The sequence below is a fragment of the Myripristis murdjan genome, chromosome 1 (genome assembly GCF_902150065.1).
Source record: "Myripristis murdjan chromosome 1, fMyrMur1.1, whole genome shotgun sequence".
NCBI classification, from domain to species: Eukaryota; Metazoa; Chordata; class Actinopteri; order Holocentriformes; family Holocentridae; genus Myripristis; species Myripristis murdjan.
Genome location: NC_043980.1, coordinates 8,273,420 through 8,417,598, shown reverse-complemented (window position 1 = coordinate 8,417,598; position 144,179 = coordinate 8,273,420).

Below are 144,179 nucleotides of genomic sequence, written 5' to 3'. Positions count from 1 at the left end.
GTCAACATCTATTAGCTTCAGATGACTCAACCCAGCTCCAGTATGGAAGATCAGCCCCACCAGGCGAGTTCATGATGAACAAACCCGACGACCAGGGGCTGCAGCCTTTCAGATACGGATCCAATCATGCCGATGACGTAGGTAGCTCAGGTCTATTCTTAGGCACTGAAACCAACTTGGACCTTCTGTTGGTGTCATCTACCCGATCAAGCCCACCCAAGCTGAGCCCCCTCCCCGCATCCTATCCCAAAGAGGTAAGCCTTGCACCGCTGCCACCTCTGCCACAACCATGGAGTCCTGAATCTGAGGTTCATCCTGCCCTAGTGGGAGAAAATCCCCATCCATCTCCCTTCACGGCTGCTATGAGCTTTTATCCGAGTTGTGTGCGAGCATCCCGCGGCCCAGAGGTGAGACCACAGCGGCGGATGGCAGAGGAGGTCAAGATGTGGGGATGGAGAGGAGTTCATCCCACCTCCATTTCAATCGACATCCGTGCTCTCAAGCCTTCTGGGAAGACAGGGCATGGAAAGCAGTGTTTAAACTTGGCGAGAGGGGCTGGGGGGAGCAAAAATCCAACACAGTGTAACCTGCAATAAAAGATTAGGGCTGCCATCTCAAAGCAGCAGGGGGCAATACAGAGTCAGGTACTTCTGCACTGTCTTTGAACATCGGCACAGTAGTGGATCACTTTTAAAGAGAATTTAATTGTGAGGTGAGTCATTTGAGTTGAGTCATAAAATACTGTGGAGATTGTTATTCTAAGCCACAGTTCTGTCATATCAGTCTGCGTGCCGCGGTGTGTCTCCGAGCTCTCCACTCCGGCATCTGTTTTGTTTGTGGGAGCATGTCAAACTAGTCCAAATTTCAGAGAGAAATGCCTATAGCTCTATTCATGGTTTGGTTCTCAAAACCTGTAGTGCAATTTATTTGACACGACCGCTCAGAGATAAGAAAAACCGTGTTTTGAGAATGCATCATAAAGTTTTGATTTTGCTGTCAGCTCCTGGTGATGCTGCGTTTACAGCATGAATTCCTAATGGAGAGATTCGCGATGTTCATGACGGGTAGGCTGACCTCTCCTCCAGGATGTGTGAGTCATGTGCAACATTACACTGAATCATAATTGCGGCTGTCCGTCAAACACTTGCATGTTAAAAAAAAGATTTGACTCTTATCAAAGTGACAGAATTGTGGAGATGTGGGCCTTGCAACTTGAAAACATTTCACAACTTTGAGCCTAAATCATGTTTTCCGATATAAATAAATTGTGATTGTTTTCTCTACTTTGCCCTCTGCCCCTCTTCGCACAATAATTCTGTCATTTTCCGCCTCTCAATTTCTCTAGATTTACACACAAAAAAATGATTTTTTTCACCATTCTGGTTCCGAGATATGCCGGATATTTACCATACTTACCACTGCGACAAAGATTTCATTTTCTCTGTCGTCCCACCCTGATTCTCAACAGGACCTTTTGGGCCTGGCAGCGTGGCACACAGTGATAACCTTATGAACTCATTATTGATGAGGAGATGAATCAGGCTGTAGCTGTCTGCAGGTGATTTTCAATAATGAATCAGAGCAAAGCACACTCATACACAAAATACCACATCTACACATACACACACACACTGTAGCAAGCCAGTGCTGGAGAGGTAATGCACAGAAACAACCTTGAATTCAAATAAAAAAGCACATTTGCTGGATCAGGTAGGGGACAAGCAGTGCAGGGTAAAGGTAACTTAATTTTTTCTTGTACTGTGGTTCACTGCTGCGTGTTCACTGACAATCTGTGATCTGGGAAACACACACAAGGCGAGGGCTGTGAGGCACAGTGAGGCAGGGGAGGGGGACCAGTCAAACCTGCCTGTCATCCATTTCTCAGTCTCTAGTCTTTTACAGTCTGGGATCTGTTCAGCCAGCGTTCACTCACTTGTCTGACACACAATAAGCAGACGGACAAAATTGGGTTTCCACTTCAAGAATATAGCTGGCTTGTTTGCAGCAATCACAAACTGGGGCGTGGGGGAGATTCAATATACACTTCAACCACCATCTTCCTCTCTGACCATAGAGGGTAGCTCTTGAACTCACCCCGCATTCACATGGCGTCCGATTCATCAGGTATGCGAGTTTCCCACACATCACAACTGTGAGCCATCCAGGTGATTCACATTCAAGTGCTTAGAGGAAAACGCCTCTTTTTTTTTTTTTTTTTATCTTTCACAGTCAGACAAATATAATGATACCAAACTCATCCCTGTGAGTCCAGTATGGAGAAAGCTACCAGCTGCATGCTAAACATGCTAACACAAAGGCCTGTGAAATCTGCAAAAAAACACTCGCTAGTGTGATCAATTAAAATATTAAAATGTTACTTCAAAAGTTTTTTTTTTTTTTTTTTACACTATACATTTTGTATTTTTCTACATTTGGCACTTGTAATTTGTAGGCTATGCTCATGTTATGGTATGTGTTGAATTTACCATGAGGTGCATTATGGGTGTCAATCATTTGTAATGGTGTGAGAAGTAGCATTAAAATCTTACTTATCATGCCGTCATATGGTGTGTGTGTGTGTGTGTGTGTGTGTGTGTGTGTGTGTGTGTAGGGGCTGGGAAGGTAATTTATGCATGAGAGAGTCTCTCCTTAATGGTGCCTACAGGAAGGTTGTGTAAAATTTGCCACCAGCGGTCAAGGGTTATTAGGGAGGTTAAGAGTTATGAATCAAAGAAATGGCTTACGGCTATGTATGCACAAAAACAGAAATATAAATATGCATTGCATCCATCAGATTTATAAAGCCACGTGTACCCATGCTTCTGTTTTATAAATCTCAGTCTTTGAGTAATTGTCGGCACATGTACAAGTCTCATGCACACAATCAGCCATAAATGGAGGTTGACACGCCCCTAAATTAGCTCACTTCCATAGAAATATTGTTACTCTTTATTTGTTTTTTTAGACATGGCAACTTAAAGCACAGTGAGGTCCTTCGACAGTGCCAGAGCTGCCATTTCTGTCATTACGCACGACCCGGCCTATTTATAGCGCTCATCATAATGACTATTAATTGATCACACATGTGCCTCTAAATCAATTCATCTCTGTTATGTGTGACACAGTGTAACAGGCATATTTTCACTCATACATATAATAATAATAATTTAAAAAAGACAAATAGTCTGCTAAAACATCATACGTTATACATGAAACTGGATATTAAGGACACGTTGTAGATTGAAATAGTAAAGTTACAATAGCAATGTTGCATAAATTCCCACTTTCATGTTGTTTTCTCCCGCTTCTCCACCAGCCTGCAGCCAAAACTCAGCAAAAAGGTGTGCAAATTATCAATTTTGTTTCTCATAAATACTGATTTCTGTGTGGGAAATAGTGTATGCATGTTTCTGTGTATACGAAGTGTTTATACCTCTGGCCTATTCATTCTCTGCAGTGGAGCTGTCCGTGGTGCTGAAAGTCTCCTGTACAGTCAGCAGTGCACCTTCTTAGACACACATAAACACATATATGCACACATAAGAGTATATGGATGTGCATGTGCATAAACACATAGACATACACAAACACATGCACATGCACTCTGTGGTTGCTTTTTATCACCGCTGTACCGCACACTCAGACACCTCTCTCTCTCACTGTGTTGACTGTCCATCATGTCAAAGATGTTTTCTCCTTCAAACACACACACACACACACACACACACACACACACACGCTGGATTTTTCAGCTGTTCCCTTTAGTTTACAGACAGTTTCTCATCTGAATGCGGTGGTACACAGGGAGATACATTCATGCCGGTACACACACACACATACACACACACACACTAAACTTGCCTGTAGCATCTGCTGCATGTCACTATATTCCCTAGTTTTCTGTCAGATGCAGTGTATTACAGTTCTCACAGGCCCATAAATAAATGGTTATATTCAGCCCCTTTGGGTGAATTCATTCCATTTCCTGCTAATATGACACTAATATATCTTCAGCCTAAGGCACTGGTAGGAGTCATTAAGAGGGGTGACGTTTCGCGTTCATGTAAAGGGGAACTAAACAGTGTAAGCCAGAATGTGCGACAATAGGTTCGTGTAAATTGCTTAGCAGTGTAGAGTGTGTGTGTGTATGTGTGTATGTTTTATCACCTGCTGTGTCTTGATTTCCCGACAGCAGTTAAGATACAGAGAGATCCATTTCAAGTCATTTAAAATAGTACAATATTGGTGTGTGCTTGTGTGTGTATGTGTGTGTGTGTGTGTGTGTGGTGTGTGCAGCACTGAATTATTAACAGTCACCATTTCAAATTGGAGAAGCGGAGGGGAAGACTTCATGAAAACATAGCTCTCTATCATCTGCGACAGATATTGTGTCACCAGAGATAAATATTAATTCCTCTGCCTCCCCTGCAAGCCTCTCAAGCAGGTGGTGTGTTTTAAAACCCTCATTAATGGCACTCTTCTATCATCCCAAATCAGAGCTACATTTAATGAGTGCTGCCAAACTCCAAGAAACTAACTTCCTCGGTCATTAAAAGTAATACGGTTTCCCCTGCTGCGCTCTGGGTTGTGCTTCGGCGGTGTATTGTAACAGTACAACACGTTACTGTACCATAAAATCAGCACTTTTGGGAACACCGAGAAACGGCAAACCTTTAAAGTGCACTATATGTTTTTTTATCTGCCCGCCGGATGGGACTGAAAGCAGCGTTAAGTTTGTACATAAAGTTTCGACAAAGTTCCTGTCTCTCAAAAGTGCCAATACCTGCCAGTAGTACGGAGGCCAGCCTGGGACAAACTTTGTGCCTGCAGGCTAATGGCTGGGTCATAGCAAGCATGGTGTGTGTTGTTACATTTCTTATCATGTTCTCTTTCGGACTCACAACGTGGCCACCCCTCGCCTCCGCTGTTGCACTCTCTGGCTTCGTCAATTCCTTCATTGTGAGTTTTCAGGAACGGGAGGAGGTGGGAGCGCTTCTTTTAAACATTATAGTAAGGGGGGAAACAGCAGGAGGAGCTTGAGTCCGGCATGGATGTTGACAACAGATTTTCAAGAGGAGGAGAAAAGAGACGAAAAAAGCAATATAGCTGGTCCACATGAGTTGGTACTGGTTTTGTGTCATTACTTTTCAAAAACACACACACAATGTCAGGAGTGTTAATAGGTTCTGAAATCACATTTGACATGAAAAATGAACACATTTTTGGCTGCATTAGCCTTTGTCGTGGTTATAGGGTTGTGTGTACAGCGTAGTTACCGATATATCCATACATACACATACAAAAACTAAACACGTGAGCAAACAAAAACCAAGAAAAACAAGATTTCCATCACCTGGTGGAGGCACATCAGAATATTTTTTTTCTTTCCTTTGGGCACAAATCCACAGTGCAGTCACTACAGGTACATCAAGCGATGGGAAAACTCTGCAAGGCCCAAGTTACAAGCTCCTTCAAGGGTGACTTGTTGGGGAATGAAAAGGAGGGGGCATGACAGATTTAAGGAGAGGAGACTTTAATGTAATACTTCCCTCGTCTAATGGTGGTACATTAGGGAGTTGTGTAAATCAGAGATGGTTGAGTTATGCTGCACACGCCCACTGGGTGACATAGATAATATTGGGTTTTTTGCGTGGCTGATTAAACACACAGACACACACACACATCCTTGGATTTCCATCCGTATGAGGACTTTTGCTTGACTATACTCATTTTCTAAACCCAAACGTAAGCCTAAAACTAAACCATAGTCCCTAATTAACCCCCAAAAAAGTGATGCATGGCCAAATGGTCTTACTTTGCAACAATGCCGTCATCCTGAAGGTCAAATGTTTGGTGTTGATAAGGATAGAGAATTGGGATGTTGTATATATTGCATGTCTCCAATTTGTATTTAGTGTGTTTGAAACATTGATTCGCCCTGATTACTCTCTGGCTCTCCTATGTCTCCCTTGCACATCCCCAATCTTTCTCTTTCTCTCTCTGTCTCATGTTTAATCAGTCCATCAGGCAGCTGTCTCTGCAGGGAACGGGGTGAATTATTGATGCCAGGGCCAGGAGGAAGAGGAGGTGAAAAAGCAGGAACAAGGATAGAGGTTGAAGGAAAGGATAGGAGGAGGAGGAGGAGGAGACAGAACAGTGTCCTTGCTGATTCAAAGCTGATGCAGATTGAGACAGACAAAGAGGGGTGATGTAAAAACAGTGAGACGAGGAGAGAGAGAGAGAGAGAGAGTTTTGGACGTGGAGAAAGGAGAGACGGGGAAAAGAAATGAAGAAGCCAGGAGTTATAACGTTATAATGAGCTTGACAGGGGATCTCGGCTCTTTTTACGCCAACGCCCAGCCATCATCAGGAGTCGTGCTGCACTGCCCACATTCGTGATGGAATTTCAGCAATGAAGCCTGAACCGACACGATTACAAAACCCCGGGGAGTGCAGGTCAAATCAAACACACAGAAGATTATTCTTAATCAAAAACACCTTGCACTAACTCGTGTCTCTCCTCCACAGCTCACTCTTGGGCAGGCGTGTCTTCAACAGATGCTCTCTTTGTATCGTGAGTTATTTTTTCTGGTATTCAGAGATCTAGTCTAGTATTCGGAGATGTAGGACTTTCAAGCTTGTCAAAGGGCTGGTGATGAGCACCTCTTTGGAAGGTAGTCCAATCGAGCCAATCAGCACCTTTGTTGGGGAAGACAAACCATAGGTAATGTGAAGCTGCGGCAGACCCAGAGCATCACAAAGAAAGCAGTGGCAGCCAAGCGAAATTATCGATGCGGCTGTCGAGGTTGTTAGAAAAAAGGATTAAAAAGGACAAGGTGTTCTCCGCATGGCATCTGGCGAAAGTTTAATTTACGCACCAGCCCATCAAGCTTAGTCTCACCGTACTTGTTTAGTAAATTCTGTAAATAAATATGTCCAATTTATGGATGAAATAGAACTGTGTCTCTATTTCCATTTGGACCACACAGCAGACATCAGCAGAGAAGTCGGAGTGAGTCACCTAATGTTCCCCTGCAGCTATAATGTTAGCAAGCGGCTGGAATAGGTGGCAAATGTTTTTAATTGACTAGTTTTTAATTGAAAGAAAGTGCTGTTGATTTTTTTTTTTTCAGGGGGTTTAACTAATGTTCTGCCTGTATGTTTACCAAAGAAGAAAGCCGATAGACAACGGCAGACAGAAAACAGCGAAGATGAGGGCAATTTCAGACTGAATAGTCACTTCATTTCCATTCCATTAGGCTGTTGAGTGTCAATACAAGGCTATCCAAAGAGTGAGGGGTGTTTTTTTTTTTTTATTTATTACTTTTTTTTCTGCTTTATTTATCATGGGATAGTTTACTGAAAATACTCCATTCTAGCATTAGCTGATTTCCATTCATACCATGGTCAAAGTATTGTACTTGTTGGACACTTAGCAGCTCCAACTAAAGCAGTTTCGGGAGAAGTGCCTTGCTAAAGGACACGTCAACAGCTGTTAGTGAAAGCCTTCCTCATTCACCCTCCCTACCCACATTTCCACAGCCGGTCCTGGGATGAAAAACGAACAACTTTCGCTCAAACTTCTTTTCTCTAAAGCTTCTTTAGAACTTTTTGTTGCTATATTTAGATCTATGATGAGTTTGACTAATTTATAAGTTTACCAAGACTGTAAGAAGAAATTCAGCCTAAAACAGAATTTAAATATCTATTCTTTGTGCTTGGCACTATCACTGTAAGGGTTAGAGTGTCATTCACCAACACTCATTGTATTGTTTTGCAAAGTGGATAAAACTATCCACCAAATGACAATTTAGTCAATTTTAGTCAAAACAAGAGAAGCGAGACTCATCATGATTTTTTTTTTTTTTTTTTTTTTGACTCCAGACTTCACAGCAGCTCCATCCAGTGTGTATGTGATGCCAGTTTTTTGGCTGACACGGGGAGATTTTATGTAGATCTTGCCACATTTCCCCCCAAAAAGCCAAAACTAAGAGAGCAAAAATAATGCTTATTTGAAACTAAAGCCAACATCAGTCACATCAGCTTCAAAATCAGAGTAAGTGAAGCACATTCATGTTTGGTATTGATGCCATTACAGATTAGAGCTTAGATACTTTACGAACAAGTACTAACTGAATGTTATAACATTCTGTGATCACACTTTAATAAGGGCAACTGCGAGATCCTATTTTTTATTTATATGTTTCATTGTGTGAATTTTGGAGACTGAAAGTGTGTACCTCGTTCTCATACCGTGTTCTTTCTAGCAGCAGATATGGCAACAAAAAAACAATAAATCCCCAAAACAAAAACACATTAAATAATTGCAACGTAACTGATACACTTATCTGAAGTGGCTTAATGGAGTGCTGCCATTAAATAGTATGAAATGCATGGACTGCCGCAGCCACAGAGCCAGTTTTGGAGGCCGTGCACGACGACCACCACTAAATAAAAGCCAGATAACATGAGTCAGTTTACAGCTGGGGACCCACAGTCATCATATGAGTCACGATCAGGCAGCGGCGAGAGTGAGCACAATCGATAGCTAAAGGCGAGCAAAACAAATCCAGGCACAGTGCAGCGAGAGCAAGAGTTGTTAGTGTAGTTATTGAGCTGGAAACTAACTGTGTGTGTTGGAAAGCATGTCTGAGACCGAGCCCTCGAGGGCAGATGGAGAGATAAAATTTGGACAATATCTGCCGGAACTGCCACAGCACCGACTCTGATGACTAATGCAATACTGGGGCCATCACCAATAACTGTCACATGCAGGAGAAATACTGAGGTAATTACTTTTATTTTTTATTTTTTTTCCCTGGATGGTGCAATCACTCACTATCCAAGAACATTTGATGTTAATGGGAAGATGAACCTCTACACTCTCATGTGAGCCTTTGTGCTTTTCAGTGAAATGAGAAGGCACAGAGGGCACTTCAGGATTTCAGGGCGCCTCCATCCCTCCCTCGCTCTCATCACATTCTCAGCTGTTCAGCGATGAATTGTGGCGCTTCCAACAAAATGATCTCGCCCACGCTTGGTTAATAATGCCCCGTCATTTTCTCACTGATGAATTTCAAATTAGACGTTTTACGCATTTTTTTTTGCGTGTTTAGTTAGATTTCCTTTTTTTTTTTTTTTGCTGCTTGTTTAGTGAATAATTAAATTTTCCTCTGATACTTTAAAGTTGTATTTGGCATGCCATTTATGTAAAAATACACCCGTCTTATCATCGTAATCTGATAGTGCGGCTGCAGCAGAGAGGAGAATAAAACTCTGTCGTTTCACCCTATTTGCCCAAATTAAATTGTGATAGTTTTCCACTACTAGCAGGAAATGTTCTGCGCGCACAGCAAGTGCCAAACTGAAACTTTTGAGCAAAATAAACCGTCTTCCAAACACGAAAGCCGGGCCCGTTCACCAAGATGACGTACCCTTTTCACCACCTTCGCCCCCGCTAGCTGTAGGAATAAAATATTTAGATCCGAGCAGAGTGCAGTTTATTCACCTCACATGAATAATCTGGGCAATGAACTCTGCAAAATTCAAACGCTTTTGGGGCAACATCCACAGTGACTTAGTGAAGTGTTAAGTTTCTGTGGGACGCTTACAATTTCGTCTCTTGCTCCTGCATGGACCGCATGCTTGTGTAAATTATTGCTGGAATCGCACGCATGTAAACTTGGCAGCAAGACAAAGATACAACTTAACTTTTATTTCTTTATTGCATTGATGAATAAATCATACCCTGCTGTTTTGGGAAGGTTTCGATCTTTTTTTGTTACTTTCTCGCCTGATTTCTGAGTTTTGTTTGAACTCGAGCTGTTTGAATCACACATTAACTTTGGATCAGAAGACATGGGTGTGCCTGTTGAGGAGCGGGACCTGTCATTAATCATAAATAAGTGTAAGACATCAAGCAACACAATGCAATACGATGTTACTGTATTGAAACATCTTGAGGCGGAATGGGTTTTTTCTGCAGTTATATCTTTATTTATTCTCTCTGATTCGATGCAAGTTCTTGCAAAAGTGTGATTTTGAGGGTTGAAATAATTGATGTGGCTGCGTGAAATATCGTCTAGTATGTGAACACTTTTTAATGATCGAATCCGCAAAGTCCTGTCTGTCCAGGACTCCCTCAAAAACCACCAGAGGACCCATGTTGACTGGTGAGATCAGGCCAACACGTGCCCTGAAAGGATGCTTGAGCTCTGTCTTTGAAAAAAAAGGTCCTTCCTGTGAAAGCGGAGCCTTGCTGAGGCTCCAAAGCCACTCTTGTTTCATCTGTGTGCAACACATCAGGCCATCCCGTCTATTTCAGAGCCTGCCTTAGTAACACTTCCTTGTTGTGGTCCTTCATCTTTTCCTTGCTGACTTGTGTCATTTTGGAGCTTCAAGAAAACTGCAGGCTAAGAATCTTTAGTATCTACCACTGCACTGTGTGTGTCTGTGTATGTGTGTGTGTGTGTGAGGCTGTCAGCCCAAAGGATTCATATGAGTAATGAATGACATTTTTTTAATCAGCATTACCCAGTTCATCATGTGTTCCTTGCGTCATACGCCTATTTTATCCATCCAGTTGTTTTTCTCAGATTTATTCTTGCATAGTAAGCTTGAACAAAAATGAATGTTGACTTCTTCCTTGTCACTGCTTGTTGGTGTCAAGAGTAATTTACCAAAGCATGAAGCATCCCACCATCTGTTATTATGATGTGACGTAATGCCCATGACAAAAGGGGAAGGGCATGTCGGGCAGATATTGGTGTATGTCTCTATCATGCCAGTTTTTATAGGAATTCAGTCTCTCACTGGTGTCAAACAGATCTTGAAGCCATTTGCTTGTGGCAACAGTAAACTACTCAAAAGCTCTTAGCACCTAACACCTAAATAAAGTTCAATGCTGACATAAATGAATGCTCTAGTGGAAAATGGACATAAAGAACAGATAGAGATGTGCTATCCTGTAAACACTGTTCTATATTCAAACAAATACACCACTTTCATGTCTGATAATATGATAACCCACTGCATGAGAAAAGTAATACATTCATAAATTCACATGACAGCTGCATTATGACTCCATCAGTGAGTAATAATCCTGCAAATGACAGAACAAGTCAAAATGTTCACTGTGTTTATTCAATTCAGTGATTTTTAAACAATGTTTGAATGAAAACAAATTGAATAAGTAACAAAAAAAAAAAAATCTCTTCCATGTACCTCCTTCCATTTCTTCTGTCGGGCACACGAATGCACACTCATGTAAGGCACCGCTCACACACAACGGTACAAATATTCCATTTAAGATGAAATTTTATTTACTTCACTTAACCATAATTAATCTCATTATTATCATTAGTAAAATAATAAAGTAGCAGCGGCCTAGTTCTACTCCTATAGCAGATCTATGTGCTTTTCAAACTGTGGGTCCTGACCCACTAGGGGGTCCCAGCATGCACACAGAAGAAGGCTGCATCGCTTCATTCTATTTTCAATAACAGAAGAAAGAAATTTTTAAATCATGGCATGTAGATGCAATATCTACATCCACTGACCGTGATGCCCTTTGAAAACAACGATGACCATAGAATGGAAGCAGCCTTCTTCGCTATTTGACAACATGGACACATTTTTAAAACCAAGAGCAGCACCTGATGCACTGCAAAAACACCATTTTAAGGATTAAACTCCAACAGCAAAAAAGGCGTCATATATCAAATATGATGTGTTCTTTGCCTGGGAAAGCCTGCATGAGGTGACATCAGATTCAACTACAAATTTAAGTGACATGAATTTTAATGATTTACTCAGTTTGAATGGACGAGTACAGAATTCACTCTAATGAGAGATTTACAAACTTAACTACTTTTTGACAACTTTATTTCACTTCATAAAAACCTATTCACCCACCGCTGATCTATAGCAATCAATTTCAAGATTAAATATAACTGGTTTGCATTCTAGTTTGCATTTTGTGTCGTACTATAATTTCCCCTCACCAAACCATGTTTAAACACCAGTGCCAGAAAGGCCTTTGGCAGTGTTGGCACCTTGCTTGCAGTCTTGCAGCAGACAGCAGGTTTTGTTCACGCTGCAGAACCACACTGATAAGCTTCTCAAAACTGATTCTTAGATTATCCAAACCCCAAGCTAAAATCTGATTTGTCTGCGCAGGTTATACTCACATTTGCTTGCATATCCACATTGGTTGTCATAGTAATACCTGTTGCACCACTTTGTGCACAACAGTTGTTTTGTTTTGTTTACAACCAGCCTAGGGTAGCAAAATGGATTATTATGTTGCTCTATACATGGGCAATGTCCAGTCACGGTGCTGAAATTATTCACCGCAGACATCAACATCGATGAATGAGCAGGCCGGCGTATCATAATGTGCCTCTGCGGTCACTGCAGGTGTGACAGTAAAGCAAATGATGTGGAGTGGGGATGTGTGGTCCTCGGGGCTTTTGTTGAAGACAGGTGGCTTGCTGACTTTAGGATGCGGAAGGAAGATGAAGAATTAAAGATGCTCTGTAGTTTTGTAAGACCTTGTACTGAACGTGAAGAACACATCGTCAATGTGCAGCGCAGGATATGATTAGAGCCAACGACCAGTTCAAACTGAGTTGCAAGTCGAGAGATGTAAACTGTACAGCATTTGAAACCACGATGTGATTGACAAAAAATGCTGATTACCCGAACACAGCTCTAGTTCAATGTTCTTCACCGTTTCACAATACGCTGCATGTCTTGTCTTTGGCCGCAGTATTTTCATTACCTGGTACTCAGCAAGGTTCATCAAGTCGTGGACTAGATCTGACAGCGTGGCGGTCTCTTTTAAACTCTAACTACTGGGACTGCTATTCAAGGAACTGCAGCTTAATGTGTCCCTGACATGCTTGTTGAGCAGCAGGACTCTGACACCATAGGGCAGCTAACCACCGATTGAAGCTCCGCACTAATCAGATGGAGCAACACCAAAAGCCTTGCATCTCTCCATTGAAAGACTTGCACTGGGGGGGTGTAACTTTGAAGTAGCAAAATCACAAACGCAAAGGCAGCTACACAGGCGAGTCACATTAAGATGAATGCCAATTAGCAGTGTGTGTCAGCTTGAAAAGAGGTCCGTTAATCACCATTTATACATGTACATTTTCAAAGCAACATGAAACAACTGAGACTTCCAAAGAAGCCAAGCAGATAGCCCAAACTGCATGTGCATTGCTTTGTGACTGATGCACCTGCAGCTGCAAAATGATTTAATTTAGTAGGAAGAACCGCCACAGAAATCATGGCAAGAAATGCCAAATATGGGCAACGAGCATCAGCAAAGAGGGGAAATGGTCACCAGTCAAAGCTTAGGGATAGACGGACACTTGACAGGATAGCTGCCAAACATTACAGCACTGAATTAACACCTCTGCGACTTTGCCTCAAGCAAAACGGTACATGGTGAGCTTCACAAAGCGGGTACTTACGACTGGTAAGCCATTCAGAAACCATTTGGATCCAAGGCCATTGCACAAAGACACAGGAGTGCTCAACATGTGTGAGCAACGGGGAAGTAATATGTCCTGATGGTTTGTCTTTCGCTGTTTTTCCTGCATTCAGCTTGGGCTTCTCCACTGTAGGAGAATGCCAAAGGACTCTTGAGCTCATAATGTCCGTTACTGAGCATGGTTTTTGGATCTATAATGGCATGAACAGCCACTGCATCAGAATAATAATGTGATCCAATAAAAGCTGCATGGATGTACATCCACCAAAGAATATGAGTCAATTTTACAGATCCTGATGCGCCTAATGGTGCAAACACTTTTCCCTCATTATGTCGCCATGTTCCAAGAGGACAATGCCATGGCTTGATGAACATATGAAATGAGCAAATTAAATTCCCAGTTACCATGTTGAATGTTTGTGGCAGGTCGTGGAGCACATGGACCAAGACTTTCGCTTTTCGTCCCTCCAAGAAATGAACCTTTCCCTTCTCGCAAAAACAAAACAAGAACAAAACAAACAAAACAAAAAAGGGTCCAGCATCCTGCTACACGCCATTTAAGACTTGTTTATGCCTTGAAATCAGTCTGGAAAACAGTAAACAACACGGCACAAACTGCCCCCTTTCATAATAAGAACAGTTTTAATGCTTACAGAACGTAGAGTCACAAGAAGATGACTGGAAAGAGAAATGTGTTGGTACCTTGGTTTTTGTCCCAAAAGAAAAGAAAAGAAGGAAGAAGAAAGAAAAAAGAAAAGAAAGAAAACGTCCATTTGTAGCTTTTTAATGTCACCGGTAAGCTTGTCCCTAAAGCTACAATATGTGTATCTTTTACTGCTTGTGTGTCTTCCTTTGCATTAAGATGTGTACTGTTTGTAATTTGCTTGTTGGGTCGGCACCTACTGCACAACTGTGTGGTCAGGAAGGGGTCCCCTCTCTCTGTGGTCCTTCTTAAGGTATCTTTCTCTCGCCCACTAAGAGGATTAAGTCGGGGGATCTCATCCTGCTTGTTGAAACTTGGGCATGATAAGCCCTTTGAGACTGTAAACAGCGATACCGGGCTTTAAATAAGCTTGAACTTGTGTAACAGTAATCAAACAAAGTGAAGCTGGCACTGCTCCACAGCGGATACTTGGTATTGTAACTGTGCACTTTTGAGGCACGAGCACTTCAAAATTTGCTCTTAGTGAGGTGACACCTTTACCACACTACATTTCAGGGCAAATAATTGTACTTTTTCTTGCACTACATTTATCTGACAGCTGTGGGTACTAGTTACTCTGCAGAATACGCTTTTACATGCAAAACATCAAATCTGATACACTGTTAGAGTAAAAAGTAGGCAACAGTCAGAGCTGCAACCTTAAAATACATCTTGCAGGTTAATGCATCAATAATTTAACACTCTGTAAGGCGCCATTCTTGTCAATGGCTAACATTTCCCTGATAATAATTCTGTGCTTTTACGCAACATTCTGAAGACAGGACTTTCACTTTTAATAGCATTTTACCATTATTGTATTGCTACTTTTATTTCATAAGAGGATTTGACTTTTTTTTTTTTTTAAATCACTGACTATTTCCCTGTCTGCACTCAGGAGCCACAGCAGCACCGAGGGTCCTGCAGTTTCTCTTCACTGATGTGCGCTGGTGTAGATCAGAGAGAACCAGTTATATGGTCAGATACCTCCTGTAAAATCAATAGCTTTATTATAAAACTGACTGTGTGTGTCTGTGTGCACGTGTGTGTACCTGCGTGGGTATTTTTGAGCGTGAGTGTGCCTGTTAGCTCTCGGTTCCCCGTGGCATGGACATTCGAGCAGACTAATCTGGACTGGGATCGATGGGGACCTAATGAGGCAGAGGGGTGGAGAAAGAGAGTGAGTGAGAAAGTGAGAGAGAGAGAGAGAGCACAACACTCCTCAGAAGGCATCAACTACAAAGCGCCGCTGCAGTGATAATTCACTCTTGCTTGTTAACGCACCGCCCGGGTGAAAACAAGTTGAAACCTTGATAAAGGAGGCAGACCGGGTCAGAGGACGGAGGGGTGGAAGGAACAGTTAAAAGGAAGATGGATGACGGGCGGACGATCAAACGGCGTGATTGAGCGCTTCAGAATCGATCTGTTCATTAACTTCCATTCAAGTGTATCACATGCTGAGCATAATGTTTTAACAGGCCCATTGACTGACATTTGCTCCGTGTGTAGATTCCTCAAAGGCACTGTGTTTGGTACTAGAACTAGGTAAATATACACAGAATATATTCACACATTCATTCAAACCTCAAAGTCTCAAAAGATCATTGAGGTTGGCTTCATTTTCGACTGTCAGGATTACATAATTACAAATTAAAAGCACAACATAAACCACAGACACCGAGTCAAATCAACAGAGCAAACAAAACATCATTAAAAATTGTAAAACCATTTCATTTCAGCATGGAAGATACAAATAATGGGGATTTCCCGGTGAGTGCCTTATAAATAAACCACCACCAATGTCTATCACAACTCAGGGCCAATAAGAGACCACCCAAGTTTCTCATATAAAGTACTGATAATTGGAATAAGGGTCAGTGGTAATGAATCTCAGCGCAGAATCACACACAGAATCCATTCGTTTAAGGGCAGAGATAGCAGCAAGTCTATAAATTATATCCCCATAATGGAATACAGATTAAAAAAAAAAAAAAACTGCTTCGACTAGTCTTCTTCTACAACTCGTAGGAAATCCAGTTTTATCTCTGCAAAAGAACACGTTTTTTTGACATAATTTCCGACCCACAAGTTTGTCTAAGTGAAGTTTAAAAGTGAATTTCTCATCTCACCCCCCAACTTTGTACAATGGGATTACAAGGGTCGATTTCCATACTAAGGGGAATACGTCTGCACTCACAGAAACATTAAAAAAAAAAAAAAAATGTGTCACAGACTCTGCAGTAACTGGCACAGCCGGCTCCAAGAGAAACGTCTCCAAACAATCGTCTCCAAGAGATTTCCTAGAATCAATGGCCAGCAACACATCAAGGACAGCATTACCAGAAAAGCGCGTCACCGAGGGACCCGGGACGACTTTCAAACGAGTGACCAGCAGAGGCAGAGCGTTTGCTGAAGGCTAACAAAACTTCCCTGGGATCACATTAAAGCGAGTCATTATATATGACATGAGTAAGCATGGAGGACAAACTTCTAGTTTCTATTTTTTTGAGTTTACTACCTTCCAGAAACTACCACGGTTAGAATATGTACTGGTTATCAAATATAGGTAGTAGATAGCTTTAGCACCTGTCATGGCTGACATGCATCTATTTCTTATGTGTCTGAAAACCAATGAGACATTTCTCTTGTCGCGCCGGTGATTTATTTTTGGCTTTCACCCAGAACACCCCATCTGCACTGGATGAGAAATGACAGTACAAACTGTCAACAATTGTCTAAACTTTGGTTATACTAATGTATGATTTATGAATATATTGATATGACAGATAAAATGCTCAACTCTGTGTAAAATACAGGCAAACAAGTATACAAATAAGTGAATTTTACTCCAGTTTTGGTGAAACTCAATGTTCTCACAGCCCCAGAATCTAGGCTATTATCAATTCATGATAAAGTGTCACATGCTGTCAGTTTGCGTATCAAAAGGTCATTAAATAAATGATGGGGGAAAAAAAATAGAGTAGAAGTTTGGAAAAAAATAAACTTAATAATTTAAAATAATTTAAAATTACTATGTAAACAAAGCCTGTAGTGGGATGACAGTTTTTCAACAAACGGAGCCTTATAGCAGACACAGGCTGCAGATTTATAGGCAAGGTAAATAAATAAATGCATGAATAAATACATCAAATAATAATAACATGACCTCTGTGCTATCTTAATGAATATTTAGGATTTCGAAACAAACATCAAAAAGATGCTAGATCTCCTTATGTCTAGTACTTTCAATTAAAATGTATTATTTCTTGTCACTGGCTTAGACCTTTGCATTCTGTTTATTTATAATATTACTGGAGTGTAACGCTCTTTTGTAGTCACTGTATGCTGGTCCAGAGAAGAGCTTTAGGTACATGCCTACAATGTAAAAGAAGAAGAAAACATATGTATAGCCGTGGCCGTTGATGTTGATGTTTCTGGAGCTCTGTCAGCGCAATTTCCTCCGTGGAGTTCGTTCAGACGTCTGCCTGCTGCTCACGATTTCACCGGCCTGTTAGTTTGATTATTCTAGGTAGCAAATCAGACGAGTTAATTCCCATGTATGCGGAATGAAACCAGTCACCTGAAAGAGTAACAGGCATGTATTGCTCACATTCACACACACACACACGGATGCATGTGCACTCATGCATACACATACACATACACACCCACACCGGCCCACCGACGACTCGCCATGCATTCTGACTTGCAGATAGTTGCAGGTGGTTGTACATACACACTCACACACAAGTGCTTCTGATACATGTAATTAGCACATAGTTCAACTGTATTCTTCAGTAGCTTGGTGGTTGTTGAACTAGATTTAATTTGGGTGTATTTTTCCATTACTAGACCTACCAGACCTACCCATCATTACCTGCAGGTGCACTGGGTGATTTTGAACCTAAACTTTGTGTAGATTTAAGACTAAAATTTGAGATTGCTTTGCTACTGTTACATCATGCTCAGCTCAGCCGATTCTAAAAATCTACTTCTTTCCTTATAAATTCCTGGTAGGCGTAGAAAATGGCATTTGCATACACATTTTGTGCACATGCATCATTTACACATCTGGATCCAGGTCATGGGTACATCTCTCCTGCTGCTCGGGAACCTCCCTGGTCCTGTTTGAGCAGATTTATGATGCAGACTAAAGTGGCTCCTCTGAGAAAACCTCCATTTTTAACTGTGACTTTTCAGAGTGGGATCATTTCCAGCATAGTGAATATTTCAGGCAATTTGTTTCGAATAAAAAGCTAAATTTTGTTAACATCAATTTTTTTTGCAGTCATGTCATTTTATGTTATAGCTATGCAGATATACTGTAGACACTGTATATACACTGTTTGACTAAAGCAAACATGGGTTAGTGTTTAGGTGAAGAAAGGTTTAGGTGACCTTTTAAAGACACCACTCTGGGTTTTCCCTGTTATTCCTATCATTTGGTTCAGTTCAATTCAGTTCATTTGACGAAAAACACAATTCCCGGTTACCCAACCAAAAACAAACAAAAAAAACAAAAACAAACAAAAAAAACACCTAAGTATTCCCAACCAGTTCAGCTTAAAAAGAAATCTATCAAAGTCACACCAGAGCCACACTTTTATACACACCCACATAGTTAAGGTTAAGCTTGTAGATGGTCTAGGTCTTTCCCTGTTGGCCAATCAGAGCACAGCATGGGTAAGTTTTGTTGGTCCAATACCCATTCCCATTGGTTTTGAAGCCCTGACCATGAGCGTAAACTTTACCATGTGGTTGCATCTTACCCAGAAATCCAGTGGGATTCATAACAGTGCTGGAAGGACTTCTGCTTTTCTGATTTTATGTGTTAACATGATGTTGGGGACAAAACATGGGGAAGGATCTTTAAAGGGTTAAATCCCACAGGAAACCAGATAGGGAAAAACTATCGGATGAGATGGGTGGAGAGGCACAAATGTTTAAAAGTTTGCCGAGGTTTTGTCGGTTGAAATTTGAATTTGTGCCCACCAAGGCAACATGAGGTCACCATTAAAAATATTCTTGTTTCCAGGAGGTAGAAGTCATCTCCATCATATTACACTGTGTCACATTTTACACAGCAGTTTGACCTACTTTTTCGGAGAAACTTGAGCTGACAAAACTATATATTTTTTTTGAGGGTAGCTTTGCTGGGAAGTTTAACTTGCAGCAGTAACTTTCCCCCTCAACACTGCGCACACCTACAGTATGCACTCGCCGGCGATGCCAAGAACACCGGGCTGCAATAATCCTTCCACAGCCTCAGCGTTTTTCGCTCCAATCATCCAGATTTATGCAGAGTGAGGCCGAGCGCTGCTTTTTTAATAAGCTCGCCACTTAATTAAAGCTATGGATGGGTGTCCAGCATTAACGAGCCATATGTGAAACAGAAAGCACCTCGGAGGGCTGGGCGTCCCACTCAGAAAATGTACACACTGCCTTACGTTACACTGGCACTGCACTCCAACATCAATAACTGCATGGCGCTGTAGATTTAACCTATCACTGCAATCTGAGGGGGGTTTTACCTTTTATGCGATGGCAATTAATTTTCTCATTCCCTCATTGTATGCACGCTGTAATTTTGTGTAATGACACATAGACATACAGTATATGAGCCTGACATGAATTTGATATGGAGTTATCTATCTTCTCATGACGAGCCTATGTAGACGATAATTACTTTGCATTATTGGGCCTATATAAGGGATTAAATGGTCTTTGCGATTTTGTGTGTGTGTTCTTTCCCTGCTTATAGGCTGGAAATGTAATTATATATAATCAAATTTTCCTCATTATGCTTTCTATCCTGCCTACAGGATGGCAAGGTTTGAATCTGACTGCAGAGTTGGCTTTTTGATGGCGGCGATGTCAACACATATGAACCGTATCGCGTGGGAGCGTTTCAACTCAAACTCGGCGCCTGTCGTTATCGCCGTGCATTAGCCTCATTTTGGTCACTCAGCAGAATAACGTTCCATTCCATTCGCCATGCTAGACTCATCCCTCTCATCCTCTCGGCTTTGTTTTATCTGCAAAATTAGTGCGAGCATCGCACTCGCAGTCTGCGCGCGCTTCTGAGCTTGAGAGTTTTTCAGAGATCGCTTTATTGTAGATTAAGCCATAACAGCTTCCTATCAAAGGCGAGACATATGAAAGTGAAAGGAGGAGGAAAAAAAAAAAGGGGGGGGGGGGGGGGGGGGGGTGGGGGGGGGCATGGAAATGATAGCACTTGCTGAATTCAAATCAACAACTTCACATACATACAGGGGCATATATCCTGGTCTGTGGAACCACCAGGTCGCTCCAGTGAGCTGGAGAATTAAACGTGTCTGCTTCTGCAAAAAAAAAAAAAAAAAAAAAAAAAAAAAATCTGAGACGCTTTTATCACCAAACACAACAAATGTGCAGGAATTTGTCATGCGGGGCGTCGATGCGGAGCCGTTTTGTCAGCGGAGATAGAAACACGGTGCGTGTCGACTCACGTGACACGGGGAGTGCATAATGAAGTCTGTATTACACATGATACACACACACTACACACACACTGCTCTGTGCTCAATTCCCCTGAGCAACTGAGTGCACAAATGATTGATGGAGGCTGTAGGTAACCGCAGACTCCGCCTCAAACCATCCTCCCCACACGCTGCACCTTCCTCCATGTTCCTCCAACGAGCACTGCGCACCGTGCCACGCCTTCCCTCCCCTCCCCTCCCCTCCCTTCCCCTCCCCTTCCTCTGCACGTCCTCTGCATCGGCGGCTCTCAGACGGAGAGTCTAGCTTCAGGGTCCACATCTGTTCTTAGTTATTGAGTCTCGGTGCAGCGTGATGGAAAATGAAAAGCGCGGTCATCGGCAATGTTCCCGTGTGCTGATTTAGCGCCGAAGAACCAAGAAAATGCAACAAAGGCTCAATTCAATTTCTTCTTGACAGCAATAATAAGCCAATAATCACGATAACAGTAAAATATTCAGTCGGTTTGCTGAAAAGGATAATGAGATATCTTTTATTTATTTATTTATTTATTTATTGGACAAAATCCACCATCCACCAGTTGAAAACCACTGCTCTACACACTCTTATCCCTCTTTTCCCTTATCTTCCTCCAATTCCCTATCTCCCTCTGACTAGAACTGCAAATTACACCATGATTCACTGTTTCTCTTCCTTCAGCTAACTCTTCCTCCCCCCTAAAAAAATCACAAAATAAGAAGTGTATTACAGCAGCTCACGTCCTTTCAAAAGAACATGAGCACGCTGTAACTCTGCTCGCTCTCCTTCCCCCTTCCTTCGCTCAGCAGTCAGTACATACATTACCTTGTCTCTGTCTCTCTCTCTTTATCTCTCCCACACTCGTTTCTATTTTAGGCCTCTGAATAAGTCAAGCTGGGATGATGATACGAGAGACCAGTCAGGGTCTAATGACATCCTATGTGATATTAAAGTTAATGACGGGTATATATATATATATATATATATTTTAAATTTGTGCCAATCATCTGGGTAAAGTTAAAGGTTATATTTTTCCAGGTGGCTTGGGATTATTTCCCGGCGCCAACTCCTGTTTTCTCCTGTGGGTGTCAGGTGATTTACAGTGGAGTGGAGCATACGCAATGCAGCCCCGAAATCAAACAAAAAATAAAACCTGTGGCTTTGAGCTCTCGATTATGTGCCTAATGCATTTTCATTTTCTTACTGTAACATGATGGATGGCAGCCAATGGCAGCTGAAGGCAGGAAAACATCATAAGCTATGCTGACTGTGTGCTCACGTAATGTGGGCACATTAAAAACACAAATACATTTTGGAAAGGAAAAAAAAAAACACACTGTTTTCTCAATTATACTGTAGCCTACATCATGCACTTCAACATTGTCACCTTGCAAACTTTTTGTCTCAAACATTTCTTCTGATGTTTAGTGCAACTTATTATGACAGTATGATGACATCCAACATACACTGAAAATGTAAAGTAGACATACACAGATGTGAAATGGCTGTAATTGTAAATGACACCCATATTTTCCTCAAAAACACAAAACTGGGGAAGTCTGGTGCTTTTTATCTGAGGATGTCAAAGTTTCTTAACAATTCACACAGCACAAGAAATCCTTGTATGAATAAATCCCAGATATGAGTGTGTGTGCTCCATTTGTACATCATCATCACACCAAAAAGGTTCTGTGTGTGATATACACTTCAGGGAAACACAAAGTTTCTGCTAAAATACAATAGCTGGGTCTTTAGGGCTTTAGTCATAAGCCATACTGTAGTCCTGCATACATACGTTTACTGTAACTGACTGCTTGACACAAAATAATAATAATAATAATTATTATTATTCATTTGTAGCACCTGTCTATGTTCTTATTATGTCCACTGGTAACAATATAGGCCTAAACTTTGGCTGAGGAAGGCAGATCCTCCATTTTTAAGAAAAATCACCAAGACCGCTTGACAGGCACGATTACCAACATTACCAAAAGGTTCAAGAACACACAGTGTGTAAACAGAAAGTGCCTGCCATGACCGCTTCAGACAGCACTGAAGTCACGGAGACGCTCTGGTAATAATTACATTACCCCACCTCGCCATGTACAACTAATCCCGTCCAAACAGGGCTTTAGTTGAAACTTTGGCATTATGGAGTTCCACTTCCTTCATCCCTCAGAGAACTGGAGGCTTTCCTTTGTGAAATGCTGCAGCGCAATCGCCACTACACACAGTGCGGGGCCCATACGCTGCAGTGAAATTGTCCTGAAGGCAAAGTGTGGCCCCAGTTCACCTTCATATATCGTTTGGTGTTCTCATTAACTTTGTCTGCTTTGTGTGGTGTCAGTGTTTTGAAGTAAAAAGGTGCATGTAATTAAATTACAAGATAAATGTAATTGTAATCCGCTAAAGTTAAGGAGGGGAAAAAAGTAATCTCATTATAGTTGTTAATCAAAATGTTGGTGATTACAAAACAGTTACATACAAATACATTATTTTAGGCTCCATTCATGTGGCAGTGTGTGCTCTAATTTTGACCGCTGTTTTTGATTGGCTGTCGTTTGACTTTGCCCCGCCTCTCGTCTGCCAATCAAATCAATGTCCATTGCATATCTCCAGACTACGAAAAACTCAAATCAGTCTGATCTTAAGTCAAATTATATTGCAGAACATTTAATTAAAGTTTGACAGTCAACAGTTCAGGACACACCTTCTCACTCACTGGATTTTCTATATTTGCATTATTTTCTACATTGTGCTGCAGATTAACACTAAAGCCATCAAAATTATGAAAGAACACATCTGGGATTATATAGGAAAAAAGTGTTAAACAAACCAGAATATATTTTTATTATAAAAATAAAGAAAAAACACTGAATGAGAATTTGTGTCCAAACTTTTGACTGGTACTGTATATAAAATGATTCTATAAAAAATAAAGTGATATAAAACACGCTTTTTCTCTTATATTGCTTACGGCAATCTGACAAAAGCTGTGACAGTATAGTGTCAATTAAAATTTTGTTTTTTAAGGTATTCTAACCAAACAAAGCTAAACTGAATAACACCTTAATAACAAGTGCTGCAAACAGCTCCATATCCTGCACACTGTGTCAACAACAGACACAAACAAAAACAAACCAATAAACTATACAATGACATTAACACACCTGTAACAAACACAAGATATGTGACTGGAGTCTGCTGTTCATCCACTGCATTCCTAAATGCGCAACAACAAAATAAATATGTTTCCCTGAAAACAGAGCACTCACCTAACCCCAAGATGGCGCAGCAACAGCACACATGAAACAGACGCCATTTTGGCTCAACTACGAGAACTAGCAAAGTCTAAAAACAAAGATTTATCCATTACTAATCATTAAAATAACAAAAATATGACACAGCCACGTAGCAAATTTATCAGTAATCACTCGTCATGACGATGTGGGCGTTAAACTACATTTTAATATGTAAATAATTATAAAACAACCGGAGAAGTCTCCAAAAAATAGCTTAATCATCGCCAGGTAAAAGACAACTTCTGAAGGGCTACGGCAAGTCAGCTAGGACAAACAGGGCTCAAACTCCTACTGGATCTCCAAAGTGACAAACTTAGAGGAATGCTCAATGAGGAAAAATGCACACATAAGTTAAAAAAAAAAAAAAGAAACACTTTTAATTCTGTTACATGAGGTTTAAGAAGTTTTAGCTTTAGTTTCAGCTTTATTTTCAACTTTATTGTCCAGTTCAATTATTTGTTAGTCATCAAATATAATACGTTACGTTATTTTGATGAAGTAGTTATATAACTCATTACATTTTTCACAGGGTAACAAATAATCTGTAACCTGTTACATTTCAAAAGTAACCCTCCCAACACTGTCAGCAGACAGAGTGGACAGGGTCTCAGTTTTTATTTATTTATTTATTTGTGTATTTTTTTCTGCTGAAATTTATGGTTGAAGATGTTATGTGTCTTTTCCTTCAGCAGTCATTACACCTCTCTCTCTCTCTCTCTCTCTCTCTCTCTCTCTCTCTCTCTCTCTCTCTCTCTCTCTCTCTCTCTCTCTCTCTCTCTCTCACTCCTGACCTCCTTACACACACCAGTTGCTATTTTAGTAATTAGAACAAGGAACAAGGTGTAAAGCCGGGATGATAACTGAGAGAGATGACATTCTGTGTGATGACAAAAAAAAAAAAAAAAAAAAAAAAGTTTTCAGTCAAAACACTGGCGCTGCTGCCGTCAGCCTGACACTAATGGACTGGAGTGTTTTTGCGCCCGTGGGGTCACTCAGGTCGCGAAGCTAAATTGTATCTCCGTGAATGGTTTTTCGTGCTTGTAAAATCCACTTTGTCTGAAATGTTTTGTGCGCATTGTGTACAACATCTTGCAATGAAACCACACGTTCAAAGTCGCCGGTATAAGTGGAGTGCTGCGGCGTCGTCTCCGTTCGAGGCTTTGATTGATCCTCGTTCTTTGCCCGACACAAACAAATCCCGTTTAAAGTTATCTTCTAAAAAGCACATTTTCTATCATTATGAGCAGAACTTAAGACTATTCCGCTGAATCTGCTGCCTTTGCTGCCGTTTGATGACTGACTTTGTTTTCAGCTCCCCTCTCCCTAACCGCCTGAGCGAGCCCGTTAGACGCTTCAGAGGCTTTGACAACTTTTTGTTTGGCTCCTCTAATCTTGATTTACGGAAGAGGAAGTTGATGAGCGTGCACGCTTTTTGTTGTTGTTGTTGTTGTTGTTGTTGTTGTTTGTTTGTTTCCAGCAATGCCATTTTTCACAGTAATGCATTCACAGGCATTTATACTGGAGAGATGCCCATAAAATCACAGTCATGCTGTTGTGAGTAGTTGTAGTTTATTGTAGTTTATATGTAGTTTGTATATGCATATGAAATATATTTTAATGGTAATTTAATGGTTAAGCACTGTACAATGTACTTCCTCCCATTTTTGTCTGTTATTTTTATTTTTATTTTTATTTTTTTTCTTAATTGTCATATGGACTATGTGTCTGAAATAAAGAATTAATAATAATAATAATAATAATAATAATAATGATGATGATGATGATGATGATGATAATGGCATTTAGAGTTGTAGCCCGTTTATTTCTGTGTCTACTTTAAATTTCCTTATTCATTTTAATTGTAACTTTCAAAATTTACTGTTGTTTTTCATCATTTTTAAAATGCAGCCAATCAGGTGCCAATGCCAGGTGTGGATGCAGAAGTTCAGGCATTTTTGCATGAGGCAAATGTAAATGACATTTGCTAAGAACATCATCATCATCCTCAACATTATGATCAGTCATGGTCTTCCTCCTCCTTAATGACATAAGTCTTGCTACTTGTTTTTCTTGGCAGAAGTGAACTGAATAGACGGTGATACCTTGAAATGAGAGATGATAGCATCACTGAACCAGAGAGGAAGCTGTTGTGTTTTTACCTCCACCAGGTGGCAGGCTAGAGGGGACCACGTGTTCAGTCGAGTGTGTCCGTGTGTGTGTGTGTATATCTGCTGTATCTGCTTTTCTTTTGGCAAAAAAAAAACTTTTTAGTAAAAATACGGAGGCACTGCCTGCATATCTCTTCTTTTCTTCAATGCTAAGACTTGGCCAAAAAAAAAATAATAAAAAAAATAAAGTAGTTTTTTTTTTTGAGGTTTTGAATCACCAAAATTTTACTGCCATTTTCATTTTGAAATTGATATTTTACAGCAACATCTATCACATTATTATGGCCATTGTATGAGAACTGTATTCCAAAACACTGCACATCCCTTTTGGAAATAAAGTTTAAATTGTTTTTATGTTGAAATGTTAGTTTTCTTTGGCTATTTCTCACTATTTTTTGCCTCTTTGTCATTCAGTATTTCAGTAAATGTACTTTTTTGGTTAGTTATTGTAACACAGGCTTCTGCTGGCGTTAACTATAAACTCAAGACTTAGTGGATTAAAAATATTGTGGGGTCGTGGGTAAAGCCAGAGCGGCTTCTTCGGTGTAACTTGGGCCACTTTAATGTCAACGTTATAGGCAAAGTGCACCATATTATATAGTTCCCTATCCAGGTATAAAGAAGAGAATACAATCCATATGAAGCTACAACTAATTAAACAATGCAAACTCTCTCAATAGACCTGAGAAAGTAATCTCCACAATAAATCTTTGCAAAAATAAATCTCATCTTACATTATTATTCAGTATTTCAGTGAATGCATCATCATTTTGTTAATGAAGGACTTGAGTCACCACCCACCCATCAAAAGCAGTGACTAATTTCATTTAATGGTGCAATATTCCAGCAGTAAGCGCCACTGTGAGTGAAAACCTTTACGTTCCTGCAGATTGGAGGCCTTTTAGCTGTTAAAATGTACAACTGTAACTAGTTTACCACTCATTTTACTGCTGCCCATTTGTCTCCATGTGCAGCGTGACCGTCCAGGGGTGAGAGAGCCATGCACAAAAACGACGTATGAGTCACATTTCATCTTTCTTTCTGTCTTCATCCCTCGCTGCTGTACGTATAGGCTCCGGTTCCTCAGTGAGGACGGTTCTAGCAGACGGAGGAGAGAAATAAAAAAAACGGGTATTCATTACAGAACTGGTTTATATTTCTGTTCAGTGGCTCATGGACAAATGTTCTCGGTGTCCTCAGCATGCGTTGAAATTGTCCAACCGAGCGTGAGCAGCAGCCGTGAATATCTCCGGCTAATATAAATACAAGCTAGACAGGAGTGTGTGCACCCAGCAGAACCACACTAATTAACAACTGCAGTGATTTCTGAAGGTGGCGCCTGCTGCCTCCCACGTGTCTGCACCGGTGTGTGTGTGTGGGTGTGTGTGTACATGTGTGTGCGCATTTGTTTCTGTATATGTGTGTGTGTGTATTTGTGTTTTTCAGCGTCTTTGTGCATGTTCTTAATCTGATCTATTATGAAAAATTATAAATAAAGATACTTCTGAGCCGTTTTGTGCGCGCTTATGAAATCAGACTCCTACGCAGGCATGCATACACACTCACACACACACACACACACACACACACACAAAACCCCATCCCGCTATAAGCCGGTCGTGACTGTTATTTTATTGCGCCATTTTTTTCCCCTTTCCCTTTCAATTATTTGGAGATAGGCTGGTTTTTATGGCTAAAAACAGAATACCTGTCTTGTTGCTCTGCATGGATCTAGTCAGACAGAACGTTAACCAGACTTCTTTGACAACTCACACACACACACACAAACACACACACACTCATACGTGCACACACACACACACACATTACAGTCATGCACCCAATCAGGGCCTGACAGATGATGAAAGTTACTTATATTAGCCTGAAAGTTGGTAAACTGGGATTGTGCTGGTTTTCCCTGAACCTGCTCTATCATTCACCAGCTCATCTAATCAGACAAATGAATCACATGATGCAGTGCAGAGGCCACATCTTTACTAACGTCAATGTGACCCGAGGCTGCTCGATTTGTAGCCGACCAATCGATGACAAATTGCACGTTGGCTCATGAAAATAGCACGTAATGCAGAATGAATTAAAGCGGAAGAAGAGATTGCAACAAATGTGCAGCATCCAGGTTTGCCTTTTACCTCCGAGAGGAAAACGGCGCTCTTTTAATCTTCTACGTTCTTCTACATTACATAACGTGTTTGCTGTAACGTAGCAACAGACAGTAGAGCAAAGAGCCCGGTGGTTTTAACTATACTTCCACTTAATTTATCATAGTTTGTCATTAATCATTACCTTATGAATTTAACATAGAAACCTCTATTGCATAATGCACATGGTTAATAATAATTGGATGCAAATATTTCAATTAAAAAAAAAAAGATTTAATAATATGTTCGGATGAGATGTGCACACAGGATGGATTTGGCCCATATTGCTGGCTTCTTATAAGGAAATTCTATGTTGTACGACATATTAGAGACATTGTACGAGAAAAAAATATATATATGGAGCCGGGGGAGGAGGGTTTATATTCCGAGAAAATATTTATGAGACAAAACAAACAAATTATTAAGAAAAAAAACTGCAAATTCTGCAAGTACGGCATTGATAATGTTGATGTCCTATTGTTTCCATTTTGTAATTCATGCCTGTAGCTCCGCAAGGGATGCTGATTGGTCAGCCCATTGTGTGGCTTCCATACTACCTGTGGTTAATACTTCAGCATAAAAACTGTACTAAGTGATAGCAGGTGACTAGCACTGCCCAAAGTAAAAAAAAAAGACTGGCATTTCAGTTTTTATTTGCAAGCAGTTTTATATCAGGTTACATGGAGTAGGCCTGGACGATACCCAAATTTTGCTCCTTCTTCAAATTTTACTACAACATAACTTACAGCATTACTGAACAATTTACAAAAAATGCTTAAGGGGTAGTAATTAGATGCTGAATTCATGTGTTCATTGCCATGTGCCATCTCCGTCCACAAGGTAGTGGCTGTGCTGCACGTTCTGACCCTACACAGGCTTACATATTCAAAAAACAAAAATACAAAAAAATAAATAAATAAATAAAAAGAGCAATGTTTTGTTCCCTCACCTTTGTCATGTTGGTTTATTAATGTAAGAAGTTGGCCTGCTGGTTCATGCAGGCGTTGAACTCGACGTCACATGATGCCCTCACAGTGCTTAGCCGGTGGTCGATCTGGAAATAGACACATCCATTTCAAGTATGTCCATCTTTGGCTGCAACCACGCAAAGCTTCATCCAGATTCTCTCATCAAGTACATTAATGAAAAGCAGTTTAATCACTAGGAGATTCTGTATCATATTTCTGGTCAACCCTAACATGGCCTGTATTTATATGATATTTAAAAACTGAATATCATCAATTCAGATTGTGAAGGAATTTTCTCTGTAGCTGTAGGTCACATTTAGGCCGTTTTGAGCTGCATCAATAAGACGTACTGTTTCCACCAAGGCCGGACACAGGGAGACAGGGCCAGGCAGATTGATGCCCTTCATGAACATGGAGCTGTTGACCTCCATCATACTTGGGTAAGGATTCTCCTTTTTTTGATATGAGTGAATTGTGTTTCTTGTGGTCTTGTTAATTTGTGAATGGAACAAGCTACAAATGAATTGCCCTTTGGGACCAATAAAGTTGTTTGAATTTTGAATTGAATCTTGAATCTTTAAAATAAGCCATGTCAGTGAGCAACCGACAGAATTGGTGTGGCACTACACAGCAGGGACCAAACGTCCATATACACTACTCACAAAGAGTTAGGGATATTTGGCTTTTGGGTAAAATTTATGGAAAATATAAAAAGTTCACGCTACAGTGATATTATATCATGAAAGTAGGGCATTTAAGTAGAAGCATACACTGGTGATTTCCTCATCTCAAACAATTTCTTGAAACAAAAGCCAACAACAGTGGTGGATATACCACAACAAAAAATGTCAGTGTCAATAACTTGTCATGTGCCCTTGAGCATCAATTACAGCTTGACAACGACGTCTCATGCTGTTCACAAGTCGACTTATTGTCTGCTGAGGCATGGCATCCCACTCTTCTTGAAGGGCGGCCCTCAGGACATTGAGGTTCTGGGGTACAGAGCTCCGAGCCTCTACACGGCAACTCAGCTGATCCCATAGGTTTTCTATGGGATGCAGGTCTGGAGAAAGTGCAGGCCACTCCATTTGAGGTACCCCAGTCTCCAGTAGCTGTTCCCTAATGATACGACCTCGATGAGCTGGAGCATCAAACACCTGATGTGAATTTTGCCGTTAAACTCCTTGTTAGAGAACAGCAACTTGTGCAAAAAGTACTGAAACACTGAACAGTTGGACATGTGCATTCAAAAGTTTACAGAAGGTCACATTAAGTTCACCTGTAAAGGTTATAATGCATTTTAGGTTCATCCTGAAATTTCACCCGAAAGCCGAATATCCCTAACTTTTTGTGAGTAGGGTACACTGGGGGGGACAAGTCCCCCCCAATGTTCAGGCACTCCAAAAATGCCCCCAATGGTGGTTTTGGCCCTGCTACACAGTGTTCACACTTGTAGCACTCACACTTATTTCTCCTCAGCTGAGCATCAATAAACATCCTAAGATCTCCTTCACTCTGAGAGTTGACCAGAACCTCCCTCATTCTCATCACACAGATAATCTGATGGGTTTTGGATCCATTTCATGCAAACATCCACATACTCATCCATAAAGTAATGATTTTACACCGTGCTCGGTCTCACCTGCTACTAATGGATTAGGAATTCAGTTGCTAGTATTTGAAAACATCATCAGACATCACGGGTAAATTATTCCAAACAAGAGACTCCCAAACACATTTAGCTCGCAACAAGTTCTCCGTTTCATAATGCTACACAATGCCAGCTGTCCGCCATCACTCCACAAAGTGTAACTTACAGTGTGAGCATGAAGCACTGGAGCGAACAATCCACCTGGATGATTACAGTGTCTATGTTATTACTTTTAGAGGCCGTTTGTAAGAGTTTTTACTGCCCCATAGCACAAAATGGCCATAATATATCTGTGGGGGGCTAATAGAGTCCTTGAATAATATCACGGTCTCAATAATAGCTTATCCAGGTACCGAGATTCATAGCTTTAAAAACTTTTCCATCCTTTATTCTGTTCTGGAACAAATCCTCCATGAGCAGAAGGCAAAGCAGGATTACTCTTACAGCGCTTTGACGGCCTCTTCACCACTAGAAAGTGATTGATTGATTGATTAATAGGTCTTTTAAGATAAGATAAGATAAGATAAGATAGTCCCACGGTGGGGAAATTTCAAGTATTGCAGCAGCAAAGTGGATAGCAAAATATGAAGCATAATTTACATTATAAACAGTATAAACAGATAATAATGGAGTGATTAATCAACACACCAATCTCCTGGCAAGTGCACGCCTATAAGTAACTGCCGATTCCTATAAGCAACATATTAAATGGCCCTTGAGCAAGGCACTAGCCCTCCAACTGGACAGAGGACTGCAGAAATACTGAGCAACTCCGGGGTTTGTTTATGGGTGTAATTTGAAACATAACTATCCCCCCAGGCTGTTGCTGTAAATATGAACATTTTCTTAGACAGCCTGCCAAGAGTTAATAATAATATCATTTAATATGGAAATGGCTTTCAGCTTCCCACACGAAACATCAGCATCTGCATATGGTTTACCATCAGCGCTCAAACAGGGAACTCAAATCAAAATGATCAATGCGATAACATAAGAGGTGCCTGCTGTTATCAGAGAGGAGCACTTTCAATTATAATCCTCCTCTGAAAAATATTGCAGACATAACCACAGCCAGAAATAAACAGAAAATGAATAAAAAAAAAAAAAAAAAAAAAAATTGAAAATAATTAAATAAACACATAACGGTTTGGGAGGAGATGATGATGTGACAGGGGGAAACGATTGCATTTCAAAGCTTTCCCCTTCTCTCACATGCACCAGCACACACACACACACACACACACGCACACACACACACGTCTTCCCTCAACTTAAATTCTCCTACAGCACAGATTTCAAAGAAGTAATGAGCCTGAAAATACCACACTTTACCTTTAATGAGAAAGCTCCTCTGTAAGACTGCCTGCCATGTTGCAAGGAAACCATTGCAACGATTAGAACTGAAAACACGCAATATATACTTCTGATCTCACCCTAATTCTGCTCTGAATTTGAAATCAAGACCTTTTTTCCCCACCTGCACTGGACCTACTGTGCATGTATCAGTACCGCAACTGATTCTAGCAGAGGAAGAGCGCTGGCAATGTGTTTCTGTTCAAGTTCATCCTCCTTCAGGGTGGATAGCTGCAGTAAGCCAGTCTTCTCTGTGGAATATGGTGGTTTTACTGTACATGTTTTTTTTTTTTTTTTTTTTGGAAAGAGCTCTGCTTGCTTTTTCACATTTAAATTTTTGAGCTTGGGCACCACAAAACGGTACCTCTCCAGACCCCTTGTACTGAGGTGAAAGGAGAGCGGAATGATCATGAAAAACTGGAAATGACGCCAAGCCACAGGGAAACTGTACAGAGAGAAAAAACAAACAAACAAACAAACAAACAAACAAACAAAAAAAAACCTTGATAACACTTGATGTTGTGCTGCACACCAGCATTCCTCATGGTGGTTGTGACCACAGCAGCAATGCATCATACTCCAGAAACCAAGGCGACTGCATGGGTGGTGGGGTGTGTGTGACTTGTGCATTTGTTTGGATTGTGGTTGAATTCAGCAGAAGACGCTGAGTGCTTTGATGGTGTATATGTGCATGTTTGGCTTGAACTGCAGTCGTGGATTGTGAAACGATTGTGCATTGTGGAGTTATTCCATTTAAAGATCTTCACATTCATAAAAAGACCTGAGCATGTCTGCAGATGACAGGACTGAGAGAAACATGGATACACATGGTTGTATAAACATAAACCTTCATCACCAATGAGATTTCTCCCCTCATTTCTGGTATTCTTTGATGGACTTCTCCCTTTACCAAATAAATGTATTCCCAGTCATATCTCCAGGTTTCCCCGAACCAGAGTCATGTTTTGCCAGAATTTTCCTCTGCCCCTTATGGAGCAACAACTAACCCTAACCCTAACCCTAAGATGCTTGGATCAGTTTTGGCAACAGCAGAAGCTTTTACACAAAACTGAAAGAGACCTGTTTTATTACACGTCGGTTTGGGCATTATAGAATCACTTTCTGTACTATGTTTTACCAAAACAGCTGAATATACAGTATGAATTCCTATCATTAGCATAGGCGGTTCTAGGGGGTGGCAGGGGGTGGCAGCTGCCACCCTAGAAAAATGCCTTGCCACCCTAGTTGCCACCCCAATTTCAGACAATTTATTTATTTATTTTTTAATTGTGGCTGTTCGGAAACTCGCTGTTACGAGACTCAAATGTCCGAGTGCAAGTAAATGCAGGAAAAGATGACACTCCCACTATTTAAGGGGTTGATAAATAAATAAATAAATAAATAAATATTTATGATGCCACCTTTTGGTTTTCTATTCAATGCTTTACTCATGTACCACAATAATAGAATGTTTTTGAGTTAAAATATCCTCATTTGGGGGTTTTCCAAGCAAATACTGATATATGTGATCGTTTGGTATTAAATCAGCATATATATTTCTGCCACCCCTTAAAGTCTCCATGCCACCCTCTTGCCACCCCATGAATATTTGTCTAGATCCGCCCCTGATCATTAGCAATAAATCATATAGCTATCTTGAGATATGTAGATATAAATATGGAGTCATATGTGGATTATAAATGATATATGAGAATATGGAAATAAGGCTTTATCATTAAATTTAAATTTGCACCATTGCAATCCTCCAAAACAAAAACAATTCTGTACTGAAGCTTTAAGAAACATGGACAACTTATTTTTTAATAACTATATTTGTTCTCATTCCAGAAAATGTTTGTGTTTCTTTGTTTTCTCTGTACATCTGGACAGATGTGCTGTACCGGAGCTGAGCGGGAAAAGTTCTAGTTTAACAATTTGGGTGAACTGTTCCTTTTTACACATTTTAAATGTAACTGAAGGTGGGTAATTTAAGTAAAATATGCACAGGACTTCCAGTTCCATTAGGGATTTTATAGACTTTTTTATGCAGCCGTGGTCAGTGAGGAAGCTCCTCCTATCGGTGGTGGATGGATTTTGGCAAGCGACTGTGACTATTAATATTAATGAATTAAAGGCCTATAACTTATCCGCAATGAGGGCTCGGGTCAGGGGTGTCATTTTTATTTTCTATACACAATGGGCCCGTAAAGCCCTTTGAAACTGGAACGGTGATTAAAGGCCCTATAAACTTGAACTTTCCCGATGTCATTCTAACTCTACAATGAGGGAGTGCGGGTGTGAATTTTGCATCTCTCTCTCTCTCTCTCTCTCTCTCTCACACACACACACACACACTCTAAAAAATAGTGACAACACAAATCACTCTGTCTCAGTCTTTCTTTCTCTCTCTCCCACACACACACACACACACACACACACACAAAGAGAAAACGCTTCTACATAAGACTGTCCAACTCTGCCTGCCATCTGGCATATCACCGTTTACTATCAGCGCTCAAGAAAACAAACTCAAATCAAACTGATGCATTTGACAACATAAAAGATACCTGCTGTTACGACAGACAAGTACTTTCAATTATAACCCGCCTCAGAAAATGCTGCGGATATCACTGCGATGGGAAAACAAAAATAGTTTGGAGACGGGACAGAAGATGTTGTGACAGGAGAAGAGGAGATTTGCCATTTCAAAGAGAATTTTCTCTCTCTTTCTTTCTCTCTCTTTCTCTCTCTTTCTTCGCTCCATCTCTCTCTGATGACAAACTTTCTTGGACTAATGAGCCTGAAAACACCAAGCGTCACCTTTAATGGGAATGCTATAGCTGCTTTAGACCATCTTAAAGAGAAAACTAATGATCATCCATCAAGTCCCAACATTTCCTATACACACGCTGAGAGAGAAAAAAAAAATATTTCATTTAGAATTGAGATGTCCACATTAAAACTGAATAGACAAACAAATTAGACTGCTTCCGAATGATTTGCTGGCATAAAAGTGAAGCTCTTTATGAGATATTCAGGAAAAAGAAAAAAAAAAAAAAAAAGAGCCATCATGCCAGAGAAAAAAAAAAAACTGGATCCAGCCCTCTGTGATTTTAAAAATACATGATTGAATTTTCATGGCGAAACTGTGTCACTAACGGCATTAATGCTTCAAGTTTTGAAATGAAATCTTTAATTTCCAGTCTTTCATTTTCCCCATTGATTTCTTTGCCATATTATTATTATCCTGCGCTGTCACTGACCTTTGTTATACTGTTTTTTTTTTCTTTCGTAATGCTGGCAGTCTAATTTAAACTTGATCTACTCTTGCACTCGTAAGTTTCTCAGCACAAGGGCATCAACAAAATGCATAAAAAATAGATGTAATGAGAAAAGCGACAGGGATGACGACGGGAGGAGAGGTATATTTGACAGAAATACTAAAATAAAAACCCCAACATGAATTCAGGCGCTTATGATTTGCTGCTGTAGTGGAAAAACAGTGTGCGAAAAGTGATTTATTTTTCAAGACTAATGACAAGGACTCAGATTTTCGAACTGTCACTTAAGTATTTTTTTTTTTTTTAAATAGACATCACGCACCCCGGGGTTATGAAACTCATGCAACATAAATGACCATGGAAACTTACACATCAAGCAAGAAAAAGGGAAAAAAAAAAAAAAAAAAAAAAGACGTGGGAGTTTTTTTCCGTGGCACCAGCAAAATCATGATCCTCACAACAAAATCAGAGGTAGTGCATGTGTGTATGTGTGTGTGTGTGTGGTGTATGTACCATTGCAACTTCTAGCCGACAACTCCCCCAGCTGCACGGCAGGATGGTTCGCTCCACCAGTCGCTGTCACTTTACTCTGAGGCTAACCTAATTTCAGCTCGAGGCCCAGGGCAAGCCAGCGGGGGCTACCGCGCGACTCTGCCTGCTTCCTGCGTGATTGAAACTCTACCGAGGATCTTTGAGCGCCGAATCCTCTCGGTGCCTTGTCATCATTCATAAATGGGGCCGGGGAATGCAATTTGGGAGAGTGATTGATTAGCCAAGCAGGAGAGAGAGAGAGAGAGAAAGAGAGAGAGGGGGAAAGAGGGAGGCCGAGCAAGGAGAAGACAGAGCTTCATGTAATGTCATGTTAAAGAGGTTGGCCCCAGCGCTCAGCCTGATCCATAATCTGATCTAGGCGTGTAACATGGTCATTCCCGGTGGGATGAGAGAGAGAGGAGGCCGTGATTTGTCTATATATCTGACACGGGACACATGGCGCACTGCGAAGGGGCGGCGAGCGCGAGAGAACAGCTGGCGGGAAGGTCACTGGTGCGGATCATCTGCCAGGCTGGGCGGAAGGAATGTAAATGGGAAGTGAATGAGACCGGTTTTCACCTAACTGAGCAACTGCTCTTAGGCTGCCCTTGAGCAAGGCACTTACCGGGCTACAGGTCCAGAACAGCTGCTCAGGGGCCAGCGGTGGGAAACATGTTCACACCGGCCGACGCTCTCGATTCGCCCCCGGAGACTCCCAGGTTTCACGCTTCTGGTGTTCCTCCCAGGTTTAATTCCCCCCTGATTTTCTCCCATTTTTTCACAAATTTTTCAACATATGTCCAATTCGCCGAATTTGCTAGAAACAGTTACACAAGAAGTCTCAGGCCTTCACTATCCCTGCTGTTTCTGTACAGTTGACAAAATGCTTTAACCCTATAAAGCCATTCATATCATATACGATACACATTTTCAATTCCGTTTTTCATTTTCAGTTTAATCAATACTTGACCAAAATACTGTTGTATACCTTTGAACACTTCCCCTGTTCACCCTGGACCATACCATTGGCACTTCAAGTACATATCATATATCATACATCAGAAAGGTCGTGTAATAACATATTTTTTCATTTTTCTTTTTTTATATATATTTTATTATAGGACTAAATAAAGGGTTCAATTTCAAAAAATTGGAATTTTCTGCCAATTCTTTCATAGTTCAGGCTTTAGAGGGTTAAACCAAAAATGCAGTCATCTCCACTGTTGCTGCCTTCATTGTGCTGCACTGAGCGAGCGCAAGTTAATGCACTTTTTTTTTTATTTTATTTTATTATCTGTTTATGGGACAATCTCAATTTAGAGAGCAAATAAAACAAATAAACTAAACTAAACTTCCTTTAAGTAATCTATTTTTAAAGACAGCAACTGTAATTCGTAATACTACCAATTTAAAGTATAACAGGCATAAAACTGTAACATACATTAAAAAAAAAAAAAAGACACGTGTAATTTGGTGATATTATGCATGTGTGAGATGGGTCTCCGCCCCCTCTCAGTCACACACCTGTTGTGATCCCCATGGGGTGTATCTGTGTTCCCACAGCCCTTTGTTCCCAGGCTCCTGTGTTCCCCAGTTCAATATTTTGTTAACTCACATTAACCCCTAACCCTTAAACCCCCACAAATACAGAGCTGAGGAAAATCTTTTTCAGGCTTCGATTACGTGCTAAATAGAGTTAGGGAGCACAGGTCCCAAGGAACCTTGTGAAAAAAGGTTTTAAAAATCTGCTAATGTGTGATAATTTATATTTTCCCCAGGATTTTGACAGTTTCCAGTGCTAATCCATGTGTTTCCAGATTTTATTTTCTTGAGTGAGGCGTAATTTTGTTGATATTAGTATGCCAATGTGCCCTTTTTCAACATGTTTGTACTTGTTCACAGAAAAAAGAAGGTAAAGCTGCAGTGGAAACCAGTGAGATTATTTTATCCTTCTGGCAGATTTTAATAAGAAAAACAAGACACTTTTGACACTGAATATGAAACTAAACCACGTAAACCCGTATTTTTTTTTTTTTTTTTTTCACTTGTTTTAAGAAGAAGCTAGATTTTAAGATTTGAAACCACATGAGCTGTTGGAAAGATGGGAGTGGTATGTATTTCTGGACCGTCACGACACAACTCTGAGATGTGAATGTGTGGTCTATATGAAAATGCTGTGCAAAATGCAATGCAGTGAAAAAGAGCTTCCCTGTATAAAGGTTAATGCATTATTAATACATATTACACATGGCATATTGCATGCATATCCTACACTGTGGGTTTTTAACCTAAAGGTCAGGGCTCAAAATGGGCCATGTGTCTTGTACTTGTAGGTTCTGACTTCTTGAGACAAGAAAAGCGCTTCATGAGGCCGGCGTGCACGACTTGAGATCACATTTGTCATTCACTGAAGGTCATAGGCTGAAAATGTTAAAGACCCACTTCCCTGGGACATTCCATTTGATGAATGCTTTTATTCAAGGTGCCTAAGCATATTATTATATACATACAGTCTCAGTTTGGGTGGCTCCAGCAGAAAGTGATCAAATTGAGCAACAATGTGAGGGTAACATCCAACCCTGGGAGAAGTGGGGCCTTGCTCTGTCCATCAAGCAACACAAATGGGCTCTTTAAACTCCAATCGATTATGCACTTTGGTTTGAAAATGATACCGTGTCTGCATTTTCATCAAAATCAGTATTGTTACAGGTAAACAATGTTATTACTAACCAGTTAGAACACACAAACTTGTTATTAGTGAGACGAGGAGCATCCCATTGACATGGCTGTGAGTTTTGACTCAGCCATAATTACTAACATCCATTTCATAACCTGCATCGGTGGATATTTGTCTTCACTGGAATGAAGACAGAATAGAACAGATTAGAACAGAATAGCATCCTTATGTGGAGATTTGTCTTTGGCTTCACCGTATGAATAACACATTAAACAGGAATGAAGCGATTTCATAACAATCCTGAAACCAGCCTGTGACTTTATGGAGACTTTTGCAGCCCTAATAATATAAACATGTGCTTCTCAATCTTTTTGGCTTTTGACGCCGTTAAAACAAACCTTGTGCCCGCTCTGTCTCAGGCTGCATATGCAGAGTGGTGAACATCTCACCTAAAGAAGAATCTGTGCAGGATGTTTCATTTGCTTCATTATCATTGGAGGCATCACATTTTGAAAGTACTCTTACCAAGATTATTTGTCTTATTTGAAGCCAAAATGTCTTATTCCTTGTCAAAATATCTCATTACACTTAAAATAAGACATGATCACCTCAGAAGTAACTTGTTTTTAGACAATTGTCTCTTGTTTCAAGTGAAAATTTGCTTGTTTCATTGGCAAAATTTGTTTCTTGTTTCTAGCTAATTTTCACTTATTTCAAGTGAATTTTCACTTTTTCCACTGGCAAATTTTGCCAATGAAACAAGCAAATTTTCATTTGCTTCAAGTGAATTTTCACTTGAAACAAGTGAAAATTGTCTAAAAACAAGTTACTTCTGAGGTGATCATGTCTTATTTTTGACTTGAAATAAGACAAATAATCTTGGTAAGATTTTGCGTTTTTGCAGTGAGAAAACATAAAAGAATAATGTATGAAAATATAATAATGATAATTTTGTTTTAGTCATCATGCAACCCTTGCAAATTATCTCACGACTCCCTGGGTGAGTTGTCAAACAGCAAAAAAACAGCAAGGCACAAATACAAAATTATAGACATGACAGCAAATTAAAAGATTAGTTGGCCAAGAATGGCAGTGAATAAAAGGCTCTGTGACCTTTTAGTTTTTAGTCGCGACCGCGGGACACACAAGAGAGATGTGTTGTCAGATCTAAGAGACCTAGGAGCCGAGTGCCAGTGCCAGTAACAGAGCATACAGTAGTGCTTTCCCTAGAAAATTAAATAAAAACACTCTCCTGCACTGTAAGTGTCAGTGCAGCAACACTGCCTATACATCAAATGCAGATGGTGCAGCAGTGACACCATGCATGAGAGGATTCGTCTTCCCAGCACTGAACTCCTTCCTGTATCGGGAAGGCCCCTCGATCTGCCGCGGGATTTGTCTCAATTACTGGTCGCCATTGTTAAACATTCGGTCCGGCATGGATGCCAAAACTGATGCTAATGCAATTACCGGTTTCAATCAGCGGCTACATTTGATCTCGCGCAGAAGCTCCCGACACTTATAATGGGTGATTTTAATCGGCGCGGGTCGAGGAAGTCCCCGAGCAGTTTTTATCAGTATGTCGCCACCCTGCATGTTGTGTTAAGACACTGGACCCCTGTTAAGGCTCTAATAAGAGGGCTTACAGATCGGCGGCTCCAAGCCCCGTCAGGAGCACTGAACCACAAAACAACACACCTGCTCCCCTCTGCAAAAGGGTGCTTGAGATCGAGAACCATCGGGTGAAGATCTGCACTGATAACAGCTCCCTGGTATGTTTTTTTTTTTCTTTTTTTCCTGAAAGAGAGAGGTCAGTCCAGTCACCTTCAGTGTTGCTTATATGTTGAGACAGCTAGAAAGCAGACAGAGAGGTAAGTTGCAGGAAACACGAGAGAAAGTCCTGGTTTGGTCTGAATATCAGAAATCACTGATGTATTGGCAAATTCAGATGCCATGTTGTCACGTATCTCTCTGCAAGAACTTTGTAACCCCCGCTATATTTTGCCACTCCTTCACCTTCATTTGAAAGTTTAAAAAGAGGAAAAAGGAAAGACCAGGAGAGAGAAAGAGAGAAAGACAAAACGAATCCCAAGTCCGGTTCAAACCCAGGAGACTGCATGGTGTGTAATTTAGCCAAACGAACCACCCAGCGCCACATGATTCACACTAAAACGGTACCTATCTGCCCTAACAGCAAAACACAAGCTTTCAAATTATTCAAGATGTTTTTGAGTAGAAAAAAAGAAGAGGAGAGTTTTTCATGAGGAGTTTTTCACCCCGGCTGATATCAGGCTGTTATGGCTACGTTTTGGCATCGAGGGGTTTCTAATGTTAAAACACAATCATATAAAGTGTGGGACAGGCTGGCATGAATCGTGAGAAAGTGCAACGGACAGTGTTTTATTTACTAGTGGATCTATGTACAACACATGACACAAAAAGCCTCAGTTTGCAACCAAAAAAAAAAAAAAAACTTTGAAAGACTACACATGGGCAAAAAAAGACTCAAAATGAAGAATAATTAGCCTTACCTATTCTGACTATCCGCTCACAAATTTACAGCAGGTGACACTCACGTCTAGAGACCAGAAAGGAGGTAAGGTCATGAATTTAAAAAGTTAATTCAATTAAAATGATGAAGATGATGTAGAGGTGCAGCGTAGCGTGAAGTAGAGGAGCAATAAGGGGAGATGAGAGCCACATGGCAAGACAAACAGTTGGGTGATAAAACTGGATGATTTAATCGCTTGATTCGCCCATAAATTTCCTCCAAGCAGCTTCAGATTTAGGGAAATACTGGCCATATTGCACGATAATGTCACATATATATTCTGTTCGTGCTGGTCGAAACACTTCATTGAAGCCTCATCGCACTTACATTAAGTGAAATATTCAAACTATAGATGCCATTGTTTTATGGCCGCACTATTAAATGAAATAGAGCATAACGAGATGTGTTGCGCATCATTTTATACACATTTCCATGTGATGCAGCAGGACATGGTATCTGGTATTTCTGGAAACCGACTAGAATTTAAAGTTCTGTGGGTTTGAACAAAACTCGGCTGTGCAGCATGCGTTTGTGATTACGAACCCACCCATGGGAGTGGCAGGCACATCACTGCTTAATGACCTAAATAATATTCATTTCCATTTTTACTGCCCACGAGTTTAATTCTGAAGTGAGAAAAGAGGATGATCGCCCGCTCTGAAATAGTCCTCAGCAGGTTGCTCCGAAAGACAAAAGTCGTCCAGCACATCCAGAAGAAAGACCGAAGACAGTGACATCATCCATCCTCACGTGCATGAATAGATCCTTTCACATTTCACATCAGAGCTGAACGTGGAGCACGGTGCGCTGGACAGACGGCTTCCCTCCACACAGATTTCCATCGTGTTCCGGCTCATCCTTCCCTCTCGTCTCGTTTCATCCGCCAGCTGCCTCGAGGTTGTTTCCTGTCAACGCCGCTGTGAATTTTTTAGACTTAAGCCCGCCACAAAAAATGTACATAGACTAAGTTTGCAGGTGACTGTTATTCTCAGTGTCTCACAGGAGGGGAGAAGAATAGTTTAGCAGTGTCAAAACGAGGCATATGTCAGTTGAGGTTACAAAACTACTGTAATGAAAAAAAGGAGGTTGATTTAATGGCCCACTAAAATATTGGGGAGCTGCTGTGGATAGCAAACTTCATTTTGAGACACATACAAATGCAATGCATAAAAAAAGTGCTTTCTTTCTGTTTTTCATTTTGCTGAAAAATAAGTTCTTAACGTGTGGTAAAATGATGAATACAGCCACATTTTTCCCAGCTTGAACTAAAGCAACAGTGTATCGTTCCACATTTATGGCAATAAAATATATACTGCATGCTTCCCTATTGTGTGACATTATTTGAATTATTTTGTGTTTGGGAAGAGGTGTATAGGAGAGCAAAATTGCTGCTAAAATGTGGAGATTTATTGCTTACAATAGCTTAGAGTGGAACAAAACACAGCCGCATGGGAAACCATTTGGTGTCTTTTGTTTACCAGAAGGTCGGCTACCTATTGTGCCTGTGCAGCTCGTCTGCGATTATGCATATCTTCGCTCCAAAATATGAAAATTCCTCCAGTTCCAGATTGTAAATGGGTGTCTGTAAAACACAGGGTTCTCTTCCATTGGCCACAACACCAAAACTTTTACTCTGGAGCCCTGCGTGGGCGCAAGGGCATTTGTGCATCTGTTCATTTGCATTTGTGCATTGACAGTACCTCAAAACATAATCTTATTAATGCATTTTATTCATACAGTGTGACACTTTTCATGAGAGTAAAGTGATTTACAGACAATAAAAGGATACTAAACTGGAGTAGCACTTAAAGTGATTTTACACTTGTGTTGCTTGCATGTAATATAAGTTAAGGGTCATGAGGCAAGGTGTCAGACATGGCAACCCTGTTTTACAAAATGGGAAATGGGCTGATTGAGTCCGACCTGAATACTGTGATTACAGTGTCAATCTAAGAAAGTCTGGTTTTGGTCAATCGGTTGACTTCATAGCTTCAAACAATCTTCACTGGGAGTATGACTATATGCCAAAAAAAAAAAAAAAAAAAAAAAAAAAAAAAAAAAAAAAAACATTAAATAACCACTATGTTGATTTTCTACTGCATTGAATCATTATACACTAAAAACAGAAAGGCTGACACATTGGTAAAACACCATATGGAGGCCATGATGGGACCCTGCCTTGAAACAACAAATCTTTGCCCAATATGAGGAAAAATAAATAAATAAATAAAAATTGAGAAAAAAAAAATCTAAACACTACAGGCCCTTCTTGAAATAGATAAAAATATCTAGTCATATATATTTATTACTTTTTTCTATTTTACTTGCACAGTTGCTGGAGTAGTTGCAATCCCATCTCACTGATGCTGTACATGTACAATCATGCATGTGACAAATAAACCTCTTGAAATCTTGAACAATGAAAATATGTGCAAAGTTTGCTTCTGAGTGAGCAAACTTTAAAGGAAAAAAAAGAGAGTTATGCAAACCCAACTAGCTCTTGGCACTGTATGGATGTAACAATAAAATAAATTTAAAAAACAGCATTAGGAAGACAGAAAGAGTGCACCTGGAAAAAGAAGATGAAGACATTTTACACCAAAACTCCACGATTAAAATGATAACAAATCACTGCATGTCTCCAGGTAATATTAGTCCTGCACAAAGAAGGATAAAGACACTAATTATTACTTTGTGTGTGTTGGCTCAAAAGCATTTTCAAAACAAACGAAGGGAAATCTAAGTCTCACACCAGCCAGTTACAGAGCACCACATGCGCCAAGCCATAAAGAGAAATATTAATGAACATTTGTCGTGACACCAAAGGCCTCAACGAATGAAAAATGGAGACAAATAAAGGCTGAGCAAATGTGTTAGTCCACCCAGCCTCCTCAGACACAGCAGAGCAGACAGGCGATAATTACCTGGAGCTAAACTGATTGCAGCGCTGAAAGTAAACAACTTGCACGGCCCGGTGACCTCGATCAGTGTGCCAAGCCCAATCAGTTCCAGATCAATACAGATACATATGAAGAAACAATCATACACTGCAAAAATGAACACCCCCGCTTGAGTTATTTCCACTTGAATATCAAACTCAGCTGTTTACGTTTTCCCATTTGAACTTAAAATAATTCATTTCTTGACTTTGTGGGAATTTTCTTTGTTCATTTAACAGGATGGCGACTCATTGTCTATTCTTTGGTTTACCTTTATGCATTTAGGTGTAAAATATTTGGCTTAATGCTGCTTGAAAGTGAAAGCCTGGATACTGAAGACAGTCAAAGCAGTGTTATTCTTCACGATCAAACCCAGATTGTGAAAATACAATATGAATCATTGGCAATCAATCTTTTTGAAAAAAAAAAAAAAAATAGTAGAAGGATAATTTCTTCATCAGAAAGCCATTATTCATGACTTGCCACATTTCACATTCAGTTGCATCCCCACAAAGCATGAACTTTTACTTATAAGTGATGTGAAATCTTCCTCTTACATCAGAGAGTTAAGTTGAGTTTACAAAATTATTAGTTACTTCACTTTTACAACTTGGAATATTGCATTGAAAGTTTTTAAATTGATCTTCCTTGAATTTTTTTGCAGGGTAGTATAATGTTAAAACACTCAAAATGCACTGAATAGGTTGTTGTAAGTTTGTTTTTTTCCGTAACATTCAGCAAGTCCAGCATGATGCTGATTGTACAGCAGGTCCAGAAAGTGTCTTGACAAGTGCAAGTGGTAATCTGAAGCAGTGGATCATATCACAAAAATATTTCCAGAGCGTGTGGAAGCCATTTTTGCTTCCTGTTTGTTGTGTACAATGGCATATTAGGGCCATTGTAGGGAGAAAAAAAATCCACGTGGTTGATCCAACTTTGCAAAGTGAAGCCAAGTGGTTCCTTGGCCAAAAAAAAAAAAAAAAAAAAAAAAAAAATCCAAGTTTTTTTTTTTTTTTTTTTAGATTTTTTTTTTTAATTAGATTTTTTTTTCTCCCACATTTTGTTTTTCTTGTAAATGTACAACTTTAATCTTGGAAATTCTTCATTTTTTTTCTTGTCATATTTGTAGTTGTAAATAAAAATAAAATACATTCAAAAATAAAATAATCCTAAAAGGGCTCAGTGCCTGAGTGCTGGCACCGACCACAGAGGCCAGGTATATTCCACCAAACTTTGTCCATAAGAAAAGTGAGACCTGTGGAGCTGCAAGGAACGGAGAACCACCATGGATTTAGACAGAGTTGAAAATCTGAAAACCTAACCTTAACCTGAGCAAGCACACACCTAAACCTGACCACCTCCAAGCTCCTCCATGTTTTAAAGAACAGGTGCAAACTTGAGCCTCTCTCCTCCTGCTTTTTGCCTCCACCTTCCTCATCCTCCTTGTTGTCCTCCTTTGACTCCGGCTGAGTGATACTGCTGCTGCTCTCATTCTCATTTGAGGCAGATAAGCTCTCATGTAGACGAACATGTGTGCGTGAATGTGTGTGTGAGTGTGTGTCAGCCTCCTCTGCACCCTGACGTCCTCGAGTCCAGTCTCCAGATGCTTTCGTTCATCTTCTACGGCAGTAAAATGGCGCTGCGTCAACTTCATTTATACTGCAAAGTCAATTACTGACAAGGATTACGGCTCACGCTGGCTATACCCTAATGGAAAAAAAATGAATATGTGAGTCGAGAGGCTTGGCATGCATGTAAAATCGACTGCTCGGGAGTATTTAATCATCAGAGACACCATATGTTTGACTGAAGCTACGACCCATTCCTCTTTGACACGTTGGATCTGTGACATATTCCTCAGATATAGATTCCTCAGATTTTGGCACCAATTACAAAAAAAAAAAAAAAGCCTGATAGCTAGCTTGGTCAGAGACAAGAGAGTTCAGAAAACTTTACTGATACCCATGGGGAAATCGGGAAATTTTGTTTTAGTTTATTCATTTAAAAAGACTCTACTGTGATTCTGCTGTGTAATGTTTAAGGACTGTATGGAGTTTTACTGCAAGACACGCAATACATGAAAAGAGCACATCTTTAACTCAGTGCAGTGCTGTGTTGCCAAACCAGGAGGGAGGGGAGCAAAAACGTCAGTATGTTTCAACGTGCTGCATCGCTTTTTCCATTACCGAGCTGCTGCACACAAAATGTGCAGCAAGGCTCTCAAAGAGGAAATAAACGCACTAAAAGTAATTACCCACATCAGAAAAAAAAGGAGATGAATGAGACTTCTGAGTGCTTCTCCCTCTGACCTTTTTAACCCTCCTATTATGTTTGGGGTCAATTTGACCCCATTCAGTTTTTAACGTCTCTAAATAAATGCTTAACATCATTTTTTTTGCTTCATATTTTATGACTTTTCCTAATTTAATGGATACTACCAGGTAAACATGAAATTCACACAATGATATGTTTTCAGTGTCCTGTACGCATTTTGTACGCATCGGTGGTGTTTGGGGTCAATTTGACCCCAGGCTGTTTTAGCTGTAAAAACACCGTTTTACACACATTTTTTGGGGGGGGGTTTTGGATGATATTGAGTTCACTATAACATGCAATTTGATAATCTTCAAAAAACTTCCCTCTGCTTTAGGGCCCTAAGCTAACATAACCATACCTGAAGTAGTATGGGAACCACTCATATGGGGGATATGGGGGGAGATATTGGGGAGGGAAAAACATAATACCTACAAGAACTTCGATATTTCCCGCGCTGTGAGGGAGGGGAAATATGGTTCCCACAAGGACATTGATAGTTCCCACCACATGGGGCAGGAGCAAACATATAGAAGCTTGCACAGCAGCCTTCTAAATCATTTCTCTTGTTGCTCTGTGTACTCTCACTTTATGCTCTCTCTCAGTTGAATATGAACGCGAAGCAAAGGTTTTCTGCCAGTGAGGTTTTGTCACAGCTCTTTGACCGTGAAAGTGACACAGAGGACAATGTGTCTGAGACAGAGGATCATGTTGAGGAGGATCCTGGTTATGAGGCATCCTCCTCTGATGAGAATGAAACCCTCAGTGTTGACCCTCCTGTTGTCTCTCAACCACCAACAGACACGTTACCTTCCAAAAATGGAGAGGTATCATGGTCCCTCTCCCCACATGAACAACAGGGTAGACTTAGTGCTGCTAATGTCATCAAAATGGTTCCAGGCCCCAGCAGATACGCTGTCAGCCATGTTCAAGACATAAAATCAGCATTTGAGCCCTTTGTAACACCATCAGTCAGAAAGGATATACTTGTAATGACAAACTTAGAGGGGAGGTGTGTATGGGGACAGCTGGAAAGACTTGGATGTGACCCATTTGCAGGTCTACATTGGGTTGCTCACTCAGAAGTTGTGTTTCTTTTTCCTGTGGTCAAATTGACCCCGAACATAAGGCATGTTACTATCCTTGATAATAGAAATTGTTTTTCTTTCCAAATATTATAGATAACAAAAATCTGTTCTTAGAAATAATATAAAACCATTAAAACACCAAAAATATATTTATTTCCAATTTTAGGTCAATCAGTGAGATTTTATGGTGATTTGCATATTTTTTCCATAGTCGCGTAATAGGAAAACTGGATGTATAGGTGGGGGTGGGGGGGAGTTATGTTTTATTTAAAAGACTATTTAGGTAGTCAACAAAGAAACCTAAAGTACCTGACACAAAAATTTTGGTAACAATTTTAATTATTATAATTTTGTTGAGGTTTAAACTGCTGGGGTCAAATTGACCCCAAACATAAGGGATGTTAGTCAAATTTGAACATAACAGGAGGGTTAATCAGCAGGATACGGTAATTCCTTTTGTGCATTCATGGTGACCTTGAGTGGTTTTTGGTACCAAATTGGGTGTTTTTTTTTTTTTTCCTGCACCAATGATAAAAGCATCTAAAAGCGTACAGCTGCTGTCAAAGAAAAAAAAAATTAAAAAGAAGAAAAAAAAAATAATTGCAATTTTGCTGTGTTTCTTTATTATACTTGGAATTTAATTTCATGTGTTCATTTATGCTGACTGAGTTTTGTGATCAGTTGGCCCTTGACGCCTGTAATAACGCCTTTTTCAAAAAATATTCAACCCTTTTGCCTTTTGTGGTGTCGCTACCTGAATTCAAAACTAACTGAGGTTTTGTATTACAACAGTAGACACAACATACACAAAAATAACAAAATGAAATCATGATATTTCTGCAAATTGTGTTGGCAACAAAACACAGAAATGAGCATTTAATATTTTGCAGAAGCACCAATTATCAGTCATAACAGCTTTGAGTCTGCATTTTGTATTTTCTAATGTTTGTGTTTTGCATTTTCTATTTTGTAATCCCAACAGATTATTGTGTAAGACTGATAAAGACGGCTGGAGAGCATCGGCAAACAGCTGTCTTCTAACAATTTCACAGATTTACAGTGTGACTCCGGGCTTTGGCTCAGCTACTGAAGGACTTTCACATCCCTGTGCTGAGGCCATTCCTGCGTGTGTCAGTCTGTGCTTTTGTGATGGTGCATGATGTGGTTTTAGAAAGCCCACACAGATTTTTTTCCCCTCTCTCTCTCTTTTCTCTGCTTTCTTGCGCTGCACCTCGCTGGGAGGACAGGTGCAGTCGGGGTTTTTTTTTGTCAAAAGTAAAGATCAACAGCACAGTGCAATTCCAATGTGAGAGATTATATGGGGATTGGTGCTTGTTAAGACCACATCAAACACCAGAGATGTGTTCTGTGCTCTTTTTGTAGGTTTGCCAAATGGAGCAGGCATGAACAGATTTTATTGAAGGGCTTACAGGGAAATTTTGGCCGGTATGTTGGCCAAATTCATACTGATATTGTGGGGAGACGTGGGGTTTGTTTGCGCGGGGTGTGTGTCTCGCTCATTGGGGAGGGGGCGGTCGGTTGTAACGGACTGATTGAGCTCACCTGGAGTTAATTATGGGCGCTGTCTGGGGGGCGTCTCTCAATTCGCATTCTTGTCTGTGCTTGTGTTCTTGCGGACTTCTTGAAACGTCATCACTTGCGACCCGCGTCCTGTTCCAATTCAAAGTTCGCATCTGACCAAGTTCGGCCCAAATTCCCGGATGTGCTCTTGCTCCACCCCTTTTATAGCATTTTTCCACTATAGTATCGTGCCGCGCCGTGCCGTGAAATTCACGGTTCCGCATTCATTCCCACTACACCAGCCCACTTGGTTCTGGGAACCAATCGTGAAAGATTTCAGCCCGGTTTGACATCTGGTGCTGGCCTGATTAGAATGGGGCCGCGGAGGCGGGCCTAAATATGATCTCCTTCATGATTGGTCCATTAGAATGTCAGTTAACCAGGCTGCTACAAACTGACAAGTGACAAGTGTCAACCATTAAACCTTCAGCCAGTAGGCTATTATTTACAAACATTAGTTTCTGGAGAGATTATGGAAGAAACTGATTTGCTTGCTGAGTTTTTTGTTGGGTTTTTCTGTTGTGTCGCCTGGTTTACATTTTTCTTACAAATGGAAATGGAAATGTGACCACTAAGCGCAGATGGCAGAGCATCTGTGAAGATGATGATGATGGCATCAGGCGGGTCGGCCGCGGCACAGGTCCGCGTCAGGCGGCCGGCCCGCTTGACGCTGACCGGTTCCGCGGCCAGCTCACCTGCTGCCGGCCGGTGGCTTTTTTATTCAAACAAGATTTTGTCCATTAAAAAAAAGTAGCAAAAAGCTAATGTAGGCTAACAACTGACAGCTCCTCTTGTTACTATGACAACTCCATGGCAACGAGTGTGCCTCTCTAATTCTATGACGCCGACCCGCTGGTACCATAAGCAATGGAAAGCAATGGAAACACTCCAAGGCCAAACTTCACGGCGCGGCTCTTTATAGTGGAAATGAGCTATTACAGAGGACGCATCGGTTGGTGACTTGTGTGGACTTGGAACAGCCAGGTATCCCGACATGCATTTCGCACCAACCAGCGGCAAACACCGGAGGAGAGAATAACTGTAAAACTGATAAATTAGCCCATGAAAACGAGAACGAGGCAGAGTTGTAGTCATTATTATAATATCAATAGTACCTCTCTGAGCTGTACGCTGTGATTTATTTAAATTCAATTAGCTAAAATTTTTCTTTTTTTATTATATAGACTACAGGATATCTGGTTATATTAAATATTGCCAAGACAGTCGAGATGGAGAAATCATCAAGTACGCTGCTGTTTCAATTGCAGAATGACCGTACGTCCTCCAAGTCTGTACTCCCGAGTCGACCTCGCCAAGTCTGAACTTGGCGAACTTGGTTTTGAGAAACACCCTGGGACTCTGTGCAACTGAAGAAAGGCAGACCGGAGAGTCTGCCATAGGGGAGAGTGGGGTAAGTAGTGCCAATTTTTACTTAAAGTGCCTTTAAAGTGAGGGGATTACAGTAATGCCTCCAACTAAAATATGCACATATAGTTTAGGATGTTGTGCATCCCTGGGAACAATCACTCTGGATGTTATATAAACTGTTTGAGAAATATAGCTTTTGAAAAAAAAGTGGTTTTGTGGCACAACTTGCCCCCACTGTGGGGTAAATTGTGCCATTAGAGAGAATAGACTGGGGTAAATTGTGCCATTGATAATTGAAGTAAAACAGATCGTTTTAATCTCACAAATGATAATGCTATATAAAAGCAAAACAAATTCAACACAAAATTATTTATTTAACATTTATTTATTATTTTAACAAGATCACAGGCCACTTTTCTATAACAAGGCCTAGCACCACATGAACACATACCCAGAACAAAATAAAAATTCCAAAATGAGCACCTGCAAATCATCTTCATCTGAATCTGAATAGTTGTAGTGATCAAAGGTAAGAAGACAATGTACAATAACAATAAAATACAATTAAGTAGTATATAGTATATAATCACAAGTTGTGCCACTGGCACAATTTACCCCAGGCCCTTTGGCACAAATTACCCCAGGACCACCATTTTGAAAAAAATGCATCCCCCAGCTGTTTTGAGCTAACATCATGCTAACTGTATAGACTCATGGTGTAGCTTACTAAAGTACTAAAACCTGTGTGAACTGTTTTCAAAGTTTTCTATAATTGTTCAAACACAGCAATCAAAAAACCTTTTCAAAAATATGTGGTCACATGACCAACTTCTTCTATGGTTTTCTAGATAACAGGGGTGGCACTACTTGCCCCTTGGCACAAATTACCCCACTCTCCCCTAATCCTTTTCTGTTTTGCTAAGTGTCAGTCTTTGTAAATTGTTCGTTGTGTGTCGAGTTTTTCAGGGGTGATAGAGCTGTCGGGGGTGGATAGGGTGTTGGGGAAAAGAGCTGTGGTGGAATACCTCTTACCTGCCTGAGGGTGAAATGGGGGTGAGATGCATCGAGTGGCTTTTGCCATCATAACCTGCCGTGTGCATTAGGTGGTTGATTCTACCTTCTGTGTGCTGTGTGTTTTTTGAAAAGTTTGCACTGTAGTGTATGCGATGAAGTGATAAGGTAAAGGCAGCAGTCATTCTGGGCGTCCGATGCTGCATTGCCAAGTCAGCTTCGGTAAATGTGTATACATCTCTGTATACTGCTCTGACACTCTGCTAATATTATTATTTTATTTTATTTTATTTGATTTGATCTGATCTTATCTTATTTTAATGTGTTATCCTATTGTGTATTTTACCTTTTTATTCTGCTTCTATTGTGTTATCTTGTGGTGTTTTATCTTGTTGTGCAGCACTTTGGAAAACTTTGTGTTTGTTAAAATTGTGCTATATAAATAAAGTGGATTGGATTGGATTGGATAATACGGAGATATTTGGACAGTTTCTGGTCGATTTGATTTTTTATTTCGTAAGGGTTCTTTCGCCAAAACGTCACTGCATCTTCCATAACATCAGATGAAAGGTTTCCAGTCGTGGTTAACGTCTTTCACGTGCCTTTTCACAAAACACCACATGCACTTTGTCTTAGTCTGGTCACTCTGCCCTTACAATTAAAAACTAAAGTCTGTCATCCTCCCAGGGAGATTTCCCATCACATGCATTAAGCTCTGAAGTTACAGTAGGGCATTACTTGAACTGAACTCTGGTGTCCTCCCTGACTGATCGTTCAATTTGGTTGGACAACCAGCTGAAAAGTCTGGTTAGTGCTATGTATTTTTTTTTTTCCCATTTCCTAGTGATGACCCATCAAAGCACAATTTAAGAAAAAAAAAAAAAAAAAAAAAAAAAAAAAAAATCTGGACTCTATTTTCCCATTTTCTTCCATCATACTGATTGATTCTGACCAAAACTAAATTGCATCAGCTTTTTACATCTCGCTTGCCAGGGTGCATGGCTCTCTGATGCGCATCTAAAGGGCCAATGGACAACAGCGCCCGAAGTTCAGTCCTGAGCCAGGTTGGTAAAAAGATGAAACAGTAAATTATCTAAATTCATACCTTTCTCACACAGCTTTGATGCAATTTTACGGAAGTGCCAAGGGAATTGTAAAGTACTTGTTTCTGGTCAGCGGCCGCCTCTCCGCATGCATTCCTGAAAAGCCTTCGGTACACTCGATATTGATTTTTAAGGGCAACACACTATAATCCGCATCATATCATGCAATCGCTGAGCCTCTCACAGGAAACACTCCCCTGCCAGTGGATTGCGCTATCGCATACAATGCATGGGAGCACAAACACACCATGTGGTTCAACATTTACAGTCGATTTCTCCTTGAGTGGAGCGGGCTGAGCTCTACATCAGAGAAAATATGAGTTGAGTCAGAGATTAAAGCAGTCATTTTGATCTATAATACACATATCACAGAAAGGACTGGAGACAGAGCAAAGGGGGACTCAGTAATCAATTATAGCTGCACGACTCTGTGTGTGTGTGTGTGTGTGTGTGTGTGTGTGTGTGTGTGTGCGCGCGCGCGCGCTTGCATGCACCAGGCAAAGTAAACTGCCTCTTAGCCTTGAAATGAGACGATGTTCTCACTGACAGAATTCACTGTCTGCAAAGGAGTACTTTACTACACTGTACATGTGTGTGCGTGTGTGTGTGTGTGTGTGTGTGTGCCTATGCTTTGAAATGTGATGAGGTCCTCAGTGACAAAACACACTGTGGAGAACTTCACTGCTCTCTCTCTCTCTCTCTCTCTCTCTCTCTCTCTCTCTCTCTCTCTCTCTCCCTCTCTCCCTCTGTGTGTGTGTGTGTGTTGTCTGTATGTATTTTCCTTCTTTTGGCCTCTGTGCTCTTTTCTCTTCATGCATGCAGACCTATATAAATACATGTATACCTCTCACTTTCTGTCTTTTTAGATAAATACAGTCAGTGGCCACTTTATCAGCTCCACCTGTACAATCTAATCCAATCCAATCCAAATATTCTGCCATAAAGTTTCCTTTTCTGTTGCCTATAATGCTCAGGTTTCCTTTTTATCACAGTAACAGAGGTGTTCATTCACTTCTATGTTTGACATTGAGCTCATAGTTAGTGCTGCTGTTGGACTGGACTGCATTTTACTGAGAGGTGTTTCCAATATTCTGTCCCCCTCATATATAACAAAAAGGGAGGACAAAAAATTAGAAACACCTCTCACTTTAATGTAGTCCAGTACAAGACCTCTGCAAACTATGACCTCAATAATAAACAGAGAATTGCATTCACACATTCTCCACAATGTCAGCAAAAACTGAACATCAGAAACTTTCTTAAAAGTAGAATTTATGGCAGAGCTGTTGACCCGAACTGCATTAGACTGTACAGGCGGAGCTGATAAAGTGGGCACTGAGTGCATATTATATAAATATAACACACAGTTGTTAAAGCAAGCTCTGCCACTTCATCACCAATTTTACTGCACAACTCTCTAAATAAAAGAATGTATTCACGATCATTTCCAGTCAATTATGATTTTTTTTTTTTTTTTTTTTTTTTTTTTTTGTGAAATTTCCAATGCAAATACTGTTAATTTCTAACATGACTAATTTTACGTTTTGACTCGGTGATGTTTGTTCAGCCACAGAAATAATATGGCTCATCAGCGGCTGTTCACCATGACCCAAAGGTGTTAAATTAGCTGTAATGGGTGTGGACTTTGTATAAAAACAAGCATATTTTTATGCTGAGTGAAATTAAGTCTGACCAGAAGCTATCTTTTTTTTTTTCCTTGTCTGCTTAATTTGTGGTTATGCATACATCTTACATGTAGGGCAGACTCATTAAACAATACACAGGTCCAGATCATTTGATGTTTTGGGGCATTCGATCAGTATCTGGACCTTTATGTAGCTGTCCTGTCACTATATGTTGGACACCAAATAGGAAAAAACAAAGGCAAATATAAAACAATCATCTAAACATGCTAAGGTAATTCTATTTTTTTTTTTTTTTTTTTTTTTTTTTAAGTAATGAAATTAAACCACCGCCAACCTGTTGCTCCTATTTGTGCTGCTGAAGTTACTGTATTTGTAAGTGACAATACTGTACAGTCTAATTGTAATCTAAACTACCGTAAACCTTCAATAAAAAGCGGATACACCTGCTGTGGAAAAGGCTCCCGTCTCTGGGGAGCAGCTGTCGGTTTTCCCGTCACATCCTCATGCTCACTGCCCCGGGACAGAATCAGCAAATCGGCTAAGGTGCATGTGTGCTTCAGAGTTTATAATTCTCAGCCTGAATCCCATCAGGCTCTGGTCAAGTAATTAGTCCAACAGGTATGAAGGGTCCGGCTCTGACAGCAGGCAGGTGAGGACATGAGCGAAATAGTAGAGACAAACCTCCACAGTTCGGGTCTGAAGTGTGTAATAAAGAAATATATATATACAGAGAAAAGTGTTGAAAAGTCTTTGTAACAGCTGTATTTTGAAACAGTCGAGAAGCTGTCACTTTAATTAGATTATATTCACATAATAAATATACAAATGTCAATTAGATGGTCATCTGCAAGGGGAGAAAAAAAAAAACATTGGTTACAATAATCATCTTATATTAATCAATTTGTCATGGACAGACATGATCACTATAAGTGGTTTCCACTCTATTGACAAATGTACAGAGCCTTGCCCGGTTCTGTTTGTGTACATATTCATCTTTTCATTCAGCCTGAGCTCGGTGGAGAGGGGCCCGCATCAAGTTTATACCCCACGGCTCCATCGACCTGTGATCCGGCCATGCTGTGTGTGTGTGTGTTTGTTTGTGTGTGTGTGTGTGTGTGCTAGCGCGCATACACATGTTGTCTCCATTGCGTATGTTGCTCCTCATTTGTGGCAATCAACCAGCATGGACTTGGAAGGATGAAAATACCAACCGTGTTTTCCTCTCCCTCCTCTTTCAACAACTCTCCCCCTCTCTCATGTGATCACAAGAAACACACTTACCACCTCTCTCTCTCTCTCTCTCTGTAGCCCCCTCTTTCCCTCCCTCTCTCTCTCTCTCTCTCTAGCCCCCTGTCTCTCTGTTTTTCTAATTGGTGTGCAGCATCCACCCACCAGCTGTCAGGAGAGGGCCCCATTGCGGAGCTCCAAGCCAGCCAATTAATGTCTAGGCAGGCTTGCGCCACGAGGACCCAGTCAGACATCCAGAGCTTCCCCCGAAGGTGCCTGCCCAGTGACGGGGAGGGCAAAGCGGGTCAAACACCGGGGCACGCACCCTCCCACACACCCACCCGTCCTCCACTGCGCCGCTCCCTTTTAATGGATCTGACAAACGCGAACGGCTCAGCCACGAGGCCGCGGGGGAAGGGGCGGCATCGAGGGCAGAGGAGAAGGGCGATGCAAGGGAGGCAGGGAGGGCGGCGAGATGTGAGATGAGGAGGGCAGGAGAGGAGACGAGGGGCGGCGAAGGAGGGGGGTGGGGGGCAAACAACACACAACAAAGCAGGAGTACCGAGTGTGAGAGGGAAGTAATGTCGCTGATTAAGCGCCAAGCATGTCCCTGTCCACTGCTGAAACTCAGGAATGTAGCAGCTTGAGGAGAGGAGATCAGAGGGCAGAGGAGGCAGAGGAGGCAGCGGACTGAGGGAAGTTTTACACATGTCCAGCCGGGTATAGAAGGGCAGGCGGGCATTTTGGTGGGTTGACGAAACAAGAAGGCACCATTGATAACACACCATCGCTAGCTTTACTGACGAGGAAATACTCCAGCTTCCAATATACACTACTCACAAAAAGTTAGGGATATTTGGCTTTTGGGTGAAATTTATGGAAAATGTAAAATGCTCACGCTACAGTGATATTATATCATGAAAGTAGGGCATTTAAGTAGAAGCATACACTGGTGATTTCCTCATCTCAAACAATTTCTTGAAACAAAAGCCAACAACAGTGGTGGATATACCACAACAAAAAATGTCAATGTCTCAATATCTTGTCATGTGCCCTTGAGCATCAATTACAGCTTGACAGCGACGTCTCATGCTGTTCACAAGTCGACTTATTGTCTGCTGAGGCATGGCATCCCACTCTTCTTGAAGGGCGGCCCTCAGGACATTGAGGTTCTGGGGTACAGAGCTCCGAGCCTCTACACGGCGACTCAGCTGATCCCATAGGTTTTTTATGGGATTCAGGTCTGGAGAAAGTGCAGGCCACTCCATTTGAGGTACCCCAGTCTCCAGCAGCCGTTCCCTAATGATACGACCTCAATGAGCTGGAGCATCAAACACCTGATGTGAATTTTGCCGTTAAACTCCTTGTTAGAGAACAGCAACTTGTGCAAAAAGTACTGAAACACTGAACAGTTGGACATGTGCATTCAAAAGTTTACAGAAGGTCACATTAAGTTCACCTGTAAAGGTTATAATGCATTTTAGGTTCATCCTGAAATTTCACCCGAAAGCCGAATATCCCTAACTTTTTGTGAGTAGTGTACATCCAACTGCAGTCGCTGCATGCCAAACACCCTTTGCAGCTACAGCAGCTTCCACTCTTCTGGGAAGGCTTTCGACAGGATTTTGGAGTGTGTCTGTAGGAATTTTTGCCTGCAATCTCCGTTCTAGTTGATCTCAAAGGTGTCGGATGGGGTTGAGGTCAGGAGTCTGTGCGGGCCGGTCAAGTTCTTCCACACCAAACTCAGCCAGCCATGCCTTTATGGAGCTGCTTTGTGCACTGGGGCTCAGTCATGCTGGGGCAGAAAAGGGCCTTCCTTCCCCAAACTGGTCCCACAAAGCTGGAAGCAGAGAATCGTCCAAAATGTCTTGGCTATGCACTTGATTTTATACACCTGTGGCACTGAGACTGAATGAATCACCTGAATTCAATGACTAAGAAGTGTGGCCCAGTACTTTTTGTCCATATAATGCAAATTCTGAATAAAATCACCCTCAGTTCATGTTGTATTGCTAAGCTTTCCAAACATAAACCCATAAACCCATAAATCCTTGCATTAATGGGGCTGTTTCTCGTAGTTGTCGCACTCTCAGGCATCTTGGTGTAGTCCCTGAGTATGCACCTGATTTAAAAGGTCATCATCTGCCCACGTGATTCCTGCAGATTTCACAGGTTTTCCAAGCTGATCAAGAGATTCCACCCAATCACAGGCCTGCCTCCCAAACCTCTGTGGCAGCCACAGAAGCCACTTGTGCATGCCACATAAACTCACTAACAAAACTCATTTGCTTATCAGAACTTTCCTTATGTCCCGATTCCCTTTTCCTCTCTTCTGCTCAATATTTCAAACTGTATTATATTTTATTCTTTGTTATAAGTGTTACATTATTATGTGCTGTCATATCAATCTGTAACTTTCAGCGCTGCTGCTGTCTTGGCCAAGAAAAAGAGATTTTTATTTTAAGTGGGACTCATACCTGGTTAAATAAGGGTTTAATTATATAAAGTTATATAATTATATAAGGGTTAAATAATTCAAAAGGAAAGACAGAAAGAAAGAAAAAATAAAGGCAAATCTTCATGCCTGCCCTATAAAATTGCAAACCTTTACACCTTCCATCATAGGAAGACTTCTTTCCAGCCAGTAGAAACTCATTATTAACATCATGAAGGTGCTCTGTCTTTAATACTTTCTCTAGTTTATTGTATTTTTAATTAGATCCTATTCTTTGCTGACCCAATTTCCTCTCGCAAATCAATAAAGTTCATTATCTTAGGTGTCCTGCATGCTGAGGATGATAATAACCATTGCCAAGTCTGACCTCACATTATAGTGTTGCTCACTAAAAATTCATCTAGCTCGCAGGGATTTGAACCTACAGCCTAGGCTCCAGTCACAAGGCTGTTTTTCTAGCCTGTATAGGATAGTGTTGGCTGCAATCAGACAATAAAAAAAGAAAGAAAGAAATGAGGAAATACAGGGATAGAGGAAAGCCTAAAGGCGCATATACACCTTGCAAAGGGTAGGAGAGAGGAGAATAGAGTTTAAGAACGAAACGGTGGGAAAATCAAATGCAAAAAAGGGCCAAGTGTTCTGGGAATGTCTTGACAGGTTTTTCGGCTGAGCGGCGAGAAGCATATTGAAGAACAAAAAAGAACACCAGCGCAGAAACCGCCAAAGTAAGAGCCGAGTAGCCCGAGGCTGAGAGTTAAAAGGCTGTGTGGACGCTCTGAGGCGGCAGACAGCGTTGAAAATGGAGCCAGCCCCATCATTTAAAACAAAGAATTCAGCTTCTGCACAATGAGTGCACGCCGTATGTGTTCAGCGAGAAAAAGATGCAACTTAAAGGTGCTTAGGACAGGCGATGAGTGGCAGTGGTGGGATGCAGCTCATTATAACTGCTCTACTTCCTGTGATTTCTTTCTCTTTTTTTTTGGGTCGCATTAAACTTCCATTGTTTTTTTTTTTCCTCCCTAAAAGAGAAATCTCAGCACCTCATAAGGTAACTGCTGAGTCGATGGTATTGTTCAACAACCTTCATAATACCACATAGCTACATCATGGTTATTATCTGCTACGGGGCGGGCAATAACACAGATTTCCCCAATTTTTCACTGTTTTTTAAGACGGGGATCATTTTTAAGATAATATATATGACAGCAACAGTATTGACAAAAACAAGCAGCAAGCAACAAGCATACAGAAGAATGCAGAAAGGAGAAATTTGCAAATTCACTGTGGGATCAGTGTCAAAATCAGTGTCATTTATTAAAACACATTGAGAATCAGATTCCTGATTTTCATTTTTTTTTATTATTATAATTTTTGCCTGTTTTGTGTTGAGCTGTTTTTATTTTTAAGACCCTGCTTTCAGTTCGTGTTTGGCCTTTTTTATTTGTGCAAATTAATATTGGATGATTAAAGCGATCACCGATTTTTCATTTGCCACGGGTTAATTTGTTTGCGAGGGACTTTGTGACTCTGTTTTGAAACCGCCACAGAGGCAAATTTAATATTACTCATTTGAAAGGAGCATGAATTTGATACCTGTATGAGAAATGGCAGCGCAGGAAAGCGAGGAAATGACTCGGATGCAGCCCCGCTGCTTCTAAAATAATTAGTGGCTAAGCAGCACAAAGAAATCAGCGGCACACAGCAGACTTGAGGGGAAGTAGCCTCAATTTGATTTAATAGAACATAATACCTTCACAATCATAAACTTTGCTATCTGCGTAACGCTCCCCTAAAGCAGAGTTTGAAAGGCCTTCACAGGCAGGAAAATGAAAAGGGTACACATTAAAAACGATGAGAAAAATAAGCAGAACTGAACGTCTGCAAAAAAAAAAAAAATAATTTAAAAAAAAGTAATAGAAAGTGGTATTGCTTAGCTGGACCCATCTCCAAACTTTGTTCTACCACATTGAAACTTGGAGAAAAGCTTGGCAGAAGTAATTTTCACACACACACACACACACACACACACACACACACACACACACACACACACACACACACACACATACATACACAAAAAATATCCAGCAGGGGTTTGTATTCCATCATCCGATCATGCAGAATATTTGTATCGCTCAAAATGAGGATGTTCAGGAGCATCGTCAAAAAAAGAACAAACCGAGATCCAAGGGCAGAAGCATCTTGAAATGAACAAATGTGGAAAATGTTATTCGCTCATTAATTTATCCTGACTCGTGTCATTAGTAGTGTCGGCAGACCAGTTTAGAAGTCGATAATGCGGAGCCATAAATTAGTCATAACTTGCAGATTAGCTTAAAGGAGACAGTGCACTTACAGCAATGTTGTACTTGACCGAAATAGAAACACACTCACACACTCCCACATGCAGTTTTGTGCACACTCACTGTTGTTTGTTCAATCATTTGCATCATGCCAGTGAGAATGCATGAAGATTAAAGAGGTACCTTGTAACCTAGGGAAGCCAGAAATAGCAGCGACCGCAACTCGGAGAACAACAGCGGTGTGTTTGTTGAGAGAGCGGCTGAGGGAATATGAGGACGTCGAGGCTGTTTTTTTTCCTGCATCTTGTCCTGAAAAAAAAAAAAAAAAAAGCAAAACAAAAACGAGACGGCGTGTTTGTCCACTAAGTCGAACCACAAGACAATACGCAGAATTTAACAAGAAATGTTTGAATGGAGATGTTATGGAGATGTGAGGCAATGGAATGGAAAAGGAGAGCAGAAGCTGATCTGCAAACATGCAAAACCATCATAATCATATTGTACACCAACAAATACAAATACTGGGGAAAATGAATGAATCAATGTATAATAAATTCAATTCAATTCAATTCAATTCAATTCAATTCAATTTAGTAAGTTTGTAGGAGTACCACTGCTCCACCTGGCTCAAATAATTGTGTAAGGTGCTGGAAGATCTGAAAATTCAAGTAGAAATGAGGATATCCACACTCTCAGTCAGTGTTAATGTCATGATGATGATGCTGTATACTCTGATGAAGGTCTCATACATGGAAAGCTTAATAAAGTGAAATTTGCACTGACTAAGTGTGCAGATATCCTCATTTCTACTCTAATTCAATAAGTCTGAAAATTCCAGTCCCTGTACAATATGCTGTAATTACTTACATTAAGTCAGAATATAAATTTTAATGAACTGGAGACGGCTAAATGTTGTATATATTTTGATAGATCAATAAATCAGATGCCAACAACAGCAATAATACATCTGCCGTAAGAACATGGAATAGAAAATGCCTGTAAATCTTAACACGTAACACTATATGAATAAATTAAACAGCTCCATAGCCACTTTGGAAACTGCGATGTAGAAATGTATATCTTTAACCTTATTAATATTTCACCCAAGCAGAACTATTGTCCTAGTTAACAAAGATCAAGCGTGACAAATTGCATCATATTCCAACTGCTTAACCCTGCAGTCCAATGTATTTTGATGCAACTCCAAAAAAAAAAAAAAAAAAAAAAAAAAATGAAGCAGCTTGTGCCGCATCATGCAGGAAGTATAGAGGGAACTGGGCACAAAACATGGAAATAACATATTTTTTCCTACTTTTGACTTATTACTCATGGGGGCGGGGAGGTGAAAAGCATTCTGCTGGGAGCGACAGTGAGGTTTCAGGGCATAACATTATTTATAAAATATTTTGAGGTATTTCTGCTTTATTAGACGTTCACAGTGGAGGGGGACAGGAAAGATGGGGCAGAGAGAGGGGTTGATGTGCAGGAAAGAGCCAGATTTGGGCCCCAGCCACTGCCGCCTCAGCCTCAATATTACACGGTACGCGCTCTACACGGTGAGCCAACCAGGACGTCCCGTATCTGCACAAAATTTTAAATAACTTCCTGCATGATGCCAGTTTTCTATTCGTCTCCTATGCAGCCACCATTGAGTAAGTCGCAAGTTTTTCCATGAAATATTCCACAATGATGGAGGAGGAGCAAGGCAAGGCAAGGCAAGTTTATTTGTAAAGCACATTTCAGCGACAAGGTAATTCAAAGTGCTTTACATAGAGCATAAAGGCATTAAAACAATGTAAAAGCAACACAAGAAAACATACATAAAAACAATTAATAAAAAGAAGCTAAAAGGAGAATAAGATGATAAAGCAGGACATTAAAAGTTACAGTGCAGTGTAAAATATTAACCTTTAATGTGGTCTAATGGAAGGCAGCGGCAAACAGAAAAGTCTTCAGCTGTGATTTAAAAGAACTGAGAGTCGCAGCAGATCTACAGTTTTCTGGGAGTTTGTTCCAGATATTTGGAGCATAAAAACTAAACGCTGCTTCTCCATGTTTAGTTTTTACTCTGGGGACAGAAAGCAGACCTTTCCCAGACGACCTAAGAGGTCTGGATGGTTCATAATTTAGCAGCAGATCAGAGATGAGCAAACATGCCGATCCCCTAACACAGCACCACCGGAAACCGCAGGCTTCGGCGTCTTGCTCATAGACACTTCAGCAGATTCTTACCACCACGGGTCTTGAACCTTGGAGTTTTTTTTTATAGAGGGCGGCGTGACTTCTCGCTCCATCACGCTGCTGCCCCCTGTGGTTAACACGACATCACCGTGCAGCCCTCCAGTTGGCACGGCGCGAGCGTCGAGAGCCCATTAAAGCGGCGTTGACCTCGCAGATGCACCAAAGTGTCGCTGCGGAGAGCCACCGGGGACAGCAGCTGTAAAAGGAGACGCCGTGAGAGGGCCGCAGGGAAATCTAAATGGAAATCACCATGCTGTGTCATATTTCAGCATCAACATAAACATGCACCACAGCTGGCCGTGCCATCATATATATATAAAACATAAATATATTTTTAACCACATTTGTGTGAGTCAATACAAATTCAAGAAAAAAAAGCACTAATACTTTTATGTTGCTGCCAACTATGTGGAGAGCACTTAAAATGATTGATTATTTATTGTAATAATATTTAAAAAAAATAATTCTAACTTTGATTCAAGAGGAAAAGATGTTTGACCACTCAGGCTAAAGCATCATTTAGTTTAGTTAAAGCGTGCATAATCATCACATAAGTAAAATAAATCCACTACATGCGATGCTTTTATTGCAGAACAACACATCTGCAGTGAAATTAGTCAGTGGTGAGTTAAAGTGAATTAAATTAAACTTCCACTGGAAAGCAAGGCATATTTATGCATTACGTGTGCTAGAGTAGGTAAGAGTGTCCAGCTGCTCGGGCTCTGCTACTCTTGGCTTTTTTATTTTTTTTTTCCCCTTAAGTCTAAATAGAGCCGTTGCATGATGCAATTGTGTCAGAGTTACCATAACCTATCTGGAGGACTTGGACATTTTTACACCCTCATGAAGGTAGATTGTCAAAACCTTACGAATATCAAAGTGTGTGTGAATACAGAATAGGCTTGTGTGTGCCTTGGTGGGAGCCACATCAGGGAGGACAGAAACACACCAAGTGTTACCACATGTTGACAGCAAAAGTAACTAAACACCAGTCACTGCAAAGGACAATTTATGCTTCAATTTCAAAATGCCACCACTGCAGTGCCCTAAGTTTTACTATAACCAGCACCTCTCAAAATTGAAAATGCACTTCGAGCAATTCAAACCTGCAAAGACAGGTGAGAAACACTTATGCTTGTCCATTCATGATGCCAAAATTAATCTTTTATTTTCCTTCTTTCTTTTTTTTACGGTTTGTCAGATTAAAGAAGCAATTTGAAGACATCACTTTGGGCTCTGTAAACTTCTAATGACCGTTAATTGTTATTTTTGACACATTAAAAGCTAAATGATTAATCACGTAATGAAAAAAAAAGAGAATTGGAGCTTAAAATTAAAAAGTTGCAGCCCTACAACATGACAGACCTGATTAACTCCAGCTCGCTCAGGGGGGTAACATTTTCATCTGTGCGACACCTCATCCTGAAATAATCAAGATTGCCAGATGTCACTCAATACATGCTGAGACATATCCTCAAATATCGGTTTGGACATCATTAAATGTGTCCAACACTGGACACTCTCAGTTTAAATTATTTCTTCTCCTCTATATTTGTCTGTGCTTTGTTAGCTGAGTAAAATTTTACACCGCCATCTGGTATTTTCACACTGCAAGGGAGCTTTGACATCGTGTGAACTGGAAGTCAGCCTTCAGTCCATTTATTTTCTATGACCAAAGAATTGTTGGCCAACAGAAGTTCAGCGCGGATGCCTCAGCTCAACAGAAAGCTCAATCAGGGCAGACTAATTTGACGACTAAATGAGAGACCTGCTGGGCAAAATTACATATTTATTGGAGAAAAAATTTGGAGGTAGGCTCCCCGCGGATGGCAGAGCCCGCTGAAAGGGGAGATGATGATCCTGGGAGACCGGCTGTATTCTTCCCTTGAAGCCTTTACATCGGTGGAGGTGGGGGAGGTGAAGGGGCGCACAATGAGTCAGCCTTACAGTTCAGACATAAATGAACGAGGTATGTGTAACCAGATAGAAAACTAAGAGATTCTGACTGAATGTCTGAACGATGAAGTGACAGGGAGCTGAGGGAGGGAGCTGCCCTGAAATGAATAAAAAGAAGCTGCTAACACTTTACAATAAGAGTACAACAATTAACGTTAGTTAATGCTGTAATAAACATTAAGTAACAGGTAATAAACATTAAGTAACAGTTAACTAACCGTTAACTAATGTGTCTAAGAATCATGTACTAATGCTGTTCATGCTAAGGTATTAATTTATATGTTATTTAAGGGTTATTGTAGATATTATTAACATTAGTAAATGCCATAATAATCATTAACTAACAGTTAATTAACCATTACGGCATTAACTAACGTTAACTAACGTTAATTGTTGTACTCTTATTGTGAAGTGTTACCAATAAATTTATGAATGAGGCTGTGGGAAAACGGGGCTGATAGGCTGAGAGAGCTTGGTCCAACAAAATCCTGCTGTGACAAGACACCGCCAGCAGTTTTTGTCCAGTTTGAGTAAAAAAAACAAAACAAAATAAACTGCATGTCCTTACTTACCTGTGAAAATACCTGTGAAGTTTGATTCTGAGTAGAGCAACATGTTGTTGATGTTTACTTTGTGGCCCTTACGTCAGAATGTCTTCGCTCACTCTGTCAAGTCGGTCAAGCCGTGGAAAAAAACTTGAAAATTAAATATCTTCATGTCTACGGTTTTTCATTGCATGCTCTCTCTCTCTCTCTCTCTCTCTCTCTCTCTCTCTCTCTCTCTCTCTCTCTCTCTCTCTCTCTGTGCAATTGGCAGCTCGGCACATTTGGTAATTGACACCAATGGCGGCCACATCAGTGTGCTTCTATCTGATGGCCAATTTGAGCCCAGTGATTGCTAGCTGCAGTGCCAATGATGTTGCGGTGATAGACACACACTGTACAGCAGCATCGCTATGTGATTGGCTGCTGATGGAAAATGTTGCCTGATGTTGCATAACTCTGTCTATTTTTGACCTGGGCCTTGTTTTTTTTTTTGTTTTTTTTTTTTAAGTCCTTGCATCCTGCCTGCCTTGGCTTTTCACTTCAGTCCTGTAGAGCCAATGGACACCAAACCCCTAAAGCATCTCAGTGCGATGAGACAAGCGCACCGTTTAGGACGTCCTCAGAGCTCAGACATCGACAAAACAACATGCAGTCCTACGACGAAAAGGCTTCAGGTCGTGGGAAAAACTTTGTTAAGTCTTGGACATGAGACATTTCCATCGGCCCTACGGGACTGAAGAGCCAAGGCAAGCGCGATGTAGTGATAAATCATTTGGCATGATGGAAAATTAGGAAAACAACAGGGTCCAGGTCGAAAATAGCCCGAGGTACGCAACACTGGGCAACATTTTCCATCAGCAGCCAATCACGCGCGAGTGTTGCCATGTGTGTCTGTCACGGGCAACATCATGGGCACAACAGCTAGCAATCACCGGGCCCAAATTGCCCATCAGATCGCAGCACACCAGTGGCTGCGACTGGTGTCAATTACCAAATGGGCAGAGTTAAAGATTGCACAGAGAGAGAGAGAGAGAGTAATGAGAAACAACAGTAGCTCCCATTACCCCGAGCATTAGCATTTATTTCTGTGTCTTCAGCTTACAGCTCCAGGGTAGAAAAAGAAAAAAATCCAAACAGTGTTTTGGCCCACAGAGCAGACGTTCTCCTTTTTTTGACAAGCTTTGTCAAGTTGGCTTTGGTGAAAATAGCAAAGGAACAACACTAGCATTTCTTTTTTCTCTCCTACATTTGTTCTGGTAAAACGTTTATTGAGCATGAGGAAAATTATGAGCAAAACTCTTGTGTGCCGTGGTGTGTGCATGGTGTGCGTGTGTGTGTGTATTTGTCCCTGTGCATCTGCGTGCTCATGCAGAAATGTGTGTGTAAGTGTGCCTTGGTGTGCCTGTATACACAACGGCGTAGGTTTCATCTCAACCTTGGCGTGCACTCCTTGATGCGCTATAGCAGCCTTTCCTCATTTCATCTGCAATACTGAAATAAATCTATGAATTTACACGGGAAAAGTCCACAGGTGAGAAACAGGGTGAGAAGAATTACAGCAGGACGTTTCCAAACTGAAGGGCAAACATTAATGAAAATATGAAATAAGGCACACGCATTTTTTTGTCCTAATGCCTTTAAAAGGTTTAAAAAGTAATCTCACACAATTATTATTACTCACAATCAATATGCAGGTTTATGTAGGTTAGACTTAGTTGTATTGTGAATGCAGACCAAAATTGGTTACAGTTAGTTAATTTCTGCTGTAACATCAATTTCTTGCCTCCTTGCCTTATTACATCATGGATACAACACTTGGATGATGCATTGGATTTATTATTGCCATTAATGTCAAAAGTTTTGTGAATAATACATGCTTATTGGTGGGATTTCCTCATCTAGCATGACATATGCATTCAATTTGAATAGTTTAGAGCGGGTTATTGGATTTGTCTTTTAATTTTACTTGCACTTTACCATGTCATTCTACCTGTATTATGAGCAGGTGTGAGGAATTAGCAGATGAGATCCTGCCAGTGTTTATTTCAGCTCTGAATGAAACGTCATTAGATCCTGTAGGGGAGACTGGGGTAAGTTGAGCCAAAGGGTAAGTTGAGCCACCCCCTGTTGCTAGGAAACGGTAAAAAACATTGATCATTTGACCAAATATTTATATATTATATATATATTTATATATATAATATATATTTATTTAATATTTAACTTACCCCGCTCCTATGCTCAACTTACCCCATACACGGGGTAAGTTGTGCCACGAGACCACTTTTTTTGAACATGCTATATTATTGAAACAGTTATGTTTACACTCATTCTGTTTGTTTGAAGAGATGCACAACATCCTGAAATATATGCAGATATATTAGTTAGCGACAAAACTATGATTGCATTGATGTAGTGATCCTAAATATGAAAAATGGCTCATCTTACCCCAGTCTCCCCTAATGTCTCGAGCCAGGTTTGCAGACCAAAATGTCGACTAGTATAATAAAGATAAGCAATTCTTTTTTTTCCCCCCTTGCTTTTGTTGTGAGCAAGGCCAGCCTCAAAATATTCTTCGGTAAAAACCCAGCTGCTTCTCAAAACACAGAGTGAGTGAAAGCTGTTTGAAGGGGGACAATTCATCATTAAACTGACGCCGCAGGGAACGCGTACTCCTGTTTCCTCTCAAATCTGTGCCTACATGTATACATGCTTGCTGCTGTCCAACATCGAAGCTGCTTTTAAGTGCCAACGATGACTTCCTCTGCAAGTCACGCCTCCCTGTTTCCTTTCCCCAGCTTCTCCCATCTTTTTAATCAGGAAGCATTCCACCTCCATTCAGCAGCTACCTCCGCCACGTTGGCCTGCACAGCGCTCTGTAATCACTTATCAGTCCATTTAGCCACACTGACATTAGCATATCACAATGCGGGCCGTGATTAGCGCATTGTAAACTGATTACCTTGATAAATACCTTGTGCTCTTTGCTGCTGAGGCGGGCAGAGCAACTTAAAAAGGCACCGGAGTGAATGAATGCCTCTCTGTCAGCCTCTCTCTCTCCTTCTGCCTCTCACATGTGTGCACAAAAGCACGGCTCTGAAAACAGGCAGAGGCCGTCAAAAGAAAGCCTGTGGTTGGTATTCTGCGTCTGGCGGCATGGCAGCGGAGCTGTGATGAAGGATGCTGCGCCTTTTGTCTGCTTAAACAATAAACCATCTGTTTTCAGAGCACTCCATGTCATTGTTGGATACTTGTGGGTAATTGCTCATGCGATTTGTTGTTTTTTCAGTGTGACTGTTGCTAAGTGGTAGGCAATATCGCTCGCAATCAAGGCCTGATTATCTACGTGGTGTGAGAACATTTTAGAGAAATTGCTCTCGGGGTGTGATGCATAACGGCAAAGTCCCACTCAGAGCGAGCGCTTGGCTGTGGGCGGTAATCTGCAGCTCGGCTTCTGTGGAGCACACTGAAGCCGGTGGAATGAATGGCGACAGGACAAATGCGAGCAAAAATAGGTAAAAAAGGCCCCTGCATTTTCACATGGAGGGGTCTGCATGCAGCGCTCTGCAGCAAACAGAAAAACACCCGTCAGCATGACCAACAGCTGGTTGATGCCGAACACATGCTAAACCAAGTGGCGAGGGGTCAGACACACCTGAGCATGACTGATCACGGCTTCAACAAATGCTGTTAAAAGTTGCAAAAAAGAAAATGAGAGAGGGCAGCGGACTGTATCTTTATCAGTCGGTGCTTCAGCCTGCAAGACCTGCAGCCTGTTGCTAAGTTACTCTGTGAGTTCGGCTGTAGCATCAACACTACAGCCAAAGTTGTAACTCATTAGTTTCACATTTAAGTTTATCTTTAACAAGTTGCAGTGCTGCATTATCACACCATCGACTGTCAACTCAAAACATCATCATCCTCCAGCTAAATATAGTCTATAGTTTTCAACAATAAAAAAAATAACAAAACAAAAGAGGATAATCTTTGCCCTAAAAATACAAGCTAATACTGACTGCTATTATTTACTATTATTATACTTCAAGACTATTTGGTTAAATCTGGTATGTAGCCTATGAATAGAAATTAGTCTAAAATAAGCAAAAAAATAAAAAAATAAAATAAAATAAAATAAATAAATAAATAAATAAATAAATAAATAAATAATAATAATGTTGACCAGTTTTTTTGTATGTTAATCACTGAAATAATAGGAGTTAAATAAAGACTAGGAATAACACCATAACACCATGGCATAAGCTCATGCAACGATGCTCATCTTTCAGTTCAGTCTTCATAATTAACTACCTTCAAAATTAACTTCACTCGCACTGTAGCTTATTTACCATATTCGCATGCTGCACCCTTAGCCCATGCTGTCTTCGCCATTTATGTGGAGCTATAAATTAGGAGCTGGTTGTGTTTTGCATATTTGCATGTCAAAGTCATTATAGTTAACAAATCGATGCAGTATCAGTGAAAGAGATACTGTTCCTCCTGTTCGGGTTTCGTGGTTTGTTTAGGAATGGCTTTACACCGAGCGGGGTCATGTGTACGCTCCCTGTGGTGGGACATTTTTCCTCAACGAAAGGCAAATGGTTTGGAAACGCTGTCTAAATGTGCGCGCGGTATATGGCCACATGGAAAAGCGATCTGCTCATGTGCTTTCATCCATCTCCCCGCCTCCCCTCCTCTTTCCCTTGCCTCCCTCTCATCATTTCTCATTAGCAGTGTTGTTGTCTGTCAGCGTGTTTCTCCTGGCTAGTTTGTCTCCTGTCATCCCGCCCCCCCCCTCGGTCCCACTCTCTCCACCGTGTCCACACATGTGTACATCAATCGCCTGCTACCACCTGGATCGCGAGTCCTTCTGTTGCAGTCAGCATCGCTCAAACTCATTTGGACTCGCTCCTGTCCTCGGTCGTCTGTATTCTGGAAACACAACCATAGCAGCTTCACGGCTGCTGTGTGTGGGGACACTGAACACGGGAGCTGAGTCACAGCGGTACACTCTGAAAAAAACCTTGATGTCAACACCGCAGTTTTTTTTCTTTTCACATGCTCACAGTGAAGACGCTGACCTCGCACAGCCGCAACTTGTGACATTCTTGCATATAACACGGTTGCTGTCCTTAACCTAAAAGTGTCCTCCAAATGCAGCCTACACATGCAGCCTTCTGGAGGATCCAACCTATGTATGCTTTCTAGTGACTCTTTTTCATATTTCATATTTATTATTACCATCGGTATATCTCACATTTCAACATCTCATATTCTTAGGTTAGTTTATTGTATATACTTAGCCCTTATTGTCTTTATTGTATATATTTAGTATATTTAGTCTCTATTGTACATACTTCTTAATTTTATTTTATGTTTTTTATTGATGCTGCTGTAACGTGGGAATTTCCCAGTTTGGGATCAATAAAGTAAATCTATCTATCTTTCTATCTATCTATCTATCTATCTACTCTTGTTTAGAATAAATGCAAAATGAAAATATGGAATTGTAGCCTCGTCTCATATTTTCATCAGCCAAAGTGCTAAATGTTATGTAAAATAGTGATTAAAGTGAGGATTAAAAGCTTGAACGTTTTTTTTTTTTTTTTTTTTGATGTCATCTTTTACACTGCAAAAAGTCCAAATCTTACCAAGATTATTTGTCTCATTTCAAGTAAAAATGTCTTATTTCTTGTCAAAATATCTTATTACACTTAAAATAAGACATGATCAGCTCAGAAATAACTTACGAAAATCTGCTTTAAACAAGTGAAAATTAGCTTGAAACAAGAAACAAATTTTGCCAATGGAACAAGCAAATTTTTACTTGTGACACAAGTGAACAAGTAAAAATTTGATAGATATTTTGACTAGAAATAAGACATTTTTACTTGAAATAAGACAAATAATCTTGGTAAGATTTTGACTTTTTGCAGTGTAATGTTGACATTTTGTGGAGTGACATTAAACAGCTGTTTCGTCTTGTGGTACCACACTAGGGGCGGGAACTCCGGTGACGTGGGAGATTCCTCAGTAGATCCCAGTTAGTGGGATCTACTGCCATCATAGACTGTATCCTTCGAAGGAGGCAGCCACTGAATTAGGACTTGGGGTCTGTACGTATGAATGACTCAGCCTTGTTTTCTTCATCTGACTTAACTCTGCACAGTTTTAGACATTTCTAGGATGATTTTAACAGGATTTATGCTTGAACTTCTTGGCACAGGCCCATATAGCAGACACGTGACTTTTTGCCTTCTCATATGTGCAGACATTTTCAAAAATACTCCACTGAGAATGGATTTTATTTTCTAAAAACAGTGAAATTAAGTTGCAAATAATCCATATCCCTGTGGCTTTTTCACTTTTGTTTTTATACCATCAGGCGCCCTTACAACCAAAGCGTGGAGATACATGTCTCTGTGTGATCTGCAGCGGTGGAAGGAGTACGACAAATCCATACTCAAGTTGAAGTGCTGTTACTTTGCTGATAGTTTACTTGAGTAGAAGCAGAAGTTCTCTTGTAAAAATCTACTGCTGTGAAAGTAAAAAGTGTCTCATTTAAAATGTACTGGCAGAAGAGTTCCTTTTTCCAAACAGTGACTGTGTTAGCTGCGATCTTTTCCATGCAGTTAGAAAAGGAGGAAAGAAAACGCTGCAAACTGCATGTTTTTAAAGGGACATTACACAAAACTGCCCAGGCTGAACTGAAGTGAGGACCCTGTAGATTAAACTAACGTATTTGGAATAAGAACATAACATGATGGTTGAGTCTAGATGGTCAGCTCACTGATATAATTCCCTTTTTTCCAAACTTATTCCACATTTTTTTGCCAGCTGAGTCCAAATGGTCCTTACTTCCATCGATCATCTTCAATTTTTCATAGTGCATTTTTGTTTGTTTGCTTGTTTGTTTTTTATTTTTGTTTTTGGAAATTTGGAAATGACAAAAACTGCACCTCCAAAGCAGAACCAGATTCCTCTTCTCATCTTTGCTGACTTAGCCTTCATCGTGAAAGGTCACTGATCATTTGTACTCTGTTATGGATGTGATTTAAGATGTAGTTAAGTACAATACTCAAGTAAAAATGTACTTAAGTAAAACTAAAAATTCCTGACTGTAAAAAATACCCAAAAAGCAGACAAAAAAAAACAACAACTACTTAGTAATGTGAGTAAAAATAATTAGTTACTGCCACTTCTGGTGATGTGAGACTACAAAGTTTGCACAAAAAAACAAGGCGATCCAAATGAGCAGAATATTCCATATTAATGCAGAAAACTGATGTGATGAAATCCAGAACCAACTCTTCTGGGGTCAACTCCCCATCCCTACTGTGTGCTTTCCCACCATCACAGATACACTAATAATGCGGCACCATGCTACACTATCAGTGTGGTTTCCTGCACTCGAGCCCAAACGGCAGAAACCTGCAGGAAGCCGCCGTGGCGTTCACTGACTGCTTGTTTAATTGGGCCGCTCTGTGTGTCTGTCCTCCTGACCAGCGCTCAGCACCCCCCATCTCCTTCCCTGAGCTTTTTTTTTTTTTTTTCTTTTTTAATGACGCTTTGCTTTCCAGCCCTTGAGCCCGGCACACAGCAGGTCACATTAGGCAGCAGCCAGGCCGACTTGGTGTAATGAAATCGGTACGTATGTAAATGCTCCCCTCCGAACAAACTACACAGCGCGGCAAGTGGTACCTCTTTGGAGGAATTTTTCAATTATGTGACATTCTCAAAAAGCTGCTCGCTTCACTCGGGCTTAGTTATTTCGCAAGGGGAAACCAAAGCATCATTCCCTCTGTCTCTCTCTCTCTCTCCCTCGATTTTTTACTTTGGTGAGAAAATATGTTGTGCTGTGAGAGCTGTGGTTTTCGTTATAGGGGAGTCTGTCCTCATTTGAGTAATTCTGAGAATTACCACAACTCCAGAGTTGGGTTTCTTTTTGTCACAAAGTAAAAGTCTTTGCTCTCATCAGTGTGGATGATGATGTCTGTCTCTCTCCCTTCCTGTTTCCCTTGGTCTTCTGTCCTATTTCTGTCACACAGAAGGTAATAGCACACACACACCTAAGCTATGCATAAACACATGCAAGGAAAACGCACTGATGAGCTCATTAGTCATTTTTAAGCATACTTGTCAATGATTGCCGTAATTATTTTAACCTTTATTCATTTAAGTGAGCTTTAAATGGCAAGTGGGTTTAAGAAATGGATTGTAGCTCCACCCTGTTTTACTTTGACCTGGACTTTCTGAACTTTTTCCAATTGGATTACTTTTCAAAACCTCATCTCTGGCAGTATTTGATGTTTATGTCCCTTAAAGTGAGTGTGTGAACGCTGCCTCCGGTTAAAGTGTAAATTTCTATGAATTTCTTGCCAGTTCCGTAAGGTCATCTGGAGGAAAATCAGCAACCGTAAAATATCCAACCCACGGAAATTTCAAACTTTTCTGTTACCATTCAGAAGATAAATATTAAAACCTTGAATGATAACCTTGAATGATAAAAAGCATCAGCTAAAGTCAAGTACAGACCTTTTCCAGGTTATATACGCAAAAACGCCCTTGAACGGCCGCACACAACCAGTGTAGTGGCAATCAAACAGGTAATCTTCAGCTCACATGGCAGCTAAGTTATTCTTGAAATGTTTGAACCTTTGAAGAATCAGCGAATATTATTGACTTAATGAGGACATACATCTTAAAGCAGTAATCCACAAAATCCATGGTGATCAGGCTGCATCCTGATGAAGGCTCTTGGAGCTGAAACGTGTTGGTCAGCAGCCAGGTGTTTAAATCATACTTAGCCATACACTCAGTGGCCACTTTATTAGGTCCACCTGCACAATATAATGCAATCCAATACATCTGTTGTGCCATAATGCCTATAATGTTCAGGTTTTCTTTTTGTCACAGTAATAGAGGTGCTCATTCACTTCTATGTTTGGTATTGAGCTCATAGTTCTGCTGCTGCTGTACTGGACTGCATTTTATTGAGAGGTGTTTCCACTATTCTGTCCCTCCTCATGTATATACATGGGGAGGACCAAAAAATTGGAAACACATCTCAAACACTTTCATGATATAGTATGTAGGATTACAAATCAGAATTACTTCATATCAATCAGCAATAGAGATTATAAAAATGGTTATTTATTTACATGAAAATGTCAGCATAAAGTAATCAAGGAGAAGAGCCAGTCAAATGAAAAAAAAAAACAAAAAAAACCTCAAAAGGATGTCAGTGTCAGTCTGGGTTCAGTTGCTGAATACATCAGCCACACTTTATTTACATGCATTATACATTTTGTACAATCAAATGCAATGTAATGTGCTTCACAGTTCATTAAAAGAGAACATTAAAGAGGTGGGGGAAAAAAGGACAATAAAACACAGATAAACTCCAAAGTAGACCCACGGATGTGTCGGAGATGACACATCCTTTTTAAAGGTGAAGCTACAAGCGTCTGATGACACTCTGAAAGACTATATGTCAAGACATCACAGGGTTAGTCAGGCGAGACAGGTGGTTTTCTCTGAAGTTATTTCTACGAGTTTTGCCTCCGCCCCAGGGCCCTTTTCAAGGCGGCTGTTGTCAAGGAAATAGCGAAAGGTTGTCCTTGGTTAGGTCTCAGTGGGATTTTCTGCCATTTCTGTCTCTCCACCCCGAGCCTCATGGCAGTCTCTCTCTCTCCCTTTCCTTCTCTTTCTCCCCTCTCACACACACACACACACAGACAAACACTCACCTATATATATGTAAATACCAGCGCGCATACAGGAGATCAACACGCACGCTTTCTCGTACAAGAAAGAGAAATGGTTTTGCATACAAATGCTCTCGCACACCACATTCATTCATCACAGAGCCCGAGTGAAAGGACCGCGCGCAGACGAGCCTCCCTTGATCTGCTAATCAACAGTCAATCACAAAACAAAATGATGCAACAAATTACGCAATGCGATAACACACAAAGTAACAAAAGCACAAGCGCGGGACACAAAATAGCATTTTGGAAACACATAATGGACCAATAACCGGCTTAGCTGAGCTGCACCGACCCAGTAACACCAATTTTAATTTTACACCCTGTAAGGCAAATGTGGGCACGTGCCATTTTCTGTGATTATGATGTAATTTCAAACGCCTGACAAGATATAAAACACTTGTTGTGCACCTCTCGAGAGCTGAAACAGCTCAGACACACCGGCGTGGGCCATAGATACAGCGTGCTTGGTGTGTATTGTGTACACGGTGGGATCACACTGCACATATGGTAGTTTAGGCAGCAAAGCGTCCCGTTGCGCTTGGACGCCGTCTGTCTATGTACTGCATTTTGCTTTCTACACACTAAACACTGCTGGGTTAAAAAATAACCCAACTTTAACCCAACCCCTGGGTCAAAAAGGGTCCAACTACTTGCTGTTTATTTTGACTCAAGAAACTGGGTTATGCATTTTGACCCATAATCTGGGTTAAATAAATAACCCAATTTGTTTTTTAACATGACCCAGGATTGTAGTCAATATAACCCAATTTATAGGTCATATTCATTTAGCTCACTCAACCCAAAAGTTGAGTGGGCTAAAACTTTCACACAGTATTCTTACTAATTAAGCACTTCCACCTTTATATGATTTTACTGCACGTTTCCACACAGTCTTACAGACGCTAACACACATAACACTATTCAATTCTGAAAAGGCAATCACACGCAAGTGCGGTATCAGCGGCTAACTCAATTTTATGTTCACAGGTGGAGCCAAGCCCTGACTACAACCCAAGCCTGAAGACACGCATCACTCACAGTTTTACACTGTTAAATTATCAAGTTGTAAATTATTCAATAAATAGACAATAAATAGTCTGTATAAAATGTGCAAATATGCAATGTGCAAATATTCTGTGCAAACCAATAATAAAGTGCAAATATTGCGACTAAAGTGCCAAGTGCCATTATTAAAGTGCATAGTTAAGTTGTCTGTTTAAAGTGCATTTTCTACCAACCATGTTGTGCAATATTTACAAGCAAAGCTATCAGTCACTAGTAATGAAGTGCTCTTCGTTACACAAACTGTTTGTAAAGTATTCAATCAATCAATAAGCAATCAATCAATCAAACCCAAGTCTCTGACCCAACAATGGGTTACTCTCAGAAAAAATAACCCAGAAATATTACCCAACTCGAAAAACCCACAAATTGGGTCAAAATAAAATCCTTATAACCCAAGAAATGGTTATGGCTCTGGAAAAATAACCCAGAAATGTAACCCAACACAAGTAATGCAGGAATTGGGTTAAAGAAATAACCCAAGTGTTTTTAGAGTGTAGGTAATAAGTAGATTTTGAAACTTTACCTTGAGCTGCCGCTTTAGATGTGGCTGATATCAAAACCTTCCTGGTCGGATTCTGACAGTTTTGATTGGTTGGGTTACGCTGGAGTGACGTGGGTGAGCTTAGCATTTCAGTCTCACGTTGAACCAGGAGGAGTCATGAGACCAACATGCCCCTCTCAGCTCTCAACACTTGTGCCGCTTCCAAGCTGTGGCACATACTGGAAATTTCCCAGGGCTGTCAGGTGTCATACAATAATATGGAAGTGTCTCGACTTTTAGACCCGCAGCAAAAACAAGAAAATTATAAAGAAAACTGGTAGAAAACAACTTCAAGAGGTCAGTTCAAAGTGCAATAACATGGACAACAACAGTCACTACATTTTCACAACAACAACAACAAAAAAAAAAATTATGTGCATTTGGCCATATTGAAGAAAAAGAAAAATACAGGATGGAAACATAAAATGTTGAATAAAATCCCCAAAATGTGAGGGAAAAAAAGAGAAAGAGAAAGTTTATGTGCTCTCTTGAGGTGGCTAAACTTTTTTATTCCATTTAAAAGAAATCACATAATGATATGACCTGCTGCTCTTTGACCTCAGACAGACAGAGCTTTACATCAACAGGTAAAGGTGGGCAGATGAAGAAATCAAGTTATTCATCCATATCATGCATGCAAAGAATGTACTGGAAATATTAGACAGGAAACAGCAACAGAAACTTGATCGATATGAAGCGGCTATTAGATTTTGTCCATCTTTTCAAAATAAGGCACAGCCATGTAGGCAGCAAACAAACACACTGGTTGCCTGTAGCAACTGTCACATGATGATGATGATGCTGTACTAGGATACATCATTTTTTATTTACTTCAACAGATGTTATGGAATCACCTTAATTTGCCTTTTTTTTTTTTTTTTTGCAACACTTAATCACTTGCAATTAATTTAAATGCTTTATGGAGATGCAACTAATGAAATAAGATTAAAAAAAAAAGACAAAGAGAAGCATGATGAGGCAAAAACACAGGGCTTCAGTCAGTGGGAACATGCATGAACAGATTCATGCACACACACACACACACACACACACACACGTGGTGACACCATGGCACTGAACACAGAGGAAGAAAACTAAAAGGCCGCATGCTGGGGGACGACAGAGCGCCGCTAAACCAGGAGGAGGTTTTAGAGCAGAAAGGAAGAAAAGAAAAGAAAAAGAAAAAGGAAAATGCTCTTTTACATAGCCGTCATTGTCAGCGAGTTTCAGGAGTTTCATTTGTTTTGAATGGAGGAGAAACACAAAGCGCCTCCTACTGTGCCGGCAGATTGAACTTGGTGACTGAATTCTCCCGGATTTTACTTTTCTCCTGCGGTCGTCTAAAACTAAGTGGATGTTAGAAATTTGGCAAAATGGATGCACTCACATTCTCTCCAGCTGCTCTTCCTGTCTCCAGTGAAAGAATGAATAAAGAATAACTTTTTTTTTTTTTTTTTTTTTTTTTACTAACCAATTGTGGTGAAGAAGAAAAAAAAAAACTTTTCTTGAAGGAAATTAATTTAGATGTAATTTAGATTTAAGACGTAATGAGTTTTGGCAGTGCTGTTGCAGTGTTCGCTTATCCTTCATTTTCTGAGGGTCTCGCTTATAACCTATTAGACATTTCAAAAATGAACTGAATCATTGCAAATGAACAGTCACAAAACACCATTTAACGGGTCATTTTTTTTGTAATATTCGGGCGCAGAATGATGAAACCTCCTGTTTCTGAGAATCGCTTTGGAGTCGAGCGGGCGTCTGCAGTCACGTTTTGCAGTTTGCTGTTGCGGTTTTCTGCCGACAATTTGATGGTGAAGAGAGTTGGGAAGGGACGGACTGGAGACGGGAAAAGGCAATTAGAGAGATCGTATTTGAAGACTCACGTCAAACCCAATCAAAGATGGAGACAATTTGAAAATGTATTTTTTTCAGTGTCAAAATCTTGTTTTTCTTATTAAAATCTGCCAGAGGGATGAGATAATCCCACTTGTTTCCAGTGAAGTTTTACTTGCCTCAGTATTTTTTTTTTTCTCGGAAAAAGCATAAATACGTCAAAATAAGGCAGGATAAGGCAAATCAGCCCAGTAGGATGAAAAAAATAAATAAAAATAAAATAAAATTCTGGAAACAAGCACTGGAAACAAATGGGGCAGATTTTTTTTTTTTTTTTTTTTTTTCACTTGTTTAAGGAAAAAAAAAGACTGAATATGAGATTGGGCGACTTGCTAAGTTGGAGATTTTTTTTATGGTGTAAAATTTATGAGGGCTAAAAATACTATGTGCACATTAAGTTGTGTGTGTGTGTGTGTGTGTGTGTGCTGACCAGATGTTACCAGACGTTTTCTGTCAAGAGCCTCCCAGTGACTAATGTCTGTGATTACTATGTCTGTGTTGGGATGCTTAATTTGTTCGGTGCCACACATGCATGCACACACACACACACACACACACACACACACACACATAGACACACACAGGCCTCCGAGCAACTAATTTAAACACCCTGCATCTAATTAAAATGTGAGAAGAGCCTTTCCATGCTGCGCTGAAGTAAAGAAGGCCCCGTCTGACCCAATTCAATGCACAGGTAGGGCAGAGTAGCTTTCACTGTTGCTTTAATGAGGGTGCTCTCTCTAATTGTGCTGCAGACACCCAAGGCTGCTCTCCCTTGAGACGTTATCGTGTTTTTTTTTTTTTTTTTTTTTTTATAGCTGCTGATAAAGAAATGTGCCGGCTGCAACAGCAAAAATGGACTTCTGTGGGAGTGTGTGCATGTTTGTGTGTGTGTATTTATGCACTTTTGATTGCGCCTCTAAACCTGCATGAAAGTTTGTCGGCGTCTCTGCTGTGACTCCCAAAAGCTCCCAAGGATGATGAGATTAACCCGAAAATAATTAATCAACCCCCATCTCAACCCCTCTTTTTTCCTTTTTCTTCTTTTTTTTCTCCCTCTGTGATTATCAGTTTCCGTTCCCCTCTCCCCTTTTTCCACTTTCCGCTGCATCTCCAGAGCCACACTCCTCCCCGTTTCCTCCCTCTTCCTTCTGTCCTCGGCCTCTCGGCTAATTAGCTCTGCTGCCATCTTCCATTTAGAGATTGAGCGAGGCAGCATTTAGCCTTTCCTCCCCGGTGGGAATACAGCCATACCCATCCAAAACAACAATCTTCAACCAGCCAACTGTGCGCGACCTCTGCTTTTCATCAGGCTTAAGTGGCCTTGTACAGAGTAGAGGGCGGTGGAAACTTAAGGCAGGTGCACATGTACCTGTATATGCACACTTACACACACATGCACACACACACACACAGGCTCAGAGGAATGTAAATGCACTTCATGTGTCGGCTAAATGTGCACGCTTTTGCACCTATGCTCGCATAAATTCACACATTTGAACATTCACACGTACACAGAGACATGTAAATGGAAGGTACAGGAGTTTGCACACATCTGTACACTACATTCACACACACACACACACACACACACACACACACACACACACACACATATCTGCCTCTTCTCACCACTTCACTGTAATGCAGACAGACCTTTGGCCCTGAGGGCAGATGATTGTGTTTAACAGCATCACTGTCAGAGTGCAGTGATTGTGTTGCTGTTACAACACATTCACACAGTGCTGGAAGTAGTAAAATAACCCCCCTACACACACACACACACTCACACACCCAAGGCTGCATTCTACATGCTATCCTTGCTACGACCTCCTGTTATTCTGATTATGTCATTTGAAAAGCTTGGCTGTGCTGTCACGGTTTTCAAGTGCGAGCTCGAAACAGGGAAAGGTTTGAAATTCAGCTGAGCGCCGGAGGTGAATGAGAGTCTTTCCTCTCGTCAGCAGCTACCACCACTACCACTGCTGCTGAGCGTTAGCCAGGGCACCTTGTCATGTCCCACGCTGCTTCAGAGGAGCAGCAGCGGGTCGATTCACGCTCTAGTCGTCCTTTGGAAAGGGAACAATTCAAACTGGAGACAGGGACAGGGCAACGGGCTGGGCTTTGTCTCCAGCTCCGTTGCTGATTTTCGTGGACAGGATTTCAAGGCGCAGTCGGGATGTGGAGGCCGTATCTCTGCTCTTTGCAGATGATGAGGTTCTGCTGGCCTCGTCAAGCTGCGGCCTCCAGCGCAAATCCATGCCCACAGATTTGTAAAATGCACCCTCCGATTTCAAAAGCAAACCCATGGACACAGTTTGTAAAGAAACATGCAGAGTGGATAAAGCTAGGATGAAGCCAGCAGTGAGCAGTTATAAATAAAGTCATGAACATTTTAATGTGGCCTGGGTCACAAAATACTGAACCTATCTTTTAAATAATCAAATTTATGTATTGGTTACTTAGGGAAAGCACTTTTGACTAAAAAACACTGTCATATTTTTACAAGAATGACCCTGTATTGATTCACCGCAGGCAGACGGCCCAGAAGAATAGCACCGTACCGGGCGGCTGCAAGGTGCAGGAGTGTTTGTATAACGCTCCAGATCTCTGCGACTATTCCGCTGAGCCGCGGCTGATAAGAGCGTGTCCATGGTCAAACTGTCCACTTAAATCAGGGTAAAAGTAGAAAGAGAGATGGGGGGAGGATACATAAATGTCTAAGAGGAAAAACAAATGGAAATTGGGAAAGGTGCAGAGAGGACGTAAAGCAGCGAGAAAGAGAGAGAGAGCATGACAGAGGCAGGGACAGAGAGGTATAGCAACAACAGAAGAATGAGATAGACTGTGACACTGGAACTGTGTGTGTGTGAGTGAGAGAGAGAGAGTGACTGAGTGTGAGAGAAAGAATGAGATTTTAATAGCAAAGTCATTTGATACACTTATAATATGACAGCAACAACAACAACAACAACAACAACAATAATAATAACTTCATTTCTACAGCACAGATTTTGAGATACTTGGCTCAAGGCTTCCTCCCATATTAAACAGGATAATGTGGCATGAAAACATGTCATTGCTTTCACTCTGGCTCTTCACTATCAGTATACATTATAAGTGTTAGTTAGTGTTAGTACAGTATTAGAACAGCTGGAGAGACGTAGAGAGAAAAAAACAAAGACGCTCCAATTAACATGTCAGAAAACAGACAATAAGAACATGTATATGTGTTATGAATATGTGTATGTATATGTGTATCTCTTCTTTTTACCAATTCTTACCATCATCTAAGCAACTTTCTCACACACATATTCACTGAAACAGATCGTCAATGACTCAGAAAAAAAATGTATCCACTTTTAGCTTTACAATTCTGCAGGGTATTTTACAGGACAGTTGGTGAAACTAAATGAAACGATTCAATTATTTAACACTTGTGTTCTTGACAGTTATACATACATATATACAACGGCATACCAGAGTCACTGTAGGGAGAAAAAAAAAAAAGAAAAAAAAAAAAAAAACAGTCCAGTAAGGGTGTAATAGAATAATAGAATTAGAAATAGAAAAAAAAAAATACAAGAAAAAATTAATGAGAAAAAGAATATCTGATATTCTCTGATGTTAATGTGGTAAAGAGAAAAAGTCATGATTTTATAGGGAAAAAATTGAAAATTCTGAGATTACAGCGAAGAATTAGTACAGAAAAAAACGGGGGGAAAAAAACTCCGAAAAACAGTTTTTCTCATAATTCTGGATTTAGCAACAAAGAAATACTCATGATTTTGAATCGCAATGTTATCATAAGCATCCAGACTTTAAACTCTCTCAGAGTTCTTTTCTTGTAAATTTACGACTTTAATCTAAAATATTTTGACTTTTTTCTCGGAATATTATCCCAATCCCCTGGCTGTGCAAATTTTTTTTTCTCCTTACATTGCCAGTAGTACGCCGCAATACATATGCACAGCACAATATATAAAAATAAAACTCTAAACAAGAAGATTCAACAAAATAAATTTGAGCGGTTCCAGACAGCAGGAGGTCAAAATAAAGCCAACAAGAAAAACAACAAGCTTGTATCCGATGTTGTGCCTTGTGAAATGTCTTCTTACTCCAAAATTTCAATTTCTTACCAAAAACGTGTACAGTATTTTTCTTATGGCCGATGTGACTTCATGCCAGTTACAGAGAATAAATCACCAGGAACAGATCTAAATGTTTTTCTCTTGATACAACTCAATACTCAATATAGGTTTCATGTTTTGATACAAACACAATACAAATTATAAGTAATGAGCAAAAGTTTGCTGACAACAAAATATGACTAAGCAGAATTATATTCTGAGCCAGAAATCCCCCTGGCGATGTTGTGTTGCTTGAAGAGTAACCAATCAAAAACATATCGCCATTACAATATTCAAATAATGTCATTTCATTTGAGAGCATAATAATGCTTTTGCTTTGTCATTTATTGAATTTTGCTATTTCATCCCATCCCATTAAATTACATTGTTCCTTCTTTTTGTATTGACATGTTACTCTGGGAATGGCCAGGTTACTCCATGGAAACGAAGCAAATGCGTTTGTGAGACAATTTCTGATACCAGCAGAGATACAAATGTGCGTGTGGGAGAGAAACCGATTGTGACACAAACAGGAAAGAAAAGAGGCAGAGCCCTGGAAACACAATTAGGAAAACAACAGCCGTTAAAAGAGAGAGGGAAGCGCCATTAGAGATCGCACACGATGAGAGGCCCATGAAATATTTACACGACAGAACTGGGAGGGTTTATCTAACTTTGAAAAATGGATGAGTTCTCCAAGGGGCTTCCAGGGTCCGTCCGTTCAGACAAGAACAGACCAGACCGAGAAGAGCGATAACTCCGCAATCCATTATTCATGTCTGATATTGTCCTGGGTGGGCAGGCGGCCTAGGCTGCTGCTGATATCGCTCAGGTTCTTTTATTCGCTGGCGATGAGACTAATCGTGATTCATCCGGTTAAAAGCCTCTGGAGATCAAGGAGCCTCTTACAAAGGAGACCTTTGCATGACCTTTTCGAGGTGTTCAACCTGCATGTGAATTGTATTTAAATGTTCAAATGTGATTTTTGTCAGCGTCGCCATGATAAGAAATGAATCTTGTGCCATTTATTCAAGACAGCTGTCGCAATTTTTACAGCCCGGCTGAATGAGTGTTTGGCGTGGAGGACGATGCAGCACTGGAAAGAAAGTCCGATAAGTGGCTTGGTTGGTATTTAGGGAGGCGTCTCACAGTCAAAATGAGTTTGAAACAAGTGGGTGAAACATGCAAAAAATTCAATCTTGAACTTTGAACTTGAGGACCTCCTTCAGTAATCTGGTTTATTTTCCCTCGGCCTCGCTCCAGCTCAAGTGTCAGATCGGAAGCCACAAAACAGGCGCTCTTTTGAGGAAACACATGCGAGACTCGGGCGATGACAGCAGCAAGAAGCTGCAGAGAACCAAACTGGAAAACAGAAACAGCAGGAGGTCTGTGTACATTTTCCAAACCATAACTGATTCAGGCATCCCGGACAGACTGTCAAGACTGGAGTCCAAACAGACATCTCGGCTCTGATGGTGTGAGAAGGTCAGGACGTCACATCCCAGTTTCTCACTGCAGTCTAGGACCATCCAGGACGTCCAATTCATTTTATGTGTTTTTGAATTTTTTGCCATTTGTGCTTGTAAAGACAGAGTGTACAACAAGCCGGTTTGTCACACTGGCCAATGAGATTGCAGAAGGACATGTCATCACTCACAAATCAAGCAGACAAATAGGCTACAGAGGGCATAATTGCGTCTTTTATTTTGGAAACTATATCCCATCCAACCATCTTGGACGTAACCTTGTGCACGCCCCAAACCCTAGCTGTCGTTATCTTTGTCTTTCCATCTGCTCATATGGATATGCAAACAAAAACTGTGGCCACTGGATGCTGTTTTTACTGGTCACTCAAATGTATCCTAAACTATGTGCACTATTTTGATACAAGATGGGATTTTGGGAGTTTGGCAAAGGTCCAACAACCACGGACAGATTACAGTAACCCAGGGGCCTGGACACAAACCCGAGATCACACCACTGACACTTTTAAATCAAATTTAAAGACCCACAAATAAAGAGCATAAGACTTTGTTCTGTCTTTTTTCTGTCTTCTTTGCTCTTGTAGTTCAGTCTGATTGCCCAAAGTCAAGTCTATTCTTAATTTATCTCTAATACCCTCTTATTGAGTTTTAATCTGTTGATGGTTTTATTGAGTTTTTACTGGTTTTATTCATCTCCTCTTAAGTTCTTAATTTCTTATTTTAATAAGAAATACCTTTTTTTTTTTTTTTTTTTTTTTTTTACCTTTTATGTGTGTGTCTTCCATGTTAGTCTTGGCTTTTATCGCGTACTCTTTTAATCTTGTACAATTTTAAAGCGTGCATAATAATAAAAGTGGCATGACTTGACACATATGCACACACACAGCGAGCGCAGCCAGGCCACTGCACTATATCAGAATTACATGGGTAATTGACAGAATCCACAGTAGTTTCCAGAAGTCATAGGGTCATGATTTTCTTATGGTAAAATATGTTTTTTTTCCCAAACTTTTTAGCTAAGAACTGGTGCCATCCAGTCTGGAAAGACATGTTTTAATGATCTCTCTGCGTTAAGCCAATTAATGTCTTCCAGTTGTGCTTTGGATGATGAGAGAAACCAAATTTGTTGCTCACCTAATGATATAAAAATGAGTCCTCACCTCCTAGTATTGTCGTTGCCAAGCTATCTGCACCAGCGTACCGAGCTGGCTAATAAATGCCTGAAATGATCTATGTCTGAGCGTGTAATTTCTACACTATGACAGCATCATTGCTCTTCTAACTCCACCTCTACAGTCATTTTTGTGTATTATATTGGTAACCTTTTGCTTGTTTTGTTGTGTGCGTAGCCTACCGTATATCTACCAACATACATCTTCAAGGAAAAAAACAAGACTTTCATAATGTAAATAAAACATTTTGCAGACCGCACATAAATAAGAATCCAGTGTAGTACAGAGATAAAATCTCACGGCACATTAAAATGTCCTACCACGACCAGAGACTTTCTTCTGGTCTTCGTTCAGGAGATGATAAGATCATCAAAATCCAACTCGAAGATGAGCTCAGATTTGATTGCTCCTAAGTATAGTGGCGTTTTCTTGTTGTACAGGTTTCATGCATATAAAAGGCCACTTAATCTGCAACTGGTGTTATGTAAAGCTTGACATGTGTTCCACAGTATCTATTTTCTTGTGACACCCAAAGTACTCACAAGTCCATATGAAGTCCGCAGAAGGCAGGGAAAACGTTCCAACGAATTTATTTTAATCCACACAAGCCTGATCCAATACTGACATGGTGAATTTTATCCAAGGTGACAAAAACATTTTCCATTGACCAAAGGAAATTAAACATGACCATCCTGCGCAGGACTATGAAAACTAGGAAGACGATGGCGACGACGGAAAAAAAGTGCGTTGTTTTAAGGGGCCAACTGCACACGCTCTACAAAGTAATCATCTACTGTCGCAAATATATGTGCACCATAACACACAAACATCCCCAAAAAGTATACGCAAATTGTCTGTAGAATAAAATAACATACTGATAGAACCTATAGTGCAAATATTAATAACATAAACAATTCACCCATTATCAAATGTGCCCAAAAATGGCTCTCACACTGAGTGACAGCGGTTTCTGGCATCACTGAGTCATCTTCATTTTTAGTTTATTTATTCCTTGACATTTGGGAAAAGGAGCATTCTCCCTCACACTTAGTGACAGGAAGAGTCAGAAACAGTCTTACGGCAGCTCTAATCCACAGTTGATTGTTTTTTAGTAAGTTTGTAGTAAGTAATGGTGCAAGGTACAAAGTACATAAAAGATAAATAGCTTTTAAGTCTGCAGTTACAATTATAGAGAGGTACTTGGCATCTCAAATCTCACCTGCAATTACTCACCTTGTTTTTACACTCATTAACTTAATGAACTCTTTGCATGACATCAAGTATGAGACATCGCCTCTACTTTTGTGACTGTAAAATTTGCATGTGCTCTGCAACAAAAGGGATCAAACTGGGACATTAACTCTCGAATCCTGAGATAATTGCTATTGCACGGCAATCCTGGGAGCTCATCGTCTCCCCTAAACGCCAGTCCTCTCTCTCCCAAAACTTAATTATTGCAGCAACACGTCTCAGAACATCCCTCCGATATTGCTTCACAACTGCTGTTTGTTTTAGTAGGGCTGAATCAGTTGCCCCAGTGCCCTTGAGCCTCTGCATCAAAATGAACAAAAGCGCTCAAAAAATGCGTTGTTTTGCCAGAGAAAAGTTTACAAGCAAATTAAAAAGCAGTTCTGGTTGATCCAGTCACCTGCTACATCATTTTTCTAAACACCCACCGCTGCTGCCCCTTTTCCAAATGATATTTTTGTCGATACTTTCCAACTCTTCTGGCCGATGCTGATACCGATATATGCATATATTTTTTCCACCTAATTGCAGAGAACATCAAGTCCCTCCTGCAGTGCCATTAACATTTTATTATTATGCCTGCTCTTATTGTGAAGGCCCACTGGCAGATGCAGACATGAAATACAATGGTTTTCAAAATGTGCGCATTCCAACCGGGCAAAACAAGACAAGTACAAGTAAGTTAGGTTATGTAAAACATGCCATATTTATTTTTATATAATATTTTCTTTCAACCAAAACTGTAAGATTGATCCTGCTGAATCTAGGCTTGAATGAGAAAATCCTGACAACAGCCACAGCCAGGGCAGATTTGACCTATTTCACATATCGGCATGTCATATCGGCAGAAACCTTCATTTCATTTCTAAAGTCGATATGGGCCGATAACGATGTCATACTGATATTATTGTGCATCCTAAGTTTGAACCCAAGAGCCCAGCCTCTGTTTCATAAAATGAACAGCAGAATGAAATCAGCCAATTTGCCAGGCTATTACTGTGTAAATAAACACTCTGTTTGACACCCATTTCATTGTCATTTCCCTCATCAGAGCTAATAAAAGTGCACTGGACTCTCGCCAGATGGCTATAATATAACACAATTTCACATGAAGTTGCCTGCATCAATTTATTCTGGGTGATATGTTACTTTTTTATTATTAATTTCAGCAAATAAAATCTATTTTTTGAATTACTAACAACTTAGTTTGCACTGTGCAACTTTAATCTTAATGTGGTAAACCTCATCAACTTGCTGTTACGCACAGGTTAGGTACAAAAACATTCATAAATAGTAAATTCCCCTTGTGTGAATATAATATGCAGTAACGACTCCCTGGAAGAGGAGATACTATATTATAACAAACTAAATAAAATCAAATTAATATGACATAATGCAGCTTTACTGATTCCCATAGGGCAGTTTAGTAAAGTACTGACAGGATGCTGCCACTGCAAATGCAATCACGACACAAACAACTCACGCAGCTTCACAACTTAATAAAAATTCATAACATAAACTAATCAGAATCAGATGAAGTTAATTTTCTATGCAATGGGAAATTGTTTGGCATGGCTCCTCGGTGAAAGCCAAAACATAAAAGCCCAACAATTATGCATGAAACAGTAATAACTAAAACCAGAATGCAAATGTTGCATTACAAATGAAATATTATGCAAATGTTAAATTACAAATAAACACAGTATGCAAATTCGGTTTTATATTTACCAATAGCATCCCCTGTGCTTTTCAGAGTCTGGCCTGGATGTTACAGGGAAGGGAGGCAGGGAGCTGAAACTTACTTTAAAAAGTTAAGCTGCTCTATTACTCTTTACAGTAAAGTATGAATATGGTTTGCACTGCCAGGTATGTCCCATCTCCTTTTTATTAAGCAGATATCTTTTCACTATATACCAGTCTACAAGATGCTGGTGGATTTTTTTCTCTCCTGTTTCTTTCTTTTTTTTTTTTTTTTTAATGAAATGCATCATCATCATGCCTCATCTACAGATTTACACTATTATACACAACACTGGAAAGTAATTCCCTTTAGGGAGAGTTTATAATTTTGCTGCATGACATTTCAGAGGGAAATCTTTGCAGAACAAGCTTATTCATGCACAACATCAAATGGGATGAGCTGTCAGAGTGTAAACTAGTCAACAGCACATGGAGCAGTTTGGAGCAACATTAAAATACTCCTTACATGTTAAAGTGTCAACAATTTAACAGTGATAACTTTTATTAGATAGATTTTTTTTGGAATGCATACATTAGATTTTTAATGGAGAATTTGCTGTTAAACGCAATAACTTCCAAGGTCATCATCAATCTCAGCAGCAATTGATCAAACTTTTTTTTTTTTTTTTTTTTTTTTCACTTTTTCTGCAAATTTTGTAGAAAGTGCAGGAAGCCCACACTTTGTGTTTTCTGTTCACAACAGTGACTTCATCTCACATGTCTCTCTGACACACCAGCACCCTGCCTCGCTGGGAAAGTGTCAGGTTTAGATGGTGCTGTATGGTGCAACACATGGCAATAATCTGAACATTTCAGACCTTCAACAAACGCGGTCTGGGCCAGATCTGGTGGAAAGAGAAGCAGCCAGTGAACAATACTCTTTCTAGTTGTGGTGGTGTGTGCACTAAACATTGAGCCAGAAAAGGGGTCACATAATAAAAAAAAAAACAAAAAAAAAACAAGTTCTTCACTTGGTTTTGCTCATGAGGGACCTTGACAGTCTGCTGCTTGCAAAAACAAATGGCGGACTTGACTTGGTGTTTTACTTGATTGTGCAAAAATGGAGTTGGAGAAAGCAGAGCAGCTTGCAGCAGTTATTGTTTGAGAGCTCATTTGTGCCAAAAAAGAAAATGGAAGAGGGCTAGACGCCAAATTTAGAGGAGGAAATGCATCAGGAGTCACAGGCAGTAAGGGTTGTCAGTAAATTATAAAGCCATGATGAGCGCGAGGCCTCATTGTCTGTTGCTGCTCGCCATCCTCAGTATTTGTCATTACATATCCCTCACTGCACGGGCACTGCCAACTCTGTGCTGGCAAAATTAAACATTTTTTGAAGGCTTGCAAATATTTGAGACGGCTCAAAGCCCAGGTTAGACTGCTTTGTTGACTCGATCAAGCTTAACACGGTTTGGTGACAGGAGCATTCATCAAGCCAGATCTGACATGAGGATTTTACCGCAGATCTGAAAACTTGTGTGTGACAGTCAGAGGCCTTTAGGGGAGATGTTGGGCGTTTGTACTGATCATTTAGTAAACACGTAAAGAGATGTGGAGAGCTACAGAAATGGGGTAGTATAAGTAGGTTGAAACACGACCAAATGAGGCAGATCAGCCAACTAGTCTTGAGAAAATTACATAAGAATTGATTCATGAAAATTCTGGAAACAAGTTGATTAGCATCGGAAACCCACTGGCAAACTTTTCACTTTTTCATTTTTTTTTTCAACATTTCAGCACTGAGTATGGCAATAAATGTCTTGATAAGATGGAGAGTTGTGTGTCAGTCAAACTGTGTCTGTAATGCAGATGCCAGTATAGACTTGGCCTATTGAGAGGTGACAGGGGAATTTGATATCAAAGTAAATCAGCAAAATTGTGCAGCATTTTAGTTTCAGTTTTCAGATGTACAGGGTGTCCACAAAGTCTCTTTACAATTTAAAAAAAAAAATCTATTACAAAAGCAGTTGATGAGATATGCTAATCAGATTTGTTCTATGTACTCAGTGGTTATCAAAGTTTTTAATCACATTGCATTTGTGTATTTCAGCAAAAGATCACTGATGCCACTGCCACCATCAATGAGGCTATGCTACAGCGAACACGGCAAGAAATTGAGTACCGTCTTGATGTGCTTCGTGCAACTAATGGTGCCCATATAGAGGTGTATTAAATGAGGCAAAAAAAAAAAAAAAAAAAAAAAAAAAACTTCAATATCTACTCCTCAATTTGTAATAATTTCCACAGATTTGTCTATTCATTTGCTTTTGTAATAACTTTGTTAAATTGTAAAGAGACTTCATGGACATCCTGTATAGTTAGACAGAAACACATGCATCCAAACACACACACACACACACACACACACACACACACACACAGCCCAAGTGCCTGAGATATTATGATGATTCTTACATTCCTCCACACTATTACATTTCATTTAATCGTCATATTAAAGGTAGTTGAATAATAGTAGTAGCACAATAACCCTTTCATTCCACATTCTCTGTTTGCCCTCAGTTGTGGCTCTCTAACAGCTCTTATCTTAACATTTCAAAGAAATAGAAGTACTCATTATCTGACCTGCGTTAGTTAAAACTCCATTAGAGAGAATTGGTCTAAGACATGATGATTGTGATTATGTTACTTCATTTTCCTCGTCAACACTGGCAGTTTGGTTCCTGCCTTGAACCCAGAGGAGGCCACCACCTTGGACCCTGGCGAGGCTGGAATAGTGACTGAATTCGGCATCAAATTGGGAAGCGTGCGTTTAGCAAAACCATCCCGAAGCTTGATGTGCGATTACCTGCCTCTTGCATCACAAAACAAGTCTCAAGATGCCGTGTATAAAATATTCTCATTGATATAGGCCTAGCCCTGTGAAGTTGTGTGTGTTGACTCAGTGTGATGGCGGGCCACACGTTGGACTGGCAATGAAAGCTAACGAATCCGCTGCAGGTTTCCAAACTCATCGTGGGGACGCTTGCGACAAAGGCTTACATGTCAAATCATTCAAAATCATATTTCCTTCTTTGTGAGGGGAAAAAAGGTAAAAGACGCTGGTTTTTCAACAAGTGATGGCTAGAAAGTTGCCAGCCGAGTCCCACAGCTCTCCCCAGCTATGGCATCTACCTCTGATTTGTTGCTTTCAAGTGACACATCCAAAAAAAATATATATATATATAAAAAAGGAATAAATGAAAAAAAAAAAGAAGCTCTAATTACCAATTTTGTGCTTTCACTCGATCTCACGTTGCAATTCTCGGGCTGGATTTGGTTGAAAACATCCCGTTTAACTGACTGGCTCACTCATCAAAAGCAGAAAATATATTGACCGACTCCGGCTTAATTAGCTGTAGGTTGAACTTTGCCGCTGATTGTAAGTGCCGTTCGTTTGCAGTGGTACGCACACCAAAAAAAAAAAAAAAAAAAAAAAATCTCCATATTAATAAGTCATTCGGCAAAATGTTCTCGAGTCAAACGTCTTTTTTTTTTTGATTCTGAACTCTGGTAGATTTTTCTCACTTGTTGGGAAGAAAAACAAGATTTAAAGACAGAGCGCGAGAGTAAATAACTTGTTCGGGTGGACAATCTGTTACTTTGCAATTAGATATGATCCCACACAGTTTACCCCGACAGCGTCAACCGTGACCAATTAGACGGCGGCGTGCAACTTGAGTCGCCTTTTGACTGCGACGCCTGTCTCTCCTCCGTGTGTCCTCTGCCTGAATATCTGCTCTCTTTTAATATCTCTCCCTGTCCGTCTGCATGCAAAGGAAGCCGTTCGCTTGGAGATAGAGCGTAATTACCAGCACAGAAAGTGGCTAAATTGACATTCTCACAGCCTCTCGGCGTGGTAAGGTCCTTTTAAGAGGCTTACAGCATGACAAACCTGCTGCGTTAATAGGTTAATCCTTAAGCCTCCCCGCTGCCTTCACTTCCTCCACGCCGGCGTGTGTTTGTTGTGAACGCACTCAGTCATTTTCCTCCTCTCTGAATGCCTCCCGCTTTGATCGGGTCGTCTTCCTCCCCGCTTTCATAACTGCCGCTGCCCCGTGCGCCGCTTTTTTTTTTTGTTTCCTGTTAATTAACATTTAACCAACACATTGTTTTCTTTGTGAGGTGCTCTCTTGCCTTTTTCCGCCTCTCTTTTTGCTCGCTCACTTGCTACTTTGTCTCCCTCCTCTTCCTCTCTCTCTCTCTCTTTCTCTCTCTCGCTCGGGTGTCGTCTTTGATTTCGGGCCTACGGCAAACTGGTGAGCCGCCGCTGTCCTTGAATAGGTAATTAGAATTACTCCAAGGTACGGTATAATTGTAGAAGTGTTTCATATATGATGAATGTGCCGCTGTGCCGCTCCTGCAAAACACACACACACACACACACACTTTTTTTCATCTTTGCGTTTCTCTTTACCTTTTCCTTCCTTTTGCCAAAATCATCTACTTCTCCTCCCTCTGTTTCCATTTTCTCACACTTCTTTTCCCCCATGAGGATACATACACACACACACACACACACACACACACACACACACACACACACACAGACGCCTATATATGCTTATTTTCTTCTTTCATCACTTACTCCCTTCTGTCTCCCCATCTGCCTTCAGAGTTCTCCTGTGAGGATAACCTGCTCCCATAACACACCTACACACAGACACACACACACACACACACACACACACACACACACATTTGTTACCTCTTTACTTCTTTTCCTTTTTTCCATGATCTTCCTCATCTCCCCTCATTTAACCCTAACATCACTCACTGTAACACCAGCAGCTAAAGGCAGACAGAGCAAACATGCACCGTTTCAGGCGCTTTCTATATACAGGATGCTGATTTTGTTAAAAAAAAAAAAAAAAGAAAGAAAAAGAAAATGTAATTCCATAGTGAGCTATTGTTTTTTCAGTGTCAGCACAATGAAACCATGAATAGATTTACAGACACAGACTTGCGGGACTTTTATTATGATAGGCACATTCAAGCCACTGGGCGGTCCTCACCAGCGACACAGTGGTGAGTTGTTCCTGTGTCCGGGTTATTACTGGGTAAAGGAATTTAAAAAGAACATATTGCGGGTATTTCTAGGCGACAAAGTACTGTGTGCTTTACTTGACACAATTTATTATTTATTATCAGAGTTTCAGAGGCTGAGCAGACACCAGAAACTCTGAGACTGCAGTGTTAGACAGCACTGGATTACAACGGCGGTCTATGGAGAAATGCCAGTGTTGGCTCTGTGTTTGTTTTGTCGTTTGTGTTCAAAAGGGTCATTCCATATAAAATCAACCAATTCCCACCAGAGTTAGCTGATTTATTTTTCTAAAATATCTTTTGCATATTCAGTGAAGCCATGCAAAACTTTACATTCATACTATGAATATTTTCAGTTACAGCTCTTCAAAGTATATATGCTTATGTCAAAAATTCATGCTTTTTTATTTGCACAGATATTTCTTGTATTTTTGAGTCCTGATAACTTAATTCCTAATAGAGATAGCCACATGAAATTTTCAGGGCTGAAAACCACACTTCAGCTCTGTTAAAAACTGACACAAAGTCAATTTTACATCCATACTCGGTGTCACAATCCTAAGACAAAATCTGTTTTTTCTTCCACACGATTTTTTCTGTAACCAACTTTGAGCATCAATATCTTGGGAAAAATTGAAGTTTCAAAAGCAAAATTGAGCCAGTTTAATGTCTATGACACAGTGCAATAGAAACAAGTGTTAGTTTCCTGGATGTGTCATATGTTCTCTGATAATTCATCAGAGAAAACTTGAAAAAAATGCATTTTGGGAAAACTTTCAAGGTTCATATCACCATGTGGGATAGATGGCTGGTTAAATTATGGCTTATTATGGCTTATTTAGTGGCATATTATGGTATATTATGGCATACATGGGTAGTGTTACCTGTGTGTACTTTAAGGTGCAATAACTAAGAAAATATTAATTGGATAAATGTAAAATTTTGCATAGCTTCACTGAATATGCAAAAGATAGTGATGGAAAAAATCCGCTGATTCTGAGGGGGTCAGGTCAGGGGCACTTGTTGAATTTCCATGGAATGACCCAAAACCAAGATATTGCCATCTCTAGTTCTTATGAATTCTGTGACACACACACATACACACACATTTATGCATGTACATACACAAACTTGATTACGTCTTTCCCCGCTACCCATTTTCCTTCTTCATTTCCCCTGCCACAGTGCAACAAATCCCCATGTTTAACAAGTCTCATATTACATGTCTCATAAGAATTTAACACGTCTTGTATTGCATCTTAAAATCTTTATTTTTCCTCAAACAACTGGAAAAAAAAAAAAAAAAAAATCTGCCTGTCGGATGAGATGATTCCATTTGCTTCCAATGCTAATCTGCTTGTTTGCAGAATTTTCTTGAACCAAGGGTCATTTTTTTGATACTAGTTGGCTGATTTGCCTGGAATAAAAAAAAAAAAAAAAAAAAAAAAAAAAAATCCTGCTCCTCAACTCAATTGCATTTTATTTTATTTTATTTCATTTTGAAGAAATTTAAGACTTGATGTGAGACAAAATTAGTTGGTAAAATGGAGATTTTTTTTTGGAGTGTTCTTGTCTCTCCGTCTACTTCAGCTTTCCCCAGACTCCTCCTCCCTGGTGAGGGCAGACATCGCTCATCAACCAATCAGCCTCCTCTGCCTCAAAAAAAAAAAAAAACATATCCATGTTTCATGTAATTGTAGCCTTCCTGAACCCCAGAGGGAGCAATCTCTCAGCCATCAGCACACCAGCGCCTCGCATGCTTCCTCTCTCCCGTCGCCTTGCTGCAAAGGACAAATGAGTGTTTTATGAGAGCGCCTGTACTTCCTAGAGACCGACAGGCTTCCAGAAGAGTCCGGGGGAACACTTGAACAGCTCCCACCACGGGACCTGGCTTTCTAGTGCCAATCCACGAGGCAGTGCACTCCCGTGTGAGTCGCCGGTCCTTGTAGGATTTGAAAAGTTTCATTTTAAGATGACATATCCAAAGAAAGTGACACCTACTTTTGTGAAATGGCTGGAAACAAATGTACTTTCTTCAGAGGAAGGTGGGCAAAATTGTCCTTGTTGTAACAAAAACTACAATTCTTTTACAAAGTCGATCATCGGTATTTCAGAGACATTGAATTATGATTGTTAGGTAATAGAAAGTGATATATAATATTTTGGAAATAAAATCATGTTTACTTAAAGTACCTAAACTGCTGTACACTTTGACACAGACTTTTATTCTCTCAGTGAGCAAGACACTTTAACCCCTCTTTGGCATCATTTTGACCCCATTCAATCTTTAACATCCAAATACATGACCACAGTTTTTCGGCTGCATATTTAATGACTTTTCCTAATTTAATGGGGACGACTTTAACATAACATGATGATGTTTCAATGTCCTGTACCCATAGGTGCCTCATCATAGCCTATTTGACCCTAATGAAACACCTGTAGCTGTATACAACATAAGAAACATCAACATTTTACACACATTTGCTTTAGTTGTTTTGGATGACATTGAGGAACTATAACATGCCACTTATAATCTTCAAAAAGCTTCCCTCTGCTTTTGGGGGGTGGGAGATATATTTTATTTAAAGGGTTATTTAAACGGTCAATGAGAAACTAATACCTGTCACATAAACTTGTGCAACATTTTTTTATCATACTCATTCACCAGAGGTTTAAATTGCTAGGGGTCAAAATGATCCCAACTGATAAAAACAAAATGTTAGAGAATTTGAGGAGTGGTCCCACAAGCGGCCCACCTTGCCACTGGTGTGGAAATGAACTGGTTACGTGTCGCTGCTTAATCGATGTGAGCAGTGTGAGCCCATTCCATTAGTTCCTCGTATGACCTTTGTAAGAAACCCTCCCAGTTGTCCCAAATGATGCATCGTCCCGCTGCTGTCTTCGGGTGTGAACGGCCTGAGTGAGCCGCTGCTGAATAATGCAGCTGAACACGGGACACTGCAGCTCATCAGCTCGTGCTGTAAAAGAGCATTACATTACATTACAGTACATGGAGACAATAAAAGTTCATTTTCAGGTCATATGCTGGTCGACACCATACTGTGAATGTTTCTTGCATTTACTTTGCATAACTTTTTTAAAATGATTGCTATTGGATTGCATGATTGCTATGCTCCTGTCACCTGTGCCTGTGTGCCATTATTCTACTGCAAAAAAATCTCCATTTTAAGTCATATAGTGTCATATTCAGTCTAAAAATCTTGTTTTTCTTAATCAAGTGGGGAAAAAAAAAACATGTCCATGAGATGAAATTGTTCCAGTGCAGTTTGAATATTTGAGGAATTAATTTATGATTATTTATCAGAAATCTGTTTTTTGTTTTGTTTTTTTTTAAAGACATATCAGCCCACTAATATCAAGAAAAATACTTTTATTAATCTTTTTTTTTTCATTTGTTAAGAAGATAAGATAGACCTTATCTCCCTGTTATGGCACACAGACATAAATACAGCATACAATTTTGATATGCCCTTCTGTGCTTGCAGGCGAACACCTTCACATCTTCCAGTGCAATGAAAGGCACAAAGGAACAAAAATGCTGAGTCATGAAATCATCAAAAGAAGTAATATAGCCACTGAAATGTGTTACCTTTGATTGAAAATTGGACTCTCAGCAAAACACAGTGTTGAATGGCTGTTACTAACTGGTTGCTGGTTACTTAGCTAGTTAACTAGTAGATTGCTTTGCCCCTTTGCCTTCACTATAGTACAAAATGCAGAGGGCTTCACTGGGCGGTGATAGGCTTAATCATTAATGTGTGAACTGGTTGGCAAGAGCTTTAATGTAATAGAGATTCATTTATCTGTAAAAGTTCCACACTTCAGCTTTACGACTGAATGTGAGACATAATGACTTCTTACAATGACGATTTTTTTTTTTTTTTTTTTTTTTTTTCCCAGCGTGTTGCTTGTGTGGCTCCCCAACCTCTTTGGTGTAGGTTGACAGGGTTGAGTTTCCCTCCAGGATTAATAAATGTTTCTCATCTCGTTTCATCTCGTCTCATCTATATTACAGCAGGCCCTGCAGCCTTTTCATTCTCAGACGGTGCACTGTAGAACCGAATAGGATTAATGTGATGCAAAACTCATGCCTCTCAATCACTTGATCACCAGCCCATTCGTGAACTGGAACGACCGCTCTTGCCGGAGTGCACCAGTGGCGGAGCCATAAGTCTCTGGTAGCATGGGGTAGAAAGTGGGACATGCATTATGGCTCGATCAGAAAAGGCCACTTCTGGATTTATTGATAGCTGCCTGGAGTGCACGGCTTCCCTGAGGTCGAACTTGCATAAAGCCTTTAATGTTCCATATAACATCAGATAATGCATACCACCGGGTGTATGTTTGTGATATATAAAACATATATATTTGCTACACTCATGTACATGTAATTTAATCACATGCAAGCTGGCTTGATTCACGTATTTAGCATCATAAATCTTCCCAGTAAATGTTAAACCATTTAAAGTGAATAATGTTTCAGCTGCTTTTCACTTTCACTTGCTTGGCTTAGTAATGCAGAACAGACTGTATGATGAAGGTAACTCTATAAGTGTGTAACAAAGCAGCAGTTTTACTGACATTGTTCTCATGCACTTTGCACTTAGCACCTTGTTCAGACTGCAAGGCCAAATCCATTTTTTGTCATATCCAGATTGTATCCAGATTGATTTAAGAAAGTGTGGTTGGCAAAAAACCACATGGAATGCAGATTTTGCAAATCAGATCCAAACCACATTTGGAAGTGGTTTGAAATGCGACATATGGATGTGTCTCAGTCCGGATGCTGTGGACACTAACAGATCTGATTTGAGAAACAAATCTGACTTGCCTGAAGTCTGAACAAGAGCCTCAGAGCTGCAGCTGTGCACAGGACACTACACTCTGATGCCATTACATTGCTTTTTATAGGAAAACAGCAAGAGGAAAGGAAGTTAGGAAACATTTGATTTCATTAGCTTAGGCCACTGCCGTCCCCAAGCTGAAGGCAGTGAACTGGCACCGTCTAAGGCCAATCAGATTACTTTCAGTTAAAACTTAGCCACGCAGAGTTGAGTCGAGGTGAACTGGACTGTGTTTAGATTCTTGAAGACGCTTCACCTCTCATCCAAGAGGCTTCTTCAGTTCTGACAGAGTGGGATACCTGGGACTCCCTGCCAGTCTGTCAGAACTGAAGAAGCTTTTCGGATGAGGAGTGAAACGTCTCCAAGAATCTAAACACAGTCCAGTTCACCTCGACTCAACTCTACGTGGATAACCATGACCTGGATGGCTGAAAACCTAAACCAGTTAAAATTTGTCCACAAACACACCAAACAGACAACAGCTGATAGCCAACATGCAGCACATTATACACCTATATGAAAAAAAAGTCTTAAGCAGTAGTCTTAAAAATAAACCAGGAACCTGGGGATCGAGAACACAAACTAGCATTGGACCCACATTTTCACGATACTCTGAATCTGAGTGGCATATAATGATTTGCGTAATGGTTTCTTTAGAAAATCGAGAATATGTCTGATGAGAAATCACAGCTGCTTTGGCGCTGTCAGCTTGAAAGTCTTTATAAACCATAAGCCATAGGCACTTGTGTTGCTCAGCACAATAATTCAAGTAGTGTACTTCTGTACAATTTGGAGATACTGACTCTTTACTTGAGTATTTCTGTTTTGCGAGGCTTTCTCACTTTTACTGCACATTTCAGAGCAAAATCTTCAGTATATGGAGCAGTTAGACCTACAAGATTAAAATACTTCTTACAGGTTAATCCATCAATAATTTAACACTCTGAAAGGAACCAGTCTTCGCAATCAGTCCGTTTACATGCACACACATTTTCCACTGTTATTCTGAATATGACAGTATTCTGAATTTAATACAAGTCATGCAAAACAGCATATCCCATTTGAATATTCTGGATTAGGCCTATTCCCAATGTAGCATTGTCTGATTAAGACATCTCCATATTATTTGGGTTTTAGGAGCCTTCTCTGGTCATGTATGCATGGCTCTTGCCATTTTCCAGTCAGCTCTGGACGTTGTAAACACACCAGCTCGCCAATATTTTGCAAGCCTGGGGTAGAGATGCATTCACAAAAGAAAATCACACATTTCTGGTCGGAAGAAGAAACACACCTTATTTTAAACATTATGAATGGCTTGGATATCAGCTGGTTGTTGGATATGCACAAACATGGCAGCACTGACCTTTCCAATAAAGTGGTTGAATGAATGACTTCGCTCTCGACTAATGAATCCAGCAGGTTTTCCAGCAGCGTTCGCAGGCACCGCTCCAGGTATGTTCCACCGAGATCTCCATCCGCCAGCCTGATTCCAACAGGTAACAGCAGTTGTTTTGAGCTCTCGTGTGCTGAAATATGGGACGACTAAATGCCAAGATGAATCCTGGTCCTCATATGTCTTGTCCCATAGGACAGCGGCATATGCTGATGGCTCAATCTCTTTGCTCATTAAGGCACTCTTGCCAACTGTACTGGTAATAAACACACGCACCAGGTGCTTTTTTCCCTCTGACACCGCCATGTGTGACACTCTTGAATCCTGATCAACGGATTGGACTTGGACTGAAAAACAAAGACGAAAGAAATTTATTCTAAAATTTAACATCCACCCTTCAGCTAATGTGATACTTGATGGCATGAGGATTGCTGGCATATAAGTAAAACTTGCTTAAATACCATGAAAGTAGTTAACTAGAGCTCAGTAGCCAGAACATCACTTATAACACTCTGGAGTGGCTTGAATCTGCCCGCCAGCTTTTATTAACCCACCGCAAAGCCCGCTCTGCTGTCGACTGACGGATGGACAGCTTGCTATTTCAAACCCACTGTTGTTTAAAATGCACATTTTTTTAATAATGATTTTTTGCCCTGCTCATGAATGCATTTTCTTTTATTTTGATAACAATATAAAATCAACAAATATTCTGTCAAAGGCTGGTGTTTTTTTTTTTTTTTTTTTTTTTTTTGGAATAGAGACTTGAGAAAAACAGTGAAGTTAACTCTTGGCTGATTCTTCACTGATGTCAAACTCTTGGAATTGCAACCGAACAGCCCTCGTCATCAACAGGAAGCAGCTTCCCATCCAGGCAGTCAGCTTGCGTCCCAGCTGTGAATCAGTCCATGACTGATAGCTGGAATAAAAAACCAGCATGGCCCCGGGTCTTCAGGACCGTGATTGTAAACCTCTCAAGATTTAATAATACAGCCGTGTTTTATCCAGTGGGTTTTGAAAGTGTGAAACATATCAGCCTCACATGTTATGTGTGGCTGATATGTTTCATGTTTGCTTGACGAGTCCTGTCACCAATATTCTGCACCATTCCATTGTGTGTGTGTGTGTGTGTGTGTGTCTGTGTGTGTGTGTGTGTGTGTGTGTGTTTTCATGTTGTCCTCTGGCTGGGTTTTTAATATGAGCCATTAATCACATCCAGCCGGGAGCTACAGATAAAAGTGAGCTTTTGTGGCAAACTTGCACATTTACATTTACTGAAATGTGTATTTATGGGCATGAAATTAACTCATGAACTAAAGAACTGACTAAATAATTAAAAGTGCTGTTACTGTATATGATGATGTGGTTGTATGGCAAAAAAGTGAAACCTGGTAGAAAAAATGAACTCATCAGCTACATTTGATTACCAAAAAATAATGTTCCAGAGCAGATTATTTCACATATAAAAACTGTCAGATGAACTCTTTGAAAGTACTATTCTGGTACATGTCATGGTATGTGTTGGGAACAATTCGACAACACTTGGGTTTTATTTATGAAACACTTTCAAAACCCACTGGATAAAACACGGCTGTATCATTAAATCTTGAGAGGTTTACATTTTGGAGATTCCTGGACGTTTGTAAGATCTTCACCTTCTTCCGAGACACAATATGAAAAAGCCTGATCTTCCCCGAGTCCCAAGCATGTGAAAATCATGATAAAGATGTAGCTAAGTGCTGTGGCTTCAGGGTGGACCAAGGCCAACATGACAAAGAGAACCCCTCTTTCTGAAAAGTAATCAGTATAAACTAGTAAAACCAAAGAAACTAACAAATTGAACATGATAAAATAAGGTCAACAAAACTGGCAGTCCATCCTAGCCATCTCCAAATCAAATTCACAAAACTATAGAAATGTTAGAAGATGGGAAATGCTGGCCCAATCATCTCACACACACCTGTTTTACCTGAGTGGCAGACACATCTATACCTGAAAGAAAACACAAGTTGTCAAAAATGGTCAAAAAATGTAAAAAAAACAGCTCATACTGAGAGAGCCAAAGCCATCTGCAACATTTTACGCCTGCATACAATGACTAGACGTTTTCACACCCTTTACTTTGACCTCCATGTCTCCGAAAGTCACCTCCAAGCCCACCACCGCTGCCCGTGTGTTTGCACTCAGTCCTCTATCAGTGAATAATTACACACACTGACTACCAGCTGTTTAATTCACACACCCAACACAGCTAATACAGTTACTCAACCATTTAATGCTGTTTCCCCATGCACTCCTATGACATGTAATCAATTAGGGAGCAGTTTTAAAGCAGAAATGTATGTGTGTGTGTGTGTCTTTGTGTTGGGGGGTGGGTGAACATATGGCGGACTGAAGGAATATTTCATGTGGGCACGGTATAGGAAAGTTTTGTCGTACAAACTCGGTGGATTATGAATAGTCAGCTGCATGCATAAGCCTTTGACAACTTATAGCCGTATTCACACACAGCATTTCTTTCCTCTCAGCTGCCAGCTGAGAGGAAAGCTTTTTTTTTTTTGTTTACTCTGAATCTTATGGGACAGTGACTGTTAAATGCTGAGAAAGTGGCCACTCTAAAACAGATGACAAAAAAAAAAAAAAAAAAAAAAAAAAAAAAAACGCTGCCACCAGCATCTGTAGTGTACTTGGAGCGCCAGATGGATTTGGTGGTAACATAAGGACAATTTCGGCGGTGTGAGATAATTTTCCAATTACATACATTTTTGCATAGTTCATACGATTGCTATTAACTTATTTTCAAATGTGACTTCTCAACATTTCCACCGATGTGGCACTTGAATATACTCAGGAATTTTTTCTTCACCTGTGCTATTTAAATATCTTTATGAAGATCTCTCCAAAGTTGCTGACATAAAATCTAATAATGAGTGAGTTTCACCAAAGTGGTTATCAACTCACTCGTCAACCCTGGATTGGATTTATCTGTCCAGCTATTAGTGGGAGGAACAAGGTTTGTAACACAGACGATCACATGCACACACAGATCCAGAGAGGTGCGTTTGGGATAAAATAAAACTATTGTTCCCTGTGGGGAAATTAGGTTATTGCAGCAGCAGAACACATGACAACATAATGCAGATAAAGGGAATATAAGCACATAAATAGATTCTAAAAATAAATGATAAATATTTCAAAAAGGCTGTAGACTATGTAATATGATGCTCTGAACATACGTCGCTGCAAATTTGAGCATGCCAAGTGGTACAGAAATTAAATCGATAAGTAACATTTGTGTTATCTATCAAGCACAACAAACAAAATAAATAAATAATACATGAATAAATAAAAAAAATGAGAGCAATAACACTGTAACGTCGAAGTTGCTCCTGTCAGGGCTACAGAGATGAAAACTGGCGTGTCACCGCGCTGTCATCAATGCACAGCGGACATACTGTTGGTATTTTATCATCACAGAGTCTGTTAAAAGGAATTTCTATTCTCAAAAGCCCACCTCATGTTTAAGAATATGGATGCAATCTATTGCATCAATCACTTGGGAATCCTATGGAGAAAATTTCCACCTACTTAATATGCAAGAGAAAATTCCATTCATTATTGATAAGCCTGGTTAACCAATATTGTTTCCCCTGTTATACCTCTGATGTTGTAACTCATAATGGTAAAGCAGAATGATATGGTGATGGCCCAGACAGGCATCTCGTTAATATCCATACGCCCAGGACCATGGACTCTGCTGGGAACGGTGATGAAATTTTTCAAAGCGTTGACTGGCTTTCTGATTGTCTGAAAACATAACCATTTCATACAGCGCGGCTCCACCAATCACAACGCAGCGGACCTTTTTCCCACCTAAGCCATTTTGACATGAAAATGCAGAGTAAACACATCTGCTACTAATGACATTAATTAAGGCTCCATTCCATTTAAGTTGAGCGGAGTCTTCCCATTGAACCAGAAATCCTAGGACTAGGACCCTGGCTCTGTTACAGATAAATGGACTGGGACCTTCATTAATGTAATTAGTCACACGTGTGTTTCCCCTTCTGTTCATGTCAACATGGCTGCCGTGAGGAGGATAGTTGGTTGCTTGAGGGGGCGGCGGTGGAAGAGTGGTTTAATTTCACTTTTAATTTACGTCAAAATTTATACTGAATATATTAAATGAAAATGTGTGGGTAGTTGTTTTTCATGTTTTAGATAGATAGATAGATAGATAGATAGATAGATAGATAGATAGATATACTTTATTGATCCTAACCAGGGAAATTCTGGTGTTCCAGCAGCAACAGTAGAAACATATAATAAAGTTAAATAAAATAGAATAAAGGCTAAATATTTACAATAAAGACTATAAAGACAAAAAATAAAAAATGTACTATAAGGACTAACCTAAGAAAAAGAGATATGAGATGTGAAAAAAGAGATATGAGATGTCACCACTTTAAATTTATTTGTAGTACTGCATCTAAACAATGAATAGAAACCAAATTATGTTTTCATATCCAGGTCCACAGCTTGAAGACCCCATGAAATCCAATCCAATCCAACTTTATTTATAAAGCGCTTTAAAGAACCACAGGGGCCAAAGTGCTGTACCGTAAAATAAATAAACGAGTAAAAACAGCATAATAGGAAATATAAAATACATCAAACCTAAAATAAATCTAAAATAAATTAAAATACACAGCTAAGACAATGCAAAAAATATGTGTACATATAAATGGACTCTTATTTTCTTGATTTTTTTTTTTTTTTTTTTTTTTGTAGTTCTTGTTGAAACAGATTATTGGTGATTGGTGGTGCAGGGAAGGGTTATTCACAAGTGCAAACCAGCAGGATTTCAGTTTGGAGAAGTACAGTTTTATTTGATGGGGTGTGGGGATGAGGGAGGATGTTTAAAGATTTGTGAAGGTTTTCTTGGTTGAAATGTTAATGAACACCCACTAGTACAGGGTGATGTCAATATTTAAGATGTTGTCTTTTACAGGAAGTGGAAGTCATGTGAGGTCACTTCATAGGGGCTTTAATGACGTCAACTTGATGTCCAGAAACCCCTGGCTAACATCACCATGACGGTGTAAAACTGGGCCAGAATCATGAGCCATACAAGACAGTGAAGCCCAACGTTGGCTTACAAATGCTCTAGTTTTCTTTTTGTGAGACAGGTAGCCGCCGAAGTTCAGCAACTCATTCAAATGTGTGCAAGGATCAACTTGGAAAAACTGACATGAAACTGTTATGAACGGCAAATCAGGAAAACCCAGACACTAGAGACCAGGCAGGCAGGCAGAGGTGAATATATTTACAATAACTAAAGCAGTTTACACACACAAACCTTGGAAACATGCAGATATAAATGACATAAGGGCTCAAAAACCAACTTTTAAAGGTGCATACTGCCACCCTACGTTATTGGAGTGTGTACCTTCATGGCATTATTTATATATACATTGACCTATTTCCTAATCCTGCCTGTATTAAATAACCTATCAACCCCCTTCTAATTTCCCTGAAGTCCTATCCTGTGCTCAGTATTGATTTTTCATCATTCCTACCCTATCTTATGTGCAATATTCTTCAATGCCTGCCTCTATGGATTATATTTACAGCAATGCATGATAATATGTTTGACATCTTCTACAGTGGTACACCACTGACATATATTTGATTGACTTTTCCCCATTATATGCAATGTGGCACAAAGAACTAGACGCAGAACAGAAGTTAAACAAACTGAAGTGACTGGCAAACTGGACGCACCTGGAGAAGGGGCGGGATCCAAAACTGGGAGGGAACACATGATTGGCTGACACAACACAACGAGGACAGGTAACACAAGAGCAGGGCTGATGAAACAATGCAGGGCAGGTGTGGGGACGCACAAGATGACAAGATTATGGAAGAAAAATGGGGATAAGCTGAGCACAGAAAACTAAGATGGAAGAAACACTTGGGAAACAGAAACTCCAAAACTTGAGTAAAAACACAAAACCATAACATGAAACAACAATAAAATATTGCGTTAGCATTTTATTTTTCATCCAAAAGGAAAATAGGACTAGCAGATTGTAAAATATGCACAGCTTAATTCTTTTTATCAAAATATGTGTGCCACAGAGAGTGGAGGAGTCATATGCAATATTGTGCAATGGAGATTTTGCATTTTTGCACATGGAAGTATAGTCTACATCAGACATTTTATGTATTAAGTATTAATATAGCCCACTGACAAGGTCAGGTTTTGCATTTCATATTTCCATAAACTCCATCCACCCACATGGGTCCTGATAGTCAAATAAATAATCTGTTTCTGTGTTGTGCTTTTGATTTCCAGATCGTGATTTGAATATATGAGTGGGAGATTTGAGTGGCATAGAGATTTCCACAGAGATTCATCAGTATGCATGTTTTCTGCCTTTTTATGCTAATTTGTGACACTGGAAACAGATCCTAATAACCCTGATATCTCAGAGACTTCATTCACATTTGCTTTGGCCATGTGGTCAGCGGCGCAGCCACAGATGTCACTGGGTGGATATTTGTTTGACACGTAACATATCAATATGTGGATTAGTATATATTTTTTTCAAACTTATCTTTTTTCATTGCCTTTTACTCTTTTTTGTTTATTTTTTTCATGCTTTCCCCAGGGCATTAACCATCCGCATACTCATGTGTGCCTGTCATTCTCTTAATACCCAGCTATCATCGCTGTCAAAAAACCAAGGTCAGCACTAATCCTTGCTCTTTTAATAAATAAACAATTTCTGGCAATCTTGCTCACTGCAAACACTGTGGCAAACATGGTTAAGATGAAAAAAAAAACAAAAAAAACATGGTAAGCCAACAAGTCCGATGTTAACTGTACATGGTTAAGGTAGGGAAGGCTTATGGTTAAGGTTACGAAAAGTGAGCTAACGTTCCCTAATATTAATACTAAAACCATCGCTCAACATGGGAATTGATCTCTGATCTCTCAAATCCTGCTGATTGATCCACGCCACTTCCATCTTCCTCTACATGGACTCTGTCCCTCCCTTAATACCACCACTCCGTCATTATTTTCTTTGCTTCTCTGTAATCTGTTTTCTCCCCAGCCTCTCGGTTAGAGACAGTCTGAACAGTATTTTTTTAAAGAGAGAGAGCAATCTGAATTCCTTCTGTCATCTGTAAGGCTCAAAGCATTTTATCTTCTTCTGCTAATGCTCTTTTAAGTGAATCTTCTCTGTTGCCATCAAGTCGTCGGTGTGTTTTACCTGCCTGGAAAACTAACCATTACTCCAAATCGTTCATTCCCTCTGCTATCAAATTGCTAAATGCCACTTAGCTGTTTTTAGTTTCTTTTTATATCTCTCTTATGCACTTTTATCTTTTTACCAGATTGATCCTTTTATCCTTTTATTAGACTGGTATTTTATTTGTTTTTCTTAGGTCTGTTTATTTGTCAGTCTGCTCAACCCTAGTATTTACTTTCGACTTTATTTCAAGCTTTAGCTCCTATGCATATCTTATTGATGCCTGTATGTCACTGTGTTTTATTTATGTAATTTATGTACATGCTGTTCCATGCTAATTGCCCATAGAGGGATTAATAAAGCTGTTTGAATTGAATGGAACTGAATTCACAGGCCTGCTACAGGTCAAGGAAGAACGTCCAGAAAATGTACACACACACACCCCTACATACACACAGCCCCTTATACATGTGCATGTTAGATGATGGGAATGCAGGGAGCTCTTTGGGATTTAATGTCTTAGTTATGAGCTCATCAGTAGAGTTATTTCTGTAGGTGTCTTTTACCTTTTTACCACAGCAATGGTCTCCTGAACACAGGAACCCTTTGGAGGAACTAAGAAGACTTACCTCTGTTTCCACCAGAGGAACCAGCTCCCATTTTTGCCCCAGGGGTTTGGTTCCTGGACCTGAAAAAGGTTTTACTGAGAGATTGTTCGGCTAGAAATTTAGAGAAAAGCATACCATTTGTCTCCATTTGTGATTGCACGCCGTGTGACAGTTGACGTCCATTAATCTGTAAAAGCAGTTTCCTCTTTCCATCTGATGTATTTTTAGCATTCTCAATGTCATTTTCAACCTCCAGATATCTCTTCTCCAAAAGCAAATCCAATACGTCAGTGTATAGCAGTAAATAATAATGAACATAAGGATGGTTTGACATCTTCCAGTTTTTTTGTTTTTTTTTACTGTTTTGCTATTGTTTGCTATTGCTTTATTTGCATTGAGCTCACTGTTCTTGGATTTAGGGTGCTCACTTTGCCCCAAGAGGCACCTTCCAAGAGCAAAACCTATATTTTAGAGCAGAAAACTTTTTGGTGGTGAAGAAAAAAAAAAAAAAAATAAATATAGTTTCCAGGAAGGCAGTTCCTCTCCTGTCAGTGCCAGCAAAGGAACCATCAACCCACCAGTGACTGATTTGTCATCCGTTTTTCTTCACAAGAAGGCAAAGTGAGGCAGAGCCTTCCTCACTGCAGGTAACCTTTTAACCCTTTTCAGCCTATTTTATTGCAAGATGCCTGAAACCTATTAATTATTACACTAAACTGAATACTGACTGACCAATAAAGGCATTAAATAACACACAGCTGTTTTACATCAAATCATGTCACTCCACAGTAACTACTGATTTTGCTGATTTTGTAATTTTGTAATCAAACGAACATCGTAACATCTTGTGCCTGAGTCAGCCTGTAACACAGCAATTTTTCATCCGCATTTTATGCCAAATTATTTATGTAATGAGCATGATCATGCACAGTGAAGAAAGACCAAAACTATTCATTATCCCTTTAATAATTTTGTTGAAAAAACTCCAGTGATCACAAAGCGTAAATCTGTGTAGGAGAAATAGTTTTTTAAGGATTCAAAAGTCAGAAATCTCTTCGGAAAACCTTTTGACTGGTGTTACTTCCTTGTTGGTTGTCATGTCATAGTTCTCTTTGTGTGTTTTTGGACTTTCTCCCTGTGTTTCCTTGTGTTTTTGGTGTTGTGGTTCCCTCTCGTTTGCCCAGCCCAGCTTCCCACATCCTGATTGGTCTGTTCCCTCCCTCGGCCAATCCTCTGTTTTCCTCTGTCTTTTCCGTTGCAGCCCCTTCCCCAGGTGTGTCTTGTTTCCTTGTTAGTCTCTGGTGTATTTAAGTCCTATTTTCAGTTTTGTCTTTGTCTGCTTGTTTTGCTGGTCATGCCTGTGTTTCCTTTCCTGCATCCTTCCTCTACTCCTGCATGTGGATTCCACTTATCTGCCTACATATGACACATCAAGCTTTTTCGGCTGTGTTATCCTGAATAAAACAGTTTTTACCTGTGTAAAAAAAAAAAAAAAAATATGCATTGATACATGCACATACAAAACCTCAGCAAGCACAGGACCATGGATACAATGACAAATTCACAGGCTGCTGTTATTCCTCCAGGAACTTCAGCAATTAGCGTCAGCAGGAATGGCCTAATAAAAAAAAAAAAAAAAAAAAAAAAAAAAAGTTAGCTGAAGCGCGGCTATAGCACAGATATCGGCACAGTTTTTTGTGTCGCTAACTCTATATTGTCATATATTACTGCATCAACAAGACCCAAGAGAGCTTTTTTTTTTTTTTTTTTTTCCAATTATAGGAAGAACGGTTATGCAGCTGGGTAGGAGTCATAGTCAAGTATCATCACCATCACTTAAGTACCAATAACAGCAGTGAGGAAGCGCTGTGAGTGCACTGTGTCTTTTTTTAAATGGCTGCCAGTGCATGTGCCATTCCTGAACCGTTTTCTTCAAAATACCGTGCATAACAGGGAGCCAGGGGAGGATGAGCCAACACCACATCAGTGTAGCATCTTAGCCTAAATTCATAACAGTAGCCTATAGGTATGAGTTTATAGGGTTTTAAAGGGGAAAGCAAAAACTAAACTTCATAAACTTCAGATCGCCTTGCCTACGTTATCCACCTTGTTTTTGTTTATCTTTTTTTTTTCTTATTTTTGAATTATTATTCACTGTAGAAGCCCCTTGCAATCAATGTCAGCCACCTGTTGAAATCTATGAAAGTTATGAGAGGCATTCAGTGTCATAAATGGTTGGTTAATAGAAAAAGTGAAACCTGTTGTTGATGTTGGATTTTCTCAATTTTCTCACACGGTGCACCATTCCTATTCTCACAATAATTTGCATATTATCTCATGGAAGCTATGGTAGAGTTATTTTCTTTCTCATTATTATTTTTTGTCAGCCTATGTCTTTGTCAAATAAAACCATGACTCTAATTAAGTTGCTTTAAAATTATGGATATTCTATTTCAAATAATCTACAAGCAAACTACAAACACATCGGCTACATACAGCTGCTATAAACAAACAAATAAACAAACCAAAAACATGAGGCAAATTTAGATTTTGGTGAAAGCTGGCAGGAAATTATTTTCAGTACTTTCAAAGCTTATCATTATCTCTTTCTTCAAACCTTGTGTTAGATGAGCAGAATTCATTGACTTTTTTAAATAAGCCATTTGAAGACTTTTATTATACGGTCTTTCAGTGTGACAGATGCATTTTATCTTTTTTTTTTTTTTTTTTTAATTGGGTTTGGCCCTTTTGGACTGTTCAGATAGTTTACAGCTCTTAAAAGCACTGCTCTGCGACAAAAAATGCGGAGCATAAACAGCACTATATAAACAAAATTGCCATGATTTATCTATTTACCACGATGACTGATACATAAAACTTGGCAGGAGAACGCAAGCTCACCGACCGGCTCTCTGGTTATCACAAAAGGTTTGCATAGAATCGTTTTTTATTTCATTTAATACAATGGGATTTCTCAGCACAGCTCGAGCCTATCATCAGCCAATCAGTTCTCTGATTCAAACGCCCTTTGTGTAAAGTTGGGACAAAGTGACATTGACATAAAGGAAAAGGGGAACAGAGACGAGAAACAGAAAGAGAGACACATTAAGCCTCACTTGTTTGCTTTTATGGAGTTATTAAATTGAAGTATTTGTCCTTTTTGTTTGCCCTGAGAAGCACTTTTACAAAAGCCCTTCTGTGAAAACCACTTTATAAAAAAACTAATAATGATTTAAAGGGAGTACACGAGCGTCTTCCCTCCGACCACAGACACTCTCACTTCAGTAATTCTCATCAGCAGCATCTCAGACAGCAATAACAGTAATACCCAGGAAAGGAGTGCCAGCCAAGCCATTTTACTGTAGTACCTCTCTCCCAGCAGCTCAGTCTGTGCATTCCTGATGACTGGCAGGCACAATAAAACAATGCACACAGCCTCAGGAGCTAATTATGCCGGTGCTGTTAATCTGTCTGGCTGTTTTTGGATTGTCTTGTTTGTTTGGGCTTGCACTGTCTGCCCTTTGGCTTTCGCCTTGACATTGATTGGGTGATTGTAAATGAAAAAAAAAAAATGAAGAAAGAAAATGCACTTCCACTTGGGAAGGAGGACAAAATAAAGAAGACAGGCGTCAAGAAAAGAAAATGGTAGAGTTGTGATGCCGCTGTTATGGGGGGAAAAAGGGGTGGGGGATGTGGATTCTGCTGTTTACTGCCTGAATCTGAAGCTCGTCTGATGTGCACCTTATTGGACTTGTCAGACAAAAAAACAAAACAAACATAACGTACAATGCAAAGCAGTTCTGTCATTCCCATGGAAATTATTTCACATCCAGACTAGAGGCGTGCACACAGCGGAGTGCAGATCTCTGGCCCTTTTCTGAACTGGAGGCTACCCAGCTCCACCATGCTACCCTATGTGCTGACCACAACTCCACAACCACCAGAGGAGACTCAGCACCTAATTGTATTATCAAATACTTCTCAAATTGCATATTAAATGACCGTATGACTCATTATGCAGTGCAGTAGCTTACCAGCCATTTGTGGTTGTTTGCCAGAAGTCACACAGCTTTTGACAGAAACTAGTTTCAGAAAGAGCGAAATTTCTTCTAAGTGCTCTCTCTCTCTCTCTCTCTCTCTCTCTCTCTCTCTCTCTCTCTCTCTCTCTCTCTCTCTCAGACAGTCCCTAAAATATGAAACAGCAGTGTTAAACCAATCCAAACCTTAATCTCAACCATTTCAGAATAAGATGACAATAATATATTAGACCGTAACTGCAAGCTGACACTGAACTTCAACAAATTCCTAAATTGTTCTTGAATTAGGCCAAAACCAGCCTTAATCCTAAACTTTACCCTTTTAGAGTAGAATTTTAGACTCTAACCATGACCTGATGCAAACTTTAACCCTAAGCCAAACCCAGACGTTTGACAATTTTTAAACAAGAGCGAGAACAGTTTTAACCCTAAACTTAACCTTTTGGAATTACATCAAAATAAGATATTGTCAGCATAACCTGATTCTAACCTTAACCTGGTGTGGTGAGCATGAGGGAGAGCAGTGCCTTATTTGTTTCCACAATAATAAATGACGAATGACCAACCATCACCGACTAAAGACTAAAGGGACGAGGTGATTCCATAAGGCTGGACCAAGTCTGAAAGCATCTCTCACCGAGTCCCGGGCATCGGGGGCAAGACTATCCTTAACTATCTCTATCTCTAACCGTCTCAACTTAGGACATGTATTTCCTCAGTCTGATGCCCAGTTGGGGATAGAGAAGCTGAGGGAATAATGGGCTGAGGGAACATAGAGCTAAGGGAACATGGGGTTGGAATAAGATAGGGCTAAAGGAACAGAGAGCCGTGGGATCATGGAGCTGAAAGAACATCGAGCTGAGGGAACATGGAACTGAGGGAACGTGGAGCTGAAGGAACGTGGAGCTGAAGGAACGTGGAGCTGAGGGAACGTGGAGCTGAAGGAACGTGGAGCTGAAGGAACGTGGAGCTGAGGGAACATGGAACTGAGGGAACATGGAACTGAGGTAACATGGAGCTGAGGGAACGTGGAGCTGAAGGAACGTGGAGCTGAGGGAACATGGAACTGAGGGAACATGGAACTGAGGTAACATGGAGCTGAGGGAACGTGGAGCTGAAGGAACGTGGAGCTGAGGGAACGTGGAGCTGAGGGAACGTGGAGCTGAAGGAACGTGGAGCTGAAGGAACGTGGAGCTGAAGGAACGTGGAGCTGAGGGAACGTGGAGCCGAAGGAACGTGGAACTGAGGGAACGTGGAGCTGAGGGAAAACATACTCAGAAAAGAAATAATTTAAAATGTTCTATTCCTAAATTCCCACCTTTACCCATGTAAATGGTGAAATTATACAAAATGGTTTTCAGGCAGAAGTCTTGCCATGTTTGACCTGGACACTATTTTCCATATTCTTCCATCAAACCAATTGACACTTACCAAAGCATCATCAATTGCTCCACTAACTGAGCTACTTAAGGTCTTGATTGCCAGGGTGTGCAGCTCTCTCACACTGTCCCAGCGGGTCAATGGACACTCCAGAAATCAAGCCAAAAAGCTCTCAAATCATGTCTTTTCCCACACATTGATTGCTCGATCTGCAATGAGCTATTTCGACGAAGAGGAGCGAGTGCATATGATCTAATATCGTGTCTTCCTTGTACAGTTTTGATGCTACAAACCCTGAACCTGACAGATCATGAACTGCAAATTAATATTTGTCACATTGCAGAGGGTTGCAGATGGCTGAGTGGGAAATGGCTTGTTTTGTCATCCTTTAATAGGTTTCAAGTTTCAGGGGTCAAGGAAACCTTTCAACACACGGCTGACCAAATAAACTTCTTATGTAAATGAAGAGATTTAGGAATTTTCCATGACAGGGCCGTTGTTGTGTCCTTGCTTGTCAAATCCTGTGTTCACTCATCTCCGTCCCTCCTCCTCTGTGGCATCTATTACTCGCTCCCCGTCTTGTAATCCTTCACTCTCTCTGTCACTCGCTCGCTCTCATCTCGCCACCCTGATCCTGATCCCCCTCTCTCTTTCTCCCTCTCTACCCACTCTCTGATAATTTCGCCTTATCACGCCTCTGCGTCCACTACACCTTACCGACAATGCTGTTCTTCGCACACATTGTGTCGGTATTTTCCCTGTTTGTAATCTCCCATTTATATTCAAATGGGACCCGAATGAAAAGACAGGCAAAAAAGTTCACCTCAAGAAGACGAAATTAAGTGGGATTCGCCTGCTCTATCGTGGCAATTTTTCGTTTCAATCTCTCCAGCTCTCTCCTCAACACCTTACAACCCCCCCTCCTCTCAATTTCCTTGTCTTCTGCCAAGGAAATCCAATTAGGAACATTTCAACATGGCTGACAAGTGACTCCGCTCACCCGCCTCCCTTCCTCCTTTGTTGGATAGGACTCGGATGGACGGATGCAGGGAGAAATTAAAAAAGGGGACAATTACCTGTCGTCCACATGCATACGATCACACTTACACAGATTTTCACACGGGCGCAAGAACTCGCAGACTTGCACAAAAACACAACAAAACAATAATCACAGGCAGACTGACAAGTCAGCACACACACACACACACTCACAAATGCACTGTAACCTTAGATGTATGCAATTACAAACAGCAGACCCAGCAACATAAAGGTATACCTTGCAGTAACCATTTCAGCCTAACAGCATGGTAGAAAATCCATTTTCTACACACGACCGCTCCTTTTTTCATTATAGATTATCCTCAAGCTACTGCAGCGTGCAAGAGCTGTCATCCCATTTGTAGCTTAGACACACCCAGACATAGTCATGCACACACACACACACACATACTCACACACAAATCCATGCACACGCAGATACACAGACACAATACGCATCTCCCATCCATCCCTTATTTGTACCCTAATTAGCCTCCACACAATCTTCATCTCCCTCTCTGCTCCCTCTCTCTCCCATTGATCAACAGAGCAAATCGAGAGAAACTTTAATGGCCTTCTACCACACAACTCTCTTTCATTCCAGAAAAATCGATGGGCTCATACTGCAGCCATGTCCCCAAATACAGACAGAGAGACTATGCTGAGCAACTCATTAGAGTCGAGCTTCAAAGGCACATCAGAATTAGCGCGCGTTTTGTGGGCTGATCATGACTACAACAACAACAACAATAATAATAATACGACTTTAATTATTAAGCACTTTTCCAAGCCGTTTTACATGCGCCTCCATGTCAGCAAAACCATAAGCCATTAAAAGAGGGACATGGGGAGATGATGTCAAAGCCTGCCTGTAGAAATGAGTTTTGAGAGGTGCAGAAAATAAGGGTTGTAGGCATGCTGATCAGTATCTGTGACTCAACAATTCCTAAATTTCTGGCTTTCGAAACGCAGCTTCTGGCTTTTATTCCGATTCCCGACCCACTGAAATTTCTTTTTGTGTGGAGTCGCAGCTCTCCTTAAGACTGGGTTCACACTGGAAGTGAAAGCACCATGAAGCATAACCCACTTGCTTTCGGTGCCCGGACGGTTCAGAGCTCAGAGCCGCTCAGATGGGACAGGGTCAGGAAAAGCTTCGAAATCAAGAGAGTTGGCAAGTGTGGGCTTTGGGTCCAGTTTTGTTGTCCTTCTCTCAACAGAATCAAGGCTAACAGGTTGTGACACATTAAAATGTATTCAACATGCATCTAAACATCTAAGTGCTATATGGCTGTAAAGGACAGTCACATTTTTTGCCGGGATAATCCCACTTATTCCCATCCCACCAATGCTGATCAACCTCCAGAATTTTCTTGCATCGAATGTCATTTTTTTATATACTAAAGGACTAGTTTCCTAGAGGAAACTATGAACAGCATTGGAAACAAGAGGCATTATCCAATCCTCCTTTTACTTATTTTAAGAAAAACAAGCTTTTAAGAATGAATATGAAACTAAATTACTTGGTAAGAATGATTTTTTTGCAGTGCCTATTTGTAAAATATTGACATTGAAATTATTGAATATATATATATATATATATATATATATATATATATATATATACACACACACACACATTTTTTAAATAGTGCTGTGACTACATTCCAAAACAAACACTGTTTAATGGTGAGACTTAATCTTGCTTCTATTACATTTTGACTGATAGCCACATTAAGCTCAGGCATTTTGAAATAAGCCTTCATCAGAGCATCACGAGTTTATAGTTCTGGGCAGAGCTCAGAGCCAGAAGGTTATTCGAAAAGGTGCAGCTGCTGCACATTCCTCATTATAGCAATAATACCCAGGAGGGCTTATTCTTCACTGTGACTGCGGGTATGACAGTGAAACAGCTCAGTATGAGCTACAGCTGAGTACCGTTGGTGTCGCCAAGTAATATAATCACCATAAAGAAAGTCCTCAGGGGTATCATGGCTTTTATGCAATGGTTACCTGGCTGGAAATTATTCTAAATCAGCATACAGGAGAGGAAGGTAAGAGTGGCCGTGACAGTTTGCATGGTAACCACTGAAGTGCATCCATATATGAGTTTTAAAATGTTACGTTCATAGGCAGAAATCCTCGGGGGGGGGGGGGTCAGGGGGGACACGATCCCTCCATCAAGGTATTTCCTCTAGTTTTAGAGCTTATTTTGAGTTTCTAGTACTTTGATGGACTGTAGTGGAAACAGAACAGTGAGCAAAGAAATTTGGTTAGAAGATTATTGCTTTTAATAGCATTATTTAAAACATATGAACATGCTGAGGGCTCAACACTGTACGGCAAATTTCAAAGGAGCATAAGGGAGAAAAAGGGAGGTACAGTCGTGCCAGACAGCAATTTTTTCATGTCCCCCCCAGGAATTCCTCTCTGAAATGTTGCTGTTTATTGTCCCCCCCCCAATAATGAAATGGGATTTTCTCCCCTGGTTACATTACGTCATGTTTTGGATGCCCAAGTTCCCATTCGTTAAACTGGGGAGCCAAAGAGAACCTGATACACATGAAATTGTTGAGATGTCAAAGCTGAACACTGACAAATAGATGAATAGATGATGATGCAGTGAGATTAAAGCATCATGTTAAAATAAACAACTTTTTTTTTTTTTTTTTTTGTTAAATCATCACAGTTTTCTAGTTAAATTACAGTGAAATTAAACTCCCCCCTGGACCAGCCTTGGGATCCCTGGACCAGAGAGAATTAAAGAGAGCTGGATCAATCAACTTTTTTTGGCAACAGCATTTTTTTTTTCATTTATTTTTCTAAACTACAGAAAAAAAGGGGGCAACCACACAAAGGCTCTTTGTGAGGAAACACTGAATTTCAATTGTGGGTTTTAAAACGAGCCCCTGCAACACTGATGCAATCTTACAGTATATCATCTGAAAATATAAACAAACATTTCCTTTTTTCCACTCATGGTGGTGGCGTCTTGGGATGCCTTTGTACTTTCAGGAGATGTATCTAGGCATACATCGGCTGGTATATATTGTATGCTTAAATTCATTAATAAATGAGCACTGTTGAATATTTCACAAAGCAGTAAATTGTGTGTGTGTGTGTGTGTTTGTGCACTGAATGCGTGTATTCAGGGATCTATGGAGAGCATTTGTCATATCTATAGCTGTATTGGTGCGGCGCAAAAGCAGTTTTGTCTGAGAAAACATCAAATTATCCTCGGCCCAATCAGGATTCGCTCCTCATTCCAAGTGTTATTATCGCCTCTTAGCTGCCATTAGCTTAAACGCTTCGGGCTGCATTGCTTCACCCATCTCTTTCAGCATGGGGTTAATGGCTAATGCGCTGGCTAATGGCGAATGCTAGGAGGTTAGGCGATGTTAGCGTCCCCCAGTGACTACATGATGCAGACGACGAGGCGCTGGTGCCCCGTGATGCCACTATAAGAGCTGCTCAGTTAGGCTGCTTTAATTAGGAGGCAGCATCCTTTAGGTGCCATAAGGGCTGATTTCTAACATGGCCTCTTCCCAGTATTTACAAATGCTGTGTGTGTGTGTGTGTGTGTGTGTGTGTGTGTGAGGAAGAGAAAGAGAGATAAAGAGAATGCATGTGCTGTTTGTATGTAAGTGTGTGTGTGTGCATGTGTGTGAGACAGTGTAAGAGAGACAGTATGGGGGTGCACAAGTGGCTCCCTTGGTAGAGCACGTGCCACAGATGCCCCTTTTCCACCAAAAAGAACCTGGTGCTAGTTCGGTGCTGGTGCTAGAGCCAGTGTTTAACTGGTTCCAACAAAGAACTGGTTTCCTTTTCCATCGGCCAAGAGCCAAGCGGAGCCAAGTCAAAGCCACGTCATGACGTCAGCGTAAAACATGATCACGTGGGTGTGCGAGACGCTCACTCGGAATCACAATAACAAACATGGATGACAAATGGACGAGCCATCGTAGCGATGCAAGTGCTGCTCGTGTCTTTACAAGCCTACATTGCCATCCAGAGGCGAAAAACGCAATTATTGCTGGCTACCCGTCACATTCGTGGTCGGAACAAACGACGACTACGTTTAGCTATACGTTTATAGCGTTCGCTGTTCCTGATTGGGTCTGTAACCCCACCCACGAATGACGTGGCGGGTCGCGTCATCGGTTCTTTCTCTGGCCCCTGTTTAGCCTCTGCTCGCCGTTGGTGCTTGCCTGGAACCGTTTTGGAACCAGTCTGGCTGGTGCTTGGGCGGTGGAAAAACAAAGAACCGTTGCTCAGTCAGGCACTGGCTCCGAACCAGCCCTGGAACCGCTTTGTGGAAAAGGGGTAATAAAGGCCCAGACACACCAAAACAGCATCAAAAAACTAGAAATGACACAGACTGACTGTCCTGTCCCGTCCCGTCCCATCACACCACGTCGCCCGATTGGCTCCACCACCGATTCACCATGTTCAATCGGACGAAAAGTCGCTGACAGGGGTCTGAGTCGTGCCAACGGTGCAGGACATGTTGCAAAAACTAGAGCCACAGGCACTCACCGATGGCCAAACATTGACCGATGGCCAGTCATTGGCTTGGTGTGTCACAACCTTAAGGCTTTAATCCCGTGGCCCAGGTTTGATTCTGGACAGTGTCCTTTGTCATCCCCTCTTTCTCAGCCTGCCTCTCTCATCTGTCACTATAAATTAGAAATGCCGAAAAAATAGACTCTTCAAATAATGGAAAGACAGACACAGTAATTCAGAGAGTCCTGTTTGTGTGGGACGGACTGTGCATTACCTGGGGATATCCAGTGATTTGTAATAATTGCAGAGATTGTCAGTGATTTTAGTCCCTTGTTAAAATGCCATGTCTGATGTGTAAAGTGAGAACTCCAGCTGAAGTTACTAGGAGTGTTTTGGTTAAGGCAGAGGTCCCCTGATAATACTAATCCTGTGTGAATTTAACTCTTTCTAATTTCAGCCATTATTTGTTTTGGGGTGTGTGATTTATTCTTCTATCTTCCTCCTGTCGTGAGAAATGGAGGCTGCGGTAAAATCTATAAAGGAAAGCTTTGAGGGCATTTTTAGCACAAATCAGTAAGTGACTAAAGCCATCTCCAAACAAAACAGCCAAAACTCTTTGTAAGAGCCTCCACATCATTGTGGGGAAAAAAAAAAAAACAGATGCAGAAGCACTTGCACTCTTGTCTACTTTTTCGTTTCCAATTTTGTTTTTGCAACGAAACAGTGCTGCGATGTGCCATCTCTTTCATTTATTGCTTATACTCTACTACATTTGTGTGTATTCTATTTGTCTTGTCCTGCTGAATCTTATTACTTTTGCTGCTCCAGCAACAAGTATCATTAATCATCCAATCCAAAAAAACAGATTATACGGTCCTTATGAGTGCCAAATGCAAAAAAAAAAAAAAAAAGAAAGAAAGAAAAACACTGATTTCGTGACACATCAAATATTGATCTCAACAGGATCAAATTTACCCCAGAATACTGGAGTTAACTCAGAGTACAGTCAATAAAAAAAGAGTCAGAAAGTGCATTCATCACTGCTATTTCTAGGGATCTGTGGTTTTCCATCGACTCCTGAATCATGCTTTTTAATTCTTCTTCCAGTCTGTTTTAACTGATTTTTATCTTAATGTAGCCCAAATGCAACAAGACTTACGCTTTTTAAATGGTGATTAATAGAATAATTAATGGAAACGGGAGTTTGGTAGATGTCATTTGATGACATGATTGGACACTGCACATGTCAAACAAACCATGCATGTGAATGGGTGAGTGTGTGGTAAACATTATAAAGCACTTTGAGTGGTCAATAGACTACAAAGGCACCATAGAAATGTAAAGTAAGTAAGTAAAATACGCGGGATAACATGTAAAAGTGAAAACAATAATTTTCGACACGGTTCCAAGATGTTGAAATAAAAGCAAAACAAAAAGAAAAGAAAAAAACAAAGAAACACAAAACAAGCAAAGAAATGAAATGGAATAAAAAGAGACACCTTGTATAAAAATGTCATTGCAGATTTCAATATAAATCAGTGCCCTTGTTCAAGACTGGATATGCAGCGGAAGGCTGTTCCACAACATGGCAGCTGTGCAAAAAAGGAACAACATCTGGCTACACTTGAGATATTAGAAGTTATTTGCGGGAATTTAGCTGTTTTGATGGTCAGATCAGCGGTTTGGTCAGATTGCCCTGCTAAGTAGCTACACCACTGGATTCATTCAAGCAACCCTGACGGTGCATACAGGGAAGTGTTTTTTTTTTCATGAAAATGGACTCACCTGGTGGAGTGGGCACTGCGGTCTCTCTCTGCTGTCACTATAGAGTGGAGCAGAAATGGCAAAAAAGAAAGAAAAATGAAAATGGACTGTGCATAGGCCTACAAACATTTTCAAAAGCATCGCAATATTTAACGAGTCCTGATTTATCCTCACATTACAGATTAGTTAATCCAGAAACGATTCAACTCTTTAAATGGAATTGGTCTCCATATGGAGTCATGCATATTTTCTCATTGGAATTTACTTCCAAAAACAATGGCCAAGCAGTAATGATGCACCCACTTTCCTGCACTATTTCAGGTTTAAATGTCTTCCAGGGTTGCTCGGGAAAAAAAAAAAAAAAAAAAAAAAAGGCTTGCAGCAGGTGTTAATCAGTTTATTCATGGCAACAAAGATACACTCTCACAGGATATGAAAGAAAGGGCATGTAAACAGCTTAACCGGAATAAGACCTGAACCAGAGCACATACAAAAGCTGCATTAGTTTGTGCGTGTAAACACAGCCACAGACAGAGATGGAGAGATATACAAAACAGGGAGAGAGAAAGAGAGAGAGAGAGTGAGAGAGAGAAAGGAAGAAAGAGACAACTTGTACAAGCAAATGACAGAACTGAGGATGTTTGTCGCCCCCCTGCCAGGCTCCAAACAGCGGTTTCTGTTTCTAAATGGGGCTTGTAGCGTTGAGCCCCCAGCGCGGCGGGCAGCGGTGTACGTTTCTTTACGCAGGCAGATGAAGTGAGCTGAAATGAGGAGAAAGACTCGCGTTCATCTGGGAATCCATCATCCTGACGCGAATCCAAACACGATAGTGAGAGCCCGCTGTAGGTAACAGCTCTACCCTCCTCTTCCATCTGAATAATGGAGCGCTTGGAAGAGATGCATGGTTAGAGGCATGCACACACGCACACACACATAGATGCACACAAAATGGATAATCACAGCAGAATACTATCTCTTTTAAGCATTCTTTTCTGATTTTGTCTTTCCTGTCCTGTCATTATTTTTCTGTCTCTCTCTCTTTCACACACAGATGCACACACATACACACTCTCGTCTACTGGAGTTGGGAGGTGTGAAATCTCTGGTCAAGGTGAGAATTGAATGTTCATTATTCATGAAGAAGGCCTTCTCTTATCCCTCCACCCACCCACCCACACACATACACACTCACAGTCTGACTCACTAACACTGGCGCACACTGTGGACCAACCTAAAGGTGATTTATAACAAGGCAGCCCATTAATAATTGATGCAAAATTTTATTACCTATTCATCAATCACCATTTAGCCACAGTGCACACTCACTCTGATAACCACTCCCATTATTAGCCCACCAGCAGTCACAGATGAACTAGATTTACTATCAACCTCATGCACAATACCCTCTGCCCTCCGAGTAATGACCCAATACCAGAGACTGAGCCTTGTACAATAGGCGGATTCAGCCAAGCAATCAGTGGTTTAGACGCGTTCCCACTGTGCTGATCATTCCCACAGCTTCTATGCCAGCCATTGTGGTGAACATGGAGCTAGTTTGTGGACTTCTCCATTCACCAATTTCCCTGATAAAACAGTTGCCGCAACACACCGGCCTCAAGAGTCGAACTCAGCCTCGGTAACCACACATAAGGCGCTCTGCTCCTCTTAGCTCTGGTCCAGGGCGTTCGCTGATGTGGCCAGCCTCGCTAACCATGCACTAATGCGGTGTCAGATTTACCTCGGTAACAGATTTCTCATCAGGAAGGAAGCACCACTTGAGGGGGACGCACCGGTGGCTCACCTGGTAGAGCGTGTACCACTTATCAAGGCTAAGTCGAGGTTAAAATCCAGTTCTCTCTCCTCTCTGTCTTTTCTGTTTCTCACTACTGCCACTATCAAATAAAGAAAAATCCCCTCCCCAAAAAAAATCTTAAAAAAAATAACTGGGTGTCCATGTCCAAAACAGGATTGTAGATGCAGCATAAGCTACCCAACTTTTGAAGTAAGTCCATCCAAACATGTCCATTCCAAAAAGAGCACCGAAATGTAAATTGCATCCAATCAAGCTGAAAATGATCTGGGATATGTTTAAGAGTGATAGCTAATCTTTGATAACTTTAGTTGCTATGTCAAGAAAAATCGCGGGACGAGGAGTAACAATTAAAAATTTAAGCCGGGGGAAAAAGAAAGCAAGGGGAACTGATATATAAAGAAAACCTGAGATATTTATTAACAATGAAGCTTAAAGTCTAGAAACCAGTACAAAGGTCACAAAATGTAATGTAAGAACAATAATAGAGAAAGGCGACAAGGCAAACAAAAACCTCAAAAAACAATGGCAAACTCAACAGACTAAGCAGGCCTAATTCAATCATCTAAATAAGCCAAAACTACACCATCCCTTTTAACAGGTAGTCTGATTTATCAGTCCCGGTATCCATCCATCCATCCATCCATCCATCCATCCATTGTCCAAACCGCTTATCCTCACAAGGCCCAATCCGCCCAATCCTCATTGGGCGAAAGGCAGCGAAACACCCTGGACAGATCGCCAGTCCACCACAGGGCAGACAAACAATGACTTTCACACACACATTCACAATTTAGTATCTCCAATTCACCTAACCTGCATGTCTTTGGACTGTGGGAGGAAACCGGAGTGCCCGGCAGAAACGGGGAGAACATGCAAACTCCACACACAAAGGACCCTGGGTGGGAATCAAACCCAGGACCTTCATACTGTGAGGCGCCAGTGCTAACCACTACACCACCGTGCCGCCCCAGTCCTGGTATTAAACAACCAATAAGCAACACACAGTCCACAACAAACTGCAGAGTGGCCAGCTGGGCACTGTCTACACTCTGCTCCAGGTTTTTATGAGTGGCTGGGAGGCGGGGCGGCACCTGGAGAAACATCAACAAACAACACTACAGCCATGGGCCCCATGAAAACAAAAATATATATTTACTCGATGATGGTTTCATAATTTTATATTAGTTTTTTCCTATTTTTTGGGGCCCCTGTCAGGCAAGGGCCCTTGGAATTTTCTTGGTGTTTCCGACTAACAACAGATTCTGCAGGCTAGCACTGTCTGATGTAGCTGACATCAGTCTGGCTATGTGTGTATGTTGGGAAGGTGTGTGCGGTTCCCCAAAACAAAACAAAATAAAACAAAACAAAACAAAAGGGACAGACCGGATTGGCTGTTCTCAGGGCTCAAAATCTCGACAGCTATCATGGTAACAGTACAATGAATGGTATTGCTCAGCAACCCCCGATGCTCTGTAATGGTCATTTAGACCTTTGAGCATGCAGATTATTACATACTATACCTTTTAATGTCAACAGACAATTAGAAATTAGACTCATAAGCTCTTACAGGGAGTTATTGTGGATCGGCTGGTAGGTTCATTTGTTATTGTTCATGAACGGCTGTAGCTTCTGTTTTGTCAAGCGTCTGTCACTGCCACAGATTGCGCCGTGGGACTCGCCGATTCTCGGAAACGACTCGGTGGAAAGCGTCCGTGAACCGTGGAAACTGATGTTCACATATAGCAATAACTAAGGCAGTGAGATTACTCAATTGACTGAAAATCAACCTCTTTATCAGCTCGCAGATGTTTGCAGCAGATGTGTTTGCCCCCCCTCTCGCTTTAAATGATGTGTTTTGTCATGTTTGATCTCAAAATTCCTTCTGGCTGGTAATTTGCCTGGATAAACATATTGAGAGATTCGCTCCAATTTGAGACGTGAGCCAAGCAGAGGAACTTTGCTGAGGTTCAAAGAATCTAAATAGCAAACTCTAAACTATGAAAGAATGCTTTTTTGTGTGTGTGTGTGATTGGTTTTTATTATCATGGAGCACAGCAGTTTTTTTTTTTTTTTCAAAAGACTTGGCCTCTTCACTCCACCTCGCTTGATCTACCCGTTGTTTGAAAATGACAGAGACGTAACAGCTTGAAGAAAATCCATCGTGGCCCTTTCTGACACGAGATGATGACAGCTATCCAAAAACATTTATATGCCCTTAATTTTTTGGCAGCATACTTTGTGTTTTGGATTCAGCTTTCTAAGTTTTGATTCATCGCTCCCTGTGATTTCCTGCACTGTAATTTCCTCCCCAGCGACTGCACCTAATACCAGCATTTCATTTTAAAGCAAATGCAGCAAATCTACAGACTTTCAATTAGCAGGGATGGGATACTCCTCCCTGTTGCAGCCTCACTTTGTGATTTAGCCCAGTAAGATACATTTATTTTGCCATGAAAATGTTCTCGTGGCCTAGTGCGGCTTTAAACATAACTGCTTGGATAAAAGTAACAGTCCCTATTAAATAATGCTAAGATATTTGTCATCTGAGGCTTTAACCTACAAAATAAAAACATTTTGGATGATGTAATTATCTCTGTTTCCTTTTTTTTTTTTTTTTTTTTTTTAGATGAATGGATAATGTTTTGCAATGAGACTTTTTGTAGTATCTGAAATTCCATATTGATACTGAGAAAGTTTAGGTTCTACATTTGCCATTCTCTACATTTAACACTCTGTTTCATGTAATTATCTTAATAAAATCCTTATCTTTGTATCTCTCCATCATGATACAGCATACCATTACATACATAATATCTCTGCCATTTAAAAGACTTCTCAGCTGTATAATTAAGGTATTTATCTGTCCTTTGTTCCCATACTGATACTGCGTGCTATTGTGCAAAATTCACATTATACCTCTGCCCTTTTAAAGCATGTACCAATGTGTTATCATTTTAATAAGATTATTATCTGTTTTTTTTCCACTGTCTGCAGAACCGCAGGATTTCACATTATGCTTTCCACTCCCTTTTTCAATTTCCAGAGGACAGCCTGCCTTGAATTTCAAATATCTCAATCCTTGCCTTGTGGACTTGCAAACTTGAGGTCTCAGCGGTCAACAGTGATATCATATGTCTTTATTAATCGCAGTTAGAACTAAAGGGGCCTTTAGCCTTTGACTCATGCAGCGGGCTCATTTTGCTCACAGTTGTAATATGATTTTTTTCCTGTTATTATGAGGTTATCACTAGTGAGCATCACCATCCAATCCTCTAATATTCAAATTCGGCTGCCACGCTGTGCGGCGTGACTCGACCTGTGAGAGGAGCAGGGGGAGGAGAGCGAGCGAGAGAGAAGTGGCGCGACTCAATTGACTCAGTTATTGAAACAAATGTATTTGCATTAGAGGGATTGAAGGAGGGGGAGGGGAATACCCATAAAAACAAATGCTTTCCAGCAATCAAAGTCTGTTTCCGGAGTAAGACTGATGCTAATCAAGGAGTTGCTATGATGTTTGGAGCTCCTGCAGAGGGCAGGGAAATTATTTTATGATATTACAAATCACATTCTTTGGACTTGGAGACTGTACAGACCACTCAATCACAGAGCTTCATTTTAGGCACTCAGCTGGTGCTCTTAAGCGGGGGAACTTACAGGACTTTAGTAGGCGGAAATTCAATATAATTACAGAGAGGGTTCTCTTACACATAGGTCACCCTACCATTTCCATATAGATGGGAATTTGTCCTCTAATGGTTTAGATATATAATCTGTGGGTAATTCATAGTCATAAAGTTCTTTTAGACTAGTCAAACTGAATAAAACTACTTCCAGAGCAGCCGAACTTCTGTATGTGAATAGTCTCATAAAAATGGCCTAATCTACTGACTAAATGGCAAAATCTACAAACTTAAAATGTACCTATTTTTAGACATTGATTTACTCATATGCACCCATGATTGTGTCTTATTAACTTTAATGCAAAATACAGATGTTACTAATACTTACATGCAGATAGCATTTTAAGATTAAGTCATTTTCAGATATGGTATGAGCAGTCTTCAAGAGCAACATGGTTTTTATTGTTTTATTGTAATGTATTCCCTTCAAACACGGCAACTATATATACTTCCCTTATGAGGTCAAGCAACCTGACTTACTGTAAACTGCCACAAAGTCTACCAATCCTGAATGTAAGAGTATCTATCAAGCTGTTGTATAGCCTATTTCCAGTCTTTTTGCAATGAGGTGGTGGGCTATATCACCATCCATCCATGGCTGCTTCTCAAAATGATTATGAGCACATTCTGTTTTGTAAGACTACCATATATTCCTTTTTTGTCAGTCTGATCATTTTACTCACCAATATATCTACCTGAAACCTTACCTTCAGCTGGTTGCCTTGGCTTTCTTTAGAAAGGCATCAATAAAGACTTCCTAATGAGTATCTGCTTTATAGACTCTTAATGACACCAAAGTACTCAACCTTGTCAGTGCATAGTGTCCCTGTATTGTGCCTCATTGTTTGTAGATGGCTGGAAATATTTTAAGTCTTCTTTGCTATAGAAAATACCTATTTCTCCCATCATGACACTGACTGGACCAGTGCCTTCCTTCTCCTCCTGCCTGCCCTGTGCTTTTCGAGGCCTCCGTAGCCAGGTAACTCTCAATGTGATTATAACTAGTGACCTGATACAAAAATTAATTATCCTATTCTTCATCGGCAGAGCCTCCTTGGAGCTTGGCAGAGAAACATGAGATGAGATACAGAAGGGTGGTGAATTTCACAGCCTCCCTGGTGGCTGGGTCTGCCACAGCGGCAAAGGATGAGAAGCTCATCTCCAAAGGGAAAGTTGGAGGTCATACAGTGTGCTGCAGAAGAGCGGAACATCCTCAGATCTTGTTAAAATTGCTCGAGGTCTAGTTCACTCTGGCTTTGAATGAGGATTTGCATGCCTTGGCCGATGGAGAGCCTCACGTCAGGCGGCTGACTCACTTGAGGTGCAGGGTCTGTTGCGTCTACAGATCTCATCATGGCAACCGCAACCTCATGTATACGGAGAGAAATTATTTTTGAAGCTCTAACTCTTGCAAAGTAAATGTATATGCATGGCTGTTCCTTGTAGAGAATCTGTCTCGGGCTGTAGACAGCACTGTAGATGAGGCTGAAGCTTTGATTTGGTGGCGGTCTTGGGTTGCATTGTAGCCTTTGTAGGCGCTTTGTGAATTTGAGGAGGTCATTATGTGAGGAGACAGAAACTTTAAGGTCCCAATTATCACCATGTCTTCAGACTGCATTTCTAAAGCATGTTTCTGGTCTACTGACCACTCAAAGAACTTCACAATGTTTGCCTCACATTCAAGGAGTGGTTAGAGGTTCAGTGTCTTGGTCAAAGAAACATCAGTACGCTATCTGGAGGAGCTGGGGATCGAACCGGAAACCCTCTGATTACCAGACGACCACTCCCGAGCCACGCTGTCATCACCTGTGAGAGGTTTCCATCACTGAAGGGGTGGAGAGCCATGAACCATGGGGAGCTGTAGGGGTTTGAGGGGGAAATGTCCCTTACTTAACTGAGAAGTGCGACCAGCAGGAAGGAACACAGCAACCAAATTTCGGTGGAGCTCTGTCTTTTACTGACTTCTTATCGTGTCAAACAGATAAGATAAGATAAGATAAGATAAGATATTCCTTTCTTAGTCCCACAGTGGGGAAATTTCCAGCATTACAGCAGCAAAGTGGATAGCAAAATACGAAGCATCAGTAAAAAAAAAAAGATACATGCAAAACGGCGAAGAGAGACAGAGATTCCCCTCTACCCTCAACTAGCCACCCCAAAAACCCACTGACTTCCACCCACTATATACATCACCCAACATCTACCATTGGTAAGACGGGATGGTGTCCCCACCCAATATGTACATTATTTACAAGAGGTTCTCTTTATCATTACACCCTTCATCCAAAGGCCTTATAAACATATTTACGTTTCACTCAGACTAATTTACCATATTGTTAACAGCAGCAACACTCTCATCAATCCATCTTTAGCAGATGAACACATTTCAAAAGAACTACATATATAACACATCTTAACTGATATCTGAGTGCATGCATGTATTTGGGAGTGTGTGTGTGTGTAGGAGCTGTGCACCTGCTTAGTGAGGGGATGCCTGCAGCTCCCTCACAGGGGCCAAGAGTATTCAGATTTCTTTCTTCCAACCAGAATCTACACCAGGTGATTTCACTGGTTCGTGATACACCCTCCTTCGTGGTTGAAGTTGAGCTCATCAGTGAAATCAATCACCTGCTATCAGCTGGCATATGGTTCCCTATCAATGCAATTAACAGCCTGCTGCAAAACTAACCAAATCTCCTGGAAACTGTCTTTTGAACCTTTACACTACACATGATCTGTATGTCCTGTCCTTTGTGTTTTCATCTCTTATTTCAGGTGTGAGGAGGACATCTTCAACACTGACATCAAGAGCTCATTCATACTCAGTTTTAGGATCCTTCAGAGAGCCAACCACAAGTGGACAGTGCTGAGTACCAGTATGAAGAGGGTACCTTCGGAGGTGGTCAGGGACTTATTGGGCCACATAAGCATTTCTACTGTGAAGGCTAACGTACCCCGTTGCATCCCTGACAACACTGGAAGACCACCTGGTTGATTTGCAGAAGGAAGAGGTGTCTGAATAGGATGAGTGGGAACACTGGGAAGATAGTGGCAGCCTGGAATATGTGTTTGTAGCCACAAAATCCAATCATGAATGGTCTCTGGGGACATATCTGAGACAGACAATAACAGCAGTGGTATCAAGCATTAACAGGGATCTGTCTCGGCTGTACTCTTGTGATGGGATCACCCAAGATAGATGTTAATACACTGATTCTTGAGAATTTGGATAAATCATGTCCCACTAAGAAAAATGCTATTTCTGCTGGAAATTTACAACATTTTAATGAATAAAAAGAATCAAGGGCATAATCAGGGGGTCCTTTGCACATTTGTAAGGTTCTTTTATAGGTTTATTTTTAATTTGTATTAATTTAATGATTATATGTTGGCCCATGGCCTACAAAACCAGTTGTCCTCGGATAGGAGATGACCATTTCAACTTGATTAAAACAACAAAAAGTAATAATTTCATTGAATAATATATTTACCATATGAAAGAGTACATCATAATATGTATTAAAAACTACAAACGATGGGTTTTGAACCCATCCCAGATATTCGTCACCACCGTCAGATATATATTTAAAAAATAATAATAAAAAAACTACAAGGTCAATTAAATTCCTGAGGAGCCCTTTTCAAACCTTCAGCTCTACTGCATGCTTCAAGACCACTCAGGCTCCTGGAAGTTTTCTATTTTCTCTTAAATCTCTTCATATTTTTGGACACTGCTACTGTCACAACCATAACATGTCAACACCGTCACTTCTGTATAAAAAATATTAGATTAGATTATGGAATAAATTTATACTTTTTAAGAAGAGGTCTGATGCAGGTAGCAACAGGGGGGAAACAAGCTGGCTAATGTGAACAACTCATGCTTATCATGTGAAAGAGCAGGTTTTTGTCACCACCGTCAGACGTCACCACCGTCAGGTTTTCTGTCTGATGGTGATGACTGAAGTCTGAAAAATGCTTATAACAGTGCTCAGGATTGTTATTTTTTGTACCAAATAGTTAAATAAAGTTGTTAAGCAAGAAGCCATTGACTTGAGTGGTATAAATTTTGGAAATGTATGTTTTAATGAGGCGACTGTCACCACCGTCAGAGGCAGTTATATTTGCTTTAAATGAATATGCTTACAATATGTTTCTTTGGTGCTGTTGAGTTATTAAAGTAATAGTCTCTTTAATACAAAAATATGTTTTTCAAATAAAAAAAAAAACATTACGGTGACGGTGTTGACAAAAACAAAGTAGCCTAATAACTGGAAAAACCTATTTTATGAAAAAAATGCAAAATGAGGAGGTTGCACCGGTACATTGCTGAACAGCCAAGACCTTGGCCTATAATGATATACCTTCACATTTTGTAATTTAACGCACTTTTTTTTTTTCAAAATTAAAACCTGTTTTATCCAAATTCCCAAGAATCAGTGAATACCAAATGTGAAGACGGGCTGAACTGCCTAGATGCCTGCTCTGCAAACAGCACCAGATAAGATGGAAAGTACATCAAACCGAGTCGAGTAGTACTATAAAAAAACTTGCAAACCTCTCCCCAAAGCCTTGCATTACAGCTGCATTGTCAGTACCAAGGCTGACACGGCTAGGTCATGGATTTTCTTCTTCTTTCACTCATTACATGAATTTCACTTCATGAATTGTTCAGCGAGTGGAATCTCTTGACTTACAAATACTGAACAAAAGCACATAATTTTCTTCCCATATTTGCATTCTTATCACACCTGCCAGTTCAAGTCATAGTCTGCCAGCGAGTCTGAAGGACTGTGATGATATACTCAAGTATCTACAATGCAACTGCTGCGCACTCAACGCATAAAGGAGACAGAGTCCCCATTCATTCTCCCGGTGAAGACTCATAAATAACTGACTGTATGTTATAAGCCACATCCCTCACAAGAAGTGGGAAGGATAGCAACTGGTGAGTGACAGAGTGAGAGAACAGGTCATTTTTTGATGGATTATCTCGTGAGAAATTAGAAAACAATAATAGCAGAGGCTGGCTGGTGATGTGCCGTGTCAACAGGATGTGATGACAAAGGGAAGCGCGTCCCAGGGTTGTTGCAATTTATTGATACACCCCCCATCACCCCAGCTCCTTGCCTGTGAGTGGCAAGTGCTGATACACTGCTAACACTGCTAATCGAGTGTCAGTCAAAATGAAAGAGGAGTGATTAGGGACAGGAATGGCATTGGGAGTGAAAGAGAGAAAGGAAATATGAGACAAAGAACGACAATGAGAGTTTGACAGACGCCGTTAGAGAGAGAGAGAGAGAGAGAGAGGAATAAGGCTCGGAGGAACTAAACTGTCAGGTCAGCCCTGAAAGGAACAGAACAAAAAATATGATAAAGAGAGAGAGAGAGAGAGAGAGAGAGAGAGCAGGGGGAGATAAAGGAAGGGCACTTATGATGTAGATGGACATGCAGAGGTCAGTTGGGGTTAAAGAGAGAGAAAGCGAAACAATGACGGGAAGAAAATGAGGGGAGGAAAGAAGAGGAAAAGAGAGTTAGTGGTTTGTGAGGCAGAGAGAGAGAGAGAGAGAGAGAGAGAGAGAGAGAGAGAGAGAGGAAAGGAAAATGACAGAATGAGTGGCAACGAAAGTGTGACGGAGAGAATTAGGGAGAGATCAGTAAAGCAGAGAGAAGATTGTCTATTTGAGTGAGTGGGCTGTGTTTAGTGCAGCTGTGTGTGTGTGTGTGTGTGTGTGTGTGTGTGTGTGTGCGACTTCATATGTATTAGAAACTACGGTGCTTTACTTGGCACTCCACTGACGCTTCTCATGCCGTGTTCGGCACATACGGGAAGGAAGTTAGAGGTTGGAAAATTCCCATCAACGTGACTTGCAAGTGTTCGTGTCAGCTGGAAAATAAAGTGAGCAGGAGAGTAAAGAAAGCTGACGTTACAATTCTTAAAGTCTATATCAAAAAGTCACACTATTAAACAGCAGAGGTGACTTGTGGTTTAAAAAAAATCATGCATAATAAAAGCAGTGTTAAATTTGGACATATTACTCTTTTCGTCAACACTAAAAAGGCAACCACAGAAGTAACTGATGCAGGCTTTACATTGACAAAAAGACTGTACAGACCAATGCTTTAACAAACTTATACGCCCATAACCCAGATGGTACACAACATTGCAAGTGTAATCTTGAAATTTTGCTTTTGTTCATGTTGACTGGCTGCTCCCACACTTACTGTACATGAACCTGAAGCTTAGGAACAAGAGAAAGAGAGAGAGTGAAGCGGAAGACAAGGGAGAAAATGGGAAAACTGGAGGAAAAGGGAGATGGGAGTTATGCTGAGAGAAAGAATGGGAGACAGTCAGAGGTTATGGGAGAGAGAGAGACAGAGCAAAAAGTAAAAAGAAAGCTACAGAGACAGGAGAAAAATCAAAAATGAGAGTGAGAAAGTGTCAGAAAGAAGTAGAGGAAGAGTGAAGTAGAAAGGAAAGTGAAAAGACTGAGGACCAAACAAGAGAGAATGAAGCAGAGGGAAGAATAAAATATATATGAAAGGAAAAGGAGACTCATAGGTTTGGAGAAGAAAACAGTGAAGTAGAGGAAGAAGGGAAGAAAAACGAAAGAAAGAAAAGGGAATAAGCGTAGAGACAAATGCAGCAAAGAAGCTCAGAAATGAGCACGAGCATGAGAACAGATGGACAGTGGAAGAGAAGGAGAAAAGAGAATAAAACCCCATTCAGATGGGATTAGAATTAGCGGGGGTAATAAAATATTAGAGTATTCGCCACACTACATTATTTTCCCTCATCATTATCCTCAAGATTTTGGGTTAACACCAGAATACTGCCAGGGGAGCTCGGTCGAATGTTCCCGGGAGCAACTATCACGGCAAAAGCACGGTCATCATTTAATAAAGCCACGTAAAGACTGTGAGGTGTTTTTAACAGAGAAACCAAATGGTATGAAAAAGTGTGGTTACTGCTTATCAGACAGTTTCTTCGACAGCGTTTCCAGTTTTCATTCAGAAAATAAAGACGAAAAAGACATAAGTGAAAATGAAATAACTCTATAAAAGATAACAGGCAAAATACAAACCATAGGAGAGAGAAAAAGAGACAGTAGTGAAGTAAAGAGAGACAAAAAAAAAAAGTGCAGTTCCTCTGTAGCTGTCATGCAAAACAGGATTACACACTGATTCTCACAAGGTGCACATGAATCTCCTCGGTGAATTTTTTTTTTTTTTTCTTTCGAAGCGTTGACGTGCTGTGGCTGCTGCTGCCCAAACTTCAGCAAATCACTTGAATCCAGAGTCTCTGTGAATAGGACTAAAAAAAAAAAAAAAAAAAATTCAGACCATTTAGGGCTGAACAAAACCACTAAGGGTAACGTCTGGCATTAGAGAGGGGACACACATCTCCCATCAGCAGCACAATGCTCCCTGCAGCTCACAGTTTTGGCCGTCACCAATCCGGCATGAGGTGAGCTGCATCTAAATTTGGCATCAAAATTCTGCTTTTCTTTGCATAAAACTGCTCCGAGGCGTATTTTTAGCTCACACCAAAATCAAGCACAGAAATAGCAGGTATTTTATAAAGTGTAGACAGTGATTTTTGATCATTTTGTTTTAAGATAACTAAGATAACTGCGCTTTAGTTGTAGGTTGGGGTCACTTATTCAACCAAATCATGAAACTCCGCACGCACTGGCATGAAAAAAAAAACATCTAAACCTGTCAGTAAAACAATCACAGTAATTGTTTAGCCGTATTACGCAACACGGCATCTGCAAACCACTTAACGACCAGTGGCTGTGTGTGACGCTATTAAAGCAGACATCAAGCCAAACTGCTCGTTGAGGCAGATTAGACTGTCATATGAAAGACTCATGTTCTGAAACAATAAATGCTAATCCCGGCGCTGAGAAAACCATAAAACAAGCTGAAATAAATGTACTTAAGGAACTAAGAGCAGGGATGGGAAGTACTCTGATTTAAAGCTGGAGTACAGAGTTTTTATGTAAAGATACTACAAATGGGAACAAGAACTTGGATTCTTGTTATTTCACAGCCTAATCAACAAGTGAATTACTAGTCAAAATTTACAAAGGGATTGAATGGAGTAAACAATATCCTGTCTTCCCACTAAACGCCTTATGTGAATCTTGCAGTTCCAGCAGAATCCACCAGGTGGCATCTTAGCCTGTCTAGGTAAGCTCTCCCTCTCCTCATTGGTGGGCTGCAACGTGGTGACGTGGTCTCTGCGCCGGCGGAGCTCGTTTTCTGCCTGACGATGATCCTGTCTTTATTTTTCTTCATGTAAACTATGTAAACTGTTACTCAGCCAACTATTATTTTTACATGCCATAAAAAAGATAGAGCAACAACAGCTTTTTTTTTTTTTTTTTGGTCATATAGGCTAAATGAAGTCTAAAAGTCACATAATTTTTCAAATGAATGCATAAGTGCTTGTTTTCCATCTGATAGAGTACTCAACTATTAAATCACTGTCTAACCAACCTAAAATTGGTCTTTAAAGGGGAAGACTGTCCCCAACCCATGAGCTGAACATTCAACGCATTAGCTCATATTGGTGGCAACCTGTTATGTCGCACAGAAAATGATAATACACCATAATAATACTACTAATAAACTTTATTTTAATAGCACTTTTCTAAACACGGTTACAAAGCACTTTACAAAGAAGGAAAGGAAATCCCAATTTAAAATAAAGCAGCACAAAACTGATAGAGAATAGAACTAAATTGTGCAGAATACGAAGGATCAGTAAGATCAATTACAGATGAAACATGTAGAGCACCTACAACATATGGTGGACTCAGGGTTTAACTGAGGGTTTAACTGCATATACAGCTGCTACAAACAGCTGCTGCATAAAAAAGTGCAGAGGTATATAAACAAATACAGGACATCATATAAAGTAAGAAAAAAAAAAGTCAATGTTTAATTTCAAAACTGAGTGCAAAAAATATATCTATATATCTATATATATCTATATCTATATCTATATATAGATATATATATCTATATATATAGATATATATAGATATATATATATATATAATTGTAAGGCATGGTTCCCAATTAACATAACTGAGGTGAAATGAAGGGTTAGTGTAGTGTTTATTTTAAAAGACCACAATTCTTTGTAAAACAATGAAAATCATTATTTAAAATGTACTAAATGAGATATAAAATGATTGGTGTGTCTCAGGAGGCAGAGCAGTCGTCTGGTAATCGGACGGTTCCTGGCTCCAGTGTCCTTGAGCAAGACACCGACACCGACGCTGACTCCGCTCCTGCTGGGCAGCTTGGCACCTCGCATGGCAGCCTCTGCCATCCGTGTGTGAGCGTGTGTGTGTGAGTGTGTGTGTGAATGGCTGAAAATGTCTTAAGTGGTGGGAAGACTGGAAAAGAGCTGTAGAGATGGAGTCCATTAATCATTTAGTATTGAAGAAAACACAATAACCAGTAATTTTGCACAAACATGTCAGCACTCAAATTCGCCAAAGGCCCGGTTCCCACCTGGTATTAAAATGCATTTTTGGTGATCCAAACACACGACAGCTGTCAGACCGTCCATTCAGACCTGATGTTAACATGCGTCACCAAATGCATCTCGCCTGCTCTCGCCACTTTCCCGTCTATATGCAAATAAACACAGAGAGAGAGAGAGAGCATAAAATGAAATTCTTACTTTGCTAGCCTTTCTGCTATGTATGAAATAGAAATAAAATGGCATTTAACAGGCAGCAGGTAGCCTATTTAACAAAACGGGCCATCCTCGCTCACTCCAGCCTCATCTTAATGCAGCTGTCAATCACCGAAGATACATTTCATATCTGTTACAGCTCAACCCGATCACATTCAGGCTCAGAATATTTCATTAGTCCAGCAGGTCTGAGAGGGTCGGGTTCTCCGCTTAGGTGGATAAATCAACCTGTAATATTTCTGTGGTATTCCTGTGGTAACTGCAACATGCATGTCCACATTGTGGCCTGTAATATTTCTGTAGTAGTATATAGCATAGTATAGTAACTCTATCTCGTCTGGAGTTAGAAAGAGTGTGTTGAATTGTGTCGCAGCAGGAAATTTGAGAACAGCTGCTGCTTCCAAATTTTACATGGAAGAAAAAAAACCCAAATTTCTTGCATCACGTCTTCAGGGGGGCTCATGTCTTATTAAGGGGAACTGCGCTCCTCCTGGCCCTCCTGTAGTTTCCACCCTGCACGTAGACAGTTTGTGTTTTTATTCATTAACCAGCTGCTTTATCGCTGACCTGCACTTCAGTTTGCATTTAACCAATCGGCTGACAGTGCAGCTGTGCTGGGCAGAGTCTGGGAAGATACTTTCTCTACTGGAAAAGTGTCAGTCTGGCCGGTGTCGGGGTGTTGGGACAGAAGACAGAAGACGTCAGGTGAGCAGGCGGTCCTTCAGTGCGTCCTGGGACACGTGTCTTTTATGCCTCTAATGCGATGCGGACAAAAGTGTCCCAGACTATGAAGGACGAAAAATGACAAAACAATAAATAAATGAATAAATAAATAAATACACATATAAATGAACAGGCTGCAGTGAAGCGCCGACCGAATGTGTGTGTGTGTGTGTGTGTGTGTTTCTTCGACTTTCGACGGGTCGACCTTTACGTTAATGCCCTACTAGCTACTGTGTAATACGCAAGGGAAAGCGTTTTGAGAGCCATCGTCAGTGATATATGGTCACTGGCGAATGATGTGGTAAATCATGCACGCACCAACTACCTCCAGTTTCACGTTCATCCATGCATGAATCGTTTGCTTCTGTCTGATTCGCTCAGTTGACCAATCGTGCTTAAGACTAATGTAAGAACCTCCCACCTCATTAACATACGACACAGAAATACAGAAATAAATAAATGTGGAAATGTAGAAATACAGAAATAAATGTAGGAATAAATAAATAAATGTAAAAATAAATATATAAATACATAAATAAATAAATAAATGTAGAAATAAATACATAAATAAATAAATAAATGTAGAAATAAATAAATATATAAATAAAGAAATGTAGAAATACACAAATAAATAAATAAATGCATGAATAAAAACAAAAATAAATAAATAAATACATGTAGAAATATTTATTAATTTAATTATTTATGCATTTATATATTTATATGCATATTTATTTATTTATTTGTTTATTTATTTATTGTTTCGTCATTTTTCGTCCTCCATACCAGACCACCTCCGAATGCATCCTGAGATCCAGTCAGCTGCTGTTTACACCTGTACTTAGAGGTGTCAGCTTGTGATCGGTTTTCTCAGGACGGATGCGAACGCCAGGTGGGAACAGGGCCATCGTAAAGCGCTTTGAGTGGTCGGAAGACTTTAGAAGCGATGCAATAATGCAGTCCTTTTATCATTTACCCTTTAGAATTGAAGAAAACACAATAATGAAATATGGGCTAAGTGTGCATAGATTCTGCTCAAATCCCAGATCAGAAAACATCATGTATGTCAGAATCGGTGAAAACTGCGGGAGTGGGTTTTAAGAGGAAATGTCTTCTAACGATGGTTGGTGACTGAGGCCCGGTGTTCCCACGGAGGAAAGTTTAAAAAGAAGCCCAAATGTTCCTCACTGTGTTCACTTTGAGGGAATCCTGAAGTTGGTTATTGAAAAGAAAATATATATTAGGGATATACAGCCCTATGTGCAAAGTTTGTGTCGAGTCCAGAGTTGAACTGAGGTTTCTGTCACTCCAGTGCATCTCAATACAAACTTAATGTCCAGCGCTGAGCCTTGAGGGGGGGAATCACCGACACGGTCGCTCCAGATGGGATTAAAATTAAGGAGCAGCTTAAGTAATGATTACAGTTACTCTACCTACCCTGGAGAAGCTAATCCCGTCCGCGCGGGCCGCGGTCCGCCTAGTCAGCGCTGCAGCGTTCGGGCTCGGGCTCGGCAGCTTCGACAGGAAACGCTGAGGGAACGAGGGAGGGCCAGCAGGAATGGAAGAGGAGAAAATAGAGATGAAAGGGCCTGACCTCTGAGAGAAGAGCTGATTGCCTCTGTGCACAAGCTTATTCACACTCACACACTCACACTCACACACACATGCCCACTCACATACAGTACTCTATCTCACACACACACACACACACACACACACTCCCAGGCACCCACCTTGGTTTTGTTGTGTTGCTCTTTGTGTTGGTTTATGTTTCTGTTCTCTCATATTTTGACTCATGTTATCTTTAATAAATTGCTGTGTGGACCCCCCTTCTTTGTTATGCTATTCAACGTGCTGGGCATAACAACATGTATTTTTGACTCTTTTTTATTTTTAAGACACCTGTCTCTTTTTAACCATATTGCCATCAAAGTAATTTTATTCATATTTTTGCAATTTAAAAAAAAAAAAAAAAAAAAAAAAAAAACTTTGATGGAAATAGCAAAATTTGGAAAAAAGTTTATATGATCGCTAGAGATGGTTTTTGCCTTTTTTTTTTTTTTTTTTTGATAAAAATCATCAGTGGAGTTGAATATCAACCACCAGAGCCAGTGCTCCTTGCCATTTGCTCATGAGCTGTGTGTCGGGCTGCTGATACTGTTATTGAAACTTGATGCAGCTCTGTTTAGCTGTTTAGCTCATCCGTACTAGTTTTTGCTGACGAGCTGGTAGTTGGTAGCAGTGTGTTGTTCAGCTCGCCTTGGTAACTTTAAGAAAGCCTTTATTTTGCTCCCCTCTTTCTCCAGTTATGTTGTTAGTTAGGGATCTAGGACTTTGTTGTGTTTGATTCTGTAAACCAATTGAACTTTTCATTTTCTTGTTGATATGTGACTTTTTTCACTTCATTTCGGCAGTTTCAGTTGGTTTACCTCTGTCAGTCATTCTATAAATAAATGTTATTAATTGTTAGACTTGAAAGATTCGGGGTAAACTCATGTCACTCCCTGTGTTCCCCTAGACATTAATTAAAGACCGTACAAGATACTACTCTCCACACAAATGGAACAATCTGTAGACAAGCTAATCCTTTCACAAGGCTAAGGAAGATGAATATTCCCATTATATTTCATGCAGATGTGAATACTACGAGGGAACACAGCCTCCTTCTGTCATTCCTTCAACCACCTTATTGAAAAGGTCAACGTTGAGATATTTACACATATCCAAAAACCTGTTGATATCCAAGTCTTTCATAATGTTCAAAATGAGGTGTGTTTCTGTTTCCGACCGGGAATGTGGGCTTTTATTGTGTGGCTCCATCTCTGCCCCAGCCTTGCAAACTGTTGGCTGGTTGGTTTTGTTTCCAACACACAGAGCTGACCCTAAAACACCAAGAGACAGTGTGACGCAAACTGCAGGAAAAAACCCAACTGAAGACACACAGTCCGAATACACTGCATACATGACCAGAGAATGCTCCTAAAACCTGAATAATATCGGCACGTCTCGATTGTAAAACGCTACATTCCCTTACCAAAAAGTAGTATACTCAAGTATAATTATAAGTATTCTTTTTATGAACTAAGTATACTTTCTGTGAACTTATACTTAGGTAAGTATACTTTTCAGATAAGTCTCCACTGAGCTATTTGATTCAAGTAAGGCTATGAGGTTGACTGGGAGGTTGGGGGTTCAATCCCCAGCCGGGTCATACCAAAGACTCTAAAAATGCTGCCCATTGCCTCCCTGCTTGGCACTCGGTATTTGGGGTTGGAATTGGGGGGTTAGATCACTAAATAATTTCCGAGCATGGCACCGCTGCTGCCCACCGCTCCCTCAGGGGATGGGTCAAACGCGAAAAACAAATTTTGCATCCTTATGCAATATGAAAACAGTTTAATTCAATTATAAGTAAAGTATATTTCAAGTACATTGAGTATACGGTTTTATATATGGTTTACTTTAAGTAAAAGAGTAGTACAACTCAAGTACAGGAAATAGTGTAATTTAAGTATACTTATATATATAAGTAAAGTAACCTTGAAGTTTACTCGAGTATACTCAAAAATGGGCCAAATCAGGGTACTTTTAGTATAAGTATACTTTGTAAGTATACTAACTAGTTTATATGTAAGTACACTACTAGTACATAAATACAAGTATACTTGGTAAGAAAAGTATACTTGATAAAGTATACTCAAACTCCACTTAAGTATACTTGGAAAGGTAAACTAGAAGTTTACTTCTTTTTGGTAAGGGTTCAGAGGAAAAGGCCTAATTGAGAATATCCAATTGGAATATGATGTTTACATGACCTGCACAAAACAGGGAATATTGTCATATCTGGAATAATAGTCTCATTCGGAATAATAGTGGAAAATGTTTCTTACACATGCACATAAAGACACACACTTTCTCATTCTCACTCTCACTCTCTCTCTCTCTCACACACACACACACACACACACACACACACACACACACACACACACACACAAAACAAAGCCATCCCTTTGTCAGGATAATAGGAAGTTAATTGGTGGGTTGGTTCCAGTGGGGCTCAGGGTGGGCTGAACTGACTGCTGCCGAGTGGCTGATAGGACCAAACACCAATTAGGCTTTTTCTGACTCAGAGGAAGCAGACGAAAGAGAGAGAGAGAGAGAGAGAGAGGAGATGAAGAGTCTGGTGGGGCGGGTTGGGTTGGGGGTGCAGGAGGAGGAGGAGGGGGAGAAAGTGGGGTGTCTACAACCAACAAACACCGGCGACTCTTTGTTCTGTCACTGTCTCAGCGCTACGGGAAATCATGTTATCACCTCCCTCCTGCCACCCACTCTGTTTGCGAGTGTGTGTTCGCGCACACGTCTGTTGGCGCGCGCGTGTGTTTGCACGCGACTGTCACAGAGCGTGTGAGCGCTTGTAACAGAGATATAATGTGATGTATGTTTGTGTGTTGTGTTTGGGCCCACATTCACAACGTGTCTGTGTGAGCACACAGCGCCCGTTGGCATGTATTTCTGTCTGTGTGTGTGTGTGTGTGTGTGTGTGTGGTGTGTTTGTCTGTGTATTTTGAGAATCTGAAACTCCAGCCCAGTCCAATAATTATGCTTGCATAATGAATTCCAGATCAGTGTAAAATAGCGTGAGCGGCATTTGCATAATGGAGAAAGTTTGCAACGCGGGTAGGAGGCAGTGATTTTGTTTTGTGGTTTCATTGATGCAAATGCGGGATTTGATTTCCGCTACCTCAACTTGACACCAAACAAAATAATTCAATCGTGGCTGACTCAATTCCGGCTCTTCTCATTTTGCAGGCTGAAAACGGAGCATAATCTCTGTGATTTGCCTCAATATCAGGCTGTTTTATATGAGCTCTGTATCACTGCCTGTCATTAGCCTAATATACACTCTCAGAAGCATGCTGTATCAAAGGGAAAATGATGTAACTGGAGTACAAGTACTATTCAGGGACCAGTCAGCATCATCATCATCATCATCATCATCATCATAATGCATGCTCTTATTATTGTCATCTTTTTAGTTCTGTCTTCTACACTACTATTAGCAGCAGTTTCGCTGTAGAGGCTGCTCTGTTGTGCTCCCTTTTCAAATAACCCTAACCCTTTTCAGGATGGCAAGGGATTCCTCTTCCTCACTCATCCTCATCATCACGGTCATCTTCATAATCCTCCTCATCATCACACTTTACTCTGCTTCCTTGTCCTTCTGAAAGTAATGATACTACTACTACTACTACTACTACTAATAATAATAATAATAATAATAATAAAACTTTATTTGTATAGCACCTTTCATACAAGAATTGCAACTCAAAGTGCTTCACAATAAAAAGAAGAAAACATTAAAAACTGCACAGGGTGGAATTAAAAAGATATGGCTAAAAACGAGAACTTTAAAATAAAATAAAAGATGCAAATAAAAACAATAAAAGACAACAGTGTGGAATAAAATAGGAGCTAGTTAACAGCTAGAGTGAAAAGGTAGGTCTTTAATCTTCTTTTAAAGATATCTAGTAGCTCACTAGATATCTTTAAAAGAAGATTAAAGACCTACCTAAAGGCTTCCCTGATGTCTAAAGGTAGTGAGTTCCAAGGTTTGGGGGCGTAAGTAACGAAGGTGGCATCCCCAATTTTCTTTCGACTGTTGTAGGGAACCAATAAGCCAGCAGCTGATGATCGCAGTGCTCTTTGGGGTGCATAGCCAATAAGGGAGTTGGCAATGTAGCTTGGTCCCAGCCCATGAAGTGCTTTATATACAAGTAGGAGAACCTTAAAGTCAACTCTAAATGTTACAGGGAGCCAGTGTAGGGCTGGTAAAACCGGACTAATATGCTCTCTCTTCCTGGTTCTGGTTAATAAGCGAGCAGCAGAGTTTTGGATGAGCTGAAGTCTGTCAGTGGTTTTCTTTGGAAGGACAGTAAAAAGTACATTACAATAGTCAAGTCTGCTTGAGATAAAAGCATGTATTCGTTTTTCAGCATCTTTTTGATTTATAAATGGTCGCACTTTAGCGATGTTTCTAAGGTGAAAGAATGATGTCTTTGTCACCTTGTTAATGTGGGACTTAAAGCTAAGATCTGGATCCAATACAGTGCCAAGACTTGTAACCTCAGATTTAATCCTTGGAGCCAGTTTCCCCAAGTTAATGGACAGTCACTGAATCATTAGTCTTCACATCGAATGAACCTGATGTGAAGACAAATTGGTGCATCAAAGAAAGGGAAAAATAAGTTTGAACCTTAATACTTGATTGAAGCAAAGTTTTAAGTTATGATTTACCACAACTAGTGCCCACCTCACCCATGGGCTGGTGGTAATCGGTGCCCTGGCTGGGACGGCGTCTTTCATTTTTCTGCATGGAAGGTGGCGACCCAAACTGACCCACTTCCCTCTGGTGGACTGGCGGATCTAAGACACGTCGTGCCTTGATACTGGGCTGTTTGCTGAGCAGCTTTTAGGCAGGGTGCGAACTACAGGGGAGCCATGGGAATCTCATCTCCTCTTAATAAGACATGAGCTCCCCGAAAGACATGATTGAAATTCTGGGAGGGGGTCTCTAAAATATGAATTGACAATATGAAGGGTTTTTCTTCCATGTGAAATTCGGAGGTGGCTGTCTTAAATTTTGAGCCCCGGCATGTTAAAGCGCTTTCTTTTTGTGCCCATAGCAATAACCACCGATCTGAAGGCTACAGTAGAGTTTTCTAACTTGCACTTGAACTACATGCAACTTTCGTGTTTTAAACTTTGCGAGTTGGAGAGAGTGACGGCAACAGATGAAACATGATGACACCACCTGTCGTAATAAGCAAAGCATCAGCTCCGACGCCTGAATCACATTTCGTGCTACAGTGTCAGGGGGAAAAGTGCACAAGCATGCACAGGATAGACTGGAGGGAGATGCAGCTGTACTGTATGGAGTATTATCAACATTATTATTTTAGTTTATAGGCCTTCTGCAATAAAAAAAAAAAAAAAAAAATGCATTGTCACAAAAAATGCATTGCCTAAATTCACAGGCCTTTTTCCCCAGACGCTATAGCAATACGACAAAAACATTACAGGCGACAATGTGAGGACAAAGAAAAAAAAAAAAAAGAGCTCCCTGAAAGCCACCATATAATTTGCACTCTGCTTGTAGGGAGTGTATGCATGCATGTGGAGGGTTACATTATTTGGAAAAAATAAATCATCAGAGCACTTTCTGGAGCAGCAGGATCCCCCAGATCTATGCAGTGATCATTCATTCTCCCCATAATATTAAAAAGCATGGCACAACGACACTCTTCAGGCAAATAATGGCTATCCATTATACCACCCGCAGAGGGTTGTCCATTTACTTGTGATTTACAGCCGCGGAGCCAACCCTGTCTATGCTATTATGGGAAAATTATCTGTTGTTTTCTTCTTTTCAGTCAACAAATTACATCCAGTGCAATTAGGAATCTGCTTTGCATATCCCTCTTATTCCTAAACCGCGCATATTGATTCAAATGTGGCTTTTTTTTCCCCAAGGAAGTTCATAATGGAGTCAATTGTTTTGTGTCGGTATTTCATTACAGATGAATGTGTTCAAAAGAGCACACTTGATTTTGTTCTGGCTATGCATACGTTAAGTGGATGCTTTATCCTCTTTGTTAACCCTATGGTATTTCACTGATGAGGATATTTTAGCAGGGAATCAAAGCTGCAAATAAAAAAAGCACACCCATCAAGTTTCATCTCAGCAGGGTTGATGTCTTGCTCAAGGACACTTCAGCAAGGACTGACACATTTTGATGGAGCAGGACAGTCTCTCTAACGTCCCACTAAGAGTGTTATTAGGGATTTACTGCCACATAGCCCACTCTTTCTGTGATATTGTAGGGAGACTGTATTGTAATCTGTTGCATGTGTCGTGTTACTGCAGAGTTACATGGAATAAACAGCACAATAAATTGATTAAACATCCATACACTCAAACCCTATGATCAGTTCAGTAACCTGCACCGATCTGCTGGTGATCTGCTCTGATTTCACTTTGTTTTGTAAATTAATTTTACTCATTTTTATCAGTTTGTTTCAGCAAACACTGACGTGTCTCTGCACTCTGTGCATTTTAATCATTTTTTTGATCGTTTTGTATCAACTCAAATCTTCCGCCATGTTCTTAGAAGAGGCAAAAGAAAGTAGGATGCTTAAAACAAGAAA